This window comes from Armigeres subalbatus, chromosome 2, assembly GCF_024139115.2.
Source record: "Armigeres subalbatus isolate Guangzhou_Male chromosome 2, GZ_Asu_2, whole genome shotgun sequence".
NCBI classification, from domain to species: domain Eukaryota; kingdom Metazoa; phylum Arthropoda; class Insecta; order Diptera; family Culicidae; genus Armigeres; species Armigeres subalbatus.
In genome coordinates, this window is record NC_085140.1 from 26,839,446 (window position 1) to 26,983,624 (window position 144,179).

Consider the following 144,179-nt stretch of genomic DNA (forward strand, 5'->3'; position numbering starts at 1 on the left):
AATACCTCCACTATTGGTATCGTTACCCTATGGACTACTCACTTGGTAATCATTAATCAGTCCTAATTCTACAAGCCAATGATGAACGAAGAATGATAAATGACAAATGAAGGATAATGAATGATGCATAAATGATAGCTGATGAGTTATAAATGATGATGATGATTATGATGATGATCAATATCAATCATCAACAAAAATAATGCATGATGATGATTAATGATGCCTCTTCTCCCTATTTGGTATCAACTTATAGAACAGGAACATTCTCACCGCGCAGCTAGGGCGACCTTATGAAAATTTTCAAGACAAGCACAATTCACCCAAATCATGACGGTAAAGGAGGACACTTCGTTGCATAAGGAGCACGTACCGAAATCTTTACTTCCTGTTTTTAGCATTGCATGGATTTATTTTTCATTTGTCTTACCTAATATGAACAAATTAAGTTCTATTCAAAAATATTTTATAATTCACAAAATCTTCTTCTTCTTATTTGCATTACATCCTAAACTGGACAGAGCCGCCTGAGCCTAGTGTTCATTAAGCACTTCCACATTATTAACTGCGAGGTTTCTTAGCAGTTACCATTTTGCTCGTATATCATGAGGCTAACACGATGATACCTAATGCCCAGGAAAGTCGAGACAATTTCAATCCGAAAAGTGCTCAGACCGGCACCGGGAATCGAACCCAGCCACCCTCAGCATGGTCTTGCTTTGTAGCCGCGCGTCTTACCGCACGCTAAGGAGGGCCCAGTTCAAGGCAAATACGACATTCTAATTATGGGAAATATATGATAGAATTCAATGAAACACGCTTCTACCAAGTTGGTAATCAACAGTGTCCAAATGCTAGAAATCAATAAACTGATAGTTGTATATTGTGGGCTTCGTGGCCGTGCGGTTAGCGACGTCAATCTTCTAGACGCATGTGCTGTGGAGTGTTCCGATTCCGCCCCGGTAAGGAGTAAACTTTTCGTAAAGCGAAAGCTCTTCACTAGTCCATCTGTTGTGTAAATGTCATGTCCATTCCTTATGCTAGATGTTGTGTGTTCAGTCTGTGCGACCTCTGGTCGAAGACGTGATTCTGTCTTTATATTATATGAAGAATAGCTGTCCCAGACAAAAACATCACATATAATACCTTGAATGATCAGTTTCCCGGACGTTTAAGGTCTCCAGGTCTGATTCCACCGCATGCAGTCTGTGATTTTGGACTCCACGAAGTAACCGGCCTTGTTTTCACCATTTTTACTCCGACATTCGATAACTGACCAACCCATCGAAGTCTGCCTTATTTTATACACGCAATCGGTGACTATTAGGTTTTCTAACAGTTCTGTACAGGCCTGGGATTTGTCACCTTCATACATAAAAAACCCTGATTAATCCACCTAGCGGTGATGGTGCCTTTCTCGTGCATTATAAAATAGTATTTTGGCCATTACTTTGAGCCTATAGTCCGATCTGGCCAATTTTCAATAGGAAACAATTAGAGTATTCTGCGTCGAGTGCAACATGTTGCGAGTAAATCAGTTAAGGATAAGTGCCTGAAAATGAGTGACATTTTTTACTCATTTTTAATAAAAAAAGTGGTATTTTGGCCATAACTGAGCCCATAGTCCGATCAGACCAATTTTCAATAGGAAACAAGAGTAGACTATCCTGCGTAGAATGCGAGTAAATCAGTTAGGATAAGTACCTGAAAAATGAGTGACATTTTTTACTCATTTTTTCTATAAAAACCAGATTAATCCACTAGCGGTGATGGTGCCTTTCCTCGCTCGTTCAAAAGGTTTGGAAAATCTAAAATAACACTAATATGTGGATTGGTCTCATTTTCATATTTGTTATAATGCATAAAAAATTCTCGCCGAACGCAATTTGTTGCAAACAAATCGGATGAGCATAAGAGCAAAAATGGCATTTTATTTTGTAGTTTTAAAATTAGTATTTTTTATAACTTTTGACCCAATTGTACGATCCGCCAAGTTTCTATAGAAACAATGGGACAAGATTCTGCGTAGAATGCAATCTGTCTCGATCGATATGAGAAGACACATATTGCACATCTATCACAGTAACTTATATATGACCGGATTCAGTAACAATGGTTACTGCAACCAGATTTGTTGAACTTTGTTGCTTGGGGAATAGATGAAGTCTAAGTGCTAAAAAAGTGAGCTAGACTTTTTGAACTCTTTTCACAATAAATAGTAATTTTACCATAACTTCTAAGCCCATAGTCCGATCTGGCCAATTTTCATAAAAATGGTATAATTTTCGATCCCATAGTCCGATATGGCCAATTTTCAATAGGAAACAACGGGACAGGATTCTGCGTCGAATGCAGCTTGTTGCGAGCAAATCGGTTGAAAATAAGTGCCCGAAAATGAGTGGTCATTTTTACGCGATTTTTCGTATGAATTTGTATTTTGGCCATAACTTCCCAAGTAGCACACGCAACATCTTCCAAAAAGCATATTGTTTCTATTCAGTTTCATTAAAGACATTGGAAAAACATCAAAGCACGAAAAAGTTGCATTAAGATGTCAAAAACGTTTGAGTTTTGATCAATGTTTCATTAACTTGCAATGCAGTACGTGTTTGACATTTGGAACAAACAACCAAAAATACTGCACTTTATGTTGCAAATACGAAACAAAATTATCAAGTTGCATTTTTTACCATGTAACTTCAATGCGTCTTTCAAAATCTATTTGTTTGTTTAAATTAAGTTGCAGGTAAGTTGAGAGTATCTTCGTGTTTAATTTAGCATCGTTCAACGTTTTGACAACTCACATTTTTCCGGTGATGGTGCAATCAAGTAACAGAAAACCGAGTACAAAACTTCATAATCGTATGGTTTTTATGATGAGTCAACATGCAGTCCCTTTGAAGTGTTGAATGGTGCTGTGGTAGAGTGAAGGATCATAATCACAAGATCCATAAATCGAATCCAGTTTTATATTTTTATTTTATTTTATCCGCTTAGTATTCTGCAACATTATTGCAATTTTACTGCAATCGAAGGATGTTTCGTAAGCTCCACCTCTTGCGCTTTTTATATTGCAAGAGAGCTATGTTTGATGCACATACGCAAAGATTGTTTCTTTCAAATAGTGCAACACAGTGGAATGTTCAGTAGTGAAACAAGTTGTGTGCTTGGGTTTCGATCCCATAGTCCGATCTGGCCAACTTCAAATAGGAAACAATGGGACAGGATTCAACGTCGAAAGCAACTTGTTGCGAGCAAATCGGTTGAAGATAAAGCCCGAAAAATGAGTGACATTTTTACGCGATTTTTCGTATGAATTTGTATTTTGACCATAACTTTCGATCTGGCCAATTTCAAATAGGAAACAAATGGACAGGATTTTTCGTCGAATGCAACTTGTTGCGAGCAAATCGGTTGATTTTACGATTTTACGTCGAATGCAACCTGTTCCGAGCAAATCAGTTAAGGATAAGTGCCCGAAAAATGATTGACATTTTTACGCGATTTTTCGTATGAATTTGTATTTTGGCCATAACTCTCGATCCATAGTCGATCTGGCCAATTTCAAATAGAAATAATGGGACAGGATTCTACGTCGAATGCAACTTGTTGCGAGCAAATCAGTTAGGATAAGTGCCCGAAAAATGAGTGACATTTTACGTGATTTTTCGTATGAATGTATTTTGGCCATAACTCTCGATCCCATAGTCCGATCTGGCCAATTTCAGATAGAAAACAATGGGACAGGATGCTTCGTCGAATGCAACTTATTGCGAGCAAATCGGTTGAGGATAAGTGCGAAAAATGAGTGACATTTTACGCGATTTTTCGTATGAATTTTATTTTGACCATAACTTTTGATCCCTAGTCGATCTGCCAATTTCAAATAGGAAACAATGGGACAGGATTCCCGTCGAATGCAACTTGTTGCGAGAAAATCAGTTAAGGATAAGTGCCCGAAAAATGGTGGCATTTTACGTGATTTTTCGTATGAATTGTATTTTGACCATAACTCGATCCCATAGTCCGATCTGGCCAATTTCAGATAGGACACAATGAGACACAGATTCTACGTCGAATGCAACTTGTATGAGACAAATCAGTTGAGGATAAGTGCCCGAAAATGAGTGACATTTTTACGCGATTTTTCCGTATGAATTTGTATTTTGGCCATAACTTCTGATCCCATAGTCCGATCTGACCAATTTCAAAAGAAAACAATGGGACAGATTCTGCGTCGAATACAACTTGTTGCAAGCAAATCGGTTGAGGATAAGTGCCGAAAATGAGTGACATTTTTACGCGATTTTTCGTATAAATTTGTATTTTGGCCATAACTTCTGATCCCATAGTCTGATCTGACCAATTTCAGGAAATAATGGGACAGGATTCTGCGTCGAATGCAACTTGTTGCGAGCAAATCAGTTGAGATAAGTGCCCGAAAATGGTGACATTTTTACGCGATTTTTCCGTATAATTTTGTATTTTGGCCATAACTTTCGATCCCATAGTTCGATCTGGCCAATTTCAAATAGAAACAATGGGACAGGATTCTGCGTCGAATGCAACTTGTTGCGAGCAAATCAGTTGAGGATAAGTGCCCGAAAATAGGTGACATTTTTGAGTAGTTTCCACACACACACACACACACACACATACACACACACACACACACACACACAGACATCACCTCGATTGTCGAACTGAGTCGATTGGTATATAACACTATGGGTCCCCGGGCCTTCATAAAAGTTTGTTTTTGGAGCGATCTATAGCCTTTACCGTATACTTAGTATACGAGAAAGGCAAAAAGTGATATTTTGGCCATAACTTCCGATCCCATAGTCCTATCTGACCAATTTTCAGAGGAAACAATGGTAGAGTATCCTGCGTCGAGTGCAACATGTTGAGTAAATCAGTTAGGATAAGTGCCACTGAGTGATATCTTTACTTTTTTTTATAAAAAAGTGGTATTTTGGCCATAACTTGCCCATAGTCCGATCTGACCAATTTCAATGGAAAACAATGAGTATCCTGCGTCGAATGCAACTTGTTGCGAGTAAATCAGTTAAGGATAAGTACCTGAAAAATGAGTGACATTTTTTGGGTGGGGTGCACAGACACACACACACACACACACACACACACACACACACACACACACACACACAGACAGACATCACCTCAATTCGTCGAGCTGAGTCGATCAGATATAACACTATGGGTCTCCGGGCCTTCTATAAAAGTTTGTTTTTGGAGCGATCATATAGCCTTTACCGTATACTTAGTATACGAGAAAGGCAAAACCATGCGACAAAACCAAAGAGAAAACAGTCACATCAAACTAGACAACACAACCTAACCAACGTAGCTCGATAAGCATACACTTTAGTCTCTCGTCTCCGACAAGACATTTTGAATCTTGTCACATACTTATTTTGTTACGATATATTTGTCGTGTGACGCTTTCCATCGCGACTAAGGTTTTGCACAACCAGACGGATTACAATAGTTGTCATGGTTATTGACAAAAGTCTCGTCATGTCACCTTTGAATTTTGTCGCGACAAAAATTGTTGTCGTTATCAGCAAAATGTTGTCATTATGAATTGATGACAAAATGTGGGAAACCACTGAAATGGTGTGGTTTCTGGGTTTTACAACAGTTGAAGTCGAGCTATATAAAAACGGCTAATATGTACGGCATAATAATAATGTGTCGAATTTTGGATTTAGTCCAGCCTCCCTGTTTAACCAAAATGCGTCATTTAATTACATATCTAAAATGTATGTTTAAAAATCACGAATGTTTGAAGTTATCTATATCCGGAAATCTTTTAAGCGGGCCATTAACACTGAGCACACAAGTTGTTGTATTTTGAACATCATAAACCAAAAACATATCAGCTGTACATAGCATGAACAAGCCGCATGAGCGTTTCATGACCGTACACTTATTACGTAAGTACTTATGGAAGGAGTACTATCATTTCTTACTCTCCATATAAATAAAAAATAATGTAAGAAAAAATTACATTGAGGGGTTTCGAAAACACAGAAAATGCACGTAATAGTGTACGGCACGGCCACAACAGCGCGTGGCTAGCGATTAAATTTAATACCGCTCAATTAACGTGCAGTAATTCCAATCAATCAAAACTGTATCGAATGTTCCTTAATTGCCCCTAATGTAGGATATACGCTTCAATAAAATTCCGTATTTTTCTTAGACATAAAATACTGCAGTCAATAACCGTCATCAGGCAATTGCATACAAACGTGTACCGGTTAAAATCCACTGAAGTCGATATTTACGCGGACGATTGATTGTACTGCGTAAGTCAAAACCGGGTAAATTACAAAACCGCGTAAAATGACTTTATCAAAAATCGCTGTTTCGTATACCTGATTTCTTTTCAAATCGACGTGAACAAAATCGGTTAAAAACAGCATCAATGCAAACCCGCTTGAAAAGAAGTACGAAAACTCCATAAACCGCGTGAAAGCGAGCAAACTTGCGTTGCGTTAAGTGGTTCAGTTATTCTACACTGGGGATCTTTTCTGTGCAAGAGACACTTGTTTTTCTGTTTATGTATTATTATGTACGTAACAACGCAAAAATTGAATAAAATGCCTTATTTCTAAACAGAAAATCTGTCAAGAGAACAAAAGAAATAATTAATTATAAAGTGCTCTTTTAGTATGATATTTCAAATTTGTCCGCTGCTATTGCTCCTCCACGCAGATGGACAACCAGAAGATGCGACATAACTTACTTTCGGGACCAATGTTGTGTCGTGCAAGAGCCGAAAGGGTATGCGTTGTCACACTTTTGTCGCAGATGTGCTCTAACAAGACATACAACAAAAGCAAATTGTCGTGGTTGGAAAAGTTGTCATCTGGTCGTGCGGATCCAGTCGTGCGACGGAAAACTGGAAGTAGACAAGTTTTTTTGACTGACCATGTTTTTATGTATCTTGTCAGGTGTCACTAAACGCGACAATTCCAGGCCTGGTTCTGTATAAGAACCTACGCACTAATTTAATTTAACGGGCCCGGTAAACGAATGATTTCTCAACAGGTAGGCAGTCTGCTCAGTAAAAGTATAACCATTTTGCACTTTGTTTGCCTCGGTTTGCACTTTCAATGATGAAATGTCAAAAAATACTGAATTTATCTGTAACAACTACTGAACACTCGATGAAAATGCGGATGAATTTGTAAAAGAATACCGACCTCTATTATGAACATTACCGAACAAAATATAATTATGCTTTTTCTTATTGATAAGCAGTGTAAAAAAAAACAAATTGTTGATTGAATTATTTTTATTTATTTAAAAAATAGTAATTTTGCGAGCGGTTTTAGACTAAACCACCGAGTCCTTCAGAAGATTGTCCTTCAATTCAACGTAACCACACCTTGCAAACATTTTCCGCCGCTTTCTGCTCCATGCACATATTTTGAATGGGACGGGATACTCGATTCCCAAAGTGTGAGACTACCTTGATGGAATTCCGATGAGTACTGCGGTGCGAATAACCCATGTAACCAATAAGCACTATATTTCGCCAAATCAGCCATAAAGTGCTACTTTAATGCTTATAAGTTTTTAAATAGCCGTATAGTAGCCCTATATGGCGGTTTGGCATAATATAGTGCTAATGGTTACTTGGGAATCCATCAGGAGAAAGTTGATTTACAAATGATGCGTAACAACGCAACGCAGGTTGGCGACATGCAGCTTTGGACCCAGCAAAATACTAGTTTCCAGTCTTAGGTACGCGAACGAACTAAACCTGATTCAGTAAACTTCCTGAAAAATCAAGTAATTTTATTTATGTTTTTGCTCTAATAGCTGCTACTTACCGAAATATCTTTTAAAAATAATGTTTAGGCAAACAAACCACGCACAAAAGCTATGGAAAACTTAGTGCATAAAATGGCGCATGTTTTGGTAGGTTCTTATACAGAATTGAAAGAAAATCTTGCAGTCACTGGTTGGATGTACGATTCATATTTTCTACTTTGTGAATTTAAAGAATTACTCATACAATACCAAATGCGTTGCAGGAAGCGAGCACAAAACCAAGCCCCAACTTCTGCACAGCTGATTTGGGTCCTTACACTCCGTAGGATTAAACTGGATACGCCTTCAATAGCTGTTCCGTTTCAAGCCGTCCATGAATTCCATGGAGCATTGGTCTTAAGGACAAGCCTGGTGGAATCCAAAACTAAATGCATTCACGTTTTCAAGAGCACCATAGCAGCAGCATGACAGTTTTAAAAGAGATAACACCCTTTGTTGTAGATCTCAAGGACAACTCATGGAATTCAAATTAACTGCATTTCAAAAGAAGTAGCCCACTGTCATTTTTTACCACGCATGCGCGACGCAGCAAAGCTGAAGTTATTAAATGACATATGAAACTGACCAGTAGATAATAAATTCGACCCTTGGTTTGGGCCTTTTTGGTCGAAACGTCGGATGTAGTAGAATCACTCCGCTTATAACTTCTATGAAGAAAAGCCAAAACAGAGGATTATTTGTAATTCACTCTTGGTTCCTTAATATGTCATTTCAATACTCCAGCTTGCTGCGTCGCAGCATGCATGAAATAATAAAAAGACAGTTGGGCATATTCCGTTTGAATAAGGTCTCTTGAAAACGCTAGTGCATTAGTTTTGATTCAGGAGGCTTGCATGAGATCTACAGCGTAACAAAGGCAGTTATCTCTTTTTAAAACTAGTTCATGCCCTTTTCAATCCAGAACCAAATTAGATTCGCCTTCAACAGATATCCTATTTCAGGTCATCTAAGAATTCCCTGAGTATAGGCCTTTGTGGTCTGCACGCGTAATGCAGTTTGTTCTTTTTTCAAAAATGAATAGTGTGATATCTTACTGTTCCTTTCCAGGTCACCAAAAGGCCTTGGTCTACACGCGTAACTAAAGGTCTGTATCTGTTTTTAAATAGCTCTGCCTTTTCAATCCGCAGAACCAAATAAGATTCGCCTTTCTCTGTTTAATTAAATTGAGACGTCTAGTTTGGTATAGCCCGAGGTTTCGGTTCCAAATATTGGACCTTTTTCAAGGGATTAGCTGTCGGCCGACTCTCGTTACAGCCAACATTCAAATATCGATTCTACCAGTCGTAATGTCCTACAATAAGATTCGCCTTCAACAGCTGTTCTATTCCAAGTCATCCAAGAATTCCCTGAGTATCGGCTTAAAGTCTACCCCGCAGCGCATACATAGCATGATCCTTTACACAATTCGTAGGAGTTGCGAGATAAATATATTCACGGTCATTTTTGAATTGCTATAATCTACAATTAGGTGACCGATTTACTCCTCACAACTAGCAACGTCCTTACAAGTGTTTTATTATGTAATTGTTTGAACATCTGCTTAAGAAAACGCTCGAAACGAAACAGTTTACAGACGAAGGAGGTAATAAAATAGCGAACATGTATATACAAACAAAATTAATCGAGTCTTTGCAAGGCAAAACTAGAAAGGTGAATTAAATGCGCAAAAATCGATATAATAAAAATGAAATGGTCTGTGTTCGTATCCACATAACTCGAAAACGGCTGGATAAATTTTCTTCATTTCTTCAGCTGAAACGTTCATTATAGTTTCCGACGATTTATATGATATTTCCTCATGCAAAAATCATTAGTAGGGTTGAGATATTGTGAAAACTAAAACGAGGATTTGTATGGAAAATTAGCTTCGGCAGTTCACAACACGCATTTTGGCCACTATGCAGGACAACGTCTGCCGGGTCGACTAGTTATCAAATATAAATTGCACTTGTAATTATAAATACCAGTCTTAATTCACTTTGCCAACAATAAATACGTGGAAATATTGTCCTGGCGTTATATTCAGCCGAATAACGTTGTCGCGCCTCACCCAATGCATCACGATGACTTTCAACTCTCCGTGCCTATTAGCTTCTGCAACTTTCTTCCTTGTTTCACAAAGTCTTCAGGATGAAGCTGCCAAAGAACGAAACATCTGCTGGATCTTTTTAAGCAGGTTGGAACTTCATTCAAAAGTTTCCATATAATTTGGTAGCAACTGCTGCAAGCTCGCCCACTTGTATCCAGTTGGTACGGGCATATCGTATCGAGTTGAATCTATTTCTCCTGTATCCGATTTAGGATAACTTTGCACAGAACTTTGAGAACAATGCACAGTAACATGATGCCTCGTCAATTGTCGCACACAGCCAGATCCCCTTTTTTTGGGACCATGACTAAGACGCCCTGCATCCAGTTAGCCGGGAAAAATGCGGTTTCCTAGATATTGCAGAATAGTTGATGCAACATTTGCGCAGATAGCATGTGGTCAGCTTTAAGAATCTCTGCTGAAATGCGATCAACCCCGGGAGCTTTGTTGGATTTCATGCTTCGGATGGCTGCTTCAATCTTCTGCAATGATGGAGCTTCTAAGTTGACGCGGTAGGGCGTCGCACTCTTAGCGGCTCATGCCGAGATGTTGATGGTTGATTGGGCATCGAAACTTGAAGAAGTTGTTCGAAGTGCTTGAACCAACGTTTCAGCTGGGTCGGTGATTAACTGACCTGTAGCGTCTTTCACCGGCATCCTCGGATTTATTCTTGCTCCACCTCAGGCGTCGTGAAATATCGTAGAGAAGGCGAATATCGCCAGTTGTTGCAACTTTCTCCCTTCATCGGTAGGGACTCCACCACGCTCGCTTGTCCCATTCGGAGCAGCGTTCAACTTCTTATCTAGAGGGTAATACCGTTGACGAGACTCGTACTCTCTTCAGATAAGTTCCGTTCCAAATAATCCAAGAAATTTCAATATCTACATACAGTGTCAAAGATCTTTTCTTCTTCTTCTTATTGGCATTACATCCCCACACGGGACAGAGCCGCCTCGCAGCTTAGTGTTCATTAAGCACTTCCACAGTTATTAACTGCGAGGTTTCTAAGCCAGGTTACCATTTTGCATTCGTATATCATGAGGTAGCACGATGATACTTTTCTGCCCAGGAAGTCGAGACAATTTCAATCCGAAAATTGCCTAGACCGGCACGAATCGAACCCAGCCACCCTCAGCATGGTCTTGCTTTTAGCCGCGCGTCTTACCGCACGTTAAGGAGGGTTAGAGGAGATCTCTTATAACTTTATAAAAAATGCTGATGCACTTGTTATTGGACGAAAGTTAAACATATTTTTCTTTCAGTACATTTAAAAATTCCCTGGAATTAGGCCCTTACGGTCTTCACACGTACCCAAAAGGCTATTATCTCTTTTTTAATAGTCCAAACCCTTTGTAATACATAAAACTAAACTGGATATGCCCTAAGAAAATCCATTCCAGGTCATTCTTAGATTATACGTTTGATTGGTTATTAGATCATTCCAATTATGGTTCATGCTCATTGTGATCCATAAAACCAAATTGAATAGGCAGTAAAAAATCAAACTCTTTTTTAATTCAAATGGTCGCTAAAAACATGAATAATGTCTAAAAGGAGCAAACAGATCATTTGTTACGCTTATTTACCTTAACGAATGAACTCCAATGATTTATTGCAGTGACTGATTTTCTACCCACGGTTCCACATCCAGGCGCTATCGTATATGCGCAAATAGCCAGCATTAGTTAACCGCCAGAAATTTGTATGACGAAAGAGATCTAACAGGTTTCTCAAAATTAGGAACTTTTCATGAAAAACTATTTTGGTACCAATGATGGTGTCCGCTACTACACCTTCGGGTCTGAGCTTGACGACCGACTGGCAATTGCTTACACAACCTCACTTGATCAGTACAGTTGCTGATGAAGAATGTGTATAGCCGCCAGACATTCTAAATACTCACGCTCCTCTAATGTGGACGTGACATATACGTAAAGTATTTTGAGAAATGGATTGCGAGTGATTTGACTATGCGTCCTATTTGGAATCTTGAGCTCGTTCAGTAGCCGAGGTTGCGAAGGCCGACGGAGGTCCTTCAGCTAGTTGGTTAAAGCACCAGTCTAACGTACTGTAGGGTCATGGGTTGAGTCCCATCGAAGGAAACTGGTTACCTCAATACATTTCCAAATCAATATCTTCCACATAACGTACATATTCACATATGAGTTTTCATAACATTGTAAATTAACGTCCAAGTCGGTGGTTTAATCGGAAATAGGCAATTAACTTTGATTGAACCGCTACTACACCTACCACTTTTCGATTAAAGTGTTAATTTTGAGAAATCAAACCTTAGATGCCTTTCGCCATACTATTTCAGGAAGTTAACTCTAGTGTGCCGCTGTAAGTACGCTCAAAGCAGTCGATTCATTATTGAAATTCTTGGATTACTTGGAATGGAACACATTCAAGAATTAAGTGGATATTCAGAAGGTATTCCGTCGGAATCCAGAGCAATACGTAACTGGAACGAAGTACAACATAATTGCTAAGCAATATGGAGGACCCGACTGTTCAAATTCGACAATTTCAACCAATCATTTCACAGCACCGTAAATGTAATAAGCATGTCGTTGCTTTGTTATTATATGTACAATAAATATATTTTTTGCAATTCCTGATCATAATACCTGGCGTTTGAGTGATAAACTTAAAACGGCCTACTTTTCCATACCAATGACATGGGTGCTTTAATGAACATTATGCAAATCAAATGGGTTGCATAAAATCCACTCATTTGGGTGCTATAATAGAAAACCAGCATTAAAACAATAGTTACGTGACCACATTCAGCTAAATTGGTATGGGTGAGTGTTCAAATAGTGTATTCTTTGTGTTACGTAATAAATGAAATAATTTTATGGGCATGACATCCAATTTTCCAAAGGCAGGTTTATCTATCGCTTTATGGTCTGTCGAACACACAATGGGGCACGATAATATGGAATCTGTTTGTTTTCTGCAGCAACATGATTTTTTGGTAAGATTGGTCATGTTAAGTAAATAAAATTGTACCGTTGTGGTACAGCTTTATCATATTTAAGCCCATTTTTCGTCATTGCAAAAAATAGCGTGTGCAACTCGTTGCAAAACTCGATTTTTTCAGCTCTCGTAGTATAAACTACTATTAACGTCTTATTCTTCAACCGTCTAAGCCGAATTAAGTACTCTCCATTTAATTGCACCAATTATTTCCGATATCTTTGCAGATACGTATTTCGACCACAACTGTGTGGTCGTCTTCAGTGTCTCGTACTTGACTCGACTTGTCGAATACACTCCACTAAAAGAGCTTAATATATTTGTCTTATTCTTGTTTGAGTTATATCAATTATGATACCCAATATCATTAGAAGTTGTTGCATATATATATATATATATATATATATATATATATATATATATATATATATATATATATATACAGCGATTCCACGGGAAAAGAATAGAGTTGAAAAAAAAAGTTGTCCAATTTTGCTCAAAATCGCTTGGTATGTTCTTCATCGAAAATAATTAGACCCGTATTTTTTTATTTTTTTATTAAGGTGACCATGTTCGGTATAGGGTTACCAGAAAAATCGCTATTTTTCGAAATTTTTTATTTTAAAAAAAATCATAACTTTTGAACCACTGGATCGATTTGCAATATTTTTTTATGGATAGAAAGCTTATTACTTCTAGTTTTTACTAAAATTTTTGGTTTGGTGTATTGGTGCACTGAAATTTGCTAAAATGGTCAAAATATTCGTTTTTTAAGATTTTTTAATTGTTGGACCACAACGACTATATATTTTTATATTTTTTTTAATGAAAATTCAAATATTTTTACTTAACATATCAAAAACTTAGAAATGTTCATCGAGCCGTTTTTGAGTTACATTTTTTTGAAAATTTCAAGTTTTCTGCCCATACATACATGGAATGAACGTTCAGCGATTCCACGGAAAAAGAATAGAGTAGAAAAAAAAGTTGTCCAATTTTGCACAAAATTGCTTGGTATGTTCTTCATCGAAAATAATTAGACCCGTATTTTTTATTTTTTTTTTATTAGGGTGACCATGTTCGATATAGGTTTACCAGAAAAATCGCTATTTTTCGAAATTTTTTATTTTAAAAAAATCATAACTTTTGAACCACTGTATCGATTTGCAATGTTTTTTTTATGGATAGAAAGCTTATTACTTCTAGTTTTTACTAAGAATATTGGTTTGGTGTATTGGTGTACTCAAATTTGCTAAAATGGCCAAAATATTCGTTTTTTATCATTTTTGAAATGTTGAATCACAACGACTATATATTTTTATATTTTTTTAATGAAAATTCAAACATTTTTTGATAACATATCAAAAAATTAGAAATGTTCATCAAGCCGATTTTGTGTTACATTTTTTTGAAAAATTCAAGTTTTCTGAACATACACACATGGAATGAGCATAATTTCCATCACTTCAAAATAACTGCGGGAATCATTCTGTTGAAGTAATCAAACTTATTCCTAATAAATTCATGATAACCATGTTTACAAATCTAGTTTTATTTGTGAAGTAATGTACCTATCAAAAGTAGGGGAGGCCAATTCTGACCCCATTAAATGTAAGAACTATAAATCACCCTCAAATTGTTTAAAAGCAGAGACCAACATTGCTAGGGTTTACTCAACCATGATTTACGCTCTAACTGGAACCACAATGGTCCGTTAGCGTCCTAATTCAGCATGAGTGCTCATAAGGGTTGCAGAGGCACTCATGCCGAATTTGAGTGGTAGCGTAAACCACGACTGAGTAAACTTAACTATTTTGAATTATTCCACAAAAGGGGCATTTTGAGTGAACCGAACTGAAACTAGAATATATTTTTTTTAGCGGGTAGGATTTTTTTTTATATTTAGTGAAGTTGAAAAATCAATTTTGAAGTCCAAAAAACACAATTTTTCCGACCATTGAAATCTACACAGAAAAAAAATGTGAAAAGTATTGCCGATTTCACCAATATGAAGAGTAATGTGTAGATTGTGATTTGTCCGCTTCTTTTCCTCACACTCACTCTCATTTCGGCTTGATCGATTTTTGTTACTGAAATTTACCCAATTATAACCCATTACTCGTTAGTCACATGTAAGCGTGTACACGAAATCGATTCCCGCCATGATTTGACGTCTATTTGTTTTCAGATTGAGTACTCACACACAAATATTATACACGGAAAATCAAACTTTTTTGAGTGTATTGAGTGTGAGAAAAAGATGACTGTGAGAAAAAAAATCTCGCAGAACTCTTATAAAGTGCAAAAAGCGCAATAAACAGCGCGTGAAACTTGGGATGCAAAAATCTACGCGTATACTAGCTAAAACGGTTCTCTTCCTAACAAGTTTGCGTACAAGTTGTATGCAATATTGATGATTCACGTTAAATATTATATACATTTAGGCTATATCACGCGTGGAATTATGATAATAATGATGTTCCATTTATGTGCATGATTTTTGGTGTAAATTCCAGTGAATTTTTCTATCTGTGTACGTTGAATTATTAAAAATTTGGCAATTAAAAATGGTATTATTAAAAATTTGGCAACCAGCGCTGTCTGAGAGAATCTTGGATCTGCTATATTGAGGAATGGTAGCTCAAATCTCCAAGCTTTAGACTAAAAGCAATGGTTTGCTCTGATTACCTTCAATTAAAACTCAGCATTTAATTTGATTATTTTTATTTTTCATAATTCATCAAAAAAAATATTACATAGCAAAATTCTGACAATTTAACACACTTTTCTTCATCTGAAAACGAAAACCGTTTCACGATAATCGTGGCTTTAAGTAATGAAACGATTGTGTCCCAGAGATTTGTTTTACACGAGTATAACGGTTCTTTATTTTCTTTTCCATTGCATTATAATCTTTTTCCGAGAAAAACTCGTAATATATTTTGGAATCTACTTTAGAAACAGCCCAAGAGTAAAGTTCGTATGCAGTTGTAATATGATGGCCTTGTAAACTTGCTTTTGAAGCGTTTCGCTTTAGAACACCTCCTAAAGCGTCACAAGGCCCTTTTCCATGGCAAGTGGCAAAAAAGTTCCACTCTGCATTAAGACCGAAGTCCTTGTACATGTACCACAAATTGAAAGCAGTCATCTTATTTTTGTATTGACTGTCTGATCCATCAGAAAAAAATTTCAGGTAAGGAATCTTTTTTTTAAATGATATTCACACAATTTGTTATAAACAGCCGAACGGCAACATGGTTATGTTTAGTAAATTCTGCGATTGCTATGAAGCTTGTAAACTTTAAATTTTGTGCTTCATCCTTATAATATATGACAAAAGGATGGATTGTGCATTGAGCGTTTGCCCAATGAAAACCTTGTATAGCGTCCTGAATAACAAAAGAGTAATTTTCAGAGAAGTCAGCAATTATAATGCAATCAGTTGCTTCCAAATTAATTTTAAGTTGTTTTAAGTAGTTTCCTTGTTGCTCTGCAATAAAATTATGCGGAGATAATTCGCTTAAATTTTCTAAAAATGTTTCCACATACTCTTCTGCATCCATTCGCATTGAATTTAAATGACAACGATCTGTTTGCTTCCATTGTTTAAATTCTAAGGAATCGACATTTTCAAGAAAATTCATCAGGTCATTCTCCAGTGTCTGCGTACCCGGGCAATGATCACAGGTTTTCAACCAACATTTCTCTGTAGGATTTTCACAAAGTATTTTAAAAAACAAGTCATGATACGTTTTTAAATGGTTATGAATAAGTTTCTTGTGCTTAAGGGTTTTTGGCAATTTGAGCATTCGTGCTTCATTGTATTAAACGTTTCTTCAGTAAGGCAACTGGACAATTTCACTGATTTTCTTTACTGACATATACTTTACCGTATAGACCACTTTAAATAGTCCCTTTGGGTATCATTTAGGTAGAGTGAACAAGGAAAAGGAGACAGATGAATCATAATCAAAAAAGAAAATACAATGAATTACCTGCATCAAAAATATTGAAAACATATAAACAAAGCAGGTAACCTATTGTATGGATCGTTGAAAACCAACCTTTTTGAAAAACGACATATTGCTTTGCCGATTTTGGAGAATGAAGTCATCAATAACAACACCAGACTATTCCGATTGAATTATTTTCAACTATTGCGATTCGTAAATTCTTCTAATAAACGAGACCAAACAAACACTCTTGAATAACATTTTCATACTTTTGATTTAATTTGAGCTATTTGAAATAGTGGAGAATAACGTTCATTCCATGTGTGTATGGGCAGAAAACTTGAAATTTTCAAAAAAATTTAACTCAAAAACGGCTCGATGAACATTTCTAATTTTTTAATATGTTATGTGAAAATATTTGAATTTTCATAAAAAAATATAAAAATATATAGTCGATGTGGTCCAACATTTGAAAAATCTTTAAAAACGAATATTTTGACCATTTTAGCAAATTTGAGTACACCAATACACCAAACCAAAAATTTTAGTAAGAACTAGAAGTAATAAGCTTACTATCCATAAAAAAATATTGCAAATCGATCCAGTAGTTCAAAAGTTATGATTTTTTAAAAATAAAAAATTTCGAAAATTAGCGATTTTTCTGGTAACCCTATATCGAACATGGTCACCCTAATAAAAAAATAAAAAAATACGGGTCTAATTATTTTTGATGAAGAACATTACGGCTCTATAAACCGTAATCAATTTGATGATGAAGATGATTTTGTTCTCATTCGCACTAATACTAATGCAATTTTAGCAAAAATTCAATATTTCACTGCTATTCACCAACTTACCTCTGTCAACGTATATTCATGGTATTTTCATAAGAATTTTTCACTCACCTAGCTAATTAATTATTAATTAATTGACTGAAAAGCGCCTAAAACTGCTTTTTTCCTAGACAAATTTTCGTATACTAATTGTACACACACCAACTCCGAACGATCGAAACACACCCATACACTTATTTTGAACATACACTCAGTTTTTCACTTGTTCTTTTCTCGCCATTTTCTTAATTTTATCACAACTTAACATAATTCACTACCTAACTTTCACTTTTGTCTTTGATGTTGAACACCAATTTCTTCACTTCATGTCGAAAAACTAACGAAAACTGCTTTAAAAAAATTGAAGTGAGAGACAAATTTGACGGCCGTATTGTGAATGTTGCAAAAGTCGGAACACCCAAATTCACTACCGCATTAGGTGAAATAGTGCGCTCAAAATCACGGCAAAGCAACTTAGAAATATCAAAACAATACATCGAATATGCTAGTCGACACGCAAGCAACTGTATGCATATTGTGGATTTAGTCGAAGGATGGATTCCAATGAATTTTTGCCTTGGGTTGTTTCAAATCACCGTTCAAATCTAGGGATAATGTCCATGCATTCGACTGATGCAGATGCTGTTACAAACATTTTAATTATTGGTTGATATGAAGCTGTGTAATTGTGAATTCATAATACTTTGCACAATGCATTTGCAATATGTGTTCGAATCTCAGTAGATTACATTTTGTGTCTATCGAATGTGTTAATAAATATTTCTAACTGTCTTGCAAATATTTTCACTTGCAAAAGCTTAGTATTCTACCCTTCGACACGTCGCGACGCCTAGCCGAGCTCAGAGGCGGCAGCAAAAGCACGTGGGTAAGCTGTCAAAACTAATCAAAACAAACAGCGATGAAAGTGCGGGAACAGTGCAAGCATCTTCCGTATGCGTTATGCCAATGCGAGCAGTGAACAAAAAATGTCAATTCAAAAGGCATGTCGTGTTGCTCTCCCACTCTTTCATCGACCGACAATTTCAACGTCGATTAGATGGACCGGCGATTTCAAACCGTCGGGTCCAGTCTTGAATTCAACGTACAATATACAAGAAAAGAATCATCATTTCATCGTTGCCAGATTTATTTAATCAAATAATTATTGCGGTTTGTCGAATCAATCAAATCAACCAAAAAAAGAAAAGATTATGCAAGTTTCTGTTGGCAGGGTGGAGAATGGTTGACATTTAATTTTACCGTACCATTCATCCTACCATGCAGTCAAAAAAAAAACAAAACCACGGCAGCCGCAGCAGCAGCCACGACCACATACATACTTTTACACATACTTTTACTATTTTCTCCCCCACAATAAATGTTTTCGTAGAATAATTTCTCAACGTATAATCGGTTTTGGTGGCAAATATACATTTCATTATTCCTTACTCATTTTACAGATTAGAACTAATAGATCAGTATCTGTGGCTAGCACTCTTTCAAGGCTGTGTGCCACAGCATAATTCAACTCGATTATGTTCTATTTGGACTGCGCACAAGAAAGTGTGGATGGATGGCAGGAGACTCACGCAAAAGATATTTTAGTTACTAGATAAAGATTGTCGCTACTGTTCCCTTTGTTCTGCTGTCCGAAACATGTGTGGTACATACCTGTCAAATCGTATGGATTTTCCTTCTTTGACATTTAGCTCCCCTATCCTCGCCAGCAAAAGATGTTCCGGACAGCGACGACAGCGACAATCTTTATCTAGTAACTAAAATATCTTTTACTCACGCAGCAGCAAACAAACAGTCTGCGGATAAGAATAAAAAAATACATAGGGTAAATCACTACTTGGGCCTATGGACCCGGTTCCCGGCTCACTGCACAGAAAACTAATGATTTAAACTGTTTGGAAGTCGTAGGTTTATGGTTGATAATTTTTAAAAAGTCTCCCATTTATTTTTCACAATACTCAATATTTTTCTATCACTTGTTTTACTCCTAATTGATTCAATTGTAGAAAATAAAAATGTAGAATTCAAAATTTCACTCTCCGATGCCACACCACTGAGCCGGAGCCACAAAACGGTATTATCGAATAAACACCTACCTGAAAATCGTCACAGTGCTCGATACAACCATTGCATGAAGCTGTTAATCACCACACCATAATTCTAAACACCCGCACTTCAATTATTCTTATTTGTTCGTTTCACTAGAACTTATTTAAACATACTAGAATACATTTTAAAATGTATTCACAAACCGAACAAAAATTCACCTCGGCCCAAGAACTTCTAGCCGCACCGTGCTGCCAAAAGGCCAGGATTATAAAAATGATCCTTCATCGTTAATAGGAAAATTGTCTAATATGTTGACGTTATCATGTTATTTATAGTTCTCTCGATTTTAAAAGGTGAAATAAATAATGTTTTAAAGTGTTTGGAAGAAATTTGGATGAGTTTATATATCTTCTCAACCAAATAAAAATGATTATGAATAATACCATCTGGCATCTTGTTGTCGTGGAACGTGCATATTTTTGTTTACATCGTATTTTCTACCGTCCCGAGAGAGAATGAGAGTAAAATGTTGAGAGATTGAGTGAAATTTTGCTTAGGCCGGGAACTGGTTTTTTGTATGCCGGATTGGGAATCGCTATGACCGAAATGAGTGCTGCACCTCGTTAATTTAAATCAATTAAAAGCTTCTTTGAACGATATTTAGCATGAATAGCTATTTTTTAAGCAGAAGTGAACCCCAATGCAGTGTTATACAATAAAACAAATACTTGGCTTACACTTCTCATATGTAATTCAGTTTAATAGTTTCACAAAATCTTACTAAGTTTTTAAATATATCACGACAACATTGAAGGGTAATTATAACACATTCAAAAATACATTTTTCATACATGTTGATAACAGGAAGGTACAGGATGTTGGAAGGGGTTCTCAAATTGGATTAATCACGGTACAAAATGTGCGGGCCTTACATCTACAAGTTTAAGAGTTTAACGCTCCAATCTTTCTATATGTACACAGGGAGGGCGGGATATCAATAAGGACCTAAACAAAAATTTCCTCGTCGGAATTTTCTTTTAAGTGTTACTGTGAGCCAGCACAGGCCGTCTGCCCAGTTTGTACAGTCCGAAAAAGGTCTTCTCCTGGAACGGCAAATGCACATGGTCCTGGTCCATGTCTCGTATTTCGATATGCGACCCGTTTTCCAAATCCGCCAGCGTCGCCGTGTAGCATGTGTTTGTTTTCTTTCCATGCTGGCCGTGGACGGAGCAGGATGCGTGTCGTTTGTTGTTCACCAAGATGCTAAATCCGTTAACCGGATGCTGGTCGGAGTAGGTGACCTGTGCCGGGGGTGGGTGCGAGAAAAAGAAATTTGCTTTATTGCTCAGGAAGATTGACGTACGGTCATTAGTAAACTTGCTTGGGCGTAGATAAAGTACAATCCGGTGTCGTTGATTGTTAGCACTCCGTCGTGGGAAAGATGAAAAACGTGGGAGTTGAGCGCTTCTTGGTTGATGGAGTCTACTGGATGCCACTGCCACTGGACGTGGTTTGTGGCGCGAAGATTTTGGTAGCGTGAATGTGACTTGGCCAGATGGAGGGCTGTCACACGGGCCGGAACGGATGATTTGCGCATAATGCGACCCACCTTCTGGATCGATGGTTGTCGTGATTCCTGCGTGGAAAGGTGTGAACAAGGAGAAATAAGTGACAATAGAACAAACATGAGCTCCAAAATTTTTGAATGAAACAAACATACAATAAATAAAGTGGTTTCTAAATTTTAGATCACTTAACAGATATAAATGATTTCAGCGGGTTAGGGGCAAAAGGTCGAAAGACAAAAGGTCGAAAGACAAAAGGTCGAAGGGATAAAAGGTCGAAGAGGACAAAGGGTCGAAAGGGACAAAAGGTCGAAAAGACAAAACGTCGAAAGGGACAAAAGGTCGAAAAGACAAAACGTCGAACGAAAAAAATATCAATAAGATCAAAAAGGCGAAAGGAACAAAAGGTCGAAATAGACAAGAAACTGAAACGGAGAGAATCATTCCCGCACCAGAGTTGGCCTACATAGTTGGCTAAAAAATCTGCCCTTTTATTTTTCACACTTTTTAACAATTAAACAAAATTCATTTAGTGAGTACAACTAATAGATGGATGTTTGAGTTTTCTAAATGTCACTTTGATTTGTCAAAATGGCGCACGCCGCACATCTAATACACCGGCAGAACTATCTAGATATTCATAATATTGTCTCATAGTCATTACTCCTTCTTTGAAAATTGCTCTTTCTTCAACTTTGATTAATGAGATGAGTGTTATTTCTGCTTGAAGTTAAATGCATTTCAAAAATTCCTTTGGAATACACAAAATTTCAACTTGTTCATGATCGACCTTTTGTCCTTTTCGACCTTTTTGACCTTTTCGACATTTTGTCCCTTTCGACCTTTTATCCTTTTAGACCTTTTGCCCCTTTCGACCTTTTGTCCCTTTCGACCTTTTGTCCTTTCGACCTTCTGACCCTTTTGACGTTTTGTCTTTTCGACCTTTTGTCCTTTCGACATTTTGTCTTTCAACCTTTTGTCATAGATTCGATTTCAGCTAGCCGTAGTGTGTGAATTGTGAATAAAGTGTTAATTGTGAATTGTGTATGAAAGAAGTGTTGTGAATTATACTCCTAGATTATTGCAAAATATCTATAAAAGATTTCTTAAGTACACTAGAAAATACGAATATGTTTTCTGGATTCCGACGGGAATACCTTCTGAATATCCACTTAATTCTTGAATGTGTTCCATTCCAAGTAATCCAAGAATTTCAATAATGAATCGACTGCTTTGAGCGTACTTACAGCGGCACACTAGGAGTTAACTTCCTGAAATTAGTATGGCGAAAGGCATCTAAGGTTTGATTTCTCAAAATTAAGCACTTTAATCGAAAAAGGTGGTAGGTGTAGTAGCGGTTCAATCAAAGTTAATTGCCTATTTCCGGGGATTAAACCACCCGACTTGGACGTTAATTTACAATGTTATGAAAACTCATATGTGAATATGTACGTTATGTGGAAGATATTGATTTGGAAAATGTATTGGAGGTAACCAGTTTCCCTTCGATGGGACTCGAACCCATGACCCTACAGTACGTTAGACTGGTGCTTTAACCAACTAAGCTACGAAGGACCTCCGTCGGCCTTCGCAACCTCGCGGCTACTGAACGAGCTCAAGATTCCCAAATAGGACGCATAGTCAAATCACTCGCAATCCATTTCTCAAACCAATACTTCCACATGTGTATTGTACACGTCCACATTAGAGGAGCGTGAGTATTTAGAATGTCTGGCGGCTATACACATTCTTCATCAGCAACTGTACTGATCAAGTGAGGTTGTGTAAGCAATTTGCCAGTCGGTCGTCAAGCTCAGACCCGAAGGTGTAGTAGCGGACACCATCATTGGTACCAAATAGTTTTTCATGAAAAGTTCCTAATTTTGAGAAAACCTGTGTTAGATCTCTTTCGTCATACAAATTTCTGGCGGTTAACTAATGCTGGCTATTTGCGCATATACGATAGCGCCTGGATGTGGAACCGGTGGGTAGAAAATCAGTCACTGCCAATAAATCATTGGAGTTCATTCGTTAAGGTAAATAAGCGTAACAAATGATCTGTTTGCTCCTTTTAGACATTAATCATGCTTTTAGTGACCATTTGAATTAAATAGAGTTTATTTTTTACTGCCTATTTAATTCGGTGTTATGGATCACAATAAGCATGAACCATAATTGGAATGATCTAATAACCAATAAAACGTACTCTAACAATGACCTGGTATGGATTTTCTTAGGGCATATCCAGTTTAGTTTTACGTATTACAAAGGGTTTAGACTATCAAAAAAGAGAAAAAAGCTTTTTGGGTACGCGTGAAGATCGTAAGGGCCTAATTCCAAGGAATTTTTAAATGTACTGAAAGGAAAAATTGTTTAACTTTCGTCCAATAACAAGTGCATCAGCATTTTTTATAAAGTTATAAGAGATCTCCTCTTAACCCCTCCTTAACCGTGCGGTAAGACGCGCGGCTACAAAGCAAGACCATGCTGAGGGTGGCTGGGTTCGATTCCCGGTGCCGGTCTAGGCAATTTTCGGATTGGAAATTGTCTCGACTTCCCTGGGCAGAAAAGTATCATCGTGCTAGCCTCATGATATACGAATGCAAAAATGGTAACCTGGCTTAGAAACCTCGCAGTTAATAACTGTGGAAGTGCTTAATGAACACTAACCTGCGAGGCGGCTCTGTCCCAGTGTGGGGATGTAATGCCAATAAGAAGAAGAAGAAGAAAAGATCTTTGACACTGTATGTAGATATTGAAATTTCTTGGATTATTTGGAACGGAACATATGCTGAAGAGAGTACGAGTCTCGTCAACGGTATTACCCTCTAGATAAGAAGTTGAACGCTGCTCCGAATGGGACAAGCGAGCGTGGGTGGAGTCCCTAGCCGATGAAGGGGAGAAAGTTGCAACAACTGGCGATATTCGCCTTCTCTACGATATTTCACGACGCCTGAGTGGAGCAAGAATAAATCCGAGGATGCCGGTGAAAGACGCTACAGGTCAGTTAATCACCGACCCAGCTGAAACGTTGGTTCAAGCACTTCGAACAACTTCTTCAAGTTTCGATGCCCAATCAACCATCAACATCTCGGCATGAGCCGTGAAGAGTGCGACGCCCTACCCGCGTCAACTTAGAAGCTCCATCATTGCAGAAGATTGAAGCAGCCATCCGAAGCATGCAATCCAAAAAAGCTCCCGAGGTTGATCGCATTTCGGCAGAGATGCTCAAAGCTGACCACATGCTATCTGCGCAAATGTTGCATCAACTATTCTGCAATATCTGAGAAACCGCATTTTTCCCGGCTGACTGGATGCAGGGCGTCTTAGTCAAGCTCCCAAAAAGGGGATCTGGCTGTGTGCGACAATTGACGAGGCATCATGTTACTGTGCATTGTTCTCAAAGTTCTGTGCAAAGTTATCCTAAATCGGATACAGGAGAAAATAGATTCAACTCGATACGATATGCCCGTACCAACTGGATACAAGTGCGGCGAGCTTGCAGCAGTTGCTACCAAATTATATGGAAACTTTTGAAATGAAGTTCCAACCTGCTTAAACAAGATCCAGCAGATGTGTTACGTTCTTTGGCAGCTTCATCCTGAAGACTTTGTGAAACAAGGAAGAAAGTTGCAGAAGCTAATAGGCACGGAGAGTTGAAAGTCATCGTGATGCATTGGGCGAGGCGCGACAACGTTATTAGGCTGAATATAACGCCAGGACAATATTTCCAACGTATTTATTGTTGGCAAAGTGAATTAAGACTGGTATTTATAATTACAAGTGCAATTTATATTTGATAACTAGTCGACCCGGCAGACGTTGTCCTGCATAGTAGGCCAAAATGCGTGTTGTGAACTGCCGAAGCTAATTTTCCATACGAATCCTCATTTTAGTTTTTCACAATATACTCAACCCTACTAATGATTTTTGCATGAGGAAATATCATATAAACCCGTCGGAAACTATAATGAACGTTTCAGCTGAAGAAATGAAGAAAATTTATCCAGCCGTTTTCGAGTTATGTGGATACGAACACAGACCATTTCATTTTTATTATATCGATTTTTGCGCATTTAATTCACCTTTCTAGTTTTGCCTTGCAAAGACTCGATTAATTTTGTTTGTATATACATGTTCGCTATTTTATTACCTCCTTCGTCTGTGTAAACTGTTTCGGTTTCGAGCGTTTTCTTAAGCAGATGTTCAAACAATTACATAATAAAACACTTGTAAGGACGTTGCTAGTTGTGAGGAGAAAATCGGGTCCACCTAATTGTAGATTATAGCGAATTCAAAAATGACCGTGAATATATTTATCTCTGCAACTCCATCTACGAATTGTGTAAAGGATCATGCTATGGTATGCTAAGCTGCGGGAGTAGACTTTAAAGCCGATACTCCAGGGAATTCTTGGATGACTTGGAATAGAACAGCTGTTGAAGGCGAATCTTATTGTAGGACATTACGACTGGTAGAATGGATATTTGAATGTTGGCTGTAACGAGAGTCGGCCGACAGCTTATCCCTTGAAAAGGGCCAATATTTGGAACCGAAACCTCGGGCTATGCCAAACTTAATTTAATTAAACTGAGAAAGGCGAATCTTATTTGGTTCTGCGGATTGAAAAGGGCATGAGCTATTTTAAAAAACAGATAACAGACCTTTAGTTACGCGTGTAGACCCAAGGCCTTTTGGATGACCTGGAAAGGAACAGCTAAAGGCCATATCATCACTATTCATTTTTTGAAAAAGATAACAAATCTTGCATTACGCGTGCAGACCACAAAGGCCTATACTCCAGGGAATTCTTAGATGACCTGAAATAGGATATCTGTTGAAGGCGAATCTAATTTGGTTCTGCGGATTGAAAAGGGCATGAACTAGTTTTAAAAAGAGATAACTGCTCTTTGGTTACGCGTGTAGATCTCATGTACAAGCCTCCTGGAATCCAAAACTTAATGCACTAGCGTTTTCAAGAGAACCTTATTCAAAACGGAAGCTATGCCCAAACTGTCATTTTTACTATTTCATGCATGCTGCGACGCAGCAATGCTGGAGTTATTAAAATGACATATTGGGAAAGACCAGGGTAGATAACAAATAATCCCTCTGTTTTGGCTTTTCTCATAGAATTTATAAAGCGGAGTGATTCTACTACATCCGACGTTTCGACTAAAAAGGCTCAAACCAAGGGTCGAAACGTCGGATGTAGTAGAATCACTCCGCTTTATAACTTCTATGACCAGAAAAGCCAAAACAGAGGGATTATTTGTGATCTACTCTGGTCGTTCCCAATATTGGCACGGCAAATGCTGGGTAAAGCGTACCATTGGTACTTCGCGTACCTGAAGGAATAAAATAGACCCCATCTCGCGGTCCTTAGCCTCTTACCCAGCAACTCCTATCCCTACCTCCCCGCGGTGCTGGCCGGGATACGAGCAACCTTAGGGAAGATCGGGTAACCAACCCCGGTGGGAACTATGGTCGTATGCTGACAGGGAAGGGGGGTTTGCTCCTCTCCGGAGGTGCAAATCTTATTGAGCGTCTGTTCTCCATGTCAGGATCGGCTCACAACAGCGTCTGTTCTCCATGTTAGGGGCGGCTGACCATCGTCCGAGTGCCAGCGAGGGACTCTAAGTGAAACTGTGCACCATGGTCCACCGGAAATAAGGAGGAATGGTCCTCCGGAAATTTTGGGGGTTTGGTGTCAGGCCCTGCAAGCCAGCCTTTAAAAAATCATAAGCAACGAACAATCAACAAGAGAGTACGGACCGGAACCATCGGCGAAGACCACTGCGACGAGAGGGACTAGCGATTGGAAACTCGGTTCGTGGAACTGCAAATCTCTCAACTTCATCGGGAGCACACGCATACTCGCCGATGTGCTCAAGGACCGTGGATTCGGCATCGTAGCGCTGCAGGAGGTTTGTTGGAAGGGATCAATGGTGCGAAAGTTTAGAGGTAATCATACCATCTACCAGAGCTGCGGCAACACACATGAGCTGGGAACAGCTTTCATAGTGATGGGCGATATGCAAAGGCGCGTGATCGGGTGGTGGCCGATCAATGAAAGAATGTGCAGGTTGAGGATCAAAGGCCGGTTCTTCAACTTCAGCATAATCAACGTCCATAGCCCACACTCCGGAAGCACTGATGATGATAAGGACGCATTCTACGCGCAGCTGGAACGTGAGTACGACAGCTGCCCAAGCCACGACGTCAAAATCATCATAGGAGATTTGAACGCTCAGGTTGGCCAAGAGGAGGAATTTAGACCGACTATTGGAAAGTTCAGCGCTCACCGGCTGACGAACGAAAACGGCCTACGACTAAATGATTTCGCCGCCTCCAAGAATATGGCCATTCGCAGCACCTACTTCCAACACAGCCTCCCGTATCGGTACACCTGGAGATCACCACTGCAGACAGAATCACAAATCGACCACGTTATGATTGATGGACGGCACTTCTCCGACATTATCGACGTCAGGACATATCGTGGCGCTAACATCGACTCTGACCACTATCTGGTGATGGTTAAACTGCGCCCAAAACTATCCGTCATCAACAATGTTCGGTACCGACGACCGCCGCGGTACGACCTAGAGCGACTGAAGCAACCTGATGTCGCCACTGCATACGCGCAGCATCTCGAGGCAGCGTTGCCGGAAGAGGGTGAGCTCGATGGGGCCCTCTTGAGGACTGCTGGAGTACAGTTAAAGCAGCCATTAACGACGCAGCGGAGAACAACGTCGGGTATATGGGTCGAAGTCGACGGAACGATTGGTTCGACGAAGAGTGCAGACAGATTCTGGAGGAGAAGGACGCAGCGCGGGCGGTCGCGCTGCAGCAAGGTACCCGGCAGAACGTGGAACGTTATAGACGGAAGCGGAGACAGCAGACCCGCCTTTTTCAGGAGAAGAAACGCCGCCTGGAAGAAGCGGAGTGCGAGGAGATGGAACAGCTGTGTCGTTCTCAAGATACACGCAAGTTCTATCAGAAGCTCAACGCATCCCCCAAAGGCTTCGTGCCGCGAGCCGAAATGTGCCTGGATAAGGATGGGAGCATCTTGACGGACGAACGTGTGGTGATCGAAAGGTGGAAGCAGCACTACGAGGAACATCTGAATGGCGCTGAGAGTACAGGCAGTGAAAGTCAAGGCAGCGGAGGAGATGACCACGTCAGTTCAGCGGACGATGGAAGCCAACCAGCCCCCACCTTGAGGGAAGTTAAGGATGCCATTCAACAGCTAAAGACCAATAAAGCAGCTGGTAAGGATGGTATCGGAGCTGAGCTCATCAAGATGGGCCCGGAAAAGCTGGCCACTTGCCTGCACAAACTGATAGTCAGAATCTGGGAAACCGAACAGCTACCGGAGGAGTGGAAGGAAGGGGTTATATGCCCCATCTACAAGAAAGGCGACAAACTGGAGTGTGAGAACTTTCGAGCGATCACCATCCTCAATGCCGCCTACAAAGTGATATCCCAGATCATCTTCCGTCGTCTGTCACCATTAGTGAATGAGTTCGTGGGGAGTTATCAAGCCGGCTTCGTTGACGGCCGCTCGGCAACGGACCAGATCTTTACTGTACGGCAAATCCTTCAAAAATGCCGTGAATACCAGGTCCCAACGCACCATCTGTTCGTTGATTTCAAAGCGGCATACGACAGTATAGACCGCGTAGAGCTATGGAAAATTATGGACGAGAACAGCTTCCCTGGAAAGCTTACCAGACTGATCAAAGCAACGGTGGATGGTGTGCAAAACTGTGTGAAGATTTCGGGCGAACACTCCAGTTCGTTCGAATCGCGCCGGGGACTAAGACAAGGTGATGGACTTTCGTGCCTGTTGTTCAATATTGTGCTAGAAGGTGTCATGCGGAGAGCCGGGTGTAACAGCCGGGGTACGATTTTCAACAGATCCAGTCAATTTATTTGCTTCGCGGATGATATGGACATTGTCGGCCGAACATTTGCAAAGGTGGCAGAACTGTACACCCGCCTGAACGTGAAGCAACAAAAGTTGGACTGGTGGTGAATGCGTCAAAGACAAAGTACATGCTTGTGGGCGGAACCGAGCGCGACAGGGCCCGCCTGGGAAGCAGTGTTACGATAGACGGGGATACCTTCGAGGTGGTCGAGGAATTCGTCTACCTCGGATCCTTGCTAACGACTGACAACAACGTTAGTCGTGAAATACGAAGGCGTATCATCTGTGGAAGTCGGGCCTACTACGGGCTCCAGAAGAAACTGCGGTCGAAAAAGATTCGCCACCGGACCAAATGTGTCATGTACAAGACGCTTATAAGACCGGTTGTCCTCTACGGACATGAAACATGGAAAATGCTCGAGGAGGACTTGCAAACACTCGGAGTATTCGAGAGACGGGTGCTTAGGACCATCTTTGGCGGTGTGCAAGAAGACGGTGTGTGGCGGCGAAGAATGAACCATGAGCTCGCCCAACTCTACGGCGAACCCAGTATCCAGAAGGTAGCTAAAGCCGGAAGGGTACGATGGGCAGGACATGTTGCAAGAATGCCGGACAGCAACCCTGCAAAGATGGTGTTCGCTTCCGATCCGGCAGGTACGAGACGGCGTGGAGCGCAGCGAGCGAGATGGGCAGACCAGGTGCAGAACGACTTGGCGAGCGTGGGGCGTATCCGAGGATGGAGAGATGCGGCCTCGAACCGTGCATTGTGGCGTCAAATTGTTGATTCAGTGTTATCTGTTTAGATGTTAACTAAATAAATGAAATGAACAACAACAAATCAACTCTCAGGTTGATTATTTGTTTATTGTTTACTCGAAAAAAATATACTTTTCTTCCTGCAATACATGGATTACATGTCAACAACAAAAATAAAAGAATTATCAGCCAGTTCAATAAAAGTTCATATCTGGCTTTGAGTGTTCTATGCATGTTTGAAGGTATGCCAGGGATTTTTCATGGTGAAACCATGATAAATAATCAGTATTTTAACAATGCACTTCGTTAATTTGTTATTATTTAGAATTTTTCAAGTTTAATTAATTGCCTTAGTTAATTACTTTAAAAATAATTTCAATGAATAACCACTTTGGTTGATCAAATAATCAAAGCATTGTTCCTAAAACTTATTAGGATGTCCAATTTTACCGTTTAAAAGGTGAAACAGAAATTTGCATGATATTTCGATTATGAAATTCATTATGAAAAAACTTCCGTGGGTCAAACAATTTGTGCTGAAAATTTAGTTTCTATCCATAGTAGTTAGTAGTTTCAAGCTTAGTATTCCTATGCAGGTCTTCTTCAGGAGTAAAGGTTATATGTGGGTTTTATACAGGACTCTACGAAACTTGGCAGCTTTTATAAGTCTTGATCAAAACCAACATATAACTTAACTGCTGGCTTTATGTCAGTTCCATTTTTTAGCTCTGAGGAGGAACACAGGAGCATTATAAAACCTAAAGAGCTGTGGTTTTATATTGGAATTCAAAACGTAGTTCTCAAGTACTCTTGCGGATCTAATTAAATGACAACTGAATAAATTACTATGTCTGAAACTTGATTATGCATATGTACAACATGTGATAAATTTAGTTCGGAAAAGGTATTGGAGGGTAACCGCCCCTTCGGTGGGGTTTGATCCCACGACCCCAGTTCGCATGACAGGTGCTTTCCCTACTAAGCTACGAAGGACCTCCGTCGTCCACCGCAGCTTAGCGGGTACTGATGAAACCAAATTCCCAGCACCAGGTACCAGCCGATCTCTCGCAATACATTTTCAGAACTAACTCTCTCAAATGTATTTTTGTACACATGTCAACCAAGTAGGATGAGTATTTAGTATTGTCCGTATTTAGTATTATCGTAGCTTAGTAGGGAAAGCACCTGTCATGCGAACTGGGGTCGTGGGATCAAACCCCACCGAAGGGGCGGTTACCCTCCAATACCTTTTCCGAACTAAATCTATCACATGTTGTACATATGCATAATCAAGTTTCAGACATAGTAATTAATTTCCACTCCGGGTGGCCTAATACCCGGCATATAGGCAATTAACTTTGAATGTACTGATCTCGAGTGGCGATCTCTCTTCGCTTGTGTGTCGTGTCGGGATCTGACGACCAAACTGGCACACCTCACACAACCCTACTTCATTGAGCGCCGTTGCTGATGAAGCAAGTGTGTAGGAGCCGGACAATACTAAATACTCATCCTACTTGGTTGACATGTGTACAAAAATACATTTGAGAGAGTTAGTTCTGAAAATGTATTGCGAGAGATGGGCTGGTACCTGGTGCTGGGAATTTGGTTTCATCAGTACCCGCTAAGCTGCGGTGGACGACGGAGGTCCTTCGTAGCTTAGTAGGGAAAGCACCTGTCATGCGAACTGGGGTCGTGGGATCAAACCCCCACCGAAGGGGCGGTTACCCTCCAATACCTTTTCCGAACTAAATCTATCACATGTTGTACATATGCATAATCAAGTTTCAGACATAGTAATTAATTTCCACTCCGGGTGGCCTAATACCCGGCATTTAGGCAATTAACTTTGAATGTACTGAACTGAATAAAACCAAAATAAAACTTTAAGCATTTCTACATGCCGTAATAAAACCTCTATAAAACTAGCATAAATCTTTGAAGCATTGAGATTGTTACTTGGGTTCAGTCTAAAACCGCTCGAAAAATTACTATTTTTTAAATATGTAAATAAAAATAATTCCATCAACAATTTGTTTCTTTTATACTGCTTATCACTAAGAAAAAGAAAGCATAATTATATTTTGTTCGGTAATGTTCATAACAGAGGTCGGTATTCTTTTTACAAATTCATCCGCATTTTTCACCGAGTGTTCAGTAGTTGTTACAGATCAATTCAGTATTTTTCGACATTTCATCATTGAAAGTACAAACCAAGGCAAACAAAATGCACAATGGTTATACTTTTTACTGAGCAGACTGCCGAAAACTCAGCTGTTGAGAAATCGGTAATTCGTTTCCGGGCCCGTTAAATTAAATTAAGTGTGTGGGTTCTTATACAGAACTGTTAGAAAATCTAATAGTCACCGATTGCGTGTATAAAATAAGGCTGGCTTCGATGGTTGGTTGGTCAGTTAATGCGAATGTCGGAAGAAAAAAATAGTGAAAACAAGGCCGGTTACTTCGTGGAAGTCCACAAAATCACAGACTGCATGCGGTGGAATCAGACCTGGAGACCTTAAAAGTCCGGGAAACTGATTATTCAAGGTATTATATGTGATGTTTTTTTGGGACAGCCATTCTTTATATAATATAAATAAGACAGAATCACCGTCTTCAACCAGAGGTCGCACAGACTAAACACGTAACATCTAGCATAAGGGAATGGGCATGACATTTACACAACACCCAGTGGACCAATGAAGAGCTTTTCACTTTACGAAAAGTTTTCTCCTTACCGGGACGGGAATCAGACCCACACTTCACAGCACATGCGTCTAGACGATTGACGTCGCTAACCGCACGACCACGAAGCCCACAATAATTTAATAAATTTGCTAAATAAAATGAGATTGGTGTTATTTAACATCAACAACTACCAAATATTGCTTGCACCACTAATGGGTACACTGTTCCTTTAGTGGCGGTAAAGATTAATTTTGGTTCCCGAATGGTGCTATCCAATGATTTCTTATGAGACTCGCCACTATTGTACAGTTGCACCACTATAGGTGCAAGGGAGTCAATTTTATTAAGGAAAATCATTGTTTTCAATAGTTTTTCATGCGAAATCTTAGGATAAGTTGCATTTAATAGGATATTTAAAGCACGACGCATCAACTGAAACATATTTTAGTTACTAGATAAAGATTGTCGCTGTCGACGCTGTCCGGAACATCTTTTGCTGGCGAAGATAGGGGAGCTAAACTGCCGCTAACCGCAAGTCGAGCACATCTGTATATGGCGTCCATATCAATATGTGCTCGACTTGCGGTTAGCGGCAGTAAATGTCAAAGAAGGAAAATTCATACGATTTGACAGCTTGGTACCCAACATGTTCCGGACAGCAGAACAAAGGGAACCGAAGCGACAATCTTTATCTAGTAACTAAAATATCTTTTACTGAAACCATCGTAAAGTGCATAATTATGAAAAATCTCATTAAAACCCCACTACCTCCACTATTGGTGCTACCTCCACTAAGGGTACGGTTACCCTATGAGAATTTGAAAGAACAAAAAATGCTTAAATTCAATCTAGGTACAATTAAGGCATAATCAACCAAGATAGTTTTTCAAAATTAATCAACGAACCAATTCCAGCTCTAATTGATTTCCATACCCATCAGTGGATGGAGTGCCATCGCGCGCTTACCATGAATGTGCCCGGATTTTTGATAACCTTCTGGAATTTGTTGAGCTCGCCGGTGTTGGTCGTCATCACGCGGCTGCGGCGGTCATGAGTCGGCCCCGGTGGCTTGGTGGTGTAGTCCGGTCCAACCTGCGAATACGGTCAGTTTATTGTAATCCATAATTGATTTTCCGTCATCTTTGCTGATGTCATTCCGGTGCACAGTTCCAGTGTCATTGCGAAACTGACGGGCACTTACCAGGTTCGATGATTTCGGACTTCCGACGAATTTTTCGCCGCGGTACGAGGTTGGTGAGGGTGCAAACGGCGTTGTTGGGAAGGTTGACATGGGGGAAGCTGGGGAAGGCCTCCGAATTTCCGATTTGATGTGATGCCTGTCGGAGACAATAGAGGAGGCAGTGTCAATGATCAACTGTTGGTGTGTTGGAATTTTTCTTTATTTTCCGTTTGGTTAGGACTTCATTCATTACGACATGGTGGAAGTCGGGTTTTTCACTTCGAAACTCCATTTCAACGATTGGAATTTTTGTGTGAGCCTTAATACTTCTGATTGCAACCTCTTGGCAAAAAGAAAGTAACTCCCAATTTTAATTCGGACAGACATCATGGCGATCTAAATTTATCAATCCAAGACTATGACAATGTGAGTGATTTACCTGTCTGATTCGTCATCCCATTTGTATCTCATCTGCGGAGGGGGAGGGGCTGTTTCTTCTTCTCTTTGTCGCATCTGTTGGTACTGTGGTTCGCCGTGGTGGCGCTGGCGTTGCTGCTGGAACTGCTGATGATGCCGGCTTCGATTATGTCGATTCATGTAAGATTCTTCGAGAATTGGCACACCCTGATAAGTCATACCGCTGATGGAACGAGCTTTACGTTTGCCATCGATCGTGTTGGAAGTGCTTTGGACACTAATTTCAGTTTCCATGTCGTCACTGGGAAAGGAATCCGGAATGCCAAAAATACTGGTGCTCCCCTCCTCAATTTCAGCGTCGTTCTCCTCGCCCATGTCGCCGTACTCATCCGAGCCGGGAGGAACTTCGTTGGAGTCATACTGGATAAGAAAGGGCAATTTTGAGAATTTGGTCGTTATGGTGTACTAATATTATTTCTTAAATTAAATTATATAGAAATATGTAATGTTTGGTAGATTTCCATCATTAAATGTTATGTGTAATTAATGTTGCTGCAATTTCAAGCGACCAAGAATAAAAAGTCATCCATTTTTCTGTACTTATCTAATCTTTCTGTTGTTCTGTTGTTTCTTTATTTACTCACTTATTGCTTTATGACTCTCAATTTTGGGAACTAAATTCACTTCTACAGTTTTAAATTGAGAACTGTCAATGCCAGTTAAATAATGGATTTGTATAATGTAAACTTTGTGTGTCCCTTGCCTGAACTGGGACTTGAACCTAACCTCAGGCTTACCGTTACCGATTAGGTTAACTAAAGTGTTGATTGATTCAGAATCTATCAATTTTAAATTTACCAAAATTTTATAATGATACCTAGATACGAATCAATTTATCATGGACGTTTTTAAGTATCCTTTCATACTCTTATATTGGTAAGTAAAGTAAAACCGGATTAAAACTTAATGGATTGAAAAAAAATATTCCATTGATTCATATACCCCCGGAAAAAAATATAAGGAATTCGCTGATTTTCATACAAAATGGTCATGCATTTTGTATGAAAATTAGCGAATGTCTTATAATTATTTCCGGGGGTGTTTCGCTGTCAATACAAGTCTCTGTTTTGTCGCCTTTTCAGCGGAGAATATTTTTCGTTAACCATCCACAAAGCGTTGACCGCAGGGTTTTCTTTTCAAGTTTTCTTTCGACCATTTCGAGGTTTTCATTCAGTCGTTCCAAGAGCAGAAAGATAAAACAAAAACACAGCTGTTTTCCTCGAGCAAGTCCAAGTTCATCCTCCGCCCACTGCTTTAGGAATTGGATGTATAAATTCGACAATTTTCTCCCACTACATCACATGGCAGCATCTTTGAACCATTAACTGCTGCGCTGTTTCGTGATTGAGAATCTATTTTTGCTCACGTTTATTAATACCTCCAATGCCGTAATATTTATACGCTCGAAACAATCCATAAATCGTTTCGCCAATTAAACAACTGACAACAAGGGGCTTCCTCAGATTTCATATACTTTTTGGCGGGATGATGCTGCGAACTTTTGCGGCAACAACTTAAGGGAGCGGTTAGTGGCGTCCAATCTGTCCCTAGCGGTCAAACCAGCACGGCTTTACAAATAGTAATAACAGTAAGTTTTTCACAAATTACTCACGCTTTACGGACGATAACTCTTCTAGCTTGCGTTAAATGAGTTTCAAAGTTCAATAGTTTAACTATTAGAGAGACGTAAGTACATAAATCACAGAGTGGATCAAGTACGGCACGAGGCAGGGGAGACATATTTATCAAATCCTCTAAAGAAACCGCATCTATGAAAAACAAATTGTTTTGTTGGCTTGCGCACATTCAAGCGTCCTACCAACATGTGGCGCCGGTTGTTGTTTATTTATAAATGCGACCAACGCTGTTTTGATACGGTTCTTGTGTTATTAAATCGTTAAATTTAGGAGATACTTATACGGGGGTTTAAATCTATCTTATTGAGAAGTTACGAGCGGGCATTTAGCGACATCACTATACAGTCACTGTGATCTGCGTCATTTATCAGTTTGTTATACTAGTTGAGTTATAACATTTTGAAAATAAAGTTTACCATCATGCTGACAGGTAGCTCTAATAGACTTTTTACGTACTAAGTAAGTAGCCCCTCAATTAAAAGCTGTTGATTATAAACTCGCTGAGCTCACTGTGCACTACGGTATCTTGGATATGTTTTTATACGGAGTGGTCATCCGTGCCAGTCTCTGCAAGCTATGTGCAGAAACGCATGATCGGATGGTGGCCGATCAACGAAAGAATGTGTGGTTGGTTCTTTAATTTCAGCACAATCAACCAAAGACTACACTAAGGAGGCATTTATGATGATAAGGGAGCATTCTAAGCACAGCTTAAAATGGGTTTGACAAAATGGAAGAAAATATATGGATTTAATAGGAATTTTCCTCTGAATTTCTCCGGAACATGTGCTGAATTTCCTAAAAAGAGCTTTTGAGTTTCCTTGGAAAATTATTTTGAATTTTCTAGCGAGAATTTGTAACTAAGGGTAACTATTTCAAACTGGTAAAGAAAATTCTTCCAAATTTCGAAAGAAAATTCTTTCGAAGATGCAGAACAGATTCCTCCATTCCTACCAATTTCCAGAGAAATTTCTAATGAAAGTATTTCCTAGTGAAAGTTTTTAGAATTTCTAAATGAGATAGTTTAAAATTTCCAAAGGAAATTCTGCTCAATTTTACAAAGCAATTCATTCTGACGAAAAATCTGCCGAAATTCCAAGGATAATTCTTTCGACTTTCCAGGGGTCATTTATTTCACTTCATTCGACACCACAATACACGGTTCAGGATCTTCGGTTGCGCCCCATGCTAGCTAAATCGTTTGCTGGTCTGCCCACCTAGCTCATTGCGTAGCCGCCTTCCAGCTTTATTTACCTTCTGGACACTGGATTCGCCGTAGAGTTGGGCTACCTCGTGGTTCATACTTCGCAGGCACCGTTTTCTTGTACGCCGCAAAAGAGGGCCCTAAGGATGCGTCATTCGAGTACTGCTTGCAAATGCTCATCGAGTTGAGACTGCTGCCTTGAAATCAATAAATAGATGATGCTTTTGGATGATATTCACAGCATTTTTTATAGGATTTGCCGTACAGCAAAAATCTGGTCCGTTGTTCAGTGGTTGTCAACGAAGCAGGCTTGATGACTTTCCACGATCTCATTCAGTTCTTCTCTTCTCTTCTTATTGGCATTACATTCCCCACTGGGACAAAGCCGCATTGCAGCACTTCCACAGTTATCAGCTGCGAGGTTTCTAAACTAACTTACACGATGATACTTGTATGCCCAATAAAGTGCCAGTCCACTGAGCCCCTCGCCTTTTTGTACCCTTCGGATCGTTGTCGAAAACCATTTTCATCGGGTTACCGGTCCACCGCAGTCGTCCGCTTTTCGCGATGTGAACAATGTCCCAGCAGCTCATGCAACTTGTATTTCATTCGCCTCATCCACATACCGTCCGGCATCTGCACCCCACCATAGATGGTACGCAGCACTTTCCTTTCGAAAACTCCAAGTGCGTGTTGATCTTCTACGAGCATCGTCCAGGTCTCGTGTCCGTAGAGGACTACCGGTCTAATTAGCGTTTTGTAGATAGTCAGTTTGGTACGGCGGCGAACTCTAGTCTTGCGGAGTCCAAAGTACGTGCGATTTCTCGGTTTCATGGCGAACACCTGGTCCGTGGTGGAGCGTTCACCCATGAAAACCGTCTGGTACTGCCCCATGAGCTCTCTTGCAATTGGTGCTATTCTATGGCATAACATTTGGTTGAGTACCTTGTAAGCGGCGTTCAGCAATGCGGTAGTTGCTACAATCTAGCTTTTTGTAGATGGGACACACGACACATTCCATCCACTCCTGCGGCAAAACCTCCTCCTTCCAAATTCTGGTAATTACCCAGTGCAGAGCTCTAGCCAGTGCCTCACCACCGTATTTAAATAGCTGTCCTGGTAGTTGGTCAACCCCAGGGGCTTAGCTGTTTTCAGCCGGCCAATCTCCTCCTGGACTTCCTGGAGATCCGCAGCTGGGGAACGTATGACCTCCGCGCGTTCTCCCAGGTTCGTCACCATACCATCATCTTCGTCTGCCACATGGCCGTTCAGGTGTTCTTCGTAGTGCTGCCACCATCTTTGGATTACCTCACGCTCGTTCGTAAGAAGCTTCCCGTTTATGTCCTTACACATATCAGTTGCTTGGTACAGTTGCTCCGTCTCTTCATGGTCTCGATCTTCCTGCTGGCGCTTTTTACTACGGAAAATCGAGTTCTGTCTATTACGCGCTTGTTTATATCGTGCCTCGTTCGCCCTCGTGCGATGTTGCAGCAGTCTCGCTGTATTTTTCTCTCCCACTAAGAGCACCTCTACGGGAGTCCTTATCTCTATTCTTATTATAGCGCTCCCTCCCGAGTGCTATTTTAGGATAGCGCCCCATCTTCCCACCGGTGGTTTCTGTTTTAGATTTAGCGACTTCGTAAACATATTGAGCTCTCACCGGGCGTTGCTAAAAGTAGTCATCTTCTTCTTCAATGGCTGTACGTTCCAACTGAAACTTGGCTAGCTGCACAACTTAGTATTCTATTAGCATTTCCTCAGTTATTAATTGAAACCTTTTCTGTGCCCGCCATTGCATGAGTATTTTGTGTGACAACTATGCCAGAGGAGCCTTGACCGAATCGAGAGTGGAACTTGCCATCTCCGAAGGGCAATTCTACGATTTTGCTCGCAAGGCCAGCTGGAGACCCGTAGTGATTTTTTTCAACGTTATTCCTTCTGGGCTTCCTTCCTCCTGGAAATTTCCGTCGGGGATTTATACTTGCAGTCGAAGAAAATCCTCCTGAATTTCCCACCAATTTTCCCACAGGAATCTCTTGACAAAATCCTGCAGGAATGCTTCTACAGTTTTTTTCTCTTTGAAGGAGTGTCTCGGAGAAAAAAAAATGTAACAACATCCGAAAGAATCCGGAGAATTTTCTTGAAAAAACTTTCACAGGTTTCAAATGAAACCACAGAAGAAATTATTGGGCAATTCCAATAAAAAAATCTCGAGAGATTCTGGAACAAATCCTAAAACTATTCTGGGAGAACTGCTAAAGATTCTTAAAAGAACATAGATTTCTGGGGAGCTCCCGAAGAATCTTCCAGGGACCCTAGATGAATTTAAAAAAACAAATCATGTTTAAATGAATGACAGAAAAAAGAAACTTGCGGGAGATTTTCTGGAGGAACTAATTGAAGAACATACTGAACAAGTACTAAAGGAACCTTCTGAAGGATTCCTGGAAAACTTCCTCCTTGGAATAACTTTCAAAATAAAAACAGTAGAATTTTCTTTCGCGAAAAATCCATGAATATGTCGGGCTCTAGCGGGCGCCAGTGTGACTCGCTCCTAACTATAGCTGATCCAGGTAATTATTTTTTCACGGAGTTGAACTGGGCCACTAGGTCAAAAAAAATTTAATAATTTCCTTGCTATTTAAATAATTTACGTCGAAATTGTTCTGAAAAATAAAAACAGATTTTCTGTATTTTTTTGTCAATACCAAAGTGACGTTTCACAAGATAACAACCCTGTTACGAAATTTAGCAACCCAGTTTGGGACGCTAAATTTGGAAACTCATGGCAAATTTGAGTTGCGTTCTTATTTTACATTCCCGTTTGGATACTTCCGGTGTAAAAGTGAGTCCCTATAAAGGGCCCGGAAATAGCGATAGGGACCCAGATGGGGATTGCCGTGGAGGTGCTCTAACTGCTCACATTCGCCGTTTTACCTACATAGTCAGCATGGCGCATCTCACCGTACGGCTAAGAAAGACAGACTCATTCACTGTTGGTGATATATGACGGAGTATTATCTGGGGTAATATGATCCCTTCCTTCTACTCCTTTCTCCGGGCCTCGTCCTTCTCCTTCAAAATCTGTGTGCACTCTTCGTCAAACCAATCGTTCCGACGATTTCGTCCTACATACCCGACGTTGGTCAGTCCTCAAGAAATGCTACATCGAGCTTACCAACAAAGCTGCGTCGCACGTATGGAGTGGTGACATCTCCGATCGAAAATACTCTAAAAATAATTGCTGTCATTTTATATTCTCCAATGTCTTTCGCAATTCGTAAAAACTTTTCGTGACTCCAAACATACCATACAAAACTAACTAAACTTCCAATTCAAGGTAGCTTTTGAACACGAGATTCGAAGTCGAAAAGTTCCACTTGATTACATTCCCTTCAGTCTATTCCATTAGTAGGAGCTTCATAAATGCAACAACTCATTTCAGTTATTATGAAATGCCCAATGTCTTTATCACTATTTCTACTGAAAGTCGTCAGCAAAGACCATGTTTCATGAGTTCATAGTTCTGTCTGAATTGATGGTTGGAAAGAAGGGAGAAGGGTCGTTTGGCCGAAACCCATTCGACCAAAAGCCATTTGTCCAAATGCCACTAGGCCGAAGAAACCATTAGTTCGAAACTCATATGGCCGAATAAGACATTTGGCTGAATAGGGAAAGACCGTTTTACCGAAAGGGTCATTAGGCCGAAAGTTAGAAATAAGGAGTTAGAAGTGAGACGTCTCACTACTCACTTCGCGCTTCTCACTTTTTACAGTGAGAAGTGAAAAAAGAGGAGTGATAATTATCATTGAAATATTTACGGTATACTCTGGCCTGATTTTTTTTTGGATTGTGATTCAAACCAATGAAAGAAGGTCGGTATAAGGCAAAGTGAGAAGAGAATGTCTTCTTGAAAAGGACACGTTTGCTCGGAATGAAGAAAAGAAAGGAGATAGTCCATTCTATTAATTAACGCATCTGCCCGGTATAAATCAAAGGGGAAAGATGATGCCTTCTTAGGGTGGATGCGTCTGCCCGGTATATGCTGAGAGGAATTAATAATGCCTTCTTTCAAAGAACGCGTCTGCCCGGTATAAGGAGAAGGGAGGGGTTACGCCTTCTTTTAATGGACGCATCTGCCCGATATGAGGCGAAAGGAGTTGATAACGCCTTCTTTAAAAGAACCCGTCTGCCCGGTATAAGGCGGAGTGAAGAGTAACACTTTCTTTAAACGGATGCGTCTGGCCGGTATAAGGCGAAAAGAGTTGATAATGCCTTCTTTCAAAGAACACGTCTGCCCGGTATAAGGCGAAGGGAAGGGAAACGCCTTCTTTAAATGGACGAGTCTGCTCGATATGTAGCGAAAGGAGTTGATAACGCCTTCTTTAAAAGAACCCGTCTGCCCGGTATAAGGCGAAGGGAAGAGTAGCGCTTTCTTTACATGAAGGGAGGGGAAGCGCCTTCTTTAAATGGACGCGTCTGCCCGATATGAGGCGAAAGGAGTTGATACCTTCTTTATATGGATGCGTCTGCCCAGTATGAGTCGAAAGGAGTTGATAATGCCTTCTTAAAAAAGTACGCGGTTGCACAGTACAAGGAGAAGGGAGAGGTAATGTCTTCTTTAAATGGATGCGTCTAGAAAGCATTTGTAAGGGGCTATTGAAATTTTGACAACTACTGCTACATATTCTGGGAGGCCTCCCTTAGGAAGATACGTGGCTGCCAAGCAAAACTATGCTGAAGGTGGCTAGGTTAAACTTCTTTCTCTGTCTAGATTATCACCAATTAAAAATTTTCTCGTTTTTTGGGAACAAAAGTTTCAACGTGTTAATCTCGTGTTATACGAGCGCAAAAAAGGGGACTTGGCAGAGAAACCTAGCAGTAATTGTAAAAGTGCTGAATGTGAACATTGAGCCACACTAAGCTATTGTTATTAATATTCCGCGGGAAAGTACATTCCGCGAAATGGTACATTCTAACATAAGTAATTCGGCGAAATGGTACAATCCGCCAAATGTCGTACCGCGAACATACCGCCAAACGTTATTCCACGAATTGTTCACCCGCGAAAATGAAAGCCGCGGAATGGTCAGAAATGATCAGAATCAATTTATAACATTAGTTAAACTTCAAACAAAATCCACGGTAAACAAAAAAAAAACAAAACAGGCGATTGTATAACATTGCGATATTTGGTTTTTAGCTTGATTAAGGGTATATGGCATGTGTTTTAAATTGGTGATCTATCTAAACAAAAACACCAAACATGAACAGTTTTAAGTGTAACTAGTTGTATAACATATTTTTTGCAATTCCTGATCATAATCCCTGGTTTACAGTTGTCATTTGAGTGATAAAACGGCCTACTTTTCCATACCAACAGAATGGGTGCTTTAATGACCATTATGCAACTCAAATGGGTTGCATAATATTCATTATAGCACTGATTTGGGTGCTATAATGAAAAACCTACATTGGGACAGTAGTTACATGACTTCTTATAGCTGAATTAGTTTGGGTGAGTGTTTAAATAGTGTACTCTAAGCGTCTCGTAATAATTGAAATGGTTTGTTGGACATAACATCACAATTTTCCAAAGGCAATTGCATCCATCGCTTCATAGCTTTTCAAGCTATGCAATTTGGCAGATAAGATGGAATTTTATTGTTCTCTGCCGCAACATAATTTATTCGCATGAATGATCGTGTGGAATAAATTCGATTGTACAATTTTGGTATAGATTTATCATATTAAAGCCCATTTTTCGTCATTGCAAAAAATAGCGTGTGCAACTCGTTGCAAAACTCGATTTTTTCAGCACTCGTAGTATTTATCCAACTCGGCAAGCCTCGTTGGATAAACGTACAACTCGTGCTGACATAATGAAATTATGGATTTCTTGGCGATTACTTAGCACATAGTAACAAGCAAATAACACTGAAAATCTAACTTTTTCTTCAAACTAGTATAACTCTGGAGTTAGGACGAGTTCGGATGAGCTCTTGGCAGCAATAGAAGCATGGAACAGCTATCTTTCAATATGTTCTGGTTTCATAATTTAAATATATTTTATTCACAACTAAAACTTAATTTTAAAATTTGAGAAAAAATATTAGCGTGCCTGGACACGTGTTTAAAATAGGCTTTGAGTGCATATACAACTCAAATAAACTTACATATTATTTCATTATATGATATAATATACCACAAGCTTGAAAGTCCATGTTGAAAAGTCCATTAAAATAGTGAATAACGCTACAAAGAACTCATTTTATGGGCATATCGGAAAACGCAATTAATTATTTTTTCAAAATCAACAGACTTCCATCTATCTTCCAATACAGACATAATTGTTTTGCCCTAAAAATCCCATATGGTTATTTTACAAACTGTATATTATGAAATGGAACTATATTTGTTTGGGTTTATTCAATCGCGCGATTGGCTGAAATATTGTGTTCTGCATTGCGCGGCCGTCAGTGTCTGTTTTGTCGTGTTTCTGCTCAGTAAGCAGATAGTTCGCGCAGCCGAGTGAGTAAACAATTGATGCGTGATCGGACGTGTTTCAGGTAAGATTTAGAACATTCGTAAAATCCGAGATTTTGGTTCTGTTTTTAATGTTCGGTGAATAAGTGTGCGGTTGAACGTGTTTTGTATATGATACGAAACATTTGTAAAATCCAGGTTACTTTGTCCTCCTTTGGACGGTTCGTAAGTAAATTGATGAATATATTTTAATATTTTTTCAGCATATGCTGTTATTGACAAACGCTCTATATTGTCGAATAGAGCTCCTTATTCACCTTACACTAACACAAATTTTCCTTCCCGAGACATCTATGAAGGTAGTATGGGTTCCCTGAATTTCTTCCCTTCCTTCCGTGATTGGCCAGGTATACAACTGCTACTGTATAGGAAAAGGTAAAGACACTATATACAAAGACGCGAAATCTGATCTCTGAGCAAATAATTCGACAGGCAACCCCAATTGCGCAACACTGCTCATATTGCATAATGTTTTCAAATTGGTGTAAGTGATTTTCCCAATTTCAAAAAAATGATTAGCAACGCTTATACCCACGCAAATGAGATAGCAAATACATTATAAACAAGTTGAGAGTCATTTTCTACCATTTGTAGGGGTTTATTAGGCTACATTGATCCAAAAATATTACAACAATAATTTAAACATGTTTATTTGCGGAAGTTAAATTAGCCCTTACCAAATGTTCTGCGTGATTTTTTGGAATGACAGGTCTTCTGCTCGATTGGAATAGCACTGACAGTAAATTTGGAATTCCAATTGGAACATTTCCCGTCTTTGTTTATAGTGTCTTTAGGAAAAGGTACTAATCCCAAGTACCAATTTGCGACAATATACAGTAGAATGCTCAATTGAGCATTGTATAGCCACGCACGATTTGTACAATCACATATGCTATGCTATGCTAGGTATTGACTATAAGGGGCCCTCCTTAGCCGTGCGGTAAGACACGCGGCTACAAAGCAAGACCATGCTGAGGGTGGCTGGGTTCGATTTCCGGTGCCGGTCTAGGCAATTTTCGGATTGGAAATTGTCTCGACTTCCCTGGGCATAAAAGTATCATCGTGTTAGCCTCATTATATACGAATGCAAAAATGATAACTTGGCTGTCCTATTGTGCATTATTCGAAATCCATTGGTTTTTACGCTTATTTTTTAATGTGGAAAATAAGACAAATGAGCAAAAAGACAAAAAAAAAACAAAAACAAGTGCACAGGAATTTTTCGTCGAAGAAAAAATCTACAATACCAGTTCGGGCAATGCAGGAATGTTATTATCAGGAAATTCAAATTCATTAATTGTGCTATGTAACTAAGCCCTGTGAGATTACATAACATATAAACAGGATTCTGTTTTTACACGATTTATATTTTCTCAACTCATCCTGAATGTTTAACGCATATTAATTATTCTGTGATTTTTTCTTTGAATTATTTGGGATTTTGTGAGACATGGCAGATTATGATGGCAAATTAAAGTCACACGATCAAAAAAAAACGAGCGAAAAAAAATCGTGTAAAAACAGAATCCTGTGTAATTATTAAAAACTCGTTCATTCGGTTTGTTACATGTTTATTCGGCTATATCTATAATTATGGTTACAATTATTTCGATTTGTGTAGTTCATTTTATTCATTCCTTTATCACTCTTTATTGATGCTTTCGTCAACCGATTTAAAAGCATCCGTTGCTCGTGTTTTGAATTTTATACATTACGCTGCGACTTTATGTCACAGAAAGCAGCTATAAATCTCGCACTGCCCAGAAATGGCAGACCGATGTCTAACGATGCTAATCCACTCTTCACCATCGCCATATGAAAATCATAATCTATAGCGCCTGTTGGCAACTTGTCATCAGCGCAGTAGCACGCCACTACTATATGAAGCTGTCCATCAACGGACGATCCATATCGAATTCGCGTGTCACGCCTCCCACGCACGCAAAATCTTCCCCGTTGGAAGTGTGTAATGTCATAATTCTCCCTCTTCTCAAAAGTTCGCACCCGTATGTTTATGACCTTGTGGCGTCTAGCCAGACGATGGAACTTCATTCTCGTGACCTATGTGGAGCCCATGTGATGATGATTGAACTCGCTACTGTATAGTGCTCTATAGAGATTTAGGTTTTGTTTTGATACACGCGAGCCTTCAGAAAGGTCATGAACGCAAAACTGTTCGATAGATACGATAGATACTTACAAATTCATCGTTTTATGTAAAAAATCATTACCATTAGTTAATATAGCTCCCAGTGGAATCATAGTGGAAATCAATATAATTATTCTGTGAAGCAATAAAATAGTCACGCTGTCGCTTTAATTAAATGAACAAATACATTTCGCATTACTACTTTTGGTTAAAATGTTTATTTGTTACACTTCTATGTACGATATTAATATAGTCTATCAATGGTGCTAAGCTGTGTAACTCTGAACTCAACCAGACAGCCAACACGTGAGAGGTGATGATTTATTCTATCCATTTGCCTAATCCCTTCGTTATAAGTTGGAATGTTTACATGATTGTTCAATTTTACTACCCACTTCCCAGTATCATTCTAAGCATCTAGCTTTACATCCTCGCGCAGTAATGAGAGCTCATGTTTCGATTGCGCTTCAAAACTGTTAGAATGTTGGTAATTGTTTTTGAACATCAATGATGGAGAAATAAATAATTTTCCAATGGAAGCGATTTTCCTTTGGGTGGTGCACTTTAGGTGTTGATTCGATGCCAGATTGTTCGAGTAGTTACTAATTGATCAGCTTATGTGGGACGCGGCGTCTTTGCTTTGGAGATGTTTATTTTCTTAAACTGGAATATGCGGCTTGGAATTTTGGTTTATGACGTGGTTTCTGATCTCTTTATATTCCGTTCACAAGCAAGATGCTACTGACGCGTAGGTTGAACTTTTGCATCGTATACAGATTAGCTGCTGTATTAAATTTATATGATGTTTTATAAATAAGGTCCGATTCTATTAGCAAAAGAAATGCTGGTGTTTAAATCACTTCGAAAAACAGGTAAACGATGTATATAGTGAATCGACACAGATTTTTTTTGTTTCTTTTCATAATTCGAAGTCACGAACTGCATATGTATCATTTTTGGCCAAAATGAGATTTTTATCTATAAATACGTGTTATGGAAAAAAATACGAAAAAATTTTTTTTTCGTTTGTTGGCTACATATGTACACGCACTTTGAAGAGCAATTATGGAGTACTGTTTGCAGTTTTCGAACTGGGCGTGTCTCACGGTGTTGAGTTTTGCCTAAAACTATTGATCTTAATAAAAGAAATCGAATGATTCTATTATGGTCCACCGCAGCTTAGCGGGACGGAGGTCCTTCGTAGCTTAGTAGGGAAAGCACCTGTCATGCGAACTGGGGTCGTGGGATCAAACCCCACCGAAGGGGCGGTTACCCTCCAATACCTTTTCCGAACTAAATCTATCACATGTTGGACATATGCATAATCAAGTTTCAGACATAGTAATTAATTTCCACTCCGGGTGGCTTAATACCCGGCATATAGGCAATTAACTTTGTATGTACTGATCTCGAGTGGCGATCTCTCTTCGCTTGTGTGGTCGTGTCGGGATCTGACGACCAAACTGGCACAACCTCACACAACCCTACTTCATTGAGCGCCGTTGCTGATGAAGCAAGTGTGTAGGAGCCGGACAATACTAAATACTCATCCTACTTGGTTGACATGTGTACAAAAATACATTTGAGAGAGTTAGTTCTGAAAATGTATTGCGAGAGATCGGCTGGTACCTGGTGCTGGGAATTTGGTTTCATCAGTACCCGCTAAGCTGCGGTGGACGACGGAGGTCCTTCGTAGCTTAGTAGGGAAAGCACCTGTCATGCGAACTGGGGTCGTGGGATCAAACCCCACCGAAGGGGCGGTTACCCTCCAATACCTTTTCCGAACTAAATCTATCACATGTTGTACATATGTATAATCAAGTTTCAGACATAGTAATATATCCGGATGTCATAATCCTTCTTGTCCAGTAAAATGGTTTGATACCCGATAGGGTGGTTCAAAAAATTGATTTTGCTCCACAGCGCTCATCTGATTCTTTATCATGTTCTGAGTGTCCTCAGAAAATTTGAGCTCATTTGTATTAAATCTGATTTAGCACAAGCCGTTTCAAGTTTGCATGCAAATTAGTATGGGGAAATTTATGTTTTCATTATACTGATAATGACGCTTCCCCATTAAGCGCAGGTTAAAAGAAAACCTACATAGCTAAAAGGAGCTTTCACCCAACGGAAACCGCATGTTGATTAATCGTTCCAATAATTAATTATCAATTTTAATACAGATTGCGAATCTTTAGTCATGATCGTTATACTTCTTTGAGGGCATCACTGAAACGTGCAGTGTAACATAGTAGCCTGAATTTGTGTGTGCTATCTTTCGCGCCACGAGCAGCAATGTTGCCTGTTTAGGAGTCATGCAATTAGCTCAAGAAATCAACGGTATAGATTAAATTCGATTACTAATTATTGGAACGATTAATTAAGATGCGGTTTTCACTGAGTGAAAGCAGTATAATAACATGCTCAGATGAGCGCTGTAGAGCAAAATCAATTTGTTAAACCACCTTAATACCCATATTGTCATAGTTTGTGACATTTCGAAATTGGACAAATTCAATGCTTCCGTAGCCTTCCTCCATGGCCTTGGAACTGACCCCAGGGTACCCAATGCCCCCAAAATCATATTATTTGTATTGCAAAATGCTGAAGTTAAGGTCACTCCTGACGGAATCCAAGTTCCAAAGTGCTCGCGTTTTCGGGGGCACACCACTCGGTTCAGAGGCGGCGCACAACTGTCATTTTTGTTGATTTAGCTTTGCTACGTCGCAGCATGCGTGAAATAATAAAAATGACAGTTGTGCGTTGCTTCTGTATCGAGTAGTGTGCCCTCGAAAACGCGAGCGCTTTTAAACTTGGATTCCGTCAGGAGTGAAACCATAGTTGGTAACATTTCGAAAATGACTTATTCTGATTGCTTCCGGAGGCTTCGTCAAGGACTTCGGAACTGACCCCAGAGTGACCAAAATTGTACCATCCCATTTAATTCCACCACTTGATTGTACCTTGACAGATACGTATTTCGTCGCAACAGTAAGGTCGTCTTCAGTATCTCGTACTTGAGTCGACTTGAAGAAAATGATCGCAGCTTATACTATTTATACTATGCTTAGGTACAATATCTTATCTAGGTACATTTACTACGGTGCTTACTTCTACTCGCTTGTTGCGCTTAATACTTAGGTATAAAGTTGAAGAGCCAGGGGCTACCATTTCCTTGATCTTTATTTAACAACCTCGTTTGTACCTGTCGGTAGATTTCCAAGATCTCAGCTAATTTTCCTTGCTTATTTCTGCTTGTGGCATTTTGTAATATGTTCTTTGAACCTTACATCTAACGATTTTTTTGTTTGACCTACATATACTTTATCACACTGTGAACAATTAATTTGATAAATTCCTGATTTATTTAACATGTCTACTCTATCCGAATTTTCTTAGTCGATGGCGTAGCTGGTATATGTTGATCATAGGGGACCGATACACTCTTCAGCGGTTCATCGATCGGTGTCAGTGTTGTCAGTTCGTTTCTTCGTAGGCTCCTCATATTGCAGAAGTAAGCAAGGCTAAGAGGGAAACTGATAAGGGATTAAATTATGAGTTTAGGTCTAAGGTAGCTGAACGTGTATATCAGGAAAATCATTTAATTACGACATCAAACATTAAAATTTTAGGAATTGGTTTTACTGAAATATACAAGTTATTTGTTTGAAGCAGTTTGAAAAGTTCACAACAATTTCTTCTCCATGTTTGTTGCAAATAAAACGGAACGCAACATTGTCTTTATCCTCTGCAGATGAGGACAAAGAGTTATCGCTATTCCCTATTGTTGCTTGTTTTTTTTTTGCATTTTTCAGCGACAATTTGAGGTGTGCGTCGGTCCGAAAATCAGCGGCGGTGGCGTTTGTCAGAATTTTGGTCGGCGGCGGCGTTTTCGGCGTCACGCCGAATGCCATTTTACCGGCGGCGGCGTAAATCGGCGTGGTGATTTTTTATATAATGTTCTCGAAAAAATTTTTTTCCATTTTTTCGGGATATTTTCAAGAAATTAACGGGAGCATCTTTTCCAGAAAATTCTTTAAGTTCCAAAATATTCATTATTGGAAATCATTTTCTTATTTTCCACAGGAACTACTTTGCGGTTCTTTATAATTCCCAAGGAACATAGTTTGGAAAAAAATTTGCTCAGTTTTCATGAGAAATTTGTCCTAAATTTTGTACAAGAAATTGTTTGGAAAATTCCTGTTGAGTACTCCAGAATACTCAACAAAATATTTTGTCAAATTCACACTGAACATTTTTTGGAATGTCTGCGGGAGACTCTGAGAAGTTTTTACGGGAAACTAGCTGGAACTTTCACCAGAAATTTTCCGCGGGAAATTTTTCAAAATGAGGAAAAAATGATTTTAGTGGAAATTGTTAGGAGTTTCCATACGGAATGCATTCTAAATGGCGCGGGATTTTTGTAAATTGCTATAGAAAATTCTTCGGAATTTTCACGATGAATTTTCCAGAATTTCCACAGGGCGACTACTATCTCTTTTGAGAATTCCCTCGCGAATTCTTCAGTTCTAGGAAGATCTTTCGAAAAAAATTCTGGATTATTTTTCAAAGAAATTTATTTTATGGTTTTCCAAAGGAATCAAGGCGTGTCGTAGGAATTATTAGCGTAATTTTCTAAATTATTTCTGGGGGAATTTCCAAAATGAGCCCCCGAATGAATTCCTGGAGGAACTTCTAAAGATAATTCAGGAGGAATTTCCGAATGGATTCTTTAAAGATTTCTCGCAGTAGAACATGAATGGATTTTCAAAACAAAATCTAAAGGAAATTGTGAAGGATTTTTGCTAATGAAATTTTCGACGGAATTCTAAATGGATTTTTCAAAGGAATTCCTAAAAGAATTTTCAAAGGAATTTCTAAAGTTATTCTCGAACGATTTTTTTAAAAAATCAGAAGGATTCCAAAATGAATTTATATATAGATTCCCGAAGGAATTCCGAAATCAATTACTATGGGAATTTTAAACAAATTTCCGAAGGGTCAACGGAATTTGTAGAAGAAATGCTAAAAGAAACTCTTTAGAAATGACCTGAAAATTTCCGGGGAAGTTACTGGAAGAATTTTCTAAACAAATACCGGAAATAATCTCTTTTAGGAAGGCCTTGGAAATTTCGTTAAAAAACGAACAAATGCTCCATGTTTAGCCCACAGTGAGGTTTTAATTTCGGTGAACTGATTGATGTTTGCTCGATGACGTGCTGCTTGCTTGAACAAGGGAAGATGCAAATACAAAGCATGCGTTTTATGTATTGAAATTTGAAAGTGGGGAGTTTTGAACGTGGCATATTCACAATCCGGGAAGTGCCGAGGAGAGAGCCTGCATTATATACCTCTCTTTTACACATTCATTCCAACAGAAATGCGAAACTCAGTATAAGTAAGCCAAGAGAGTTATATTCTCTGCACTAGCGGGTGTTTGATTTCACTCTCCAACCTTCCTGAGAAATTCGCGAAAAATCTTATAATTTCTTGTGTAAATTCCATAAAAATTTCCATGAACGTTTCGAATAATTTCTTGTGAAAACTTCAGTTTTTCTACAGGATTTCCACCAATTCCATCCAATTTATACAGAAATTATACCAAAAATTAAATTATCAATAGAATTTTTGAAGGAATTCCTAGATTAATTACCGAATAGATCCTGAAAGAATTCCGGTGGAAACTTCAAGATTTCCACTGGGAGATCCTCCAGGAGTTTATCTGAATTCTTCCAGGAGTTCCACCAGCAGCTCCTCCAAGAATTCCTCCAAGATTTCCTCCGAGAATTATTATAGTTCTATCGGCGGTTCCTTTAAATTTCTCCAGCGTTTCCTCCGGGAATTCATTCTGGCTTTCTTTCTGGTATTCATTTAAGCTTCTTCAAGAATTCATATAGAAATTCCTCCAGAAGCTCCTCCGAGAATTTCTCTTGAAGCTCCTCAGGGAATTTTTCGGGAGGTCCTCTGATGATGATGATAATCCCCTGAAAATTCTCCCGGGAGTTTCTTTACAAATTCCTCCGAGAATTATTTCGAGAATTCGTCCGGGATTTCCTCCGGCAATTCATCCGGGAGTTTCTCGTGGTGTTCCTCTGAAAATTCCTCCGGGAGTTCCACCAGTAGCGCTTCCAGGAAATCTTTCAGGCTTTTTGCAGGGAATAATTTAGGCTTTCTTCAGAAATTTAGCTGGATATTCCTCACGAAGTTCCTCCGATAGTTTTTCTGGGAGTTCCTCCGCGAGATCCTATGGGAATTCTTCTAAGAGTTCCTCCTGAAATTCCTCCAGGAGTTCTTACGGGAGTTCCTCCGGCAGTTTCTTCGAGAATTCCTCCGGGAGATCCACCAGCAGTTTCTACGATAATTCTTCCGGGAGTTTCACAGGGAGTTACTCCGGGTGTTACTCTGAGGAGGAACTATCAGAGTAATTTCCGGAGGAACTCCCGAAGGAATTCTCAAAGGACTTCTTGGAGGAACTGCCGGTGGAATTTCTGGAGAAATTTATTGTAGAACTACAGGAAGAAATCCTGGAGGAATTCCCGGAGAACTCCCGGATGAACTCCCAAATGAACTTCCGTAAGAATTCCGGTAAGAATTCCTGGAAGAAACCACTTCCCGGTGGAACTCCCAGAGAAATTCTCGGAGAAATTTTCGTAGATAAATTCCTAAGGAAAGCATAAATGAATTTCTGAAAGAAAGCCTGAATAAATTTTCGGCGGTACTACTGGTAGAACTCCCGGAGGATTTTTCAGAAGAACAGCCGCTGGAATTCCCGGAGTTGAATTTCTTGAGGATCTTCCGAAATCCCATTTCCCGTGAAATTCCTGCCAAATATCCTCCAGGAATTACCTGTGAAGTTCCTGGAGGGATTCCCGGAGGAACTCTTGGAAAAACTCCTGGAGGAGCTCCCAGGAGAACTCCCACAAACACTTCCTGAGGAATTCCCACAAGGAAGTCTTAGAATAATTATTGGAGAAGTTCCTGAAGGAATTTCCGGAGAAATATCTGAAGGAATTCCAGGAAAAATACCTGGAGGAATTAATGGAGAAATTCCCAGCTGAAATCCTTAAAGTATTCTCAGATGAATTGCTGAAGAAATTACTGGATGAATTCTCGGGAGTTTGTTCTGAAGAAATTCCTGGAAGAACACTTGGAAGATATCCTGGAGAAACTCTCAAATTAATTTCCGAATGAAATTCTGGAGTAAATTCCGAGTGAAATCCGGAAATATTTCCTGGACGATTCGGCGAAAAAAATCGCGAAGGAATTCCTGGAGAAGTAGCTGAAGGAATTCCCGGAAAAAAACCTGGAAGAATTTCCGGGGGAAAACTTGGACGAATTCCTGGAGAAATTCCTAAAAAAATTGGAGGAATTCTTGAAGGATATAATGAAGTTATTGCGATAAGAATTCCAGAATGAAATCATAGAGGGGGGAATTCCAGAAATCATTTCCAGCGAAATTCCTGAAGGAAGGAATTAAAATTTCCAAAGAAATTCATAACGGAATTTCCGAAGGAATCTCTAAAGGAATTTTCGTAGGAATATTTATCCAGAACAATCCCTTATTGTGTTTTCTAAAGTTTTCGTAAATAAATTTTCGAATGAATTCCTGAAAAAAATCCCCAAGGATTTCAAAGAAATCCGTAACATTTTGCGAATGTATTTCCAGTACATCATAAGTTCTAAAACGCTTGTCGCGCTGTAACCATTAAAATTATTTTGGCTATTAAAATTATTTTGCTTCAATAAGCTTAGCTTGGCATATTTTGTCTATCATGTACACTGCAACATGTTTGGTTGCATCAACAACATCGGTTTGACACTTAAGAGCTGAGCAGAATGGATACGTTTGCGTGCGTTTTGACAGTTTTCCCATGGGAAAACTGTCAAAACGCTCGCAAACGTATCCATTCTGCTCAGCTCTTTATAGTAGCGGTTTTTTGGCTACTATGTTTGAGCAGTTTTATACTTTTTCATCAACTGTATTTCCGAACGAATTTCTAAAAAAAATCTTTTAAACATCTCCGACGAATGTTCTAAAAGAACACGTAAAAGAAATTACAAAGGAATCGTCAAATGATTTTCTAAAGGAATATCCGTTCGAAGAACTGAAGAAATACCCGAAGAAAGTCCCCAACATATTTCCGGAACAATTCTTTAAGAAGTTTACAATAGTTCCTCTAATGAAATTACATAATAAAAATCGATCGAATTTTCAAAAAAATTTTAAAAGAATATCTGAAGATAATATCTCCAAAGTATTTTACGAAGAAAAGGAATTTCTGTATAAAATTCTGGAGGAAATTCTGACGGAATTCCTGAGGAAAATTGCTAAGCGATTTTTGCCGTCTTTGAAGGTGCTTCCGATTTCATTTCCTGGAGGAATATTCGAAGAAATGCCTGAAAGATTTTTTGATTGAATGATTAAAGCAAATTCTGGATGAACTTGCAAAAGAATTCTTGAAGGCATTTTCTTAAGATTTTTTTAAAGTAATTTACGAGTCAGGGCCATAAAGTAAAACCATGCAGAAGGTGGCTGGGTTCGATTCCCGATCAGGTCTAGGGAATTTTCGAGTTGGAATTTTTTTTTGAATTTCTACGGGAGGTTCTTTTATTATCTATAAGGAATTCTTCGGAAGTTCCATGGTATTTTACAAATTTGAATCATTTTATGCCTTGGAAAGGCAAAATGCGTGAACGGTACCCGTTATTCCTTGTCGAAAATGCTTACAGAATCCATCACAGGTACCGTCAACTGGGGGGAAGATGATCATTGAGGTGAAGATGATCATTTGATGTGTCCTTCAAAAGTGCCAAATTTTATTATGAAACGGTAGTCAACAATATTCTCCGTTCAAGTAATGTTACCGCTAGGTAGAAATCCGAGTTTTTCTATTATCATCATGAAAATGTATTTTGTGGAAGAAAGAGAGAGATAGTCATAAATGACGCTATTTTCGTTTCAAATATTGACTTCTTAGACTTCTTTACGTAGTAAATTCAATATTCATACAAATAACCTAGTGTATTTTGACTACTAGGTCATAATGGTTTTAGTAGAGCTATCTTGATCAACTTCACACCAAACCAGATTATTAAAAAAATGTGTGATAATTTAATTTATTTTAATAAATGCGAACGCATTTCAGAAAACTAAAGTTGTTGATTATTGCAACGTATGGCAGTACATGTTTTGAAAATATTTGTTTCGATTTAAAATGTAAACACACATTGTTATTGCATATTTTGTCTTAAAAATGATCATCTTCCCCCCAGTTGACGGTACTCAGAAGTCATTTATAATAAACTACAGGCGGTGAAAGTTATTTCATGAAAATCAATGTTATTTGCACTGTATTTGAAAAAGGAATCGTGTCTTCCTTTGTCACATGCAGAAAAGATGTTAAAATGCATATGAGGAAAATTTCATGAGGTCTACCAATGTTCTTTTGAGCCGTGATTTGATACAATCTTTCACAAAAAAACAATTCAAAGCATCTCTCTTATAATGTTCAAGTGATAATAATTATAAATAATAGAACATAATATAATTATAATATAATATTATAATAATTATGCTTAATACTTAATTATACTTAATATATTATCGCCTTATGCCAAATGACCTACCACCCTTGATCTCCTCTGTAAGTTGTTCGTAAAGAAAGTTATACATTTTTCCACCATTGAAATCGGTCTTGCCCAGTGTGTGGTGGTGTAAAATGACTTAATTGCTTGTGAAATAATGGTGAACGCATAGTGGTTTGTTTTCTCGTGGTTCGAACGAAAATCTTACGGGTTAGCTGAAAAACTCGAACGGAAAAGAATGAAAATGAAGGGATTTTTCTCTTTTTTTTGGATAATGAATGACTAATATTGAACCCAGATAACAAATACAATAGAGATGCAATAAAACATCAAATGTGATAGAAGAATGTTAGAGGCCGATTAAAAAGATCTTTATGCGTTTTTCATACGATCAGTAACGGAAAGAACTGTGTGATGGAGAAATATGGCGATTCACCAAATGTTATGAATGAAAATTAATGTGTCGTTTATAACTACCAGCTATGATTTTATGATGATCTATTAGGCATCTGTTGAACATTTAAAAAAAATCTATTGAACATATTACAATGGGGTTAACGAACTAGCGAGCTCCGTTTGCTTTCTGCATTGAACAAAAGAAAATTTCACACGCCAAAATTTATCGATGAAGCCAAAAGTGAATATAAAACATGAAAGCGGTTTCGGTATCACATTTTAAATTATGGATTTTACCCCAATTAGCGAACCAACTAAAGCAAACCCAATGAGCGAACGTCTACTGTATACCATTGCATCCCACGCATTTCATCAGCTGATGTCCGACGTTGATTCGCGGATATCGTTTTAAATCCCTCCTTGCTTAATTTATGATCCTCGTTTCCGGCCGCTTCTCAGCGCGTGAGAAAATTCGAAAATATTTTCGTTCTTGTTAAAATGCAACGCGTGCACCTTTAAGGAATTTAATATTTCGTGTTGCTCGCTCCAGGTATTTTTGTCCGATGACTTCCTCTCCTTGTCTTGGGCGAGGAAAACGAAATTGCGTCACTTCGGGAAAACCGAACGAACAAGTTCATTATCTCTATTCACACAGATGTCACGTCTTGACGACGACGATGGGTGTTGTGCTACGTTCCTACTTTGGAAATGTTTATGAAAAGCCGGCTATATGTAATAATGAAATGCAAATGTGTAAAATTGTGCCGAACTGCATAGGACCTCTTGGGGTTTGAGTTGCAACGAATATCTTTGAACTTTGATGTTGACCTCCCCTCAGTTCAATCGGTTGGTTTTCCTAATGCAATTCAATACCGGATTATCTATACCAACGATGCATCTGTTATAGCTGAATCAATCGAGAGGAGAATAAACAGAAGCAATAAGAAAGCGTAAACAAAATTTGGATTGACTTCACTATCGATTTTATTCGTGCAGTATTGGTCAGAGTGTGCACCCACATTAGTAACATTTCTTTTTTCACAGCTGCTATTCCATATTGTGAGGATCCATGAACTGGGAAAAACAATATTTCTGTAGGCTACTGGTTTTAAACATACCACCCCTAAATCATCATTTTATCATTAGTCTCAGTTTCAATTAGCTGCATGAGTATTTCTCAAGTAAACACAAAGGCTAACTACCTATTAATTTTTGTTCTAAAATAAACCCGTCACTATCGGGTAATAGCAAGTCATGACGAAATATATATTAGTTAACATAAAGGATCAAACGAAAACGCGAATCAACAGAGGTCATGTCGCGTGGTGAACCTTTTCCTCAACAATGGGTGTCAATTCCGACAACCGGTCGCACGAATGCTAATCGAGCTTGACGATGCCGAAAAGTCAAGTTCAAAACCAAACATAGCAGATTGTATCGCGGCGTTTTGGATCAACAACGGATACAAGTGGATCCACCGCTAGATCGCAGTTACAGCTGAACTCCCCATGCGGGCGGCCGGCGGCGGCGTGAGCAATCGAACCTTGCCGTCATAGTCGGTGGCAGTTGATCGGCTCCAGAATGGGTCGATCGGCGGTCAATAGATTATTTATTGGAATAATCCATAAATGGATTAATCATACGCCGAATCGAACCTTTGATTTCTTTCCCATTTGCGGTGTGACACAATGCGGATGGGCATTCTTTTATGGTAGAACTAGTGGAGATAAACGGGTAAATCTGCCTTGGTGGGTGTGAGTTATTGCATAATTTTGTTATTTAGGCCATGCGGAAGTGGCTATCTAGGATCATGCAATAAATATTGGTTACAAGAATGTTCAGAATGTTTTACTGCTATTAACGTGATTCCTCTCACTTGGTCGAGTAAAGTACGAGACACTGAAGATGGCCTTGCTACGGAATACGTATCTGTCAAGGGTAAAATAAAGTAGTGAATTTAATTGGAATAGTACAAACTCGTCTTATAACAAATAAATTTAAAGAAAAATTGTAGTCCGATTCTGGCTTTGTTGTGATTAATTTTAAAATATATTATACTTTGAGTTTGAGCTAATCTAGTAACAAAGAGCAAAACCAGCACTGATTCAAATTGTTCGCCTGTCATTTTGAATATGAATCTTAAGCTTTGATTTCCCTAGCAGCTGTTCTAATTTTATTTATCATAACAATTAAGTTTCAAAATCTTAAAACTGTTATAACGTCCAGTTCTATTTTCTGCAGATTTGAACCATGAATGAATGAAGAGATTCAAATATTTTACAATTGCTAAATATTCTGGCTGTGCATATGCACTCCTACGTAGGAGGTTGAGGGTTCGAGTCCCTCCAAGACACGTGGATTCTTTTTCGCAAATTTCATATCAATTTGTCCATTTCGAAACATGTGCTGTGCATATGCACAGCCAAGATATTTTACAAAAAAAAAATGGTTTTCGTACGGCTAAGTTACCGAATAATATGCAATTGATTGTATTTTACAATTGTTTTGGTGTATGAATGCGTCATTTCATCTGCGAATCAATCAACTTTGAAACTATGGCGGGTTTTACAGCAACATAATGATTTCAACTGTCTAAGACGAGTTTAGTACTTTTTATTAAATTCCACCACGTTTTGTTATCTTCAGTGTCTCGTTCTTGACTCGACTTGACGTCTCGTACGTCTCGAGACACTAAAGACGGCCTCACAATGAAGGTCGAAATACGTAACTGCAAGGATAACAAAACGTGGTGGAATTAAACGAAAAGTACTAAACTCGTCTTAGATAGTTGAAGACATTCCACTAAAAGAGCTTAAACTATTTTTCTCTAATGATTTCATTTTATTGAAATTTTTTAGACATGAATAGAATACTGTTGAGGAAATCAAAGAACAACCTTGTTCTATTTTCCTCATATTCAAACTGTTCAAAAATTTGCAATGAAACTGAATCACTACTGGTTTTACAGTTTTACTTTAAAAGTAAAGAAATAATCTAGAAATCTGTTGAAGTCCCCTGCTTCGATGTAGATTATTATGATTTGTTGCAATTGGTAATCCCTCATTTAGCAAATATAACATCTCTCATTTAGCAAAACAAGGATCACTGGCCATTATTGAGTTTGATCGTCAAAAGTTTTGATTGGTTCAATTGTCTCCTTAATATTTTAAAGGTATGCTCACTGTGTTGGTGGCTGGAGATGAAAAGCATTGTAATGCTGATGACCAATCAGACAATGTTTTCCATACTTTCATATGTCGGCATTGGATATACATGGTATAACTTATTCATCTCTTTTACTCCAAAGCTTATTCATACGCTTAATCCTTGTTTAAAGACTAAATGAAGCTGAAGAAAAATGGAATGACAAAAAAATTGGAGAAAGTCCCGGGTACCTTTTTTGTTTTCAAGTGCATTTGTTTTTAGGGTTCTAAACATCGCAGGAAATTGAAACTCCGTGACATCTCCAAACAAAATTTAGGTTTGGGTGGTATCAAATTGAAAGACCAGTAAGGGGGGTTTGGGGAAGACGGTTTTTATATTTTTTTCCCGTAACGTACCGACAGGGTACCCACGTTTTTGTATGACCATAACTTCGTCAGTTTTTAACCGAATTGGACGATTCTGTTTGCTATGAATTAAGAAATTCGCCCTCTATCTGATCCATGTCACATAGAACCGATCCGGCATACCTGGATACCGGAATTCCGGATTTGCTAGACCATGTCTCAAACCATGACTTCACAACGTATTAGGATCACCTGATCATTTGGACTCGGATCGGACATCCCAGAATAGGTTCCCGTGGACTATAATGGCCGCAAATTTATTCTGAAGAAACCCTGGCAATATGGGTATCTAAATTCTTGGAATTGTTTCGGAAATATGTTTTCCATGTAATTGACTAGCAAATTGGTCTAGCAAATCCCGAATTCCGGTATCCAGGTATGCCGGATCGGTTCTATGTGACATGGATCAGATAGAGGGCGAATTTCTTAATTCATAGCAAACAGAATCGTCCAAACATAGGATGGATATCAACCGAAAGGGCCACAAACTCATTCAGAATAAAACCTGGCAATATGGCTATAAAAAATCTTGGAATTGTACCGGAAACATGTTTTTCATGTAGCTGAGACCAGAGGATGAATATCAATCGGACCGGTCATTTTGGAACAGGTTCCGGGAAGCCTAAAGTGGCCTTAAACTCATTTAGAAGAAATTCTTGAAATTGTTTCGGAAACATGTTATCCAGGTAGTTGAGACCATAGTTTTAGATTTCTCGAAAAAGGTGACTTTCGATGGGTAAACATGTTCACTATCTTTTTCCGATCAAAAGTTATAATCGTGTTTCTGTCAAAATTACATTTTTTTTTCATAAGTTTATATCTCCGGTTAGGGCAAGCCAAAAAAATATGTTCACATGGCATTTGAGAGAGAAACTTATACACTTTATTATGTCAAAAAAATTGGGGATACGTTATTTTTTATCTCAAGTTTTACCAATTTTACTAAAACCATGTTTTTTTTTTAAATAAATAGATGTAACTCGACAACGGAAGAAGATACAGACGATATTCTTATAGCAAAACACGCGTTTTGAAAAGGCATTCATTAAAAATTAAAAATGATATGAGCAGATCATAAATATTGTTTTTTGAGGGACACCCTAATCCTGGTAAGTAAAATTACTCTAAACAAGTGAGCTTAGGAGCTACATAAAAAGCTTATGAAGCAAAGTTGATTGGAAAAAGCTGCGCTATGACTTTGTAGAACATTTTATGTCAATATTCCGCAAAATAAAAATAATAAAATTTCAAATTTTTATAAAATGGCCCACCTTATTTTTCGGTAACTCTAGAATAAGGGCCCAAGTACCCAGAACAACTTTGTAGAACAATTTTTTTTTTAAATATACTTTAGGCCGAAAATGCTAATGTTAATCTTGCAATACGGTGATAATGATAAAACCTATACAAAGTGTTAAAGCTGTAGATTTTTCATTTTTCATTTTTGACAAAAATCACCACCTTGGGGCTTTTCAAAACGCGTGTTTTGCTATAAGAATATCGTCTGTATCTTCTTCCATTGTCGAGTTATATCAATTTATTTAAAAAACATGACTTTAGTAAAATTGGTAAAACTTGAGATAAAAAAATAACATATCTCCAAATTTTTGACACAATAATAAGGAATATGAATTTCTCTTCCAAATGCCGTGTAAACATATTTTTTGGCCTGCTCTAACCGGAGATATCAGCTTATGAAAAAAATGTAATTTTGACAGAAAAATGATTATAACTTTTGATCGAAGAAAGATATTGAGCATATTTACTCATCAAAAGTTGCATTTTTTTTAGCTCTAAAAGTCACCTCAAGACGACTTTTTCGAGAAATTCAAAACAAAAAAAGTAGATCAAAAATACTGTTTTTTTTTTAGGTACACCCTAATCTAATTAGGTAAAATTGCTCTAAATCAGCCAACTTAAGAGCTAAAGAAAAAGTTTTTTCAACAAATTTGATTAGATTAAGCTGCGCTACAACTTTGTAGAACATAATATTGAACATAATTTTGGTAGCACCATAATGATGGCCTCACTATTTCTAACGATTTTGTAGAACAACAGTTTTTTTCTAAAAAATATAGTTTTGGCGTAAAATGCGTCTTTCCGCGTAAATCTGTATCCTGGACCATAGTGCAGTAGTGGTTGGTCAGCGCGAACAGCCACGTTAGGCCCCACGGGAACCTGTTTTTAGAATAACCATTACGGGATTAAATCATAAGATGGTCCTGTAACATAGTTAAGTTATTATTATTTTTATTATTATTTATTCAGACTAAGGCCGAAGTGGCCTGTGCGGTATATAAGAGTCTTCTCCATTCGGCTCGGTCCATGCACTATGGGGCGGCTCCATACAAGTAGGTGGCCGAAAATATTTTCATTTCATTTCTGCAATATTTCACACTTATATCGTAGATTATTGTCTAAAAGATGTGAAATACTTGTTTTGCAGGTCGTTATTACTTCTAAGGTCTCCAAACTCCCTGGAATACAGACCTTTGATCTCTATGGAATATATCCCTTTTATCTACGAATGTCTCATGTACACAGCAGTCTAAAGATGTGTATTTTATTGCAGCGCAGACCTGTAGAGTTCAAACTAGAAAATTGTATACTGTTTTTATGTGAATTGATTTGTACAGATGTTCTAAGTTGCACAAGGACTCCGTCAAATACAGGCCATTGCATCTACATACGTAACAGGTTGTCTTTGTAGGATTTTTCAGATTGGTTCAGGCTCTTAACCCGTAAAACAAGTAAAGGGAATACAATATAAAGCTCTATTAAAGCTAAACGAACTCCATGCAATAAAAGCTTCAAGATATATAAGTATACTGCAACAACATTTATTTATTCATTATGTACATGAACATCCTCAACAAAATCATCATTTATTTTTTCAAGATCGATTAAAATATCTGCTATGGTATATCTTTCTGTACTCGAATCTGTTGTATTGCAAGAAGTTTCAGTCACTAAAAAACTTTGAACATCTTCTGGATATTCCAGATTAGATTTATTTTGAAGTCGCTTACCTAAGTTGAGGGAGCTTATCAAAGGATCCGACGAGTTCATAGCACGAATGAAAACGTCATGTAAATTTTCTTCTCTTGAGGCTTTCCTGGCATGATGAGTCCGACTTTTTTAAGTGCTTGTGTTGACACTCAGCTGCTTCTTCAGCCAACATTCCAAGTGGTGCTGGTGAATGAATAATTATATCCCCAGCATGGGCAAGGACTTTATGCACCGTAGCAGGAATTTTATACCAATCATACAGCTGCAAATATAACCGGTAGGTTGCTTTACAATAACTGTCTAGCTTTTCAGGATTGATTGGCTCTTGGCAGTTTATCGCGATCAGAATGTTCCAGAACCGGTGAATTAGCTCTTCGTTGACATTTAATGCTTCACTTAACAGATTTGGATTCGAAAACGCTCGTCGACAAATGTTTCCAGTTGTACTTGATCCTGCTCCACCTTGCCTTGGCTGGTCGACTCTCACACCAAAGCTATCATAAAGCCTTTTCTGTATAAGTTGTTTCCTCTTCAAGTACGCTTCCTTTAATATCTTTGATACCTGCCACTTTTTAAAATCCATTCGGTAAGATATGTGAAGAAGGCACTCGAAAAATCGCATCCATGCATGTAATGGAGATAATAAATAAGTGTCCCTATCTCTGGTGTATATCCTTTTTCAAACTCCTAGAATATTTGAAAAACAAAACAGTTTTTAAAAATGTACAAGTATTTCTTTAAAAAAAATAATACCTCTAGGCTTGTCATTACATTTGGAGTGGCTTTACAAATTGGGCAATTTTGCATAGATGACGTACCAGTTATGTGTACACGGCCGTGTACACGGCCTACCACGAAGCCTACGACACTTTTCGTGTTATCTACTATCTCTATTTTAACTGTTCTTGATGCTCTTTTGTCATACGCATGGGATTTGTATCCAGCCCATCACAGTCTGCCGTGTATTATGAGAATAATTACATTTAATGTTTCAAAATTAATGACTTTTTTTCGAAAAAGTGATCGGAATCGCAGATTTGCAGCCATAAGCAGCTGGAATTTGTTTTAATGCCTTCTGGGAGGTCCAAAGAAAGTCGTAGTGGTAGTCGCTAAGCGAAACTTTGAGAAACTTTTTTTGTATGGAACTTTTTGTATAGAAAAAAAATTTTTTTTTCTTCGGCTCATTTTCGGATGTTTCACTACCTATTTTCCCATAACTAACCCGTTCTTCGCAAGTCCATGAAACAAGCTTTCAGAAACTTTTTAAAGAGTTGGAAAAGAGCTACTGTAGCCGAAGATATTGACAGTTGAATAATGCATTGATTTTTCAAGAACTAAAAAGTGTCTGGCTCTAATGCCTATATCTTGATAACCATATGGCTTAGAATGCTGATATGCTGGGGTTGAATGCTCCAAAGCATTAGCATTTAGTAGGTCAACTTGAATTACGAATCAGAGAAAGTCGATTTTTTTATTTTCGGCCACCTGATTCCCCATAGTGCCATGGCTACAGGTCGCCAACCACGCAGTCTACGGAGGGTGCGCTAGTCATCTTCCACCTGATCGATCCACCTCGCCCGCTGCGCACCTCGCCTTCTTGTGCCCGTCGGATCGTTGTCGAGAGCCATTTTCACCGGGTTACTGTCCGACATTCTGGCTACGTGCCCGGCCCACCGCAGTCGTCCGATTTTCGCAGTGTGAACGATGGATGGTTCTCCCAGCAGCTCATGCAACTCGTGGTTCATTCGCCTCCTCCACGTACCGTCCATCATCTGCACCCCACCATAGCTGGTACGCAGCACTTTCCTTTCGGAAACTCCAAGTGCGCGTTGGTTTTCCACGTCTCGTGTCCGTAGAGGACTACCGGTCAAATGAGCGTTTTGTAGATTGTCAGTTTGGTACGGCGGCGAACTCTATTCGATCGGAGCGTCTTGCGGAGTCCAAAGTACGTACGATTTCCAGCCACTATGCGTCTCCGATTTTCTCTGCTGGTGTCGTTTTCGGCAGTCACCAGTGAGCCCAAGTACACAAATTCTTCTACAACTTCGATTCCGTCACCACCGATGCAAACTCGCGGTGGTGATGACTAGTACGATCCGCTTAGCTTCCCTCTTCAGTCTGATGTAGGCTTCCTCCATCTGCTCAAAGTTACGTAGTTAACGTAGTAAAGTTATATTCTTTTATTTTCTAACGAAGTTCTGCAGTCATGACGTAAGAAATCTTTATTTGGTTGGCTATATATCTTCAATATATACAAACTTTGGGACTTGGCTCAGTAAATCCGGAATTCAGGTAACCAGGTAATCTGAATCTGTATTATGTAACATGTATCGAATAGTTGGTAAGGTCCTGACTCCGTAGCAACCAAAATCGCCAAAAACGGTGGGAAATTGACAATGTTATGATCATTTTAAGTCCGTGTGTAGGGGAAGGGGGGGCAAAATGCCCTAGCTAAGCAAACACTGATTTATTGTCTTATTTGTGACGATATTCATGGGTATTTTAACATTATGCAACAGTTAAACAAGATAGCTAGTTGATGCCATTCAAAAATTGTCAAAAATCTCAATCATATTGATAATATTCACATTTCAAAAAAGTGGTGATATTCTGTTGCCGGAAAACTCATGAGGCAAAACGCCTTTTAGCTGGCAACTACTAGGGAACAAAGTACCATGCGTCGGCGAATCAGCATTCTGGTATGGATAGTGCGTGGAGACGCAAGTACATTGTAGGTTAGCGCCACTAGGGCGTTTTGCCTCGCCAAAATGTTAGATGTTTCTTCAAAATGTGGAAATTTTCGGTTTTTCCGACCTTCCCATACACTATTTTGAAACTTTTTTCGCCTAACCTACATAATTTTAGATCTAGTTTTGTTACGGCCATCTTAATGACGGTAAATATGACGGAAACCACAAAAGGCGTTTTGCATCGGGGGGGCGTTTTGGGGACTCTTCCCCTATCCGGGTACCCTATCGGTAACGTACGGGTGTTTTTTTGTCGGTAACAAAAGGGTTAAGTAAGTATAATGAGGGCTCTCCTTAGCCTAGCGGTAAGATGCCCGGCTATAAAGTATGACCATGCTGAGGGTGGCTGGGTTCGATTCCCGGTGCTGGTCTAGGCAATTTTCGGTTTGGTCCCTGGGCATAAAAGTATCATCGTGCTTGCCTTAAGATATATGAATGCAAAAATGGTAACTAAGCCTTGAAACCTCGCGGTTAATAACTGTGGAAGTGCTGAATGAACACTGAATGAACACAATGCGAGACGGCAATGTCACAGTGGGGGATGTAATGCCAATAAAAAGAAGAAGAATGCAATGTCACATACATCAAAGTCAGAACATGGTCATTCAAAACGTGGTTTTGTTCTCAGCATTTTTTAACTTTCATAAGTTGTGAAAATCATTTGGAAGATGATGGCGAAACAAAGGTAGATGTTCTGCTATATATTCATATTAATTTCTGCTTATTATTATTCATGGCTTTTTATATAGTTTCATTAAACCAATTGAACCGTTTCTTTGAGAAACTGCATATGTAACATTTTTGGCCAAAATGAGATTTTAATATATTCTGAATCCTCGTCCAAAAATACGTATTCGGGCAAAAAATACGAAAAAAAATTTTGTTCAGGAATGTATGAAATTTTTTTCGTTTGTTTGAGAAACTACATATGTCCACGTACTTTGAAGTGCAATTGTGGAGTACTGCTTACATTTTTTGCAGTGAAAGTGCCCCAGGGTGTTGAGTTTTGCAAAAAACTATTGATATGTATCGAAGAAATCGAAAGGTTCGTTGTCAATTTGTTCAAAAACAGTTTTTTGTTGTTTTCTTGAAATTGTGTAAAATGGACATAGGCAGTTTCTCAAACGAATGATTCAATTCTAGTCCAACGAAGGGAAGTCATATATTTTTTGACACTATTGTATTTATGATAATAAGTCACTGCAGGCCTAATAAGACTGCATGATAATAAAGCACTGGGGCCCTCCTCAGCCGTGCGGTAAGTAAGATGCGCGGCTACAAAGCAAGACCAAGCTGAGGGTGGCTTTAGACAATTTTCGGCTTGGGATGAAAGGTTGAAGGCTAAATATCTACTTGGTGGATAAATCTGAGTTTCAATCCTGTGAACTTCCATCACTCATAGTATTATACAATATGCATTGCAACAACACCGACTATGTAGCTCCTGTTTTCAATCGATCGGCAATCGAAGTTGATCAATTTATTGCCCACACCAATTACAAAACACATGTCGATTGAATTCCCATTATTTCCACCTTCTTATTCATGTCGATTGTGATTTTCCCACAGTGTTTCGTTAGATGGTGCAGCTAATCAGTTCAATTGATTTACGATCTATTATTTGCAGTCAACAACACTCACCGCTTCCTCGAATTCGCTAAACTCTTCCAAGTTCTCTATGGTCTGTAGATGGCGCAGTTCATGCATTTGCTGCTTCAGGCTGTCGATCTCCTCTCGAAGGGTTGAGATCCTGTCGGTGTTCCATATCTGGAAAACAGTAAAAAGAGAAAAACAAATAGAACTGGTATGCTTGAGAGAGAGCACATACTAATTAGGCAGATCTAAAGTAATGCATATTCCTTTTCCATGCAGAAGTTATTTTTAGAAACTGCATACATATAATATGCTGGAGGAAGTAATTGCATCTACCATAGCTTTGGAGGAAAACATTTGAATAGGTATGTTCGGTTGCACAACACAGTTCCTTGACTTTGAAATCTAAATTCTACGCTCAGTCGTGGGACGCGGCTGAGTGTTTTTCATAATTTCTCTTATCATGGGCGTGCAGTATGGTGTTGAGAGGATTGTATTTTGGTTTAGATATGGAATAGATTGTAAATAGATATTGAAATTGCTATGAATTCAGATTAATTTGTGCTATACTATTATTTGTTTAATGACATTGACTTGAATGTTGCTCGATTTCTTGTTAATCATAATTTATTGATATCTCCGATTGCACCAGACTTGAACCTAATGCTAAGTTTAGACAAGGCAAGTGAATTGAAGAATTGATCGTCTAAACACCTTCATTCAACTCACTTGAACGAAAAGAAAGTTGAACATGTTACCTACACACTCAGTTTTTATTTCTGCAGCTCGGCAAAAATCCGCACAGCCGTGCACCAGCAAAATAAATAACTGATATTCCGGCAAAAATAGCGTTTGTTTGCTGAATTTCGGCAAATTATTTGCTGATTATCAGCAATTTTGACAGAAATCTCGGCAAAAAACTTGTTTGCTGGGGCACGGCTGTGCGATTCTCGGTAAAAGTTCAACATTTTGCTGAGATCCCGGTAAAAAAAATTAAGTGTGTAATTACATCTAATAGTATAATAACATAAAAACGTGTTTACAAATGTATGTAATATAGTCCGTTCGAAACAAAGAGACGATATAAATCGTCTATACAAATAAATCAATATGACTCTGGCTTATATTAATCTCAATTAGGATCTTAATGTTAATGACGATGGTACACACATTGGGTCTACAATTTGGTAAAATTTAGGCAACATAAATTATCTATCCAATGAAATTCTAGTTACGCCAGTGGTCCTCGCATCTCGTCATCTTGATGTCATCAGGAGACGCTTGTTCGTCAAGTCCCGGTTAGACGAACGGTCTACCGTCTTCTCGACTGGGGATAAATATAAAACTACTTATTCTTGATGATGCACCGTTTGAAAAATTGCTAATGCATGTGCTCTTGCACTGAGGAGTGTCACTGGCGGAACCGGCATCAACCAAATCTGATTCGTAGACAGTCAAAAGGCCCGTTGAATTTCACTTTAGCTAACTGCGCTCATTTAACTTCACCGGTCCCATACATTACCCATTTGCATTTCGCCCAAAAATGCATTTGTCAAGTGACCCGTCGGATATGGTGGTGTATCCGGCAATTCGGATGCGGAACGGCACGAGAGCAAATGTTGACAACCGGATCATCTCGTCATCACGCGTCGCCGGTATTCACTGGTCCGTAATCAGTCGTACCTACAGCTGCATCTCAGCATGTCGTCACGCTGATTCGATCAAGTGAAACTGCGATGCGATGCGACTCTCGTCACTTTGGACTTGGTGAGCATTGGGCAGGCTGATCTCGAGCAGAGTGTGGAGGATGGCCGATGTTTGCACCGTCTTGACGATGATGAGGCGTTGCATTATTAGAATACTTTGAGGAGAAAGGAAATGGGTTGAAATGGATTTATATAGGGTTGCGAAATATTTTTTTAGGAACACTTAATAAAAAGTATATTTAAATTGGATTTATTAACAAATCATTATTAAGTATCGCGAAGATATCAAGTTAGTAGTGAAAACACTGAATTATCTGTTAGGGGGAAAGACGGCTTTGGCAGGTTTTATTCTATTATTGTCAGGGGGGTTTTTGTCGACCAAATTTTATGAAATTTGGCCACAATATTCTTTGATATGCAAAGAATGCTTAGGCCAAATTGGAGCATTCATTTCATTTATTTAGTTAACATCTAAACAGATAACACTGAATCAACAATTTGACGCCACAATGCACGGTTCGAGGCCGCATCTCTCCATCCTCGGATACGCCCCACGCTCGCCAAGTCGTTCTGCACCTGGTCTGCCCATCTCGCTCGCTGCGCTCCACGCCGTCTCGTACCTGCCGGATCGGAAGCGAACACCATCTTTGCAGGGTTGCTGTCCGGCATTCTTGCAACATGTCCTGCCCATCGTACCCTTCCGGCTTTAGCTACCTTCTGGATACTGGGTTCGCCGTAGAGTTGGGCGAGCTCATGGTTCATTCTTCGCCGCCACTCACCGTCTTCTTGCACACCGCCAAAGATGGTCCTAAGCACCCGTCTCTCGAATACTCCGAGTGCTTGCAAGTCCTCCTCGAGCATTGTTCATGTTTCATGTCCGTAGAGGACTACCGGTCTTATTAACGTCTTGTACATGACACATTTGGTGCGGTGGCGAATCTTTTTCGACCGCAGTTTCTTCTGGAGCCCGTAGTAGGCCCGACTTCCACAGATGATGCGCCTTCGTATTTCACGACTAACGTTGTTGTCAGCCGTTAGCAAGGATCCGAGGTAGACGAATTCCTCGACCACCTCGAAGGTATCCCCGTCTATCGTAACACTGCTTCCCAGGCGGGCCCTGTCGCGCTCGGTTCCGCCCACAAGCATGTACTTTGTCTTTGACGCATTCACCACCAGTCCAACTTTTGTTGCTTCACGTTTCAGGCGGGTGTACAGTTCTGCCACCTTTGCAAATGTTCGGCCGACAATGTCCATGTCATCCGCGAAGCAAATAAATTGACTGGATCTGTTGAAAATCGTACCCCGGCTGTTACACCCGGCTCTCCGCATGACACCTTCTAGCGCAATGTTGAACAACAGGCACGAAAGTCCATCACCTTGTCTTAGTCCCCGGCGCGATTCGGCCGAACTGGAGTGTTCGCCGAAGAGCTTCACACAGTTTTGCACCGCATCCACCGTTGCTTTGATCAGTCTGGTGAGCTTCCCAGGAAGGCTGTTCTCGTCCATAATTTTCCATAGCTCTACGCGGTCTATACTGTCGTATGCCGCCTTGAAATCAACGAACAGATGGTGCGTTGGGACCTGGTATTCACGGCATTTTTGAAGGATTTGCCGTACAGTAAAGATCTGGTCCGTTGTCGAGCGGCCGTCAACGAAGCCGGCTTGATAACTTCCCACGAACTCGTTCACTAATGGTGACAGACGACGGAAGATGATCTGGGATATCACTTTGTAGGCGGCATTAAGGATGGTGATCGCTCGAAAGTTCTCACACTCCAGTTTGTCGCCTTTCTTGTAGATGGGGCATATAACCCCTTCCTTCCACTCCTCCGGTAGCTGTTCGGTTTCCCAGATTCTGACTATCAGTTTGTGCAGGCAAGTGGTCAGCTTTTCCGGGCCCATCTTGATGAGCTCAGCTCCGATACCATCCTTACCAGCTGCTTTATTGGTCTTTAGCTGTTGAATGGCATCCTTAACTTCCCTCAAGGTGGGGGCTGGTTGGCTTCCATCGTCCGCTGAACTGACGTAGTCATCTCCTCCGCTGCTTTGACTTTCACTGCCTGTACTCTCAGCGCCATTCAGATGTTCCTCGTAGTGCTGCTTCCACCTTTCGATCACCACACGTTCGTCCGTCAAGATGCTCCCATCCTTATCCCGGCACATTTCGGCTCGCGGCACGAAGCCTTTGCGGGATGCGTTGAGCTTCTGATAGAACTTGCGTGTATCTTGAGAACGGCACAGCTGTTCCATCTCCTCGCACTCCGCTTCTTCCAGGCGGCGTTTCTTCTCCTGAAAAAGGCGGGTCTGCTGTCTCCGCTTCCGTCTATAACGTTCCACGTTCTGCCGGGTACCTTGCTGCAGCGCAACCGCCCGCGCTGCGTCCTTCTCCTCCAGAATCTGTCTGCACTCTTCGTCGAACCAATCGTTCCGTCGACTTCGACCCATATACCCGACGTTGTTCTCCGCTGCGTCGTTAATGGCTGCTTTAACTGTACTCCAGCAGTCCTCAAGAGGGGCCCCATCGAGCTCACCCTCTTCCGGAAACGCTGCCTCGAGATGCTGCGCGTATGCAGTGGCGACATCAGGTTGCTTCAGTCGCTCTAGGTCGTACCGCGGCGGTCGTCGGTACCGAACATTGTTGATGACGGATAGTTTTGGGCGCAGTTTAACCATCACCAGATAGTGGTCGGGTCGATGTTAGCGCCACGATATGTCCTGACGTCGATAATGTCGGAGAAGTGCCGTCCATCAATCAGAACGTGGTCGATTTGTGATTCTGTCTGCAGTGGTGATCTCCAGGTGTACCGATACGGGAGGCTGTGTTGGAAGTAGGTGCTACGAATGGCCATATTCTTGGAGGCGGCGAAATCAATTAGTCGTAGGCCGTTTTCGTTCGTCAGCCGGTGAGCGCTGAACTTTCCAATAGTCGGTCTAAACTCCTCCTCTTGGCCAACCTGAGCATTCAAATCTCCTATGATGATTTTGACGTCGTGTCTTGGGCAGCTGTCGTACTCACGTTCCAGCTGCGCGTAGAATGCGTCCTTATCATCATCAGTGCTTCCGGAGTGTGGGCTATGGACGTTGATTATGCTGAAGTTGAAGAACCGGCCTTTGATCCTCAACCTGCACATTCTTTCATTGATCGGCCACCACCCGATCACGCGCCTTTGCATATCGCCCATCACTATGAAAGCTGTTCCCAGCTCGTGTGTGTTGCCGCAGCTCTGGTAGATGGTATGATTACCTCTAAACGTTCGCACCATTGATCCCTTCCAACAAACCTCCTGCAGCGCTACGATGCCGAATCCACGGTCCTTGAGCACATCGGCGAGTATGCGTGTGCTCCCGATGAAATTGGAGCATAGTCAGTCATAAAAAACCCCCTGCTAATAATAGAACAAAAACTGCCAAAGCCGTCATTCCCCCTATATGTATCGTTTTTTTTTTTCTTCCAAAGGTTTAATGTTGACTAACAGATAGGTTTTCTTGTAATATCGCCATTACATATTGATTAAAACTGTTTAAGGCAAATTAGACTTTGCTTAAAGTGAGGCGATTCTCCATATTTGGTTTTGTATTTTTTTTATTGTTAAACTGAGTCTTCAATTTTGATGGAGCTGAACAAAAAAACAAACTTTAAGAAAGGTTAAAAATTACATTTGAAATCGCGGTTGTGCATTAGCTATTGGTGTCATACCCGGAATGTGCCGAAAAATAGAGTTGATCAGAGTTTGAATTTGAACCCTATGGGCTATGACCCTTGCCCGCTGCGCACTAACTTCAAGTGTAAGTAGAGTGCAGAGCATCAGGGAAAGCAGATGTGGGCGTGAAGCGTGAAATGCGATTCAAAGTCGGTTCCGAATTAGCAACAACAGTAGAAATAGTTGTTCGTGTGGCGTCGGATGCCATTTGTTGTGTGTATGGAAGCATTATTTTGGCTGCTAATTGGAATTATTATTGGAGATGATGCTTCCGTGGCTTAGATCGGGAAGCGTATTTCGCATCGTCTCCAATGATCAATAAAATAGTTTACAGTCGCCAACTTACAATGTTTTATGAAAGTAAAGTCTGGTGTACATTATTATAAAGCCACTAATGGCCCGTTGCAACGCGTTGGAACGTTGGTACGATGGAGGCGTATGGTATGTTGTTTAGAGATTGAAAATTGATTGACTTTTCCTTTAGCATTTGACTTGTCGAAACCATGTATAGCGATTTGAAATTTGGAACATGGAAAATGTATTGATTACATAAACCGTCTAGAACTATAATCACGAAGTATAAAAGTGATTTGCTTGTTTTACGATCTACGATTTCTTTGTATAGGTGGATAACCTCCCAGCTCAGCTCCACCATAACCACCATGATTTTAAATGAAAATACATTTTGTAAACTGTAATAACTACAAGTTTGGTTGGTACTATTCAAACTAATTGTAAATTGTAAATTATTACGAATAATAGTAATAGATTTTATTACGTCTTTAATTTGAATTTCCTATCATATAAATATCGATTAACTAATGTCATAATTGTCATTAAAATACTATAACCATTGACGTAACTATTAAAATATGCTAGGGGGAAGGCGAGGTCTTTTTTTTTTAATTTCCATGATGCCCAGTACCGTTACCGGTGTGTGCACAGGATTTTGACACAAGGATGAATTTTAGTTGCAATGCAAGTTTTAACTTTTTTTTTTAAATTTCGGAACTAACTCATATGCGATATACAAATTTACAAGTCGAACTTCTTGGATCAATGAAATGGCAACAGTTGTGTGTGTCCAATCTAACCACACTGTCTGGCAGTGATGTCATGAATGAAATCAGTCCATATTACAGTCAGATTCAGTCCGGAAGTTAGAAGGTACTAGCTCTACTGCAGCTCCAGGGACCCATTTCAGGTTGTTTAGTATTTCATGACCATTCCGAGGTCACCTTTGCTCACACTAAGTCCCGGCTGTTCATACTATTAGATCCGATTCTGTTTTTACACGGATTTTTTTATATAGCTACATGCTCCATTTTGCATTATGGAGCATTATCTTCCAGCGCATAACATGAATTTTTGAATTGAAATCATGATGTAAATATATTGGAACAATCTCACCAAATTAATTAATTTTTGTGTAATGGAACTTAGCCTGAGAAGAAAACTTCCAGGACCGGCCATGGGGACCTCCATCCAGTAAGTGGTTTGTGTGTGGTTCCCACTGAAGTATAACAGCGGCTCTGGTGACAGTATTTATTTATGAACTTCCTTCACTGACCAATCACATCACATCAGAATCTGTGTCAAAAGGTCGAAGGGACTAAAGGTCGAAAGGATAAAAGGGCAAAAGGACAAAATGTACTACATATTTTGCTTTCTAAAACCGATCTGAACACAATTATTATTATTATTATTATTTATCTTTATTAACGAGATTTTCGGCCCTTGGCCGGCTCCTCTCGTCTGAACACAATTCAGCCAAAAGAAAAAATTACAAAATCGCGAATTCATCAATTTCACCTTTTTAGAATTTTGTTTTTCTAGTTAAGTATTATTTTTTGACCATATCAGGCATTGGAAAAAATCAGATCATGAGTAAAAATCGTCTAAAATCATGCCAACGTGATGCTCTATTGCGGCCTAATCGCTGATGCTTTCTAGATCTTTGAAATGTGGCGTTCATTGATTCAAAGTTTAAAGATTTTCATCGCTCATCAATGGGAGACAACTGAGGGAGGTAGATCACTTGGTAACCTAACAATGAGTGCTGTTACCACACGCTGTTTGAATAATCTTTTCAGACATAAGGAAATTTAAGTCCGTTATGAGAATGGAACTCTGATACACTGCATGGGTGGCTTTGATACTTTCTCTGCTCCATCCCAGTAACTTGATTATTATTTTTTATTTATTGTCGGCGTAGTACCAACTTAGAATTCGGAAGTCGAGACTTCCGAACCGAACTTTCTTCCGAAGTTTTATCTGTCAAACTAATTGCTGCGTTGTTTAGCGCATCTTTAGGCGAATCTAGCGCACTATTTCCGAAGTTGGGAAAGTTGCCTGTATCTGGAGAAAAATCCAACTTCGGTATAAAAATCGGTCTAAATTTATTCCGGATAGACAATATTCAGACTAAGGTCGAAGTGGCCTGTGTGGTATATAAGCGTCTTCTCCATTGGGCTCGGTCCATGGTTACACGTCGCCAACCACGCATTCTACGGAGGGTCCGCCAGTCATCTCCCAACTGATCCATCCACCTTTCCCGCTGCGCACCTCGCCTTCTTATGTCCGTTGGATCGTTGTCAAGAACCATTTACATCTGGTTACTGTTCGACATTCTAGCTACGGGCCCGATCCACCGCAGTCGTCCGATTTTTGCGGTGTGAACGATGGATGGATCTCCCAGCAGCGCGTTGGTCCCCCACGAGCATTGTCCAGGTCTCGTGTCCGTAGAGGACTACCGGTCTAATGAGGGTTTTGTAGATTGTCTGTTTGGTTTGGCGGTGAACTCTATTCGATCGGAGCGTCTTGCGGAATCCAAAGTACGTACGATTTCCAGCCACTATGCGTCTTCGAATTTCTCTGCTGGTATCATTTTCGGCAGTCACCAGTGACCCCAAGTACACAAATTCTTCTACCACCTCGATTTCGTTGCCACCGATGCAAACTCGGGGTGGGTGGCTCGCATTGTCTTCTCTTGAACCTCTTCCTAGCGTGTAGTTATCTTCGACGTGTTGATGACTAGTCCGATCCGCTTAGCTTCCCTCTTCAGTCTGATGTAGGCTTCCTCCATCTTCTCAAAGTTACGCGCCATAATATCTATGTCGTCGGCGAAGCCAAATAGCTGGACGGACTTTATGAAAATTGTAACACTCATGTTAATCGCTGCTCTTCGTATTACTTTTTGCCGTAACCCTCTGCGCGTTTCTAAGGGACTCGAGAATGCCCCTAAAACTCGAACTACGCACATCACCCGATCCATCGTCGTTTTGATCAACCGTGTCAGTTTATCCAGAAATCCGTGTTCGTGCATTAGCTGTCATGGGTCGTCCCGATTAATTGTATCATATGTGGCTTTGAATTCGATGAATAAATGATGCGTGGGCACGTTGTGTTCACGGCAATTCTGCGGTACTTGGCGAATGGCGAACACCTGGTCCATGGTGCAGCGTTCGCCCATAAAACCCGCCTGGTACTGCCCCACGAACTCTCTTGCAATCGGTGCTAGTCGATGGCATAAAATATGGGAGAGTACCTTGCAGGCGGCGTTCAGTAATGTGACTGCGCGGTAGTTGCTACAATCCAGCTTATTCCCCTTTTTGTTGATGGGACACACGACACCTTCCATCCACCCCTGCGGAAAAACTTCCTCCTCCCAAATCTTTGTAATGACCCAGTGCTGCGCTCTAGCCAGTGCCTCACCAACGTGTTTAAATAGCTCTCCTGGTAGTTGGTCAACCCCAGGGGCTTTGTTGTTCTTCAGCCGGCCAATCTCCTCCTGGATTTTCTGGAGATCCGGAGCCGGTAAAATTATGCCCTACGCGCGTTATCCCAGGTTCATCACGATACCGCCATCTTCGTCTGCCACATCGCCATTCAGGTGTTCTTCGTAGTGCTGCCTCCAACTTTGGATCACCTCACGCTCGTTCGTAAGAAGGTTCCCGTTTATGTCCTTACACATATCAGGATGTGGCACGTGGCTCTTAGGTGAACGGATCAACTTCTCATAAAACATTCGTGCGTTATTAGCGCGGTACAGTTGCTCCGTCTCTTCACGGTCTTGATGTTCCTGCTGACGCTTTTTCCACCGAAAAATCGAGTTTAGTCTGTTCCGCACCCGTTTGTATCGTGCCTCGTTCGCCCTCGTGTGGTGTTACAGCAATCTCGCCCATGCTGCATTCTTCTCTTCAACTAACTGCTCACATTCATACCAGTCGTTTCTCTGATCCGGGGGCACCGTGCCTATTGTGGCGGCTGCGATGCTTCTTTTCTGGCATCTTCATGAGATGCTGCGCCTAGCTGCTCTTCCGTTGGGAGTACCACTTCCAGTTGCTGCACGTACTCTTGGGCTAGTCTACCGTTTAGCTGCCCAATGTTTAGCCGCGGCGGACGACTCCGACGCATGTTGTACACCGTCGAGAGTTTTGAGCACAGACATACTGCAACGAGGTAGTGGTCGGATTCAATATTCGTACTGCGGTAAGTGCGTACGTTCGTGATGTCGGAGAAGAATTTACCGTCGATTAGACGTGGTCGATTTGGTTTTCCGTTACTTGATTAGGTGATTTCCATGTGCCTTGTGCCTTGTGGATATTCTTGCGGGAAGAAAGTGATTAGGACTACCATTCTGCGAAGTTTATGGATGGTTGGTCATTGTCGTTCGATACGGTATGCAGACTGTCCGGTCCGATGACCGGTCTATACATTTCCTCCCTTCCTACCTGAGCGTTCATGTCACCGATGACGATTTTGACGTCCCGCAGTGGGCATCCATCGTATGTCTGCTCCAGCTGTGCATAGAACGCTTCTTTCTCGTCGTCGGGTCTCCCTTAGTGTGGGCAGTGATATGGAGCGTGGGTTCGATTTCCGCCCCGGTAAGGAGGAAACTTTTCGTGATGGAAAAAATCTCCACCGGTCAACTGGGTGTTATGTGTCCGTGTCCGTTGTCTAGGTGTTCAGTCTGTACGATCTCTGGTCGAAGACGGAGTACCTGTATTTTTTAACAGCTTTCCAAGGATCTTCTACTCCACATCTCGACACTTCCATGAGTCGATGGTCCCTTCAATATCGACTCATTGACTGTAATAAGTGTATTTCCCGTACACCGGTAAACAAAACATATTTAATTTTTCATTGACTTTTCAGAGGAATTATGCAAATTATCAACAGTAACAGTTTGATATATAACTTCGTTATTTTATAGTTTCATTTGCTACCTTTGAACATTTTGTAAGGATCATCGCTATAAGTGACAATTCACAAATCACTAAACGCTGTAGGGGAGGAGGGGATCAAGCCGTGCGTTACGGTTCATACAAAGCAAAGAACAAAATATTGTTTACAAAATTTATTGCGATAGGGAAAAATAAAAATATATACATAACGTACAGTGGCGCCGGGAGTGGGTGGGACAAGTAGGACATGTCCTACGCATGAATTATCTTGGGTAGGACAGTTAAAGCATTGTCCTACCCATGATTATGGTAAGATGAAGAAGTCATTAGCTTTTGGTCTAAATTACTGCAAGTAGCGCTATACCTTCGTTATAAATGGCATTCAAACAACGAATTTTTAGGTAAAGTTGTAGCAAAACCTTCGCACAAGAAGTCCACCAACACAATTTAGAATTTAGCTTAGTTATTCGTTAGACCTATTGACAAACTGCTAAATGATTGAACCCAGTTTCCTAAATGATCGAAAACTTCCATTGTCTAAAGGTTTTCCAGATATAAAATAGAAGTTGTTGGAATCTGCAAATGTGATTAGAAACATTTTTAGAAGTTATGATAAATAAAGCACGTTTAAATGGCTTCTAATAAGCCCACGTACGAAGGTTTTATGCAAATCTCAGAAGATTTATTTAAATTTGAGGAACCACAGACATCCCAAATCCCGCTGGAAAACTGCTCGATGAAGGCTTCTAATCTCTCAAGAGATAAGTTGACAATCATGCAATTTCTTGGTAGTTTGCTTTGAATCGCTAGATCTTTAACCATATTATATTCAACAATCGTAAGAGTTCCTGTATGCCAACTTCTTTGCAGGCCTGAATAATCTTGGAAAAGCTATATTTGTCCTGAAAATTGAAAAAATCTCTAATCATGTGAGTATTCTTCGCAAGAGCTTTTCAAGTCCTGATTAAATAATTTAAAATTGATTATATTGCCACCGCAAGTATAACTGGTCTATATTGAAATGGATTTCATATCATTATGGGAATTATGCTTTCAGCAGCAGTGCCTCGATTTCACAGTACCAGAACGGTTTGTTACATAGGAGACAAGCTCAGTGATTGCTAACTGCACGGCCACGAAGTTTACTATAAGCAGGAGGTCGGGGTTCGATCGCAGGCTCGCCTCTTTCCTATTCTGCACGTCTTAGTTTTTTCTTCTATTTTTCGTTTTCCACCAAAACGATTCCTACTGTTATGCCTTCCACACTAACAGTTGCAAAACCTCATGTGGCACCTATATGAGACGTCGTAGAGTAATCAGCACCTTTCTTTGATAAGTCTCCATTCTTTCTCCTAAAATAATCGTGGCCAGGCGGATCTCGACTGTTGGAGAGTGCCTCTTTGTTAACGGATTCCAGCAGAGATGCTACTCTCATACCACAGTCTAGGCTTGTACCACCTCCGAATTCATGCCAATCGCTTAATGCTAATGTTAATACCAGAATTTTTACTGGCAAGAATGCTGGGAACGGACTTCCACAAACGTCAAATCAGAGACTAGCCCACATGCAAGCCAGTGGCCATTACTGCTCGCGGAAAACTGGATTGTCCTACCCACGACTCGGAACGTAGATGCGCCTCTGTATACATACAATTATGATGTCCTTTTATTCACCACATCATGGTAAGAAGTCGTCCATAAATTATATTCCCCGTATTAGTTTAGTTTAGTTTATTGAAGAAACTTCATCATTTCTATGACATTCGTGTCTGCTTAGCTCTAGTTTGTCACGCTTATTGGAATAAAAGGATTAAAAAGCTTTCAAGAATAGGTTTAATACAAAACCGTAACAAAAGATGCACAACAAGTTTGTGTAAAGTATTGAATACATTTTGATTGTGGAAATGTTGATTTCGAAGAAACAAAAGTTTTGTGAATAGCGCAGCTGTCAAATCTGACGTTCATTTTCAATTGAAACGTTTGTTTATGTGCACGTTTATGGGTGTGTGCGCACATTATTGCGCCTGTTTCAATGTCACCCCATTTTAGCGTGCGTTGTACGTTGCTCCAAAAAATCAGAATCACTTTATGAAATATTCATACATAAAACAAACAACAAAACAACAACAGAGTTACAGAGAACAGAACTGATGTTTATTCCAATGGTAATTATTTCTTGGGTATTTATTTATTTCTTAAAGTATTTCCAGAAAAAAATCCAAAACAATTTTCAGCAGAATTTTTAATGAAATTTCCATAAGAATAACATAATTTTGGCATTCCTTTGCTGGCGGTAAGATGCGCGGTTGCAAAGCAAGATCATGCTGATGGTGGCTGGGTTCGATTCCCGATCATCGTGTTAGCCTCATGATATACTAATGCAAAAATGGTAACTTGGCTTAGAAACCTGTTAATACCTGTGGAAGTGCTTAATGAACATTAAGCTGCGAGCCGACAATGTCCTAGTGGGGGATGTAATGCCAATAAGAAGAAGAAGAAGAAGAAGAAGAAGAATTTGCAAAAAAGGAAGGAATTCATTCAAATTTTCATCAAGGAATTTCCGAAGATTACCTGATGGAAATTTCGAAGGAATTTCTGGGAAATTTCGCGAAGAAATTTCCAATGGAATACCTGGAGAAATATCCGAATGGATTACTGAGTCATTTCTGAAAGAATTTATAAAGAATTTAATAAAGAATTCCTAGATGGGTTTACGGAAATAGTAAAGGAATTTTCAAAGAAATTCTTGATGGAACTTCCGAAGGAATTCGGAATTCTACCAATAGAATTTTAAAGGAATTTCTCAAGAAAATCGTTAATTCCTTTAGGATTGATCAAAGTGGGGGAAAACACTTTTCATAACCATCATTGTGTATATATTCAAATTTCAGAGGAAATATTTGAATTGATGGGTTAGGTGCCCCATCATGTCCCAATTTAAATTTGGCAATAATTCTAAATTCAATTAGGTTATTTAAAACGCCTCGAAAAAGATCTGAATCGACTTACCGAGGAGTTCAGGAGTTGGGGCGTTACAAATATTTAATTAAAATTATTTCCTACTGGTCTCCGAAAGGTCAAGGAAAGGGGGAATAATAGAAAAAAAATTAAATATAAAAAAACTCCTCGGATTTGTTAAAGCATATTTTGAAAATCCTCAAAATTTTGAAAATCTTCAAAATCATTGTAAATGTTATGTTCATGAGTAATGATTAAACGTGTAAAAGTATATTGGTTGCTGAGCCTTGTGAACCAAATGTCTGATGGAACGCATTTGACACACACAGCAAATGTGAAAGACCTTACTGTTTTAATCTATTATTATAGATAAAAAAAATGCAACGTGACATATATAACATATGTTGCAGGACGCAATTCGCAACGGAAATAAGTGGGATTGTACCATTTTTATTTTCACAAAATATAGGAAGAAAATACTTTTGAGTGGTTTAAAATACATGATCTCTATGAAATTTAAAAATATTGAAAATAATCAAAACACAAGAATTGGAACGATAAATGCTTTGTGAGCACGTATTAGCAATAATGAAAATTAACACAAATCTAGCCGAAATCGTTAATTTTGGTAGTATTATATTCTGGATCCTGTAAATACTTCCATACAAAATGTTTTGAATTGAATAACCTTTCATTGATTGGGTTATTAATGTAGATACAAACATTGTTACATCGCTGATTGACTTTCGTAGAGTGATCTATGAATCTATGCACCTTAAACATATTATGATTTCCAATATTACCAAAATCGGTCTTCTCCTAAACATATAAATTTTCGATGCTAATAGTTCTAGCCATAAAGCACCAGATAAGAACAGGTCAAATAGGCTCTGGCTGTTCTGTTTGTTTGTTTTGCTTACCTCCAGTCCGACAACGGAAATAGTCAGCCCAAGCAGGACCACAAAGGCGCAGATAAGCAGATACCTTTTCGCCGACTTCTTATCCACACATTCCTGGGGCAGGTTTTCCATTGCATTCGGTGCACTCAAAAACGGTTTCAATGACTCGGCAGTCATTGTGGCGTTTGCTTGCGTTAAATATTGATCTTTTTTTTTTACTTTAGTTTAATTATTGAAAAATACACATTTCACGAAATATTGGCTTGCTCTGATAACACTGATTCTTTTTTCTAAAAATTTTCAAATCACAACTTGTGTTTTTACAATTCGCACTAATTTTTTATTCAATCCCACAGTTCAATCAAAATATTGCACAATTTTTCGAACTGGCAAGGCACACGCGCAAGCTAAGCGGAAAAGCGTTTAACCGTCGCGAACGTCGGCATTCTACTGAGCAGCACTTGTGGTCGGTTCAGGCTTCTTAGAGCCATCCTACGCGCATGGCGGAACGGATACCTCTACTTAGAGGAAGCTACTATAGACTACTGGGAGAATGATCGCAGTCTTGATCTTCATAATGATTGCTGTTTGCTCGGACTCTACGTCTCGCTCTCGCTTCTTTCACCGTTCTTCGCTGATTGACTGGAACCAGGGTTCCTTGCTCGACACAGAGAGGTATTAATTCATTATAGTTAGTTGATACATTTATTTTCATTTATGCAAAATTTTGGTCCTCGACACCGGCTGACATCTGATTCTCTGATGAATATTGCTTGCAGTGCAGCGTTCCGTCATTCGCACTTAGTGATCTGCCAATTGTTCGCATTACTCCGAATCAAAAAATGTATGAACCAAACACTTTATTTGTTTCTTGGCAGATATACGCATTGTGAAGTCACAGTTCATATATTTTATCTCCCTCGGATTTTTGTTTAGTCAAAATTAAAGGATAATATAGTTAAATTTAAAAAAAAATTCTTTTCAATATTTCGATTCGATTTAATTTTATTTATTTTAATATCCCCTTAGCTAATTGAAGAGCATACAAACATATCTTGGCCTTTCCCATAAGCTAAATGGTGTATTTTGGACATCTTAATATATTTGGGACTCTACTTAGGACTTCTTCTACTTAGCTTATTTAAATAAATATGAATCGTTTGTCTATTTAGCCTCTTTGTTAATCATATTTCTAAACATATTTATGTAGCAAAATAAACAAAATATAGCCAAAAGTCTAAAATATATTCAGATGTCCAAAATACCATCATTACCCTTCCCATATGCATTAAGTAGATGAATCTGATGATATCGATGCTCATTCGATGAAATAGGCAAATGTCTGTTCGTCCGTATATATATGAGTGTACACACAAAAGTCAAGAAAAACAATAAGCAATTGCCTCACAAAGCAATTCTCAACCGATTTCCTCGATGGATAGCAAAGCCTAGTTGATCACTAAATTGTTTTTCGATCGATTAACGATTTAGCTTAATAGTTATTTTTTTACCTTCAGTGGTACTATTTTCAAACTGGATCTTTGCCTGCTTTACAACATAGTCTATTAGCATTTTCAAAGCTATTATTGCTATTATTTATTTTACGCCTGCCATTGCATGAACAATGAACATTTATCTTGTATGGCAAATACATTTTACGAGTAGTATTTGTAACTACTTAAATAAATCTCAGGATCATAGATATCCACAGTAACGATAATGAAGTTTTTTAATGATTTTATCGAGCTGGAGCTTATTGTTGCGCTACTGTGTAATGCCCATTTCTATAATGTTTACATATGCGATTGTCTTTGGCTTCGATCGCCTATGTCGATACATATTCTATACGTTATACGATACGTTATACGTTATAAGAGATATCAGAAGAGAGCCGCCTCTTCCAAAGGCAAAGTTCATTCATCATTACTCTGAATTCCATTATTTTGGAATTTTTGTTTTGGCGGAGTGTGAATGAATTTAATTGGCAAACAATATTGTTCGTGGGAGTGACACGATGGTATTAAGTAGTGGAATCTATGATATCGATATTCTAGTGTGAAAGTGAACTAAATAAATCGAAAAATCTACATTTGAAATCTCATATAGGGGCTCATGTGTTAGTAGAGATAACGTAGATCAGCGGTCCTCAACCTGGGGTAGCTGCACCCCTGAAGGGTACCTCGGATAACAATGCGTAATGGCGAAAGATGCTTGATAATGCAAAAAAATATTGATGAAGTAAAAATTTATTTTCAAACTTCATACAGTTATTGTATGAAGTAGTTTTTAGGCAGATTTTTTAATCTTCAATTTTTGACAAAGGTGCATAACATTTATTGTGAGTTTTTTCACATGTTTTTTTTTAATAATCCGGGAATATGGTAAAACCGCGAAACATCGATTTTCGCTGAAGTCGTTTTTTATGCGCAGATTTCAGGATTTACTCGATCTTAATCTATGCGGTACACATCCGTATAAACCTGGGTTTAAACGAGATTCTCATTCACTTAATAAGCGGGCGCAAAATTTTTGACTCTGTGAATATCTCTTCCATTATTTCCCTAGTTTTTTTAGGTTTCCGAAAACTCTAGAGCTGATCCTTATCAACGATGTGTTATATGAGCATTACATCATGATTTTATTTAATCAAAAATATTTAGGGAGGTGAAGGATATTTCGTTTAGATTTTTGGAAAATGGTTGAGAGATTTGAAATTCTTGGAGCTGCTCAAATAAATTTTTTAGGACCCGTTTAGAAGAATTTTCAAACCACCAATCCGAATTATTCCCGATGAACCTGGATAATAAGTATCAACATGATTTACTACGAGAATTTCAAAAATATGTTCAATTATGTAGGAATTGCGGCTGGCTCCACCCCAGTACCCCGAATGCCATTACCCCGAAGGCCACTACCCCGAATGGGACGGTGCCCCGAAATCCATTACCCCGAAATCTATTACACCGAAAGGTCAGTACCTCTAAAACATTTGGAATCAGTAAATTTCCAGTATCATTTTTCACACTCACAGATATCGATGAATCCAAAACGACAATCTTTGCAAAGAATAAAAAATAGTTAGAGTTACTTGGAAAAACGCATCTTCAACCGTTCAACTAACAATATTGAGGCGAACAGAGGAGATGATGTCTTCTTCGAATGAACGCGTCTGCCCGGTATAAGGCGTATAGAGGAGATAATGCCTTCTTCAAACGAATGCGTTTGCCCGGTATAAGGCGACAGAGGAAATGATGCTTTCTTTAAATGTACGCGTTTGCTCGGTACCAGGCACACAGAGGAAATAATGCCTTCTTTATGCACTTGCCACGTATAAGGCGATCAGAAGAGATAATGCCTTCTTTAAATTAATCTTTTTTCCCTGTACAGTCTCTGAGTGATTTGAAACGGGCGTGTACAGAGGAGATGACTTTTAAATGAACACATTTGCCAGGTACAAGGCACGTTTGCGTTGTATGAGGCGAACGGAAGAGAGGATGCCTTCTACAAATCAACGCTTCTTTCCGAAGACAAACAGAGCTCTCTCTCTGTCACCTACACACAATATATTACTCACTCACTACCTCTTCCTCACCAGCTATTACTCACTCACCTACTTTTACTCACTCACCCGCTCTTACTCACTCACTTACTTAATCAGTACTCCAAAACATCGTGATCGTCATAAGACAGAGAGCAAAGCGCCTTTTTATATGTCTGGCGACCAAATTAAAAAATCGTGGGTTCTTTGACTAGTTTTGCATGAAAGGATGCTGTGCTTTGTTTTTAATTAAAATTTCTAAATTATTTTAATAGATATACGCAAAGAACAATAACTGAACGACAAATTAATCATATTCCTTGAATCGAATGAGTTGAAAGCGGTAATAAATACAAAAATAAAGCATGTCCTGTCACGGTATAAAAGTTGGTGGAATTTTTGCAGCATGCCTTTCATTCTTTGCGTTTCTATAGATAATGAGAGGGGCAAATATGTAAACATCGCGTGACATCTCTCATTGAAATTGAGAAATTGCAGTACTGCTTTTAATCACTCACTCTCTCTTATTCACTCACTCACTCTTACTCACTCATTCACTCTTGCTCACTCTCTCACTCTTACTCACTCGCTCATTCTTACCACTTATTTACTCTCACTCGCTCACTCACTCACTTTTACTCATGCACTCATTCTTATTCACTCACTTCCACTTACTCATTCTTGCTCACTCACTCACTTTTACTCACAAGCTCATTCATACTTACTCACTCAATCGCTTTACTCGTTCATTCACTCTGTTACTCACTCACTCTTACTCACTCACTTTTACTCACTCTTACTCACCCCTACTCACTCACAAATAATGTTTTATAACTAAAAACAAATATTCGACAAATTTAGAAGCCCAAATTAAGACCATACGATACCCAGAACGACATATAGATTAGGACGAAAACGATTAATCAATTAAGATTAGATTAAGCAACTAAAACTGTGCAATAATATCAGGCAGAATAAAACGTTAAATGTTTAATGGCTTTTAAGTCTGAGATAGCCGCAATTCCTACATAAAAACTATTTCCAGTTGTCTTATATGTTCAATTAATTTTTCAAACTTGTAGCTCCAGAATGAACTGTGAGAGGTTGAATTGAGATTTCTAGAGATATTTATGAGAGGACTTTTTATTACCTTCACATAAATAAACTGAACAGATAGTAGTAAAAAAATTAAACCAATTTCCATTTTTCTGTTAAAGAGATCGATTTTTACTACTCGTTATCATTATTTTTGGAAAATGGCATATACGTCACTTTTACAAATTACTTTGGGTATGTATGTAACAGTTTTTGATGCATGTTTCAGAGGACACCTTAGAGCATTAGGACACCTTCTGGTGGAATTCTTTGGCGTAAAAGAAACTGATTATAATTAGTTGATAATTCTTCATGAAGAAATACTGGATGATTTTTTTTCTTTATTTAAGTGATTTTTTAAAATATACTTTAAGTTTATCACTTACCAAGGATGAATAATTCATCATTTCATAATTATTGAATTCACAGCTTTTGGGATTAAGATTCACTGGTAATTCCAAAAGTATTATTGAAAGTTGACTAAAAGAAAATTTGCAAGCCTAAATTGGGAATCGAATCTAGCCATATCCAGCAGTCTGACATTTGTGACTTCTGTGACACTGAGTTTTTTTTGAATAAGAAAGAAAAAAAACAAACAATCAATGAGTGCACAATATAACAGTTTCGGATTCCTTATTCAAATTTCGGGTACTTATTAAAATCCCATAATTATAGATTCTACAAATGGGAAGTTCAAATTCCTCAGTTAACTAAAATTGTTATTACAAACTTGATCGAAAACGCAAAGTATTATGTGGGACTATGTATAAAAGATAAAAAATTTGGATTCAATAAAATTTCTTCTTGTTTCGAAAATTTCAGACAACTTTTTTGGATGGAAGCCATGTGAATACTGAAGTTGGATTTAGTTTAAGTTTAGTTTGTTTAGCACGGAAATCTGAATCTACTTTCCCCCTCGGTTTGTTTAACAGTTTTTCAACTCATTTTCAGAAGAAAAAAAAGTTAATTGAGTGAAAATAAGTAAAATTTATGTGTGTGAAAAAGGGAGGAAAGGAAAAACTACTAAGTCACTGAGTCGGATCAGTTTTCTGTTTGAGTGAAGTTCTATCAAAGCAAAGTATAACTCGACTTGACTAAATTGTCTAGTCAAGTGAATTTTATGTTGTGGGCAAATAAGTGAAAATCGTTGATTTTGATGGCGATGCTGCGCGCCTTTACTAGAAGAAGAAGCTGTTAGATTTCCTTCGTCGCACGAATAAGGTAGAAAATTGTGAAAATAATCTGGATCGCATAGTTTGATTGAATTTGGGGATTTGCGGGCAGCAGGGACTATGGACATCTGCGAGTTGTGGGGCTTGCCTAGGATGTGGTGGGGTCTGACAGTCTGACCGACATTGTGCCGCTCAAAGCGCACAAGCCCAAGTCCTGGTGTTAGGTGGGACGCTAAACAGCCCTGACACGACGGCCCTCCGATGAGACAGGAGGTTTGCGCAGGCCCAATAAGCCGCCTGGAAAACCAATAATTACGAACAATATAAGAGATAATGCGACGCGATACAATCGGCAAAGACCTAGGTGACGAATAAAGGATCACGATTGGAAGCTTGGAACATGGAACTGCAAGTCGCTAGGTTTCGCAGGTTGCGACAGGATGATCTACGATGAATTACATCCCTGCAACTTCGAAGTTGTGGCGCTACAGGAGATTTGCTGGACAGGACAGAAAGTGTGGAAAAGCGAGCATCGAGCGGCTACCTTCTACCAAAGCTGTGGCACCACCAACGAGCTGGGAACCGGCTCCATAGTGCTGGGTAAGATGCGCCAATGCGTGATTGAGTGGCAGCCAATCAACGCAAGGATGTGCAAGCTGAGGATTAAAGGCCGTTTCTTCAACTATAGCATCATAAACGTGCACTGCCCACACAAAGGGAGACCCGACGACGAGAAGGGACTGTGGGACGTCAAATCGTCATCAGTGACATGAACGCACAGGTAGGAAGGAAGGAAATGTATAGTCCGGTCATCGGACCGGATAGTCTGCACACCGTATCGAATGACAACGGCTAACGATGCATAAACTTTGCAGCCTACCGCGGAATGGTAGTCCGAAGCACCTTCTATCCCCGCAAAAATATCCACAAGGCCACATGGAAATCACCTAACCAAGAAAAGGAAAACCAAATCGACCACGTTCTAATCGACGGTAAATTCTTCTCCGACATCACGAACGTACGCACTTACCGCAGTACGAATATTGAATCCGACTACTACCTCGTTGCAGTATGCCTGCGCTCAAAACACGCGTCGAAGTCGGACGCCGCGGCCTAACATTGGGCGGCCTCCACGATGCTCGTGGAGGACCAACGCGCCATTGGAGTTTTTGAAAGGAAAGTGCTGCGTACCACCTATGGTGGGGTGCAGATGGCGGACGGTACGTGGAGGAGGCGAATGAACCACGAGTTGCATCAGCTGTTGGGAGAACCATCCATCGTTCACACCGCGAAAATCGGACGACTGCGGTGGGCCGGGCACGTAGCCAGAATGTCGGACAGTAACCCGGTGAAACTGGTTCTCGACAACGATCCGACGGGCACAAGAAGGCGAGGTGCGCAGCGGGCAAGGTGGATCGATCAGGTGGAAGATGACTTGCGGACCCTCCGTAGACTGCGTGGCTGGCGACGTGTAGCCATGGAACGCGCCGAATGGAGAAGACTCTTATATACCGCACAGGCCACTTCGGCCTTAGTCTGAATAAATGAAATGAAAATTTCTTGTTATTTCGAAAATTTCAGACAACTTTTTTGGATAGAAGCCACGTGAACAATGAAGTTGGATTTAGTTTAAGTTTAGTTTGTTTAGCACGGAAATCTGATCTACTCAATGACTAAGAAGTTTTGCTTTCCCTCTCGTTTTGTTTAACAGTTTTTCAACTTATTTTCAGAAGAAGAAAAGTTAATTGAGTGAAGATAAGTAAAATTCCTGTGAACGAAAAAGGGAGAAAAGGAAAAACTACTCACTACTCAGTCACTGAGTCGGTTCAGTTTTCTGTATGAGTGAAGATCCTATCAAAGTAAAGCATAACTCGGCTTGACTGAATTGTCTAGTCAAGTACAAGACACTGAAGACGGCCTTGCTGTTGAGGTCGAAATACGTAACTGTCAAAGGTACAATCAAATGGTAGAATTATATTAAATTGTATGAACAAGTCTTATGACAAATAATGACATTCCACTAAAAGCTCAAAATTATTTTATAAACTTAATTTATCTTAATGTAAAAACAAAATAAATTAAATTATTAATTTTAAAAATAAATTATATATGGAAAATTATACACGTAATTTACAAACCTATTATTGTGCCATCTATTGACAAATTGATTATAAATATTGTTAGAATACTATGTTGTGGCTAGTTACAAACAACGTTTATATTGAGATTCAAAGGTTATTCTATAAAAACCGCCTACTGTGTATCTGTGTAGCTGGCTCTGTGACTATCAATTATAGAATTTTGTATTCTGTTGACGACCTGATCACGAGTTTTATCTTTCTAGTATTAAGTGATTTACCGTAACAATCGAATCTAGAGCAATAACACTTTCCTGAACTTTCCATTTCACTGAATACAGATCTTGATCAAATTAAACACCTTTTCTCGTGCTCACTAAAGATTGGCTAAGATTCTGGAGATTAGATCAATTGGTCTACCAGCTCAACCAGGACTGGTACCAATCCGATTGCTACTAAGCATGTTTTGTCTTGTCTTGTCTTAACACATGTTAAGCCAGTATTGAAAATCATCCTGGAAATGCAACCGAGCATGCATACGAAAGTCCACAGAGCCCTGGTGAATGATCAACTATTCGAATTAGCCTTCAACAGTTATTCTGGGTCTTCTAGACTGTTCTGGAGTTAATATCAATTGTGAAGTCAACTACGCTCATTACAAAATCAAAAGCAATTCATCATCTTGTTGTTAGTAGCTGTAGCACTTGCGAATACTTCGTCGCTCAAATAAGTAAGAGCCAGATCAAACACTAATCCAGACGTTCATGTTCCATATAAGAGCCCGCATTTTTAGTGCTCATGAAGTACTAGAATAGATAACACTATCCAACAAAATTGAACTTTTTTTCGCTCCCTTCAACAATTTTCAATGTACTCAATAGATTTTTTACGCTCATACATATTTATATTTTCTATAACCCGTCCAGTTTTTGAGATAAACGAGTTTTAGTTCACCAAAAAACCCAGATTAATCCACCTAGCAGTGATGATACCTTTCTCGTGCATTATAAAATATATTGAAAAAATCACATTAGAAAGGTCAAAAAAGCTCTTTGGGGGAATAGATCACATTTTTTCGATCATTTTTAATATTTTTGCTTTGCCACCATTAAAAATTTTTTTTTTTTTCCAAGGGGGACCTTTGGGAAAAACGATAATTTTTCAATAATTTCGAAAAGCAATGATCGCACACTTTTTTCTATTCCGACAGGTGATAAGTTCGTTGATTTGAATAATTCATAAATGATAATTATTATCATTTGCGAGTATTGAGTGATTTAGAATTTGATATGACGGGAATTAGCGCCATGGATGAATTAGCGCATAACCCTATTATTGATAAACCCTTCGATAATACATTTTTGTAAACTGTCATAAGACGAGTTTTGCACATTCCATTTAATTCTACCACGTTTTGTAATCTTTACAGATGCGTATTTCGACCTCAACTGTGAGGCCGCCTTCAGTGTCTCGTTGAGTCAAGTACGAGACAGAATTGCCGAAACGTGGACAGCGAATAAAAACCTTTCGCTAAAATTTCCATATTTTGCAAAATAATGTACACTAATATAAGAAATACTATCATTAGATCTCAAAATCTTCCAACATGCGGAGGCGTTTTCCTTTTAAATAATATCGTCATCTTTTACGCATCATGAGCCGGAATCGATAAGACAGACGGCGGGAACGATGCGCGTCTTGACATTGAAACCACTGTCCAGTGTCACCGTACTACGCGCGGGTAGGCTCGATCGGATCTAATTGACGATTAGGGAAGCTCCCAAACCGGCATCGGTAGGCAACCAGCATTGACCATAATCTCACATTACTAATCGTCACCGAGCGGGTGGTGTTGGCGACGACAATTGAACAAGTCCGTTATTTATGAGTTTACTAACCGCGGCAGCTAGCTATTTTAATTCATCTGCCAGATGGACGAACTTGAGAGATACGGTTCATCAACACTTGCCATCAAGCGGCACATACGTTCCTTCCCATGCAGCGTCTGGCCCACAACCCGAGCGTAGATCGAGTGAATTGTCTTCTCATTATGGGAGTGAATCCGAGAATTGTTGGTATTGTTTGCGGAATTGGTCTGAATGGCGCCACTTTTATTCTAATTATTATTCATTATCATATTTTTAAAAATCGCGGCCTAACAGACAAGTGCACCAACGTTTGGTGAGTTGGGTCGATTAAAATTCCCGCCCGACAAGCCACAGGGTATAAACATTTATTACGCTTTATTTTGGCGAATGTTGGTGATGATGCCGAGTTATTTACTCGTCAAAAAGGAATTCCGGATGTAAAAAGGGCTGCGATGAGTCATTGGTCATTCACGAAGGGCATATTGGATTCTGCAAGGAATCCCGAAATTCCGCCAATGGACCTGATTTATTGGACACCAGCAAATGAGGTGCTCGATGGAAGGACAGAACATATTATACTATCACTGCCTCTGATCGCACAATTTAACCATCGACAAAAGTGAGCATGGGAGAAATGATATGATGAAGATAGGTAGGTATGCAAATCTCAATGACTTTCTACAAATTCACAAAAATTGCACAAACAATTTATCTAGTTCGGAATCCTCTATACAAACATTTCCATCCATACTTGACATTTAAATGTCAGCTAATTGTGAAAAATTTGCCGTGCGTACAGCATATGGCGTGGGGTCTCCAGTAGCCTTGCGAGCAAAGGAGTCCAAGGGCTGGACGATCCCTCCCCAGGCCAACTGCAAGTTGTGCTGCCTGCCTAGGATGTGATATGGTTTGACAGTGGGCTCTGTTGAATTTCTATTAAAAGCTGCAAGCCGCAAGCTGGCTCCGCCAAATCGATCGTTTTTTTTTTTTTTTTTTTTTTTTTTCTTGAGCAAGGGTAAACGGAAATCTGCAACCAGACACCTGAGGAGGTACTCAGGTAGTGTGGGGATGGGTATGTCATGTAACTCTTACCCGACCCACTAAAACCAAAACCCTTTCGCCAGTCCGTACCCCCGGCCCGCAATTAAGCAATACATCAGGGGGGGACTATTGAGAACGCTCACGCCTATGCTAACGCACTTGACGTCAATACACACAACATCGACTTCAAGGGTGGCTACCTCACCACCCGTCGATCGCAAGCTATGATAGTAACCTAACGGTCCGTATCATAATCTCACGTTGGAGACGAGCACCCGACAACAACCACCGCGCGTGAACCGCAATGACCTCTATATCTACATACTGAGGTCCCCGCAGCCCACCCGCGACATGTTGGTTGTCGGGGTGAGCAAGGTGTTCACTGCATCACAGGTGCCCTTACTGCACTCGTTGGTTTTGTTCAAGACGCCACCACCGCTGCAGTTTCGACATGATCTGTTGAGATGCTGTGTTCACCGCATTCCATATAGCTTCTTCCCGGCACATCCTCTCGACGAGGTTGTCCGGGGTTGTATCCATACCACTAATAAGCAGCATGGTATTGCGTTCTACCTCGAATCGCGGGCATGCGAACATCACATGCTCTGCCGATTCTACCTCACCTACACATTCAGGACACTCCGCAGAATCTGCGAAGCCAAACCTGTGTAGGAATTTCTTAAAGCAGCCATGTTCAGACAACACCTGTGTTAGGTGGAAGTTGACTTGACCATGCTTCCTATCAACCCAGTTGGACACATCTGGAATCAGTCTGTGGGTCCAACGGCCTTTGACTGCGGTGTCCCATGCTCTTTGCCATTTGAGCAACGAAGCTGCTCTCTTGACACGTCGCACTTGCACCGAGTCCCTTTCGTTGTAGCACTCCACATCCTCCTATAAGAGTGTGTCGATCGGCATCATTCCAGCTATAACGCACACCGCCTCATATGATATGGTGCGATATGCGCTCGCGACACGTAAGCACATCAGCCGGTGTACTCTGATCAATTTCTTTACATTGTACTCGGCTTTTAGTGCTACGGCCCATGCCGGCACGCCATAACGGATGATAGACAATGCTACGCCAGCTATCAGCCTACGCACTTGACTATGCACCGCCGATCTGTTGGACATCATTCGTGATAAAGATTTTATCGCCAATGAAGCCCGCTGACATGCATAATCGACGTGGCTCGTAAAATTGAGCTTATCATCGATCATCACGCCCAGATGCTTGAGAGACCTCACGGAATTAACTGTGCAGGTCCCTACTCTTATCCTAGCCTGTTGCAACCCATGACGGTTATGCACTACCACGACTTCCGTCTTGTGGTGTGCAAGGGATAACCGTCTCGAGTTGAGCCATTCCTCCACTCTGCCAATCGCGTATGAAGCCTTCAATCTAACTTCGTCGAGAGTGTCACCTGCTACTTCTAGCATTACGTCATCCGCGAAGCCTTCTATCTTCACTCCGGCCGGGAGACTTAGGCGTAATACTCCATCGTACATAATATTCCACAGAACCGGTCCGAGGATCGATCCCTGTGGAACACCCGCTGACACTACGATCGACTTTCGACCGGCATCAGTGTCGTATAACAGCACCCTATTCTGAAAATAGCTTTTCAGTATCCTTCACAGGTAATCCGGAACTCTCAATCGGTGCAGCGAGTCAGCAATTGCTGCCCAGCTAGCATTGTTAAACGCGTTTTTTACATCAAGTGTAATCAACGCGCAGTACCTAATACCTCTTCTGTTTAAACCTCTCGCTATCTTGGCCGTATCCGTTACCGCTCGAATTGCTTCGATGGTAGAACGGCCCTTACGGAAGCCATACTGGTTGCTAGATAAGCCACCAGCACACTCTGTATAAGCCGACAATCTATTCAGAATGACCCTCTCTAGCAGCTTTCCAGCTGTGTCGAGTAGGCAAATTGGTCTGTATGCCGAAGGATCCCCGGCTGTTTGCCAGGCTTCGGTAATAGCACCAATTTCTGCCGTTTCCATCGATCTGGGAAGTTTCCTTCGTCCATGCATCTCTGGAGGCAGCTCCTGAACATATCTGGATTGGCAAGAATGGCGTGTTTAAGGGCCAGGTTTGGAATACCATCCGGGCCTGGCGCCTTATTGAGCTTAAGTTTTCTTGCGGCTACGATAAGCTCTTCGTTAGTCACTAGCGGTACCACGTCGTCTGACTCGTATGGTGTAGCGGGCCAGTCCGATGGTTCATGAACAGCTCTGGGGATCTTTCAGGAGGTGTGCTATTGGTCCTAGACATCATTATCCTGTATGCATCGCCCCACGGGGTGTCATTCGCCATCCTGCACAGCTGTTCGAAGCAGGCTCGCTTGCTACATTCAATCTCGTAGTTCAGGGCTCCGCCCGCTGTCCGGAATACCCCTCGTCTATCGAGTCGCTCAGCGTCTGTTCTAGCACGTCGCAACCTTCTTTTAGCTTTAAGACAGGTTCTACGAAGATCTGCAATCATGTCAGACCACCAGTGCACTGGTTGTCGATTTCCTGGGGGCTGGGTCTTCCTTGGCATCGCCACGTCGCAAGCACGTGTAAGTACTTCCGTCAGGTCGTTACCGCTTAGTCCTGTAGTCCTACTCTCCCAGCGCAGCGCCTCCACCAACAGCTCTTGATTGAACTGTGACGTGCGCCATCCGGGATCCGTTGCACCACCTCTTCTCGTCGTAGTTCTCCGGGTATACTCGACCATAAAACGTACTTCCTGATGGTCGCTAGAAGTATGACCCTCGTGGACCATCCATCTCGGTTCTTCAGTCCATCCTGCGCTGCAGAAGGTGACATCGATACATGAATCACCGCTCGGTCCTCTGAACGTTGGCACTTGACCTTCGTTCAGCAGAACTACGTTCAATACCGCTAGTGACTCTAACAGGATATGACCTCTAGCGTTAGTAAACCGGGAACCCCAGTCCACTGCCCACGCATTGAAGTCACCTGCTACAACTACTGGTTTAAGGCCAGTTAGCTTCGCCGCAAGAATATCAACTACCCTAGTGTACTGCTCTATACTCCATCTAGGAGGACAGTAGCAGCTACAAAAGTAAACACCGTTTACCTTTGCTATGACGAAACCCTCATCGTTAGGCGAAGATATTATCTTCTGGATGGGGTAGCGCCCACAAGTCCAGATTCCCACCATACCGGACTTGTCCGCAATCCAGCTGCCGTTTCCAGCAGGGATGCGGTATGGGTCAGACAGCAAGGCAACATCAGCTTTACACTCGATAACCGACTGTTGTAGCAGCAGCTGGGCCGCCTCGCAGTGGTTCAAGTTTAGCTGTGTTACTTGCATGTCTGGACCCTGCTAGAGGCCGGACAGGCCTGCGCACCGGTGAGATGCCTGTTGTCTGCCCCCGTAGGACAGATCAGGCATCTCGGTGCAGCCTGGCAGGTGCGAGCCTGGTGGTTTTCGGCTCCACACCTACGGCACAGCTTACTACGGTCAGGTCCCTTACAGTCATAGGACTTATGACCGTGGCCAAGGCACCTGTAGCAGGCCTGATTGGGTTGGCTTGTGCTCAGCGAGCACACCGACCAACCCACCTTCAGTTTTACCTTATCCAGCACCTTCTTGGCCTCAGCCATAGGTACTTGGAATGAGGCAACCTGCATTCCCGCAAATTTTTGCGTAACCGAATCGCGGATTCCTGGATCTCGACATTACACTGATCCTTCAGTGCGTCTACCAGGTCTCCGGCTTCGGTTATTTCATCCATGCCCTTGCACTGGATGTTCAGGACTGGGCACAGGGCTCTAACCTGGACCCTGTCACCCAGGACCTCTTCCGTCAACTTTTTATACTCGGAACTCTTCCGAGTAGCATCCCGCTTCAAGACGAGAATCATCTCGCCTTTGCGCGTTCTTCGGATGCAGTTGACATCCCCTCCTAGACTAGAGAGCTTCTCGGTGCCTCTCATAGTCTTTAGGACTTCGGCGTAGCTTTTATCGTCAGCCTTGACAATGATCGCTTCACCTCTATCCTTCCGCTTGCCACTCCCACTAGAAGGCGCACCCTTTTCCTCACGGGCTCTACCCTTCTTGGCGGTGGCTGGATCCTTTCCCTTGGTCGCACTCCTTGAGACCTGCTGGCGGCTTCTTTTCTCCTTTTTAGGATTCATTACCTTTGTCCATGGTAGATCTTCCTCCCGGCGGTCCTCTGGTATCTTCCTAGGTGGAGGTACCATTTTCCTCTCGGTCTCCACTCGGACCTTTTCTGCGGTCCGTGCCGAGGCTTTATTAGCTACTTTCAGGTCCGCCTCCTGCGTGACCCTACTAAGCTTAGGAGTTGCTCCGCTGTTAGCCATACGCCGTTTAAGTTCTGCAGTCTGGCTCTCCGCCAGCTGCTTCCCCTTCTGCAAGGAGCCGAATCTTCGATTCGGCCTCCTTCGAGGCCTTCTTGGCTTGGCTAACCGCCAATTCCTTTTCTTCAGTAAGAAGACGGATCTTGTGCTCCGCCTCCTTACTGGCTTCCAGCAAGGACTTCCACTCCGACTTCGCCTTCACGACTAGAGCGCAGAGGGTTAGTACGGCCTGTTTTAAGTCCTTACTATAATTCACTCGGTTGTCCAGGAAGGACATGATTACGTCCGAAACGTCCGTAATCACCTCCATCGTCTGGACTCCATCCTCACCGTGGTTAGTCATCACCGAGTTAATGACTTTGGTCAGAGTGGGGCCGTCCATCTTAACATCCACCGGCACCTCTTCCGACCCACCACGTGCTCCGCCATCGCCTCCCCCCGGCGATCTTTGGGGTGACCGATCAAGGCCACTGCGCCTGGCGAAAGGGTTCTCCTTGTCGCCATTCGCCTCACCTCCTTCCTTCGTCGTTTTTGTAATTTTTAATGGGACACTCATGTCTGTTGGGTCCCCCTTGCGGCTGCTGTCGAATCCTGTTGGTGTAGTCGCCTTCGCGATCCCATGGTTATCTATACATACCTTGCGGCATGCAGGGAGGCCATGCGAGGGTTGACACTTTCGTGTTCAGAGCCAGATCAGCGCTAGTCAGGAAGGAGCATCTGAGCCTACTCCCACTCAGCTACCAGCTGAGCCACAGGATTGTACCGCGTGCCACAAGGCCTGCCACGGTTTTAGGGGACGGAAGACAGCCTGGCCATTAGCCCATTCGCCGTTTCAGGTCGGTGTCACCCGGCCTTACTAAGAGAATAGAATAACCAGACTACCAGCCCTTGCGTTCACAATATCTCAATATCCAAAACAAGACCAATCACATGCAACCAGTATACCATAATCAGGATCTTACTGGGATCAATTCTGATGTGCCAATGGCACTCCCTGGGCTTGTGCTTTTGAAGCGGCACACAGTCGCTTTGATAGAGTCTGCTTACGGGCACTTGTGGTTTTTTGGGAGGGATTTTAGCAGAGCCCACTGCTAAATCCCACCACGCCCTAGGCAGTTCTCCCTGACTCGCAGACAGCTGGGGAGGGGTCGTCAAGCCCTTGGACATGGTCCATGCTGTCCCTACTGTCCCTGCTGCCCCCACCGCCAAATCGATCGTGTGCCGCTCAAAGTGCACACGCGCAAGTCCTGGTGTTAGGTGGGATGCTAAACACACCTGACATGAAGGCCCTCTGACTTGATAAGAGGTTTGCGTTGGACCAATAAGCCTCCTATAAAACAAATAATTACGAATGAGATAATATCAGAAAATAAGAGAAAACACATCTCGATACAATCGGCAACGACCCAGGCGACGAATAAAGGATCACAATAGAAAGCTTGGAACATGCATCTGAAAGTCGCCGTTTTGCTACAGGATAATCTACGATGAATCGTAGCGCTGCTGGAAATCTGCTGGACAGGACAGAAAATGTGGAAAAGCGGTCATCGAGCGGCTACCTTTTCCCTTGTCATTAGACGAGTTTGTACTATCCCATCTAATTCCACCACTTTATTGTACCTTTGACACATACGTATTTCGACCTCATCAGTAAGACCGTCTTTAGTGTCTCGTACTTGACTCGACTTACTTTGTATAAAAGTTGTGACATCATCAACGAGCTGGGAACAGGCTTCATAGTACTGGGCGAGATGTGCCAACGTGTGATTGGGTGGCAGCCCATCAACGCAAGGATGTGCAAGCTGAGGATAAAAGGCCGTTACTTCAACTATCCAGTTTTCCGCGAGCGGTAATGGCCGCCAACATGCCTGCGGGTCAGTCTCTGATTTGACGTTTGTGGAGGTCAACTGCACCCACAGATCCGAGCATTCTGACCAATGTTGCATATAAGAAGGTGCTGATTCAGTGAATTTAAGCCTTCTTATATACCACATTGATCAAAATGCTCGAATAGTGGGTGCAGTTGACCTCCAGAAACGTCAAATCAGAGACTAACCCGCAGGCTAGCTGGCGGCCATTACCGCTCGCGGAAAACTGGATAGCATCAATGAAAATAAATACTAAGGTATGGAAATCCATATACTGTGTGCGTGCCTTTCGTGTATGGCGAAGAACCTTTCACTACTACATTCGAACGAGCTCCCATAAGAAGCCGTGCAAATATGTACGTTACCATTTGCTGTTTACATTTTCCATCATTCACCAATACACTTGCATTTGGTCTTCTTCCTCACCTTCTATCTATTCTCATTGGGATAGCATCATACACGTTCACTTACAACACGATGGGAGACCCGACGACGAGAAAGAAGCGTTCTATGCACAGCTGAAGCTGACATACGATAAAATGCCCACTGCAGGACGTCAACATCGTTATCGGCGACATGAACGCTCAGATAGGAAGGAAGGAAGGAAATGCATACACTAGCCATAGGACCGGATAGTCTACATACCGTATCGAACGACAACGACCAACGATATACGAATTTTGCAGTCTCCCACGGAATGGTAGTCCGAAGCATTTCTCCCCGCAAAAATATCCACAAGGCCACATGGAAATCACGTAATCAAGAAACAGAAAACCAAATCGACCACGTTCTAATCGACGGTAAATTCTTCTCCGTACGAACGTACGCACTTACCGCAGTGCGAATATTGAATCTCGACGGTGTACAACACGTGCCAAAGTCGTTCGCCGCGGCTAAACATTGGGCGGCTGCAGGACAATAGACTAGCCTAAGACTACTTTTTCAGTAAAAAGGCTGCACTCATAACAAAGAATGTGTCAGTGTCAAAATTGGAACGGCGCGCTTGCTGTCAAATCAGTTGTTCTCAAACCAGGTTCTTAAAGGTAGGAGTATTGCGCCACTTGTATAATGCAGACACTTTACTTTTCAGAACTGTCAAAATTAATCTCAGAAAAGTTGTCTTGTCAACGCTGAAAATCATCCTCAGATTAAAGCTGTAGAACCGAGAGACGGGTGCTTAGGACCACCTTTGGCGGCGTGCAAGAAGACGGTGTGTGGCGGCGAAGAATGGACCATGAGCTCGCACAACTCTACGGTGAACCCAGTATCCAGAAGGTAGCTAAAGCTGGAAGGGTACGATGGGCAGGACATGTTGCAAGAATGACGGACAGCAACCCTGCAAAGATGGTGTTCGCTTCCGATCCGGCAGGAACGAGACGGCGTGGACGGCGTTTCCACCGCCGATAAACGCCACTGATATCGTACTGCCGCCATCAATCAATGTGGATGACTAGTAGCTGATTGGGTCGCTACCAACCCCGTGGCAAGAGATGCTTCTCAGCGTAGCGAACATCTTCATGAAGATGTGCAGCATACATTTTGAAAAGTACTTCTCCCGAATCGTGCGTTTACAAGCAACTAGATTTTATACAAAATATTGTTGGTTACACATTTTCAATTTGTTCAAAAATAATGCCAGCTATTATGGGCATGTAAATATAATCCTAAAACATCTTTCTGCACACCATTTATTCATTTCAATTTCACTAATGAATGTTTTTCGATTTGCATCCCCGGATCATTTCAACTGTGATGCTCACCACAGTATAAACAATAATATTATCTTTTGTTTGATTCGGAGCGGGAGAACAAGTTACGAAATATGATTTCTTATAGCGTTTGATTTCACCTATCGATTCACTTCAATTCGTAAGTTTATTATATTTTATCATCAAATAACATAATTCTCATGCTCAAAGATGTAAATCTTGCAAATTATTTCGAAAACAATTTTCAGATTTAACCAAAACAAATAATAAACAAAACACATGATGTTTATTTTCGTACAATAACAACGGACGGTAATGAGATGAGCTACCGTCCGTGGACATGGTGGCTATTGTCAAACCCCTTGTGATAGTATAGGACGCCAGGGGGGTGGTCGCTACCGACGGAATCATTACGATAGAATTACGATACGTATACGATTTTAATGACTAATTGGCACTATCCAGTTTTCCGCGAGCGGTAATGGCCGCCAGCTAGCCTGCGGGTCAGTCTCTGATTTGACGTTTGTGGAGGTCAACTGCACCCACAGATCCAAGCATTCTGACCAATGTTGCATATAAGAAGGTGCTGGTTCAGTGAATTTAAGCCTTCTTATATACCGAATTGATCAAAATGCTCGAATAGTGGGTGCAGTTGACCTCCAGAAACGTCAAATCAGAGACTAACCCGCAAGCTAGCTGGCGGCCATTACCGCTCGCGGAAAACTGGATAGATAGTAGAATCTATAGATGAGCGAAAGCATGGCTGAGTCGCTTTTGACGTAGGACTTACGTCTTTCTTCACTATACTGGGTGTCATTTAGATTTTTGGAAATCAAGAGCGTTACGCTGAAAGGGAAGATTTCGAACGTTACTAGCGCCTTTATCTTTCGATGGATTTTTAAGATTCATATATCAATCGACTCGGACACTCTCCAGCAATTTGCCAACTTCATTGAAACTTAAGATTTTTAACGATAAGCTATTGAAAATTTCAAATCTTGTCAAGGTCAATAAAAATTTCATATATAATCAATCTCGTGCATTCCTAACACGGACATCAGAATGCATTGCCACGTGCCTTCGGATCCACCGTAAGATTTACTTGTACATAAAAGAAGCAGTCCTTCCGTGTGCGAGTCATTGCAGTTTGTGACAGCCGCGCGTACTGTGTCGGTTGCGATCGATGCAATCGCCTCGCTCGGAGGTCACGGCTAAAGTCACTACATATAAAGTCTGGCGAAGACACTGACAGGTCACCAATCGAACTGTCGTTTGTGGGATCCAACCAAACAAGACGCTTCAAATGAGCTTGAAGCAATGGAGAGTATTGAGATAGTGCTGATAAATATATTGGAAAACTATTGCAAAAATAGAGAAAAACTTGAGTCCGATGAAAAAGGTAAAGGAATTTGTAATTTTTCGCGAATAAATAATTTCCAGAAGAATATTTGTAATAAACATTATTTCATACTTTGGTTCTCATTTTCTGAGAATAAATGAACTGAACTCATAGTTTGGAACCAAAACATTATAATAGTGGTTTGTGCAACTAGTTGCAAAAGGATAATTTTTTTCAGAACGAGTTGTACGTTTATCCAACGAGGCTGTTAAAATTAAATTTTTTATCACTCCAAGACGAACTGTTAACCGGGTATTATGATCAGAAATTGCAAAAATAATTTCTAAAATCTATAAATTCCCTACACTTGCTTGAGTAAATAAGAGTTCCATAGTTAGAAACAATGCGATTCTAATTTTGTATTTAATTATTAGTTTCATTTCCAGAAGTTTTGAAAAAAAACAAATCGCTAATAATTCTACATAATATGAATGTTGTCGTTTCCAATATCAATACCTATACCAATCAAACCCCATAAATTCAAAAAATAAATATAAATACGTTACGATTATTCAAGTCCTACGTCTACTCGCGGTTATGTTTAAAACATTATTGCCGATTTCACCAATTTGAAGAGTTATGTGTAGATTGTGATTTGCCCGCTTCTTTTTCTCACACCCACTCTCATTTCGGGTTGATCGATTTTTGTTACTGAAATTTACCCAATTATAACCCATTACTCGTTAGTCATATGTGAGCGTGTACACTAAATCCACCTAAATCGATTCCCGCCATGATTAGACGTCTATTTGTTTCCAGATTGAGCACTCACACACAAATATTATACACGGAAAATCAAACTTTTCTGAGTGTATTGAGTGTGAGAAAAAGATGACTGTGAGAAAAAAAATCTCGCAGAACTCTTATAAAGTGCAAAAAGCGCTTGCCGATTTCACCAATTTGAAGAGTTATGTGTAGATTGTGATTTTACCCGCTTCTTTTTCTCACACTCACTCTCATTTCGGGTTGATCGATTTTTGTTACTGAAATTTACCCAATTATAACCCATTACTCGTTAGTCACATGTAAGCGTGTACACTAAATCGATTCCCGCCATGATTTGACGTCTATTTTTTTTTCAGATTGAGTATAGATAGTGGAATATATAGATGAGCGAAGATAAATCCTCTGTCTCCAAACGAACTGTCAAACGTGTCTCCAAACGAGCATGACGTCACGATTTCAATGCAAACGTTAAGGGCTGTGACGTCATATACGCGTGTGCACGGGCAAAAAAATCGACTCAGCCATGCTTTCGCTCATCTATAGATTCCACTATCTATAAGATTGAGCACTCACACATAAATATTATACACGGAAAATCAAACTTTTTTGAATGTATTGAGTGTGAGAAAAAGATGACTGTGAGAAAAAAAATCTCGCAAAACTCTTATAAAGTGCAAAAAGCGCAATAACTAAAATCTAGAGTGCTTTGAGAATAGGTCGTATGTGCAAAAGAGTCTCTCTTTGCCTCCATTCTCTTTCGATTATTACAGATCTATAATAAAGTTTACTTCAGATTTCTTGGCAGATATCTAAAGATTATAGCTTTGTCTAGCGTTCTGAAGTGAAAATGTGGCAAAATATGCAAAACTAGCTTATGTACAACCGAAAGAGAGCGTGAACAAAGAGAGCCTCTCTTTTGCACATACGACCTATTCTCAAAGCAATCTAGAAATATGTTTTTTTACGCTGTTTGATTTTTTGAGTTGAACTGTTTATCTCCACACGGTTAGAGAAAAGTACCTAATTTTAGGTACTTTTTTTCTCTTGCATCTCCCTCCCTCTTCCCTTTGTTGTCATAAAATGAAGAGCAAAACCACTCAACAAGGGCATTAAAGTGTGGGAACCCAACGTTGAGTAATCTCATGTTTACAAAAGTTGAGTGAAATTTACCTAACTTTTGGATAGTTTCTATTTAAAATTAAGTATTTTTTACTTAATATTAAGTGAATTTTACTTAATTTCAAGAAAAAATTACTTAATTTTGGGTTCCCACACTGAACCCCCGATTTGAGTGAAAAGTACCTAATATTAGGTACTTTTTTCTAACCGTGCAAAGAATCTTTTTACTCATTAAAGAGTACTTTGGTTGTACAGTGCAAAATTTACCATTCAAGTGATAGCAGCTCTATCTATTGGCAGTGACTAGAAACTGCCATTGATCAATTGAAAAACGCTAAAAAGCACTCATTCAAAATCATCTGTGAGATAAGGCGTAATAAAGTAATAGCGTGAATAATTATTATTTTTTGTGCCCGAGGGTGGCTCGTCTCCAGCGTAAATAATGATATTGGGAAAAAGTGTTAAAACTAATAAATATATTTAATTACAATCTAGGATTACAATAGATTACAAAAGGATATATGTTTTACTTGTGGGACATTGCATTAAAATTTTGAGAAAAACAAAACGATGACAATACAATGTGTTTTATAATTTTAATTATTATTTACAAGTTTATTGGAATATTATACCTGCTTATGTTTCAATTAAGCTGACCGTGTGGAGAGAAAAATTGAGAAACCGAGAGAGAACTGTCAATCATATCGTGTAGAAAAACCAAAACAAAAGTCCCACCCCATCGCCCATCCCATGTGAAGAAAGTTAGTGCAGTATACGTGCCAGGAAGATATTGTCGAAAAACAGTGCCATGGCCATTCCTCGAATAATGGTGTTCCGGCCGTCATGGGAAGAGTTCCAAGACTTTTCCGGCTACATCGATTATATGGAGTCAAAGGGAGCCCACAAGGCTGGCCTCGTCAAGGTAAGCTTAACGATTAGATTGTTTACCTGTTTTTGTTCGGTAGAATACTGTGATTTTTTTTGCAGGTAATCCCTCCTCCTGAATGGGTGCCCCGCAAACAGGGCTATGATTTAAAAAACATCGATGTCACCATTCGAACTCCGATATCGCAAATGGTTTCTGGCATGCAAGGGCTGTATCAGCAGTTCAACATCCAGAGACGATCGATGACCGTGCAGGAGTTCTACGATAAAACCCGACAGGAACGGCATGCGACTCCAAAGCATTTTGACTACGAAGACTTGGAGAAGAAGTTTTGGAAAAATGTAACCTATGTATCACCCATTTACGGTGCGGATGTACCCGGAAGCATAACCGACTCTGACGTCAAAGTGTGGAACATCAACAGTTTAGGGACGATCTTGGATTATGTTAACTCCGACTACAACATATCAATCGCAGGAGTCAACACTGCATATCTGTATTTCGGAATGTGGAAGACTACTTTCGCATGGCACACGGAGGATATGGATTTATATTCGATCAATTTTCTACACTTTGGCGCACCGAAGACGTGGTATGCAATTCCACCGGAACACGGGAAAAAGTTGGAACGGTTAGCGGAGCGATTCTTCCCAGGAAATTATCAAGAATGCAAAGCTTTTCTTCGCCATAAAATGACGCTTATCAGTACCCAGGTACTAAAGCAGAACGGAATTCCATTCAACAAAATAACGCAAGAACCCGGTGAAATTATGATCACTTTTCCTTACGGCTATCACGCTGGATTCAATCACGGCTTTAATTGTGCCGAATCTACCAATTTTGCAACAGAACGATGGATAGAGTACGGGAAGAGAGCTTCTGTTTGCAACTGCCGACCGGATATGGTGAAAATTTCAATGGATACCTTCGTACGAAGATTTCAACCTGATCAATACGAAAAGTGGCTGCGTGGGGAAGACTACGGCTACCACCCGGAGGATCCAAACACCTACTGTGCTGCCCCTAAGCCGAGAGTGCTACCCAAAAAGTATTGCAATGCTCAAAGTGTAGCTCATAAGGATTTCATTAATTGCAGCTTCTTATTTGTTTCAGAATGCAAGAGCATCTTCAAATGCATGTTCAAAAGCGAGGTTGTGCTCCTATCAAAGTTGATAAAAAGTTTGTCTTCTGCTCTAAAACATATTTTCAGCTTAATTAATCCGACTTTTCTTTTTCAGAAAACCTAGCAAAAAGTTAGAAAAGCCGAAGAAAAAGCTACAATCCCTTTGGAGCAAACTGGAAGGCAAGGAAAGCGGAATGGCAACTAATTTGCTACTGGATGGCCCAGTGAAAAACACAAATAGAATTCGTTTTCAAACCAAAACTATAAACCTGTTGGAAGATTGATGTTCACAGGGGCTGCCAACGTTTCCGTCATAGGGGCGTTGTCGTTATATTGATCGTGTGTCCCAAATGGGAATCCAAAATAGAAGTGTGCAATCCGTTTTAGTTCAATTAGGTAGAATAGAATTACGGTTTTCCTCGTTAGGAAATTGTGCGATCACTTGCCATAAGCTCAATATGGTGGATCTCAATTTATTTTATATGAATTTTAGAGTGAAATCTATGGTTAAAATAACATGATATTGTAAACTTTTGAGTGTCTTTACAATTTGAAGTAATGATGAGATAATATAATTATAATAGATTCCGTAATTATACATACCTATGTAAGAGAACATAAATGGTCCGAACATCCTTATTAAGACTACAATTTATTTGAGTAATAAAAAGCTGTAATTTGATAAAATCATTGGTTGACTCTATTCATATTTTTTTATATATATTTATTAAGGTGTTTTAAGGTGTTCAACACCGCACTCTATTCATAGTCAAGTTCAGTCTGATTGAGGCTTCCTCCATTCTCTCAAAGTTACGTGGCATAATATTAATGTCGTCGGCGAAACCAAATAACTGGAGGGACTTCGTGAAAATCGTACCACTCGTGTCAATCCTTGCCCTTCGTATAACTTCCTCCAGATCGATGTTGAATAGCAGACACGAAAGACCAACACCTTGCCGTAACCCTCTGCGCGTTTTGAGGGCACTTGAGAATGCCCCTGTAACATAAAATTTGGTAGAGTACCTTGTAGGCGGCGTTCAGCAATGTGATTGCGCGGTAGTTGCTACAATTCAGCTTATCGCCCTTTTTGTAGATGGGACACATGACACCTTCCATTCACTCCTGCGGCAGAACCTCATCCTCCAAAACCTTGGTAATTACCCAGTGCAGAGCTCTAGCCAGTGCCTCGCCACCGTTTTTAGAAAGTTTTCCTGGTAGTTGGTCAACTCCAGGGGCTTTGTTGTTTTTCAGCCGGCCGATCTGCTCCTGGATTTCCTGGAGATTCGGAGCCGGAAGTCGTATGCGCGCGTGCTCCTATTTTCATTACCATAACGCCATCGTTGTCTGCCACATCACCATTCAGGTGCTCTTCGTAGTGCTGCCGCCACCTTTTGATCACCTCACACTCGTTTGTAAGAAGGTTCCCGTTTATGTCCTTACACATATCGGGCACGTTGGCCTTACGTGAACGGTTAACTTCGCATAGAAATTTCGTGCCCGCGCGTTATTAGGGCGGTACAGTTGCTCCGTCTCTTCACGGTCTCGATTTTTCTGCTGGCGCTTTTTCCTCCGAAAAATCGAGTTTCGTCTGTTCCGCGCCCGTTTCTATCGTGCCTCGTTCGCCCTCGTGCGGTGTTGCAGCAATCTCGCCCATGCTGCATTCTTCTCCACAACTAACTTCTCACATTTCGCGTTTCTGTGATTCGGGGGGCACCGTGCCTAGAGCAGCGGGTGCGGTGCTCCCAATGGCGGATCGAATATCTCTCCAGCCATCTTCAAGAGATGCTGCGCCTAGCTGCTCTTCTGTTGGGAGTGCCACTTCACGCTGCTGCGCGTAGTCTTTTGCTAGTCTACCGTCTTGTAGCCGCCCAATGTTTAGCCGCGGCGGACGACTCCGACGCGTGGTGTACACCATCGAGAGTTTTGAGCGCAGACATACTGCAACGAGGTAGTGGTCGGATTCAATATTCGCACTGCGGTAAGTGCGTACGTTCGTGATGTCGGAGAAGATTTTACCGTCGATTAGAACGTGGTCGATTTGGTTTTCCGTTTCTTGATTATGTGATTTCCATAATTGCCTTGTGGATATTCTTGCGGGGGAAAATAGTGCTTCGGACTACCATTCCGCGGGAGGCTGCAAAGTTCATGCATCGTTGGCCGTTGTCCTTCGATACGGTATGTAGCCTATCCGGTCCGATGACCGATCTATACGTTTACTTACTACCTGAGCGTTCATGTCGCCGATGACGATTTTGACGTCCCGCAGTGGGCATCCATCGTATGTCTGCTCCAGCTGTGCATAGATCGCTTCTTTCTCGTCGTCGGTGTAGTATATATAAATGAACCAGGGTGAAAGTAAATTCTATTTGTTGAAATGATAACAAATTATACGTAAAATAATACCAAAAAAATGGAAAAATATTAAAAAATAAAAATTAGGTTTTGAAATCATTTTACAAAAACAATGCTCATGTGCATGCGAACCTAAAATCAGTTTTTGCTGAACTGAATCAGTCATAAAAAACCCCCCTGACAATAATAGAACAAAACCAGCCAAAGCCGTCATTCCCCCTATATTGAATGCTCGATACTAAGGAATTACTGAAGAGATCCTTAGAGGAGATCCTGTGAGAAATTGAAGGGGTTCCTGTGGGAATTGCTGAGCCATTGATGTGGGAGGGCTTCCTGAGGGAATCGCTGAAGAAATCCCTTGCGGAGTTTCTGTGGGAATCCCTGAAGGAATCTCTGTTTAATCTCTGGAGAAGTTCGTGTGGGAGTCGCTGGAGAAATCCCTGGAAGAGTTCCTGTGGGAATCCCTGAAGAAATTTCTGTTTAAATTCCAGAAGGAATTCTTGTGGGAATCTCTGAAGGAGTTCCTGTGGAAATTCCTGATGGAGTTCCCCTGGAGATCGATGGAGGAATCCCTGGAGGAGTTCTCATGAGAAACACTGAAAAAATTTCTGTACAATTCCCAGAAAGAATTCTTGTGGGAATCCCTGGAGGAGTTCCTGTGGGAATCCCTGAAGAAATTTCTGTACAAACCCCAGAAGGAATTACTGTGGGAATCACTTAAGGTCACTCCTGACGGAATCCAAGATTAAAAGTGCTCGCGTTATCGGGGGCACACCACTCGATTCAGAGGCGGCGCACAACTGTCATTTTTGTTGATTTAGCTTTGCTGCGTCGGAGCATGCGTGAAATAATAAAAATGACAGTTGTACGTTGCTTCCGTATCGAGTGGTGTGCCCCCGAAAACGCGAGCACTTTTAATCTTGGATTCCGTCAGGAGTGACCTTAAGAAATCCCTGTGAGAATCCATGAAGAAGTTCCTGTGGGAGCTTAATAAGAAAAATTACTTTAATAAAGTTAAAAAAAAACTTCATGTGGGAATATCTGTAGAAATCCTTGGAGCAATTCCCTTGGGAATCGCTGAAAGAATCCCTGGAGGAGTTCCTGTGTGAATCGCTGAAGGGATCCTTGTAGATGTTCTTGTGGGAATCCCTGGAGGAATTTATATGGGCATTCTTGAAGGAATCTCTGGGGGAATTCCTGTGGGATTTGCTGAAGGATTACCTTGGAGGAATTTCTGGAAGATTTCCTGTCGGAATCGCTGAAGGAATCCCTGGAGGAGTTCTTGTGGGAATCCTTAACGGATTCTTCCGGAAATCCCTGAAACGGTTCCTCTAGGAATTTCTACAAGTATTCATCTAGAAATTCGTGAAAAGATTCCTGTGAGCATCGCTTGGGGATTCTATGGGATTCTTCTTTTAGCTTCTCATCACCGTGTGATTCCTTCTTCTTGTCTATACACACCCAGCAGTACCAATTCTTGTTGGAATCCGGAGTATTCCAACACACACCCAATGATATAACACATCGCAATCAATCATGGGGTTTCCGTCATCAACCGTGTCAGTTAATGCATAATTCTTAATCGTTCTTTTAATAGAATCTCCTTGAGAATTTAATGGAACAATTTACTTTAAACCTAAATTTTCAAACAAATCTAAATATATGAGGTTTTAGCTCCAACGCACCTAGAAAAGGAATAATTATTAAAACAAACAACAGATATTGTCGCTGTTTATTGGAAATTCCTAAAACGCACACTTTTTTGCCACAATACAGAGTGAACAAAGAAGACTGCGTTCTTTATATCAATTTAGTGCAAAAAATGAAACTCTCATTTTATGAAATCTGTATACTACCAAATGTTATTTTCGATGCTGCTCACCACCATAACTGCACGAGACATGCAAACATTTAAAAAGGGATGTACTTCAGGAATTGTTTGAGGAATAATGTTGATTCGCGCCGATCCACGCCGCCGCCGAGAGCGACTGAGGCTGAGCCGCCGCCGGTTAAAAGCAGATCGGCGCACTTGGCACTCGCCCGGGCAAGTGAAGTGAGAAAGTGCGTAGGACTTGAGTTGATCTATGAATATCCTGTCTAGGTGGAAGCGTAGTGTTTGCAATGTAATAGCCCTTCCACGTATGCGGGTCGTCGGTATCGGGAGAGTTTCCGCCGAGTAGTTTGCGATTACGTAGAGAGCTAAATGGCTAAAGAAAAGGTACACATACAAAATAATGCGGGTATGATGCATGACAAAGCGTTATCTGCTGTAAGTGCACGTGTTGAAAAACATGCGGTGGTGGTGAGTCGTTTCGGTATTCTTGAGTAAAATATAACGCGCCCCCATAGCAGCATTTCGGTTGCCTCATGCATATGAACTAAACCACGATGACGTCACGCATTGATTTTCAGCAAGAAGAAAACATCCACTGCGGGTAATGTTTACAAAAAATAAACCTCGACATGAACATGCGGTGAACTAAAATGCTCCGAGTTTACTGAAATATTCATTGGCCCGCAGCGGATGCCACTTTTCCGACCGGTAAGAAGAAGAATCGTGGAAAAAGAAGACGCTCGTGGTTAAGTCCGTCACATGCAACCTATGAAAAATTCGAGCATATTCTACGATTATGCATTTATACCTAAACCGTCGCGGCTTAAAGGCTCCCCCAAACCTAAGCGATTTCATCGCCGCGACGGCGACAACTAGTCGCCGCGGTTCTATCGTTGAGTCGCTGCAGGCAATACTCTATTTACGCTTCCATACCAACGGCGACAGAATCGCTGTCGCCAAGCGATAGAATCGCGTCGCGACTGTCGTGTCGCGTGTGTTTGGGGGAACCTTAAAGGTTCCACCAAACACACGCGACGTGATTCTATTACTTGGCGACTGCGATTCTGTTGCCGTTGGTATGGAAGCGTGGATGGAACATGGCCTGCAGCGACCAAACGATAGAATCGCGGCGATGAAATCGCTGAGGTCTGGGGGAGCCCTAAATTTTATTTGTTAGGGACAAAACTGCAGTGCACAGGTTGCACATGCGGACGCGTCGTCTCTAGTATAAGTACGATAGGCTAATGCTAATGCTAATATTCTGGAGAATTCTGAATTCCGCAAATTTCTCCAGAATTTCTAGGTTATTCCTTAAAAAATCTGTATATCTACAATTCCTTAAAAAATCTGTATATCAAGCACATCCAAGAATTTCTTCAATAATCCCCATTATTAATCCAGGAATTCCTTCATAGGAAGTTTATGAGAAGTTTCAATAACTTTTTTCCATTAAATTAATTCTGAAAGTTATTTACGTTTTCCTTCAGAGATTTTTATAGGAATTCCTTATGGAGCTTTTACAAGGATTCCTTCGAAAATTCATTCAAAAATCCAGCATTACGTCTTTCTTAGGCTGCGTGGATACAAGGCATGACCATGCTGAAGGTAGCTGAGTTAAATTCATGACACGGTGAAGGAAATTTTTAGAGTTCTATGTATCTGAGAATCATCGAGTAAGTTTTATAACAAAGGAATGCAGTACTGGCGAATGGGCTTAGCATTATATGGAATTTCTTATTCGAAAGTTTTGAGAAATGTCTCATTCATTCCTCAGAACTCCTAGATGAAAAAGTCCCAAAGGAGGAATGCTAAATTTCTGAAGAAGACATTCTTCTGAACTTCCTTCTGTAGAATCTTGATAAATCGTCTAGCTCAAACCTTTGTAGGGGTATGTGGCGGGACCATCATCATCATCATCATCATCATCATGTAGAATGAATTCTTGGAGACGGAATTCTTCAGTGTTTCGGTAAACTTCTTTTAAATCCTAAAGGAGGAATAATTCTGAATTATTGGAAACGAGTTCCCGTTTCTTAATAAATTTGTTTTTTAAAATACCTGAAGAAGGATTTTCTGAGAACTGAAGGAAGGATGGATGTTTGCTTACCAAATAAACTCAATTAAAAAATAAAAAAAAAATAAAAAAAAATTTCTGTCTGTCTGGCTTTTCCAACCCGAAAATTTCGAATCGGCAATCGAACCCAGCCACTTTTAGCATGATCTTGCTTTGTAGCCGCGCATCTTACCACTCCACTAAGAAAAGCCGATAGCTTGCTCATTGACTACCACCCAATAACGCGTATATCACGATACGTTTTTCGACCTCAACTCGTACTCGACTCAATTCGATTGAAGTACAAGAGACGATCTACTGTTGAGGTCGTATGTGCAAAAGTTGCAAAGTTGTGAAACTAGATGGAATGTTTATTACTAATAATTCGTTTTATAGCAAGCAAGGTCATTCCACTTGACCAGTTCTAAGAAAAATTTAGTAATCACTAATTAATTAATGACAGATCTACAATGATCGTGGATATGCTTATCTCTGCAACTCCATCTATGATTTATGCAAGGGTTCCATGCTATGCTATGTTCTTCAAAATAATGGCCTGAATCATTCACAATTTTTTTTTTATTAGATTACCTTTTTAAATCTTTTATTTTCTGAATATCATTCGAAATAAATAATTTTATAATAATTTCGTTCGGCATTTTACCAGCTCCAATTGTGTCGGAATTTTCCAATATTAACGGTTTCTCCACCGTTAGATAATTGATAATAATGATAATAACAAGTGTAATAATTACAACTACTAGTATGGGTCATATGTACACATATACAATAGCTAATTGAGTCATGACGATCGCACCACTGATTGGTTTGTTCTTTCATTTCGTTTGCAACAGTCAAAAATAGTCTTCAACTTCAGTGTAACACGGCATAGATTTGCTGTATTCTTTTCTCAAATATAAGTGTAGCTTTATTATTATGCAACTAGAATTCAATGTCATTTGTTTTTCTCGGAAAAAATCTTATCAACAATGAGAATAGCTTACATGGGTTTTTGAAATGTTTAGATTTAGATTTTATTTTGTTTAAGTTGTTTCATAGTTAAGTAACGTACTTGAGCGGTTGCCAGAAGCATTTCCTTTAGTTTTCACAAAGCAGCAAGAACAGCTTTTTTGAGAAAAATTATAAATTTATGTTTTTGTTTGAAAATGTATGATGATTTCTAGGAGAATATTCGATGATTCCTGATTTTTTGATTAAATAATTAGAAATGACAAAAGCATTAAAAACATTTTTTCTAATCCTAATAATACAAACAACCTGCGGCAACTTGGATGGAGGTGTTTGCCTGCCGTCGTCATAGTTGTCGTAGGTGAATTCAATTTTTGTTAATTTTTTTATGTTTACAGTAACGTATATAAAAAAGTGAGATTTCTTGTTCTTAAACATAGGCACTGCGAATAATTTAAAGCTAAAAACAATCTCCTATGATAATTGAATACTTTTCGTCCATTGAACTAAAAGTAGGAATTGGCTAATACAGTTTTGATTTTGTAGTGAATGTGGTTCGAATGCGAATGGAATGGTTTCCTGGGAATTTGGACTAAGGTTCGAATTACAAATGAGTAAAATTGCGGGACTGGCCGGTTGGGATGTCGCGCCGTAGTTACCGGGCAGCGTTGAGGGCTGTAATACAGTTTGTTGTGGGAGGTCTCGCAGGGGGTGGCACCGCCTACTTTGACCATAGTCCTGTTAAGTTGTTGGGGAATTGGATTTCTGATTTCTGACTCTATCATCTCATTGGTTGGTTTGAGAAGCATTGATTGCGTGTTTTGTGTTTTTTGGTGATGTTGAGTATCATTAATTGGGTCTCCATAGCAAAAATTAAATTTAGTTCCAGCTGTAAATTAAAAATGAAACAATGAATCAAGCAGTCGATTACAAAGATTATTGTTGTATCTTACAAGCTCAAGTATCGAGTATTCCTTTTGCGACCCATGTTGCAAAGTTTGAAATGGCACAGCGACATATCTGAAATTGTATAAATAAATAAATTATTATATTTTCTAAACATAATGTAACTGAAGTAAACTTACAATGATTGCTTTTCTTTTCCTCCCTAGGTTTTTGGTAGCTGAGTGCTTTTGGATGTTCCTGTAGCCTTGCCAGCCGATTCAACGCCTTGACAGGGTTCTCCGCCGGGGCGTCTTCCACCAGTGGTTCATCTCCGTTTGGAGGTTGCTGCTTTTGCAGCTCTTGCTGAAGTATTTCCTCGTCCTGTTGCTGCTTGGCGGCCATGTTGCCCATGATTTGCAACAGTTTCAACTCTTCCCTGTGCAGTTTCTGAACTTCATCGGCCAGCTCGTTGTAGAGCTCTTCGCCGGGGATGTCCGCCTTCGGGATGTAGGCCATGGCAGGGCTGGCAAAGGCCATTAATCCTGTGGCTAGCAGCAGGTAGCTCCAATGGGTAATCATTCTGCGGAAGGTAAGTCAAACATAATGAATCTAATTAGCTCTTGAGTTGATAAATTATTGTTTGCATGATTATTCGTAATTAGTTCCATTTTTCTACCCTATCCTATTCCTAGAAATGGGATGAGTTTTGCGAAAGAACGCATGATTTTGTTTCCGGTGCACAATGGTTTCCAAACGATCAAAATCTAATATTTATTATGATTAATTTAACAGCCATTCAGGCCGTCGGTAACCATGCTACAGCATATTATTTCCATTAGGTATTGAAATTTTCAATTTGTAGGTCATTGATATAACTTAATTAGCTGATTTTAAAATATGAATTTTTAAAAGCCAATCTTTTCGCACAGTTCCGTCCATCTGCATAGGACATTCCCCAATAAGTGGGTGGGGCGAATAAAACAACGGAAGTCTAACTTCTGCAAAGTGTTTTGCTTGAAATTAACAAAGTTGAGCCGTGCTGCTCCGGGCCATCGGTCAGAAACATTTGGCAAGCTGCGAGCGCGTGGGTACTTTACAATTAGATAGGAATGGATTGCGATGGATGTCGCTCTTTCCGTGTCTGCTACAATTTTTCGCGATGACAAAAGCCATTAAGTAATGGTCGTAAATTCCGCGAAACTGAAATCACTCGCTGTGTGCTACTTGTTGACATTTGCGACGGAGATTTGTTAATATTTATTCTAACTTCTGGAGTTTGAGGTTTGTAGCTGCATTTGATGAAGGAACGATAAAATCTTATTCTGCATCGTTTCTATTGTGAGGGATTCAAGGTGGGGGCTTTGAAACTTTATTTCAGATTAGAAATAAAGGAATTGTGCAGTCACGTTGCACTGCAAATGGCTTTATGACAAGGTTACCGATAACTCCGTGTTCTTGAAAGGTCAGATGTTTAAGAAAAGTTTTCTTTTATGTAAGTACGATGCAGAAAAACGATTTGCTTGTTGGTGGACTAAAAATAAACGTCATATGTTCATGCAATGTGAATCTTTTGTTTTGCATTTGTCCCTTCTATTGTCTTATTTTGGTAAATTACAAAAATTTAACAAAATCAAGTAAGATCAGAGAATTTTTGAATCAAGTTATCTAAAGAAAATTGTGTTGGACCAACTGATAAAAAATTCTATTTGTATGTGGATTGTCAGTATACAAAATTGATTGTATTATTATTATACAAAATTAGTTATTCCACACACCCTGATTATGCAGAAGGATGTCGAAGGAAATAGATTATTTAAGCCATCTAAAAACATACGACACAAACGACATCGCGCGCGCGGACGAAGTCCTACACCTTGATACCGCAATAGCTGCAAGCTCGTAAATCAGAGCGAGAAGTTTCCACAATCAAAGCATAATCAATTACTGCCCTGATGAAGCGAACCGCCGCAGCCCGCGGGCGGAGGCGATAGCGACAAACTGTCATTATTCATCTGCCGTACCACAGAAACGATGATCCATAAAATGACGGTCTGACTTACTTGACTCGAGCAATTAAGCACGCTGATACGGAGGAGCTCGCTGTGATCGCCCATTGCGTCGAACGACGAGATCATCGAGCAAAGCAATTTGAGATAACCTCCGTCGTGCCGGGTGCCACTTTGACCGACACTACACGACAGGCGTGGCTTTGCCTCGGCACTGACCAATCCATCCAATCGGAACTGGTTCGATGCCGAAGCGGAACTCGAGGCGTGGTCTACACTGCTATGAGAATATGGGTTTGACGCCATTTTGCTATTCATTTTGAATCTCATGGACTAGGTACGTGCATTTTAAAATTTTGTTTAGCGTTTAACAGAGCGAAACATTGGTTTAAAGTTTTTGTAATTTTGAACATGAGATGTGGCGGAAAACTTTTATATTTTCGAATGAAATTTGGGTAAATTGGTACTAGCAGACCCAAGCTTCGTCTCGCCTAAAATTGGTAAAATCTTCGATTTTTTTACATTCGCAATTCACTTAAACCGATTCTTCAAGAATAATTTCTTATCTTTAAAAACTTCCATACACCAATATATTTACATGGGAGCCCTTCCCCTTCCAGAATAGGGAGGGGTCTAAAACCACCACAGAAATATTTCTTGCCTTTAAAAACCTCCACGTGCCAAACTTGATTCCATGTGGTCGGTTAATTCTTGAGTTATGTAGAAATTTATGTTTCATTTGTATGGAAAACAACCAAATACAAATATCGCGATGTTCGGTTCAGTGGTTTCCGAGTCTATTAGGGTCAGACAGATAGAAATTCATTTTTATGTATATATATTATGTATATAAATTAGTTGACCTGGCAGATGATGTTCTGCAAAGTAGGCTAGAATACGCGTTGTGAACTGCATTTGCGAAATTCATATACCTATGAATAATAATTTTTGGTATTCACGATTTTTTCCAATTTTACTCGTGATTTCCGCATGAAAAAAATCCTATAAATCCGTCGGAGAACATAACGAACAGTTTTGCTGAAGATATGAAGAGAACCATCCAGTCGTTTTCATGTTCAAGAATACGAACATAAGCCAATTTATTTTTATATATTCAGAAGATAAGATAGTTGCAGGGAGTTTTTATTTATCAATCTAACTAAAATTTGGCCATAAAATGCCATGTTATAAAACTCACTCATCATACCGTAATTATTCTTTTGAAAATTATAGGAATAAACGTGCCAAAATCATCATTTCTTCTGGTACCTATTTGAGAAAAAATGATGTCTTCATAAATAGTTTGTATGATTTTAATCTTTCAATAATATAATGGTTTAAACAATTAAAAAAAAAATTCGTATTTCATACATACGTGTTAAACTAAGTTCAATATTAAAATATATCATAAATACTATTGGCATTGGTCATCCACATTATAAATGAATCAATTTACCTTTATATTTGAATTGAACCAACTTAATCAATTTGTTTAAATTGTTGCGTTCAATACAAAATCGTTTGTCCTTCGTTATGCTTTTGGTTGGTAAAGGCAAAGGATAGCCGAAAAACACGGTACGTATTATGGGAAAAATGTCATGTGAAAAAATACTTTTTTCGCATTGTGGGCTGTCTTCAATGCAAGTAGGAAGTCAAGCCTATTCATATCTAGAACTGTCTTTAGCTTCCTACTCGACCCAAAGGCATCCCACGCGTCATGAAGGATGATGTTACTTCCAAAAATAGAGTAAAAGTCAGGGGGATTGAATCAGTATGCATAACAGTGGTATACTAAAATCTTATATTTAATTGTTTTTGGGACGGTTGAAGCAAAAAAAAAACGATGCTCTTATTGTGTCTGAATTGTCATCAAAACGATATTATGGACTGATGAATAATACTCAATGCAGGTTCTTCTGTTGAACATAAAATGTTCGCCCTTGACACATGAGCAAAGTATGTCGTCAAATAAAAGTCCACTTAGAGGTCGGTTGTCACAACGTTCCTGTCGAGGTCATTTTGCACCCTGTAAGGCAGGCTTTAAAATGTAATATGCCGTTTGGGTTCTTACTTGCAAGTTGCAGTGTGCTTGCCGATACATTCGCAGTTAGGTATGTACGTCAACCTACCAGGAAACGAAATTTGCATTTCAAGAACCGCGAGGCAAAAAATTAACATAGTACGAAAAACAGAAGAAAAAAAGGGATCCGATTCATTGATTCCCGATTCATGCCAATAAGGTTTTTTTTTTGACCAAGGTTTGATCGTTTTAGTCTAAAACAGATATAGGTATCCAAATCTATTATGGAAAGTGTGTAAGATTTAAGTTTTCGTATCGCAGTTGGGGTGCCTTTACATAATGCATCTTGGGGGTGTTTGGGGTTTTCCTTTAAATATCCTCTGAAGCATCATTAAGCTTATCTTTTTCTGGCTCTGCAAAATCGGGCACCGTTGCGGTTAAGTAAATTTTGAAGCTGAACTTTGCCAAAAACTGTAGTACTTTACTGATCTTCAGCAAAAAAAAAAATACATATCTCAGCAACCGAATCATCACTTTTACTGAGATTTCGGCAGGACTTGAAGCTGATTTTTGGCGTTGGCTTCTCTGGGAAAATAAACAAAAAGTACTGAGATCTCGGCGATAAATATTAAAAACATTCACATTTTATTTACATCAGGAGTTAGATATTGACAGGGAACGAATAGGTGGCCAATTTTTCTACCCAAATTTTTTTCAATTGTGTATCTTTTTTATATAGGTTTTGGTAGGTTCTTATACAGAATAGTTAGAAAATCTGAAAGTCGCTGGTTGGTATGTATATTGTTCAGAAAAATATATTAAGCTCTTTTAGTGGAATGTATTAAACCGTCTAAGACGAATTAAGTACTGTCCATTTAATTCCACCAGTTAATTTTCGTTATCTTTGCAGATACGTATTTCGACCACAACTGTGTGGTCGTCTTCAGTGTCTTTCGAGTGAAGTCGAGTCAAGTATGAGACACTGAAGACGACCACACAGTTGTGGTCGAAATACGTATCTGCAAAGATAACGAAAATTAACTGGTGGAATTAAATGGACAGTACTTAATTCGTCTTAGATGGTTTATGTATATTGTTGAACGCCGGTAAACACTACCGTAGCCAAATGCGGTGAACCAAGCAGTGAGCCCGATAAACAGTCAATCGATCAAGTTAACATCTTAAATCGCCAAGCCCCGTCGGCCAGCGTCGGTAACGAACCCCGTCGCCGAATAATGCGACGATTCCATACCACCAGCGTTGCTGAAAACGGAGATTGTCCAACGCAGCGCCGTCTAGCCCTTGACCGTCACCGGTGACCGGATACTGCGAATCGAACATGGAACCCGAGAACTTCTAACGCTGTGCGTTTCCACCAATGACCCGTCCATAACCGAGTTCAACGTGTCCAGCAGCGAATCCTTCCGCCGGTAAGCTCGTCGAAGATCCGGAAATCGAGTGATGAACGACGGAGGGCCCTCCCAACCATACCATCACAAACCCTGCTACTGGCACGATGACGAGCAATGATTACCAAAGCGCAAGTAAACCTCCATAATGTTTTGTATTGTCTCTCTCCAGTAATGAAGCATAGTTGTTCGATTCTTTAAGAAACATTTCCCTGATTTGGTTACTTTGCCTCACGCTCTCCGTACGCATCAAGCCTTATTTTTAGTAGTCCGCCTGAAAGGTACTCCTCGATTAAACTCGGTATTAGTCTACCTTCGATAACTTTATCCCATTCAACGGAACTGTGAACAATTAAAAGTTAAGTTCTTGCTCAGGTGAGTGAGCGAGGCACAACAAACATCGGAATAAATTAAAGCGTTCATTAGGGCATCTTCGAAATTTATAACAATTGACTCTAAAATTCTTCATAATTTCCACGTGAAATTTTACAATTTTCACGGATGACCTTGGGTTGTCCATTAGAAATTATTCTGAAATTTAACATGATTACAATTGTTCAAAATAAAGCAGGGTCGTTTGGCCGAAAAATAATCGGCAGTAAGCCATTTGGCCGAATAACACATTAGGCCGAAAGTCATCTAGTCGAATTCCATTTTTTTATTCCTTTCTTTATTTGTTGGGCACTCTGTGTTACTTAACCGCTACTGTACCGAGATCTACTGTGGTATTCTGCTGTACAGAATCTACACAGAATCTTCTTTTATATTTCCATTACCGTTATTGTTGTCGTTGCTAGTCCCTTCAATCGTGAGTACATTGTGTCCGTTTTGTCCATGTTGTGCATTAATTGATCGTTGCATTGTTCAGTTGCCATTTATCCAGACATACGTTGGAGGAATGTCTCCGAGAAGAAAAAGCTGTTAGTCGTCATCAAGCAGCCCTGACAATAAGGCACGCCTCCCAATACGCTACCGAATTAATCGTTTGGTCGAAAATGTTATTTGATCGAAAGCGACACACGGCCGAAAGTAGCATACTGCCGTGCTGGTAATTTAGCTGAAAGGCCTTTTCCCAACAGGTTGTTTAGCCCAAATGGTCGTTTCTATCGAATAAGTCATTTTGCCGAAAATTCCGTTTGATCGAATGATTACCACGTTTAGCAGAAAGGGCCATTTGACCATACAGCTGAAAGTGTCGATCCGTTTAGTCAAATTACATTTTCGACCAAACGACCAATTTGGCCGACCTATCCGGTCAAACGATTTTTTTCGGTCAAATGACCAATTTGAAAGAAAGACATTTGGACCGTATGCCCATTTCAACCAAATGACATATTCAGCCAGATGAGTGATGGTTTGTTCGGCAAAACGACAAATTCGGCTAACCGACCCGTCGCTTGGCCGAAAGTCATTTGGCGAAAAGACTTATGTTCAAATGCCACTTGGCCGAATAAAATGATCAGCTGAAATTCATCTAGCCGAATTCCATTTGGAAGAATAGAACGTTTGGCCGAAGCAGATATCAAGATGAAAATAGTTTGCCTGGAAAAGTTATTTGGCTGAAAGCGAGATACGGCCCAACAATTTTTTTTTTTTTTAGAAAGTTGTTTCCCCTAAAATAATATTTGGCGGAAATTGATCGTTTGGCCCAATAGACCATTTGCCTGAAAATGCGGCTTGACCCAAATGATCGTTTGATAGAAGGGTCATACAGCCGGAGATATCATTTCTGCCAAACGACCTATTAATCCTATTTGGACTAAAGAATGTTTTGAAAAAACTTTTTTGGTAAACTGAACTGGTCGGCCGAACGTTATTTTTGGCTGCATGTCCAGTTAAGTCAAATAACATATTCGTCCAAACAACTCTCGATCGAATGGCTTACTGCCAAATGGCCCATTTATGTTCATTCATTCATTTATTTATTTAGTTTACATCTAAACAGATAACACTGAATCAACAATTTGATGCCACAATACACGGTTCGAGGCCGCATCTCTCCATCCTCGGATACGCCCCACGCTCGCTCGGGTGCATATTGACCAATGACCATATTTTCCCTACTAGCAAATCGAAAGGAAAGAACTTATTTATACGCCTAGTAAATGGAATGTGTAGCAAGTGATTATTTAAGAGTTTTCTATTATTTGACACAAGCTATTTTTGATAGTCCTGTAGAAATTATGGGGGAAAGAATCAGTGGCATTTCCTCTTTTAAGTATTCCCTCATACTTATTGTGTGGGTGTGAATGAGCTCTTACATTCTTGTGTACAATGTGCTTAATATTTGCTACTCACTACAGCGTGTTCAACACTCACCTCGAGTGCGATCGTAGCAGGCTCGTCCAGGCCAATCTGTCATATTCGACAGCAAACCAGCGGACAGGTAAGACGCGTTGCATCTGGATAGGTGGTACCTTTCCAGCTTATTTCCGATTCTCACAATGGCGATCCTGCCAGGAGCTGCGAAATTCGCAGCACATTTAGTAGGAACGAAGTGTACCGGAAAGGAACCACCTATTTGCAGTGCATAAAAAAACAAACAGCGGGTCATCATGATCGCGCAACGAAAAGCGGACATCGAATGTCGCGCACTTGAAGCGGGTAAAAAAACGTACCTTTCCAGCTTATTTCCGATTCTCACACTTATCGTGTTTGAAATTACCATAGGGGAAGAGGCCCCAAAATGTTAGGCGAAAAATGTGTCAAAATAATCGAAAGGATCGAAATTTTGTTGAACCATCTAACATTTTGGCGAGGTAAAACGCTCTGGTGGGACTAACTTACAATGTACTATGCGTCTCCACGCACTTCCCATGCCAGAGTTCTGATTCGTGGTGCTTTGTTCCCTAAGAGCCTTGTCTTTGTTTAGCTAGGGCATTAAAAAGACCTTTTGGATAAATAAATGAAGAAAATCCCATACATGCCCATACACCCGGAGCGATTCTCCGAGAAGTGACTATTTCGAATTTCTCTAAAACTCACCTTTGATTTTTTTCTGGAAGTTCCCACTGAAATTCATTCAAAAAAATAGTAATTTCTTTGAAAATTTTAACAGAAAATCTGCCAACAATTACTATTTATGATTATTCTTCCAAAGAAATTCCAACCGGATTTTATGTGGAAAGTCCTACCCACCTTTCATGTGGTAAATCTTCTTCTCTTTATAATAAAAATGAAATGGTCTGTGTTCGTATCCGCATAACACAAAAACGGCTGGATTGAGTTTCTGCGTTCCTTCAGCAGATATGTTCGTTATAGTTCCCGACGGGTTTATGCGATATTTCCTCATGTGAAAATCACGGGTAAAGTTAACTAAATTGTGAAAAACTAAAATTAAGATTCGTATGGGCATTTTGCATGGGTCGTTCAGAAAAGAGCGTCGCCTACTATGCAGGACAATGTCTGCCGGGTCGACTAGTTTGGAATAAATTTCTTTAAGTGTCAAATGAAAATCATTGCTTTCGATTTCGAGACAACCGTCTGAGATGTGGTTGTGCTGTGACAAATTTTGAATTCTGGGACAGCTCAGAAATCAATAAAATAAGGATGTCAAGAAAAACTGAGATATGTTTGCAAAGGTTTTCAACAGAAATCAGACGTGCGGCAAACAAACTCGCCTACTGGACGGGCATTGTTTGTTGTAGAACGACTTTTGATTCTCATGTAATCGTCATTTTCTTCCGAACAGCAACATTTACGTAACCACAGCAGAATACATATATCGATCAACATGACCAGTGTTTGGTATGCGATAGAATGTATTTTGATTGGCAGTAAACGGATTTCAAGTGTACTTGAAAAAGACTTCAACTTAATAAAATATCTGATCGGCCTAACATTTCCAAAACTATTCAATCTATTCATGAGAATTAGGAAAAAATAGAAATGGAAAATACAAAAGCTGTTCCATTTTTTCATGCCATCTCTCCTATGTTTACCCCATCCCAATCGAAGGAATGAAAACCAATCAGAAGTTCCATTTTTGTGTGTTTTTTTAACAGTGATCACAAGCCCGCAAGCTAGCGAAAAGAGATAAGATGAAAATAGGAGCGTAACATGGAACAGTTCTCCTACATGAACTGATAACTCATTTATACTCATTTACGAATACTGCCTATAGAGATAGTACACCATTCGGTGTGCTCACACTATCTTCTGCAAACGCCTTTGGATCGCCCCGCTATTTTCAATAGCTGGTTCCGACAGTGCTGAAACTATCAGGATGAGTTTGCGTAATAGTTGCGCGCTCATACGTTCAGATCTCAGAAGCATTTTACCATTTTGAAATTTGTGAATCTGGGAAGGTTTTTGACTTCATATTATCTAGTTGGAATCAGTGTCATGATGTTTCATCTAATCAATGGAAAAATTACCCACACCAATCATGTTTCAGACTATTCGTCAATCTTCAAATAGATAGAGCGCCGACAATTGAAAACCATTGTCTTGTCAATGATAAAAAATTAGTCTGGCAAGTGAAGTGCTGCACGAAGAGAACACTCGAAATAGATTCGATCTGACGATTTGGTCGATTGGTAGGTCAGTGTCAATTTAGATTGAGTAACGGTGTGGAACGCCAAAAATTAACTTTGCCAGTGATAACTGGTATCATAACTGGTCGCTGCATTCAATTGAGTAATCATACGCATATCAGTTATCAGTTGAATGACTTCCAAGCTATCATGCTGAAAATCGATTGCTTTTTGCATCACCGATATTCATCAAACGCCGGCGCCTAGAATTCGGTTCGCTCTTGCGTCATTGTTTCAGTCACAAAAGCGCTTCTTAAATGGCTACTTGAGGTTATTTGTAACGCATTGTGATCCATTGATATGTAAATATGCGGTTTCATTGTTCTTAACGACCTTCCAAGCCACGAAATTCTGCGTATCTCCTCCACCAATCCCCAATCCATCAATACGCGTCTGCCGAGGCATCTTTCATTAATAATGCGAACTGATGTTGAATTTCCTCTCCTATCAACGTAAGCAAGTTCTTCGTTTTCCCTGTGTGCCATCATGGGGAGAAAATTGGCGGGCACTTTCCTCCCCGAAAAGCGCGTATCGCCTGTTGGGGTGAGAGCCAGGGGGCGGCGAACTTTCCCACGTAGGTCGCGTATTCATATACTCTATCCAACCGTAGGCAACAAACAAAGCACCCACCTTCAACAGGTGGTTAAACATTAGAATGAAAGATGGGAGTCAGAGGCGGAAGGACGAACTGCCGAACCGAAGGAAGCTTTTCTCGCACGTGCTTTGCAGCGAACCCGAGGCATGGACACAGTGCTGCTACTGACCAGTTACCATTTGTCCGGATTCGCTGATCCGTAAACTCAATGCTGATCCGTCAACAATGGGGCTTTATCCACCAGATTCATAGGCCATACAGAACACAACACGCCGCGGCGTTGATGGAAAACAGGAAAATCGTTTCACCGCGGTCAAGGGATGCATTCATAATTGGAAAAAATAACCGACGGGTGAAAACCAACGGATCGCGAACCCCTATGCTAATTTGAAGTTGAGAAGCAAAAAAATAGTATTCACCTGTTGCTGGGTAAATTGGCTCCTCGTGGAATCAGTTTGCACTTTGTTCTCTTATGTGCAATCACTTCAATTTAACACTTCACTTCACACTTTTGACAGTCTTTTTTTTTTTAATTAAATGTCCTTTGTTCACTTTGTAGTCCTTTTTATTTGCAGTTCAGTTGTTTTTCGTACATTTAACACTTTACACTTTCCTTTGAAATTTTCTTCTTGAGTTTAGTTAATTCTCCCGAAATGCCTCTAAACTACAATCTTGTTGAATCCTTCGCGAGATAAGCTAATGCGAGTGCGGATTTGGCGCCACAATCGAGTCGTGTCGGTGCGCCGGATTCAGGATCACTAATGAAGCGACCTGTTGCTTCTATCGCCGCTTTTATAGAGTTTACGCGAACCTCGGCGAGTATACTGCTGCAGCTTGCTGTAGCTAAAACGACAACGGGCGATGGCGCGAGGTAATGACGAAAGCGAGACGCTGTAAAAGCTTCCGATGCTTTACTGCTGCAAAAATTCACCCCATCCATGCCGGTGGCAGCTGCCGCTCAGCAGTTCGGCCATCGACGTGCTTGACGTTCGTTCATCCGTCGTTGTTTCGAGCTGGGCGAATCAGTCGGTCCGAGAATCGCGGCCGGGAAGGTGGGTTGCACATTTTATATTCCGTGTGTGTGGGGCCGCTCGATCGGTAACCGACCTACGTGATTAATTTCTCGGATACGTCACATGCTTCGATTTAAATTTTTAAACTTAGATTGCGCCCTAATTGAAGTTTTCCGAAAATAATGAGTTTTGGGGATTTTGGTGGCCATTAATCTACTTCTCGTTCGGCCTTCATACTGATGGGTGATACGGACGCAATCTAAACATCTTATCGCATGTCGGGATTATTACCGGCGGTGGCAGATTCCATTGACAAATTTAGCTCCAATTGTCCTTACACTGTCTCAATATAGGCTTCAAACTTTAGCATAGTATTTTAGAAATTAAATTATTCGACAGATACGCAGATTTCGAACTTATGGTAAGAAAGCTGTAAGTTGCACAACTTCTCTCGACTCGATTTCCTTGATGAGTAGTAATCAATAATATCGTCTATAATTATTACTTGGGACATTGACATAAATATGATGAGTACTGATTTGTCAGTAATAGTACCGGTTTCAAAATATAAAATACTGAAAAACGAAATGTAAGCAACTCAAAATAGAACAACTTTTGGGTTAGAGTTCTTTACACCTTACATACCGAAAAGTGTTTATGTAGCTTCATCATTCATACGCGCTTATTTGCAAAACGACATTTAACAGCACAGGTACATGTTTATGGAAAAACGTTTGATCAATAATGCATGAAGTTAATTCGTTTTGTTCAAATAAACCACACAAGTTTCTGCTCTCCTACATACTCGCGAGCAAAGCAAGTGCCCGAAATATGCGCGTAGGGGGTTTGCAAGAATATGGTGTTTTGGTGAGCAAAAGTTATTTTCGTAATCATGATAGGACGTTTATCACCTCTAACACTTATGCTGAAACTACAAAATAACGAAACAATTCCAACACATCTTTGCCTGGAACTATGTATGGCATTTTCCATCTCACTGGAAAGTATGTTACAAGAAACACATTAACAGATAAAAATATGTTACAAGAGATGAGCCAGCCGAGGGCTGCCAATCTGGGATGGGATTGGCTGCAATTTTACACATCGTTGAATTTTCAAAACTATTTGCTGTGTACATACCTATATGAGCTTTGATATGAAGAATCGGAGCAGTAACCCAATTGATGATTTTTTTTTTCATTTTACTGTTAGGTTTTATTAGAAATTAGTTAAAAATACCTTACTCAGTAGCTTGTGAGGAGTTTCTCACTATCGCTTTTTGATAACGAATACGAAAACGCATAATTTTGTTAGGTTTAAAAAGTGCACCAGCAACCAAAGATCTTTCTCTCGTCAGTTATATTGCTAGCCATTGCTGCTCATCCACACCCATTCATCGTTGTCCGTTCCTGCGTGGGCTTTCGTAAAACTTCAACATCTGTAAAAATTCTGCATGTCTAGTTGAGTATTTTGCATGCCACCTCACTGTCTATTATGGCATAACTGTCCCATATACAAATTCTAGCTGTTGACAAAAGCCGAAAACTTGTCATGTTATTTGGCGATTGACGACCCCACACCACATGATAACATTTATTACTTATGAACGCAATGTATTTCACGAGAGTACTAAAATGTAAATTATAAGACCAAGAAACTGATGTTGTGCTTTTATTTCTCGTCCAGTTAGCAAAAATAAAGGCAATTAGGCTCACCGTTTCCAACTGTCTATAACGTGAAACTTGAATAACAAGAATAATCCCAATCTTTAATCATGAGGCACATTATTGCTGTCACTGGTCCTATACGTTCGCTGTAAATCATAACAGCTGTGGGGTCGAAAGGAAATTGGCATTCTACTAAAACAGCTGAACCTTTATTACGCCATTTGCAACTACAACAACTATCAGGGCTATACGGGTTTACCATAAAGTCAAATTGTACTGACAGTTCCGAGAAAACTTCTGAGACTTTGATTAGACATAAAAAGATCAACACTTATGTGCCTGACCCCCGATTTAATAGAAAACTAAATATTCAGTCATTAAAAATGTGCGTTCCGTGTCCCATTAAGCTGAACGGAAAGCCAATGAACAAGAACAAACAGCATGGCCCAGTTTAAAATGAACACGCGATATTGCCGAAAAAAGCAAGCCGAAATCTCACCTCGAGTTTAAGCCAGTATAGGGTGTCCCAGAAAGTGAAAATACAATTTAAAAATAACATTACGACGGTTTTTTGGGAAAATTGATTATCACTTCGCTTTTATGTTTATACTATGTTTTTCTGCAGTTCAGCGTCACTTATCCGGGACCAATTTAATCGTACGCGCAGGAGTGGAATTTTGATCAGATGGTACCCATTAGCTCCAGCACAGACTGTTTGTTAACGATTTAGGCTACATTTTCAATCTTTTTTCACAAGTTGTGATGAAGTCTGCTGTCTTAACATGCTTTCATAAACGTGCCAAAAAGTTTCGAATCTATGACAAAAGGTCGAAGAACAAAACGCCGAAAGACAAAAGGTCGAAGGACGAAAGGTCGACGGGAAAAAAAGGTTGAAGTGACAAAATGTCGAAGGGATAAAAGACCGAAGTGACAAAATTTCGAAATTGCAAAAAAAAAATTGAAGAGCCATAGTCTTGAGAACAATACAAAGCAAAACTTTAATTTGGGTACCGTTATTGGGGGTGAGAATGTGCCACGATTTCAACAAGTTAGAATATCTTTAAAGTGGAATTATAATTTAACATTATTGTTCGTACGGTTGAATCACGGAATAATATGCAATTATTTGTGTAATGCACAGCTCATCAATAGACCAATGCAAAATAAATTTCCCGAAGAAATTATGACGTTTGAGCAACTTTTGTTCAAGTTAACGCCCCGCTCAAATGTTAAGTGAATTTGATAAAGGGTCTATTGAAAAGTCTCCTTGAGATTAAAAGACCATGCTTACTGTACATGTTTTGCAGTTTATTTTTTAATAAAACCCAATAACGACAACACATTAAAATAAAATCAATAACGTCCACATCCAATACAGGACATGAAGAGGAAAATAATGTTGACACTCGTTACTTCAAGAGACTGATAATCATACACACATTTCACACTTCATCGCACACTCTACATCAGCGGTTCTCAACCTTGGTTACATGTACCCCTGGGGGTACCTTCGCTGGGCCCAGGGGGTATCTCGGACAAAAATGCGTAATGGCAGATGAATTACAATTTTTATCAAAACTTAATGATGAAGTTTTGATAATTTTGTATTTTTTATTTCGAAACTTTGTCTTGTACGATCAGAAAATCATGGCCTATCGAATCCTGCCCTTTACAACCAGTATAATGGATGAAGGGCTGCATGACAAAAGATCAAAAGGACAAAACCTCAAACGAACAAATTTTGAAAATCTTCTGTGCAATCTACCTGATCAAAACAGAATGTTGAATAGTATGTTAAGAATATGATTCTTGATTAAAATCTAGAGTCTACAGAGTCGGAAGCCTCCATTTGAGAGACATGTAAACTTTTGGCTCAAAAGCTCAGTTGTTTCGTTGCAAAGGAATTGGAAGCACCCTTCTACGCTTTTCGGAAGCTTCCTTCCATGCAGCTTGGAGCACACCTTTCAAGAGGCTTGGAAGCCTCCTTCCTAGAGGTCGGGAAGTCTTCATTTAAGTTTTCTTCTCAAAACTTTCTCCTTCTTTTAAAACTTTAAAACTTTTCTCCTTCTTTCAAAAGGCTCGGAAGGCTCCTTTCTAAAGGCTCGGAAGCCATCCTTCAAAAAGGCTCGGAATTCTTTTTGGAAGCCTTCTATTAAAAGGCTCAGAAGGCTCTTTTAAAAACTCTTTTTAAAAAGGCTCGTGAGGCTCCTCTTAAGAGTCTCGGAAGCCTCTTTTCGAGTGGTTCGGAAGCCACCCTTTAGGAGGCTCGTTTTTACCCTTCTTACATCCTAAGAAGGGTATAAAGATCGCTTGAAAAACCGACTTTTTATCCGAGGCTCGGAGACCCAATTCGTATATACCAATCAACTCAGCTCGACGAACTGAGCACATGTATGTATGTGTGTGTGTGTTAGTGCGTGTGTGCGTGTGTGCGTATGTGTGTGCGTTACAAAAATGTCACATCAAGATCTCAGCCGTCCGTGGACCGATTTGCACGATTTTAACACTAAACGAAAGCTATGACTTTGTCATTGTCATTGCAATCGGACATTTGGTTCCAGAGATATGTGAGAAATACGAACATGAAGTGTTTTTCAGAAAACTAACAAAATAATGTCACATGAATATCTCAGCCGTCTGTAAACCAATTTGCATGATTTTATCTTTAAACGAAAGCTATGACTTTGCCATTGAACCTATTGTATTTTGTTTTTGCAATTATACATTGGGTTCCGGAGATATCTCTGAAATACGAACATAAAGCATTAGACGTATCAACTTTACACATTGGTAAAATATGTCCCATCAAGATCTCAGTCGTCCTTGGACCGATTTGTGCGATTTTATCTTTAAGGTGAAGGTGGATTGAGTACCAAAACAAAGCTTTGAAAGTATTTGTACAATAAAAACTGTCATATACTGTAGTAGTATTGGTGCCGTATTAAAAAAAAGCAAAGAATATTAGTAGGGTGGTTCAAAAAACGACCCAGCACCACCACGCTCACTCGAATCCGTCCCATGCTCCGAATGTTCTCCAAAAACCGATTTGAACAAAAAGTGGTTGAGCGCATGCCGGTTCAAGTTTATATGAAAACTAGTATGGAAACTAAACCTTTTATTACACTGGCTACAACTCCCCTCCAAACGCTGGCGAAAAGAGAACCCACATAGCTGAAAGCCACATTCCAGAGACTTCACTAAAAGGAAACCGCACCGCAGGAAAGATCCATAGATTACGTAACGCAAAAATAGCATTTTATACCCCACTCACCCCCATGTCACACTTTTTGTATGAAGCATCTGCCCCTGGTGCGATAGTGTAGACTAGACTAGATTAGAAGTATATGCCCCTGGTGCGATAGATATCACAGACAAATTCTGGGTATTTTGTTGAATTGCACGTTTCACTGATGCCTTCTGAGAAGTCTAATTATCATGCTAAAGATTCGCAACCTCGATTAAAATCGACTCGCAACTTTTGGAACGACCATTCAATATGGATTGTCTATGGAGTTGAAGCTCTTGAATATTTCATCCAGTCATATGGTCTCCCCCCTCGCCAGGGCCCAATGACGAAGCACCACAATCAGAATAATGTTAAATTCAACCTCGCCATATAAACTGTCATACAAACCTGAAACGACTTGTGCACGGTAAGCCTCTATTCAAACCAGCCCAAACCATCGGATGACACCCAAATTATAAATCACAGTCGACTGAGCGTGGCGGGCAAAAATAGCAGTTTATATTAAGTTTTCGGTTTAAACAAGTGACTGATTTCGAAAAGTGATGTTTAATTTGCTTTCCATCAACATTTCGAGCTCCTCATGTGCGGAGAAGTGAGTGAAAACTTGATTTTTTCAGTGCCCTTTGAGAAGAAGTGAAGTGCAGTGATAAGCCCACCAAATCGCGAACGGCTAATAAATTGGCACGAAACTGCTGATTTATGTTATTATTCGAGCCGAAATGCATAAGACTCTTTGGATAAACATGTTCATTATCACGGGAAGTGAATAAATATGCTGTGAACAGGTTAGTAATTTGAATATTAAACTTTTGTTCGATGCTGTTCGATGCATTCGAATGTTGGTGGGAGAGGAGTGCGGGAGGTGTGGGGTTGGCCCGTGGAAGGTCCGGTGCCATATTGGCGGCCATCGTGGTACTCTTCCAACTATGTCCTTAAACAAAAGCTATGTTTTTGTCATTGGACCCATTAATTTTTTTCTGCAATCGGAAATTCGGTTTCAGAGATAATATCTGTGAAATACGAATATGAGACATATTTTCAGACTACTAATGAAGAATTGTCACACCAATATCTCAGCCGTCTATGACCCGATTTGAACTCTTCTGGGCTTAAACAGAAGCTGTAATATTGCCATTTAAGGCGGCAAATCAAATCTGCAGTCTTTTTGTATTTTTTAAAAATTGTTAAATTTCCAGAAATATCCCTTTTTTTTATTTTGAAATCGATAAAAGCATGATAATATCAGTTATTTTATATTCAATTGAAGGTCATATGCATAGAAATTGTAATATGCACTGAGCACACACAACCATTCAAAAGTGTAAGAAGGGTTGCGTTCACTGTAGGTGGATTAAGTCGGGTTTTGTTCCTTCAAGAGGCTGTGAAGCATCCATTCAAGATACTCATATGCCTCCTTTTAAGTGGCTTAAAAGCCACCATTCAAGAGGCTCGGAAGGGTCAAAAGTGTTTCACGATACTCCGAAGCCTCCTTTCAGGGGGCTCATTCAATAGGCTCGAGAGACTCTTTTCCAGAAGCTTAGAAGTCTCCTTTCAAGAGCTTGAAAACCTCCCATCAAGATGCTTGGAATTCGGAAGCTAGCTCAGGTTGCTCGGAAGCCTTCTATAAAATGGCTCATAAGGTATTTGAAGAGGAAGCCTCCTTTCAAGAGGCTCGGAAGCCTCCTTTCAAGAGGCTCGGAAGCCTCCTTTCAAGAGGCTCGGAAGCCTCCTTTCAAGAGGCTCGGAAGCCTCCTTTCAAGAGGCTCGGAAGCTTCCTTTCAAGTGGCTCGGAAGCTTCATTTCAAGAGACTCGGAGGCCTCCTTTCAAGAGGCTCGGAAGCCTCCTTTCAAGAGGCTCGGAAGCCTCCTTTCAAGAGGCTCGGAAGCCTCCTTTCAAGAGGCTCGGAAGCCTCCTTTCAAGAGGCTCGGAAGCCTCCTTTCAAGAGGCTCGGAAGCCTCCTTTCAAGAGGCTCGGAAGCCTCCTTTCAAGAGGCTCAAAGGCCTCCTTTCAAGAGGCTCAAAGGCCTCCTTTCAAGAGGCTCGGAAGCCTCCTTTCAAGAGGCTCAAAGGCCTCCTTTCAAGAGGCTCGGAAGCCTCCTTTCAAGAGGCTCGGAAGCCTCCTTTCAAGAGGCTTGGAAGCCTCCTTTCAAGAGGCTTGGAAGCCTCCTTTCAAGAGGCTCAAGCCTCCTTTCAAGAGGCTCAGAAGCCTCCTTTCAAGAGGCTCAGAAGCCTCCTTTCAAGAGGCTCAGAGCCTCCTTTCAAGAGGCTCAGGCCTCCTTTCAAGAGGCCTGGAAGCCTCCTTTCAAGAGGCTCAAGCCTCCTTTCAAGAGGCCCGGAAGCCTCCTTTCAAGAGGCTCAAGCCTCCTTTCAAGAGGCCCGGAAGCCTCCTTTCAAGAGGCTCAGAAGCCTCCTTTCAAGAGGCTCAGAAGCCTCCTTTCAAGAGGCCCAGAAGCCTCCTTTCAAGAGGCTCAGAGCCTCCTTTCAAGAGGCTCAGAAGCCTCCTTTCAAGAGGCCTCAGAGCCTCCTTCAAGAGGCTCAGAAGCCTCCTTTCAAGAGGCTCGGAAGCCTCCTTTCAAGAGGCTCAAGCCTCCTTTCAACAGAAGCCTCCTTTCAAGAGGCTCAGAAGCCTCCTTTCAAGAGGCTCAGAAGCCTCCTTTCAAGAGGCCCGGAAGCCTCCTTTCAAGAGGCTCAGAAGCCTCCTTTCAAGAGGCTCAAGCCTCCTTTCAAGAGGCTCAGGAAGCCTCCTTTCAAGAGGCTCAGAAGCCTCCTTCAAGAGGCCTGGAAGCCTCCAAGAGGCTCAGAAGCCTCCTTCCAAGAGGCTCAGGAAGCCTCCTCCAAGAGGCTCAGGCCTCCTTCCAAGAGGCCCGGAAGCCTCCTTCCAAGAGGCTCAGGAAGCCTCCTTCCAAGAGGCTCAAACCTTCCTTCCAAGAGGCTCTGGAAGCCTCCTCCAAGAGGCTCAGAAGCCTCCTTTCAAGAGGCCTCAGAAGCCTCCTTTCAAGAGGCTCAGGCCTCCTTTCAAGAGGCTCAGGAAGCCTCCTTTCAAGAGGCCTCAGAAGCCTCCTTTCAAGAGGCTCAAGCCTCCTTTCAAGAGGCTCGGAAGCCTCCTTTCAAGAGGCTCGGAAGCCTCCTTTCAAGAGGCTCGGAAGCCTCCTTTCAAGAGGCTCAGAAGCCTCCTTTCAAGAGGCTCAGAAGCCTCCTTTCAAGAGGCTCAGAAGCCTCCTTTCAAGAGGCTCAAGCCTCCTTTCAAGAGGCTCAGAAGCCTCCTTTCAAGAGGCTCAAGCCTCCTTTCAAGAGGCTCGAAGCCTCCTTTCAAGAGGCTCAGGAAGCCTCCTTTCAAGAGGCTCAGGAAGCCTCCTTTCAAGAGGCTCAGGAAGCCTCCTTTCAAGAGGCTCAGAAGCCTCCTTTCAAGAGGCTGGAAGCCTCCTTTCAAGAGGCCCGGAATCCTCCTTTCAAGAGCCTCGGAAGCCTCCTTTCAAGAGGCCCAGAAGCCTCCTTTCAAGAGCTCAGGCCTCCTTTCATGAGGCTCAGAAGCCTCCTTTCAAGCTCAGAGCCTCCTTTCAAGAGGCTCAGAAGCCTCCTTTCAAGAGGCTCAGAAGCCTCCTTTCAAGAGGCTCGGAAGCCTCCTTTCAAGAGGCTCGGAAGCCTCCTTTCAAGAGGCTCGGAAGCCTCCTTTCAAGAGGCTCGGAAGCCTCCTTTCAAGAGGCTCGGAAGCCTCCTTTCAAGAGGCTCGGAAGCCTCCTTTCAAGAGGCTCGGAAGCCTCCTTTCAAGAGGCGCGGAAGCCTCCTTTCAAGAGGCGCGGAAGCCTCCTTTCAAGAGGCTCGGAAGCCTCCTTTCAAGAGGCTCGGAAGCCTCCTTTCAAGAGGCTCGGAAGCCTCCTTTCAAGAGGCTCGGAAGCCTCCTTTCAAGAGGCTCGGAAGCCTCCTTTCAACAGGCCCGAAAGCTTCATTTCAAGAGGCTCGAAAGCATCCTTTTAAGAGGTTTTAAAGCCTGCTACCCTTGAAGGGGTTTAGAAGCCTTCTTTCAAGAGGCTTGGAACCCTCTCTTCAAGGGGTTCGGAATTCTATTTCCTAGATGCTGGGAAGCATACTTTCAAGCAGCTCAGAGGCATCCTTCCAAGATGCTCGGAAGCCTCCTTTCGAATTGCTCGAAAACCGCCCTTCAAGAGACTCGGTTGTCTCGGAAGAGGCGCGGAATCCTAGTTTCAAGAAGCTCGGAAGCCTCCTTTCAATACGCTCGGAAGCCTTCTTCTTATTATTATTATTGGCATTACATCCCCACACTGGGACAGAGCCGCCTCGCAGCTTAGTGTTCATTAAGCACTTCCACAGTTATTAACTGCGAGGTTTCTAAGCCAGGTTACCATTTTTGCATTCGTATATCATGAGGCTAGCACAATGATACTTTTATGCCCAGGGAAGTCGAGACAATTTCCAATCCGAAAATTGCCTAGACCGGCACCGGAAATCGAACCCAGCCACCCTCAGCATGGTCTTGCTTTGTAAACGCGCGTCTTACCACACGGCTAAGGAGAGCCTGTAATAGGCAAAACAAGTTCTGTAATATGTTCGATGTATGAACTTAATTTGAATTGGCAAGTTTCAAACAAAATGAAAATTTCAGAAAAGTTTATGGAGGTTCATTTTTGATATATCTTCAAAGTTACGATTATTTTATTTACAGCAAAAAACATAGGAGGTACCTCAATTAATGTAAAAGTTCGAAGGGGTACCTCTCAAGAAAAAGGTTGAAAACCGCTGCTCTACATAATGCTCGCCTGGTGGTTTCTGCACATCATGGTAGATTGCACTTCGTTTGACAGAAGCAACGTGTACTACAAGTGCACTATCTATCAAGTACTAATAAATCAGTTTCACCGTCCTGATAAAAATCGTACAATGCTCGCCTGTTGACTGCTGCATTCATTTCATTCATTTATTTAGTTAACATCTAAACAGATAACACTGAATCAACAATTTGACGCCACAATGCACGGTTCGAGGCCGCATCTCTCCATCCTCGGATACGCCCCACGCTCGCCAAGTCGTTCTGCACCTGGTCTGCCCATCTCGCTCGCTGCGCTCCACGCCGTCTCGTACCTGCCGGATCGGAAGCGAACACCATCTTTGCAGGGTTGCTGTCCGGCATTCTTGCAACATGTCCTGCCCATCGTACCCTTCCGGCTTTAGCCACCTTCTGGATACTGGGTTCGCCGTAGAGTTGGGCGAGCTCATGGTTCATTCTTCGCCGCCACACACCGTCTTCTTGCACACCGCCAAAGATGGTCCTAAGCACCCGTCTCTCGAATACTCCGAGTGCTTGCAAGTCCTCCTCGAGCATTGTCCATGTTTCATGTCCGTAGAGGACTACCGGTCTTATTAACGTCTTGTACATGACACATTTGGTGCGGTGGCGAATCTTTTTCGACCGCAGTTTCTTCTGGAGCCCGTAGTAGGCCCGACTTCCACAGATGATGCGCCTTCGTATTTCACGACTAACGTTGTTGTCAGCCGTTAGCAAGGATCCGAGGTAGACGAATTCCTCGACCACCTCGAAGGTATCCCCGTCTATCGTAACACTGCTTCCCAGGCGGGCCCTGTCGCGCTCGGTTCCGCCCACAAGCATGTACTTTGTCTTTGACGCATTCACCACCAGTCCAACTTTTGTTGCTTCACGTTTCAGGCGGGTGTACAGTTCTGCCACCTTTGCAAATGTTCGGCCGACAATGTCCATGTCATCCGCCAAGCAAATAAATTGACTGGATCTGTTGAAAATCGTACCCCGGCTGTTACACCCGGCTCTCCGCATGACACCTTCTAGCGCAATGTTGAACAACAGGCACGAAAGTCCATCACCTTGTCTTAGTCCCCGGCGCGATTCGAACGAACTGGAGTGTTCGCCCGAAATCTTCACACAGTTTTGCACACCATCCACCGTTGCTTTGATCAGTCTGGTAAGCTTCCCAGGGAAGCTGTTCTCGTCCATAATTTTCCATAGCTCTACGCGGTCTATACTGTCGTATGCCGCCTTGAAATCAACGAACAGATGGTGCGTTGGGACCTGGTATTCACGGCATTTTGAAGGATTTGCCGTACAGTAAAGATCTGGTCCGTTGTCGAGCGGCCGTCAACGAAGCCGGCTTGATAACTTCCCACGAACTCGTTCACTAATGGTGACAGACGACGGAAGATGATCTGGGATATCACTTTGTAGGCGGCATTAAGGATGGTGATCGCTCGAAAGTTCTCACACTCCAGTTTGTCGCCTTTCTTGTAGATGGGGCATATAACCCTTCCTTCCACTCCTCCGGTAGCTGTTCGGTTTCCCAGATTCTGACTATCAGTTTGTGCAGGCAAGTGGCCAGCTTTTCCGGGCCCATCTTGATGAGCTCAGCTCCGATACCATCCTTACCAGCTGATTTATTGGTCTTTAGCTGTTGAATGGCATCCTTAACTTCCCTCAAGGTGGGGGCTGGTTGGCTTCCATCGTCCGCTGAACTGACGTAGTCATCTCCTCCGCTGCCTTGACTTTCACTGCCTGTACTCTCAGCGCCATTCAGATGTTCCTCGTAGTGCTGCTTCCACCTTTCGATCACCACACGTTCGTCCGTCAAGATGCTCCCATCCTTATCCCGGCACATTTCGGCTCGCGGCACGAAGCCTTTGCGGGATGCGTTGAGCTTCTGATAGAACTTGCGTGTATCTTGAGAACGGCACAGCTGTTCCATCTCCTCGCACTCCGCTTCTTCCAGGCGGCGTTTCTTCTCCTGAAAAAGGCGGGTCTGCTGTCTCCGCTTCCGTCTATAACGTTCCACGTTCTGCCGGGTACCTTGCTGCAGCGCAACCACCCGCGCTGCGTCCTTCTCCTCCAGAATCTGTCTGCACTCTTCGTCGAACCAATCGTTCCGTCGACTTCGACCCATATACCCGACGTTGTTCTCCGCTGCGTCGTTAATGGCTGCTTTAACTGTACTCCAGCAGTCCTCAAGAGGGGCCCCATCGAGCTCACCCTCTTCCGGCAACGCTGCCTCGAGATGCTGCGCGTATGCAGTGGCGACATCAGGTTGCTTCAGTCGCTCTAGGTCGTACCGCGGCGGTCGTCGGTACCGAACATTGTTGATGACGGATAGTTTTGGGCGCATGCTCACTGTAAATTTGTTGAAGAACTGCCCTTTGAGTCGATAACAAAACACTGAAGAAGTTTTCAAGTAGAAAACGAAATACATATCTGTTGATACTTAAGTGAATATAGCGGAAGTTAAATGGAAGTTTGAATTATTTTAACCTTGTAACATTTTCTCCTAAGATGCTCAATATTAATTATTTCAATCCCAAGTAACAATCGCAATGCTTCGAAGATTTATGCTAGTTTTATAGAGGTTTTATTACGGCATGTCGAAATGCCTTAAGTTTTATTTTGGTTTTATACAGTTGTCATTTCATCAGATCCGCAAGAGTACTTTAAAACTACGTTTTGAATTCCAATATAAAACCACAGCTCTTTGGGTTTTAAAACGCTCCTGTGTTCCTCCTCAGAGCTAAAAAATGGAACTGACATAAAGCCAACAGTTTAGTTATATGTTGGTTTTGATCAAGACTTATAAAAGCTACCAAGCTTCGTAAAGTCCTGTATAAAACCCACATATAACCTTTAATCCTGAAGAAGACCTGCATAGGAATACGAAGCTTTCAACTACTACAATGGATAGAAACCAAATTTCGAATTCAGCACAAATTGTTTGACCCACGGAAGTCTTTTCATTTCGATTTCAGTCGAAAATAAAAAAAAACAACTGCAGTTTTTTTCTACGTCGTGAATTATGTAGGGGAACTGTTTTGATCTCCATCTCACTGAACATACATTCATCTCATCGGAAAGCAAATAAATACGGTACCAATTTCGTCGCTTCTTTTTGTCAACATAAGTGCTCCTGCTAAAAAAGAAATTACAAATCAAATACCTTTCCATTGCTCTGATGAACATCGGAGCCATGAGATGAAATCCAGGAGCAGTTTCCTTATATATTTAGGTCGTAGAAAAAACTGTTTAAACGGCATTTGCCGATGAGGGGAATGAAAATATGTATTTCATCCATACATGCTTTACCACTTTAACACAGTAAAACACTTTTATGGCTCAAAATGTTCCATTCAACAATTGTCACTATATGCTGTTTAATTTTAATACTTATTTTTAGAATTATCTGCATGCGATGCCGAGGGCAAAAAATGTTTGTTTATCATTTTTTCTAGTTGTCATGTTGTCATTATATATAAGACTACCAAGCTTTTAGTTTGACCAAGATAAAACTTGCTAGTCGTAACATGGTCTTGATAAAGGCCAAGACAAAACCTCTAGTTGTTTCAAATGCCAAGATAGGGCCAGTTCAGGAGTAGTGGTTATATAGAGGCATATTTTATGCAACCAAAGTTTTATTCGAAAAAAATGTCGCCGATATGAAAAAATAATGAATTTCATAATCGAAATATCATGCACATTTATGTTACACCTTTTAAACGGTAAAATTGATCATCTAAATAAGTTTTAAGAATAACGCTTTGATTATTTGATCAAACAAAGTGGTTATTCATTGAAATTGTTTCGAAAGTAATTAACTAAGGCAATTAATTAAACTTAAAAATTCTAAATAATAACAAATTAACGAAGCGCATTGTTAAAATACTGATTATTTATCACGGTTTCACCATGAAAAATCTCTGGCATGCCTTCAAACATGCATAAAACACTAAAAGCCAGATATGAACTTTTATTGAAGATGGCTGATAAATAATTCTTAAATTTTTGTTGCTGACATGTAATGCATATAATGCAGGAAGAAAAACATATTCCAATTCGAGTACAAACGATAAACAAATAATCGACTGAGATTTGAAAGCTGTCTGATTATCGGCTTGTTTGTTATATCATAGTCGTGAAGTGGTTGTATCATGGTTATATAGTGGTTCTCAAAACCACCAAGTCTGGAGGAGGTTTTGTGTTGCATGTTTTATGTGAGACATGAAGTTTATTATAAAACCGTTGGTTCTGAACTGGAACGCATATCAGGTTTTAATGATTGCAATAAAACTGGGCCAACTGGCTGTAACATGGTTCTATAGAAATCTACAGGAGGTTGTGGAAACTGCGAGGACTGCATGGAAGGTTTTGAGATTAGGTTTTGAAGAACGCTATAAAACTCTGATACAACCTCCATTGTTACTTGGGAATACTTGCCTACCTAGTTACTAATTCCGTTCAATCCACTGATGAAATAATTCAAATTTTAATGCCTCCGGGATAAACAAAAAACATTAATATTAAACTGTATGAAAAAATCTCCCGGAGAAGCTTGTTGTCAATAACTGTTAAAAAGCTTAAGAAAAGTCGATCAATGGAAAATACAAATGGCATATATAGCATTCTTTTGAAAGCAACACTAATAACACATCATCTGACACTTTTTTGATAGGTTTTGTTCAATTTGTTTGTTAAGGGATATGCCAGCCGAGGGCTGAAAATCTCTCTAATAAAGACACACTGCCTAATTGAGGTTTTTTAGATTACGACGGGAGAGCACAGTAAGGTCTATAAACCGGGACTGTCCCGTTAAATACGGTACGTATGGTCAGCCTATTCATAATTTCACTTACGAACCGTCAAAATCAGAACAAATTAACACTGTTCTTGAAAATGTTCCGCGTCCCATATAAAACACGTTTATCACGCACTCTAATCACTGACCGCACAAAGCACAACCACAAACATGGATTTCACGAATGCTCCCAAAAAACATTAAATCACATTTCTTTTATTGTCTATATTTATCCATCCCTAGGCTGGCTCATCTCCTCATCACATAAAATGATATGCAGAAAAAAAATGCATTTTTAACATAACCTCGATATCTCGGGTACTCGTAGACCGCTAGGAATGGGCGTTTTTCGGAAAAATATCGATACTGCCGAATCGATGTTTTTATTTTCGAAATATCGATGCCGAAAAATATCGGCGTTGAAACATCGATATTCCGATATATCGATACGCCCAAAAAATTAAAAGCACGAGCAAAAAAAAAATGGAAACTTAGATTTCCCATTTCAGATCATCGAATCACACATCGAAGATTCGCTGTTTTTAACAGATTGTGCCTAATGTGCTATATTTTCACTCTGAAAAAATCGAAATCCGATATCAGCAACAAAAAATCGATACGCTCAAATAACTAACATAATAAAATCTATACAAAATATCGATTAATCGGAGCGAAAATATCGTATCGGTATCGCCCATTCCTAAGACCGACCACCTATTGGAAGTAAAGACACAACACTAGAAGAAAACTTTTTAAATTGTTCCATAATCATGTAATCATGATTATGTAATTGTTCCATGTATGTAATCAAATTGTAAGAATGCAAGTTAAGTTTGCCCGGTGATAATGCAAATATGGCTTCCATTATTGGTCATTATACCCTAGGTGTACGTAAGGCTATAAGATCATCCAGAAACCCATAGTGTTTTTACCAATCTTATCATACGACGAATTGAGGTCCATTTATAAACACACTTTTTGGAACATAGCAGTTACATTTGACGGGGAATGTGGACTGTTTTTTTGCTATTAACTTACGGTAGTTTATGAAGAGAAGTATTTCAATTTGTTTCTCAGTCTCGAATTCATACGAGTTTGGGTAATTTTTTTATAAATTGGAATGTCGTCCATGATTTTAATCTCTCTTTCGACATTTGTTGTGCAAGTTAATTTAAAATAAGGGCTATGAAAAACTTCCTTCTTGTTTTCCAAAATTGGAAGTAATGAGTTTTGTTCTGACTCATTGAGATTAAAAATTCTGATTTTATCACAAATGTTCAGGGTTTCAGCTCAGTGAATTGATCCTCTAATAGAAAGTGTGGGCGTTAAAATGCTAATGGAATCATTTTCAGTTTACCGCAGAATCACATTTAACTATTAAGCTTTTTTCCGCTCTAATTAAGTTCAATCTACTTTCAAAAAGAATTTCGCTACCGATTATTCCGCCAAAGAAAGGGTGACAATCGAGAACCAAGAATTTCGACTTCTCGTGTAGAAGTGAATGAAAGATATTCAACGAAATACATTCTTTAACCTTTTCACTTCTGGTGGCTCCTCCAATGTTTCGTTCATTCATAGTTTCGATTGGGTTGCCGGATGCCAGAGCCCACTTCTTAGAAATAAAATAACGTTTACATTGGCGTCACAGTCAATGGGCATTTTTATTGCTCCTGTTACACCCGATAATTTTTTACACGGTTGGCAGCTTTTTAAATACCACCTGAATTTTCTTTCATTTTCTTGTGATTTTTTAATGGGGTTAACTCATAGTTTCATCAACGCTAAAGGTCATAATCGACTAAAACCCTCCCGTGTAATGTGTGTATGTGGAGACTACAATGTATGGCAATGATTCAATTTTCTGGTTCATTCGAACTATTTGGTCACCCATTCGGTGTCCTCTAGAAAATAACTTGTTCGATTTGGTTGGAGACCTGCTTGTTATCTAGTTGTCACTCCGATCTTTGGTAAATTTTTTGAGTGGTTCTAAGTGATCTTTATCGTTAAAATTTGTTTTGCTTAACTCAGGCGTTTATTCCTATCATTTTTTGTTCTCCTCGGAAGTTGGACAATCCTTCAAAGTGTAGGTAGCTAGTTTTGCGTGAGGGTCGTGAGCTATCATGAGGTCATTAGGCCCGCTGCGTTGACCGGAGGGTCTATTACCGTAATTCACATAATGGGAACGGATTGTGTACGTATTCATAGGTTCTTGGCGTGGTTTTGTGCTATTTGAAATATTTTGACGAGGAGGGATTGGAGGCTCCTCTGAAGGTTTGAATCCAGTCTATGCACTCAGTTGTCTAGGGGCTGCAGATGGTATTGGTTATAATTTGAAACAAACAATAAGACGCAGTGGAATAAGCATGAAATAAAAGTTTGTTTTACGGTTTATTTCTAGTTAATGACGATGAAGCAATGACGAGCTTTTTTCATTTCTATAGTATATTGTAAACACAGATTATTCTACATCGTCACGTAGTATCTCTATAAACAAGTATTGTTGAATAATTGGACTGCGTCGTTATTGTTACCCCTGGTGAAATGGCTCTCGATTATCATAATCATCACATGATGCATCACAATTTCCTCGAAATATTTGACCACCAAGAAATAGCAATATGTTTGGGATTCTATTTTTAACACTACCTAAATACTTCAACATCTCAGACTGCCAACTTTTTAGACGCGTCGCCTTTTTCCGCTTCATTAGGTAAACTGATCAAACGCTCCTTAGCATGGAGCTTGGGTTATTTCTTCAACGTTTGATCATCACCGCGCGCCTACAAGGTTTGCGCCCAAACATGAACACTCCGACCGCAGAGCCGCTGAAACATGATGCAATCAATCAAATCCAAACCACCTGAAGACCCGATCACCTTTCATACCTTTTTCTTGCTTCCACTTCGTTCAACGATACAAATTGTCCTGTCCTCTAGCTGATGAAACTTTTCGGACGCATTGCAAGTGGCGCCGGCATCCTCCAATAAGGAAACCCGTTTGGCGCTCTTTTCGCTCAGAGGCGGACGAGCCCCCAAATTCAAGCGAACTGGTTTTTAGCATGAGAGGTCCATTCATAGTGTCTGATAGGTGGTTCCACACATCCACACACAACATCGAGTGCGCGCCACAAATTTGACCTGCCGTTGTCGTCGTCGTCGTCGTCGCCGTCGATGGTGATCGCTGCTGGTGGCAGGTTGTTTACGCTGAGAGGAAAGAGTATTCTTTTTATTTCTACTTAATTGGAGCAGATTGATTACACCCGCCGCTGGCAGCGTTTTGATTGTCACATGTTGTTAATTTGATGTTAATTTCTTCATCACGTGAGTTTCTAACGGGTTTGACTCTATTTTGATTTTGATAACACGGATAACTTCAATAATAATGAAATGTTTGATTTTGTCGAAATCGCTATTGCCGTCAAGTAAAAGAAGCTTATAGCGATCCTATTAAAATCTTCGATTTATTCCAAAAAAGAGTCTGTTTACAGGCAAGTGGATCTTTTAATTTTCATTACAGTTTGGCAGCATCCAATACAACCTACAAAATACCAAGCGTCTCCATTTTTATTCAGATACTGCTTCAACAGAAAATATAGTAGTATTCTGTCCGATAATCACTTGAAATCAGAGATTTGAAGTGGTATCGGTCTTACCCGCAGTGTCGGTTTTACCCACAATTCCCCTACAGTGGATAATAATAGTCCTACTGAAAATGAAAATGCAAAAATGCTCCCAATTCATTATCAAATTTATATTATTTCGCCGATTTCACGGAAATGACAATATCTCTGTCTTTTCTTGACATATCCCCGATCTGTAGCCAGCGTTGATCTGCAAATTTATTCCAGTTTCTGAGGAAAATATGAAAATGAATAAAAGACTTTTTTTTACCAACATGGCAAATATTTTTGTTGGGGTAAGGTTTTGGAATGCAAATTTAAATGCAACCATAGACAGACGGAGCATTCGGAGCAACGGATTCATCTAAATCCATGAATGAAGACTTTTTGAAGATTTTTCGAAATTCAAAATAATCACTAAATATAGAAGTTTAATTTATTGAGTCAAAGATTTAAAACGTCATTTCTAAAAAAAAAAAGATTTTGAGTTGGGTCTGTATTGCATGAAACCGTCGGTCTGCTCGTTGCCATCCAAGTCCCCCAGTACAAGATTACGACAACAGGTTGCGGTGGAAGGTTCAACTGAACGATATGCATTTGTAAAAATCTAGTAAACTTATTTGAGTATAAACTTTTGAACAGATATTTTGTGAATATTCAATCCAAACTGAAACTTTTTATTCGATATGTTCAAATCGGCGTAGGTTGTTATTTAGCCAAACAATCTGCTTCATACGCAGATTCAATCTTAGACATATGTCTATCTTACCTACCATATTATATGATTTTTATATTATTTGAACTACGGTTTCTCGCTGCAATCAAACCATTTTTTGGTTTATTGAGATTACATGCAGATATAAAATAGTCTACCTGTTCAGGTCACAGGATCGCAATCGGTAACTCCCATTTTCGGATAGTCAGAATACCTAGTTTATATTTGTGGTTGAATTTCTTTTTGTGGCCTGCGAACGACTAGATGGTCCTGGGCAGTTAGTTTTTGCGCTCCTAGTCGATGGTCCTTATGCCAATCTTCAGAACCGATATCCACCGGATGACACTAAACAGATCAACCCCGAGAGAAGTCTGATATCATAAATAGAGCAAATTTAGTGATGAATTCTAGGCTAAGAAAAATCACTTAAATAAAGT

At 40.3% G+C, this 144,179-nt stretch overlaps 3 protein-coding genes and 1 non-coding gene across 4 annotated transcripts; 1 reads left to right on the forward strand and 3 right to left on the reverse strand.

Annotated features, from left to right (window-relative positions):
• Nucleotides 1–20,521: 20,521 nt before the first annotated feature.
• On the reverse strand, nt 20,522–81,814 carry LOC134218333 (protein eiger). The gene is made up of 7 exons (XM_062697271.1): nt 81,299–81,814; nt 66,876–67,001; nt 34,355–34,752; nt 33,937–34,072; nt 33,702–33,827; nt 21,175–21,429; nt 20,522–21,094 (listed from the first exon to the last, which is right to left on the reverse strand). Exons 1-7 carry the CDS (start codon nt 81,452–81,454, stop codon nt 20,831–20,833), a joined length of 1,461 nt encoding a protein of 486 aa, XP_062553255.1. The 5' UTR covers nt 81,455–81,814; the 3' UTR covers nt 20,522–20,830.
• Nucleotides 22,858–22,933, reverse strand: Trnav-aac (transfer RNA valine (anticodon AAC)). The gene has a single exon. It is a non-coding gene; the product is annotated as a tRNA-Val (tRNA).
• A 22,048-nt stretch (nt 81,815–103,862) lies between the features above and the next one.
• Nucleotides 103,863–105,920, forward strand: LOC134218334 (probable lysine-specific demethylase 4A). Its single transcript, XM_062697272.1, has 4 exons — nt 103,863–104,146; nt 104,212–105,158; nt 105,224–105,289; nt 105,349–105,920. Exons 1-4 carry the CDS (start codon nt 104,033–104,035, stop codon nt 105,515–105,517), a joined length of 1,296 nt encoding a protein of 431 aa, XP_062553256.1. The 5' UTR covers nt 103,863–104,032; the 3' UTR covers nt 105,518–105,920.
• A 6,134-nt stretch (nt 105,921–112,054) lies between these two features.
• On the reverse strand, nt 112,055–124,660 carry LOC134218335 (uncharacterized). Its single transcript, XM_062697273.1, has 4 exons — nt 124,311–124,660; nt 113,527–113,906; nt 113,395–113,461; nt 112,055–113,330 (listed from the first exon to the last, which is right to left on the reverse strand). Exons 2-4 carry the CDS (start codon nt 113,903–113,905, stop codon nt 113,321–113,323), a joined length of 456 nt encoding a protein of 151 aa, XP_062553257.1. The 5' UTR covers nt 113,906; nt 124,311–124,660; the 3' UTR covers nt 112,055–113,320.
• Between the last annotated feature and the right edge of the window lie 19,519 nt (nt 124,661–144,179).

What these genes read in the sequence shown, in the direction of transcription:
- LOC134218333 (XM_062697271.1), bottom strand. Translation starts at nt 81,454, where the DNA reads ATGACTGCCGAGTCATTGAAACCGTTTTTGAGTGCACCGAATGCAATG. An exon ending in TTAGCGAATTCGAGGAAGCG is followed by an intron (nt 34,753 to 66,875) that starts GTGAGTGTTGTT and finishes TTTCTTATCCAG; the next exon opens with TATGACTCCAACGAAGTTCC. An exon ending in GTCCGAAATCATCGAACCTG is followed by an intron (nt 33,828 to 33,936) that starts GTAAGTGCCCGT and finishes CCGTATTCGCAG; the next exon opens with GTTGGACCGGACTACACCAC.
- LOC134218334 (XM_062697272.1), top strand. Translation starts at nt 104,033, where the DNA reads ATGGCCATTCCTCGAATAATGGTGTTCCGGCCGTCATGGGAAGAGTTC. An exon ending in ACAAGGCTGGCCTCGTCAAG is followed by an intron (nt 104,147 to 104,211) that starts GTAAGCTTAACG and finishes TTTTTTTTGCAG; the next exon opens with GTAATCCCTCCTCCTGAATG. An exon ending in CCGAGAGTGCTACCCAAAAA is followed by an intron (nt 105,159 to 105,223) that starts GTATTGCAATGC and finishes TATTTGTTTCAG; the next exon opens with AATGCAAGAGCATCTTCAAA.
- LOC134218335 (XM_062697273.1), bottom strand. Translation starts at nt 113,905, where the DNA reads ATGATTACCCATTGGAGCTACCTGCTGCTAGCCACAGGATTAATGGCC. An exon ending in GGAAAAGAAAAGCAATCATT is followed by an intron (nt 113,462 to 113,526) that starts GTAAGTTTACTT and finishes ATACAATTTCAG; the next exon opens with ATATGTCGCTGTGCCATTTC.